The sequence below is a fragment of the Tenebrio molitor genome, chromosome 8 (assembly GCF_963966145.1).
Source record: "Tenebrio molitor chromosome 8, icTenMoli1.1, whole genome shotgun sequence".
NCBI lineage: Eukaryota > Metazoa > Arthropoda > Insecta > Coleoptera > Tenebrionidae > Tenebrio > Tenebrio molitor.
Genome location: NC_091053.1, coordinates 12538181 through 12669831, shown reverse-complemented (window position 1 = coordinate 12669831; position 131651 = coordinate 12538181). Strand labels below are relative to the sequence as shown.

The window sequence follows — 131651 nt, the reverse complement described above, 5'->3', positions numbered from 1 at the left end:
TGAATTAATTTTTTTTAAACTCAAATCGGACGTCCAGTTCCAATCGATAAAGTTGGAGCTTTTAATAGGCGGTTAATGGAGAAACTCACTGAGACTTGCTAAAAACTCAGAATTTTACAAAATCTTGCAAATTACGCAAAAATACCTAATTGGCGATTGATGTTAGTACTGTTCACTATGGCATAAATGTCATAATCTCAATCAGCTGTCAACAATGTGGAAATGTGGCAACAGCGCTTTCAGAGTGTGGACGCTTATAAACCTTTTCTTTGTTCAATCTTCTTGCCTTGGTCTCGGTGTGTGTCGTCGTTTTGTGTTTTGCAAAATTTCCATTGTGCCAAAACTGATCTTTTTTTTATTCATCTCTTCAAATACTTTTAACTGTTTGTGGTTTGATGATGTAATATCTGTTCACGTGGGTATGAACATCAGTGGTGCAAATGACCTGACCTGTTACTATGACAACTCATATGAAAGTTAATGCCAAATGTGTGCGATTTGCACCACTGATGTTCAATCCAACGTGAACAGAATATAGTCATTGTAGTCCCAAGCTGTCATTTGTGGTCGTGCAGTGTTGTCATATCTATTTCACGTCAACGTCAACTGTAGTCAAATCATCCGTAATTTTAGATGTTTAACAAGTTAAATATTTAAAAATCCAATCATGAGTCAAGGCTATTGTATAATTAAATTAAAACAACTAGATTATCTGCTCACGCATATGAAATATCATACAAATGTCAACTTTACCCCACCCACATAGTTTCCACATAAATTTCTTTGGAAGATCTTGACGGATTCTCTTGCCAAATACATGATCTTCATGATTTAAGAAGAGAAGAAAAGCAGTTGGTGTCACGTCAAACCTAACAGAGTTTCCTAATAACTCTAATTTGAATATCGATTTAAAATTTATAATTCGAAATCTCGGCAACGCAAAATTGCTGTCATCCATACCTTCATGGTGCTCAACTCTGATTGGTCAAATTTAGGATGTCTTTTCTCGATTATCGCTTGAGATCAGACTTTTTTTCTTTAAAATTCTGATTATCACATTTACTCAAATACATACTCCCTTTTTTCTCTGAGGAGGTAGTTCTGGGACAGCCTGTATATACGACAACTGGCAGAAGCAGAGATTGACGCTGCTGTAGAAGAAGTACCTACAATGGATTTGCAACACGATCACGATTTGTAAATGACTCGTTTGTAGAAGAAAGTGTTGGTTCTGGAATGGCCCAGCCTTTTACCTGACTTAAGTCTAATTGAAAACTAATGGAGCCAGGTTATAATTGGATTTATACTAAAGCTCGTTTGACACGATGCTAAATTTTGTAGAAAATTTGTTAGAAAATGACCCTCGATCAGGGCCAATGAACGATCAGGATCATAGTCTGTCTTTGTCAGATCCTGATCGTTCATTGGTCCTCTCTCATTTTCTAACAAATTTTCTACAAAATTTAGCATCGTGTCAAACGAGCTTAATAGATAAGAATACTAAACAATAGAAGAATAGTGTACAATATTTTTAAAGAAATAAGATCAATTCAACACATTTTACATTTTTACAATTTTGTTGCTCATATTTTCTAAAGGAATAAAATTAATTCGACTAGGTATCTTTAAATTTGTTCATTTTATTTCTTTCAAAATCATTTTCTCCAAATCTTCCCTTTCTCTTCATTTTTGACACGGAGGTTAACCAAATTTCGCATTCACATACTTACAATCTTATATTGGTAAATAATTATTGTTAATTTTAAAAAAATACAATTTTTTGCTGCATGTAATGTAACAATATTTAGAAATATGGAAAAGAAAATTATTATTTAGGTGTCGCAAAAGTATTGATACAGGAGTCGTACAAAAAGTAAGTAACATACTTTAGTTTGCGATTTGGGGAATTTCACTTCACCCATTAGTACATTGCACTTACAACCAAATGTTGCTTAATTTTCTACAGGAATTAAAAAAAAATACATACAAAATGAATTTCTAGTAAAATAATGTGAATGACAATGCTTCGTTCACTAATTTTATAGAAATACATAATTGTAAAAGAAGTGCAAATGTGTACACTTTTCAAGACAGTGACAGCTTTTCACAGTTATGCAATGACACTAGAAAATTAATACCACTTGATTGATATTTCGAAAATTCATTAATAATTATTTGTCGTAATGTAATTTTGTTTTACAGAGACAATGATGTTGCAAAAAATGACTTATGGAACTTGTCTATAAAACATTTTTTTGCGCGGCACTTGTGCGTGTAACCGTCCCACTTGTAAAAAATAATTATTTTTAGTTATACAGAGTGATCACAAAAAAACGCCCCAGCTTATATCTTTCTTATTTGAAATCCGATTCCAACAAGCGGTACATCAAATTAAAGGGTTCAAAAAGTACTATAAACTGGTTATAAAATGTTGGCCTTAGCAACCCTATCTTACAAGGGTCAAGGGTCAACTTAAATTTTTTAAATAGCAACATAATAATTGTTTTGGTACCGTTAGATTCATTATGTTTTTCTGAGTTAAAAAGTATAGCACATCCTGTATATTTAAATGTTATTTTAACATAAGAAATAAATAAAATTCAATTACAAATCATTAGGAATAAGTAGAACTTTATTCGTAACAGGCCATGAATTACTTAAGATATTCTTGTAGCCATGGAAACACAAAAAAAATAAACATTTATTCTGAAAATAAACTTTATTTGTCGTGATTTTTGTTTAATTTTTTTTCTCCAATTTCGTGTTGTGAAATAAAATGAACAATAATGAAATTGTGGATATGTTGCAAGCATATTTCGGAAATAATAGAAATTACTACTTGCAGAGAAACGCCACCTAAAAGCCTTCTGAATGCCACGCGAAGTATCTCGAACAAAATGGTGCTCAATTTGAACAGATCAGTTTAAAAAAAAATATTGTTATTTTTATTGTTTGTATTACTTAATAAATATTGTTTCCATGACTACAAAAATGTCTTCATAAGTAATTCATAGCCTGTTACGAATAAAGTTCTACTTTTTCCTATTAGAATGACATTTGAATATACAGAGTGTGCTATATTTTTGAACTCAGAAAAACATAATGAATCTAACTGTACCAAAAAAATTCTACGTTGCCATTAAAAAAAATAAAGTTGACCCTTGACCCTTGCAAGGGAGGGTTGATAAGGGCAACATTTTGTATTCAGTTTATAGTACTTTTTAAACCCTTTAATTTGGTGTATTACTCGTTGAAATCGGATGTCAAATAAGAAAGATATAAGCTGGGGCGTTTTTCTGTGATCACTCTGTATGTAATTAGTAATTACTAATTACCTATCATGTTGTCATTAGGTGTAAGCGTTTTTCGCAGAGTAAATATGTATTTGTATTTGTAATTCACACTCGTAACTCATAAACCAGATATATTTTACTCCAACTCCGAGTGTTCCTTCAAGTTTCACCATGCAAAGATCAACGAATTCGAGCATCGCTTCTACAAACGTGACTACGCTATTTATTCAATTCAAAATCGAATGTAACGTTTAACACAATTTGTTTTCAAATGCTAATTCCAAAGTTATCAAAAGATAATGTTCTTTCATTTTTCAATCATTATACCTCCCCTAAGTAATGATCTGTTAAGTAACGATATTCATTAATCACAGATGTAGGTACGCAACTCAGTAGTCAGTACTTCATTGATTATGACCAAATGCAAAATTGCATTTGCAAATCATCACGTCGTAAACTATAAAGTTGGTATGATACAGCGCAATATTTACCGACATGTCGTAATTATTTTGAAATGTCATAATTAATTCTTAAGTACCTAATAAACAAAAATTTGGTCTTGAAAAATGACTTAATTTGTATATTGTAGAAAATGTATCGTATTTTAGTGTTCATTTTTCTATTACTGTTTAGTAGTCTTGTTTTTTACCATAAATCCCATTAAAACCCGATCCCATTAGTTTTCAATTAGACTTAAGTCAGGCAAAAGACATCCAATTAAAACCCGGTCCCATTACTCTTCAATTAGACTTTAAAGCCAGGCGAAAACCTCAACACTTTCTTCTACAAACGAGTCATTTACAATTTACAGATCGTGCAGTCTACAGGATCGTGTTGCAAATCCGTTGCACTTCTTCCACAGTAGCGTCAGTCTATGATCTTACTTCTGTCAGTTGTGCAGTTTGTCCTACATTCAAGATTAACTCCCTCATATCGTATTAGACACATTAGTTAGGGACCAACTGAATGTCTTCTTTAATTTTATGTGAGGACATAATATACTAATATTTATTTAATAATACAGTAGCGGTGACTCATGATTGGACTTTCAGATATTTAACTTGATAAAAATTTTAAATTCTGGATGATTTGAATAACCAGTGACCGTTGACGATATCAAACCACAGAAAGTACAGTTCGAGACACGGAATTTCGGGCATCACTGTCAATTTACGGTCAAAAAATGTAAAATAGGCTTCACATTATTAACCTCAATTTTAGCGTTTGTGACGATTTTGATTGACATGCGATTGAGGTGATAGAAAATAAGTTTCAAAATTTTACTTTTGAATGTCACATTGGACATTGACAATAAAGAGTGATTTACATAACAATTTTTTGAAGTGGCAGCAAAATGATGCCCGAAATTCCGTGTCCCTAACTGTACCTACCTATTTGAAGAAGCGAATACAAAAATTGAATAGTTTTGTCACAATGAACGATTCGTAAAACAAAAAAATTTCTAGTGAAGTGGAAAAACAACTTAAAAAGACAAGAAAAGATTTTCACGCATCTATGTACATAGTTTCTAAACGCGACGGTGCCAAACTTCCACGTTGGTGATAGCTGATATTGTGTCACCAAAGGCTTTTCTTCTTGAATCATGAATCCGTCAAAACTACCAATTTTGCGTTGCCCGGTTTCGAATTTCGAATTTTGTTGCGATATTAGTAATAGTAATTATTTCTACTGTCTAGCAACCCGTAAAACGTTAAATTTGTTTGAAGAAATGGATCCGAAATTTGCCAGCCGAAAATAGTGAAGTCGAAAATCAACATACCTAAGTATATAATTCCAAAACGAAAAGAAAAGAAAATTTTCTTGAGCGTGTAGTCTGCGAACGCGACGTTGCCAAACTTCCACGCTGTCAACGATAGAATATGGCCGCAAGGACTCCGACCATTTCTAATAATTTCAAATCTATAATACATTTTTTAAGCGAGTCTCTCCATTTAAATTTGTAATTTTATTTATTTATTTTTCTGAAAGTAAACGTCAAAATTTGATTAAAATCTTTTTTAATGGATATTCTGAAACCTGAAACTAGAGTCAACTTTGGTTTATTTTTTTTAGTGGACTAGATATTGGTGTAACATAATAAAAATTCAGATTGTTGTCTAAATTTTAATAATCTTTTATGTTATTGTTTGACCAGTAGATAATTTTATACAACTGTAAAAATTGTCAAACTGATTCTGAAAACCATTTCTCTATAGAACACTCAAAAGCACTCTATTTCCCGATTTTCAATAGTTTTCAAATCATCTTCCGCATCTTCATTCTTCCCCTTCTATTCCTCTTTTTCTACATCAAAAAACCCCTATTCATGACAGAAATGTCACCCGAAACCTTCACAATCCCGTTGGTTTTTGTACCACCTCTCGCACACGCCAGATGTCGCTTTCTCGCCGCGCGCCCCAACACGCTAATGCCCCCGAACACAATAAAACCCCCGAACGTAATCGTCGTCCCTATACCCTCCGCCATAAAGGGCCGAATGGATTGTCCAAATACCCTCTGCTATCTTCAATGACTGGTAAACATAACCGGAATAACTTGCAGGCGGCTGATAACGGGGGCTTAACGCCGCTTTGAAAGATTGGCAAACAGGGACCGGCGCCGGTGCGGTGGGGTGAGGTCGCCGCTCGTTGGTCTCATCCCGGGAGCTGCCGCCAATAGCGCACCGCCATGACAGTAACATGGCCCCCAACCGTGACCAATCACGACGACACACCGCCAGCCGCGATGACAACATCGTGCACCCGTTCACGCCGGATCGGTGCGGCTGGGTCTTCACTCGTTCCTGCGGGAGCACAAAGGGGAAACGGAACAGCTGATGAGATCGATGAGGTGTGGCGGGGGAGGGGCGGAGGCAGCACAGGAAGTCGACGAGATGGAGATTCGGGGCTAATTTAAGAGGTTTGTGGGGCGCATCTACCGAGTGGATGACTTTTACCTAACTTCTGCTGTTTTACAGCTAACTTGAAACGATAAAGAAACTCTCGAGACTGACAAATCCTCAGGTCGTACCCTGCATTGTTACATAATATACGATCATTAAAAATGATCCTTATATCGCAGTTGACTATGATTTATGCTTACATACTTAGATATAGATTTGCCGCTTCCTCTATATTTTTAAAATCGACATTCGACAGCTCACACTTGTCATCTTACAATTTTCATTGTTTATTATTCTTAAAAGTGTTAATTAAGATGTACAATGGCCGGCAAAAAAAATTAGCCATCACTTTTGTGTCACGTCAAAATCCAAATGTGTAATTAATGCTTTTTTGACACTGACATTTAAATGATGGCTAACTTTTTTTGCCGGCCATTGTATCGAGTTAATTGAGGAAGCAAAAATTTTTTTGTTATTAATACTTACCTATTATGTATTATTATGAACTACGGTAGTTTTGTTACGACAAAATAAAATTTGTTATTTGTTTTTAATTTAGATATAAATCTGTGACGCCAGTTTAAGAAAGTATTTTTTGATGTTAAACAACAAGTAGGTACCTACTTGACTAAGAATCTACGTAAGTGCACAAGTATAGGTAGTGAAATTTTTTTAATAAGCAATTGTCAGTGTCAAAATTAAATAAAAAATCACACTGTACTACCCTAAATTTGTGCATATGGACCAGCTGTATAACAATTTTACACCAAATGATAATTGAGGTTATGTTTTTACAAAATAAATAAAAACTAGACAGTTGGCAAATATTTAAATTGTCATATTATTGTCGCTGCCAAAATGAATTAATTTCCAAAACGGAGTAGAGCATCAATAAGCAAGCAGACGAAGCAGCACATTTTAAAGGCTTTCAATAAAATTAAAGAAAATACTCATGAAGATAATGGAAAAGTACAAAACTGTAGAAGCAAATGAGGTGACCTATAACTTAACTTTTTAAAAGTCCAAAGTTTGAAGATGCCTAAGTGTTAAAGTAAGTTAAAACATGATGATTTCAGAATTTAGAACAAAGAAATAGGTACAGTCGATGGACAAATAAAACTGGGACAAAAATGACAATCACATAAGTCAAAATTTACAAATTTGCATCGTTTAATTACGGCTTTATGACAAATAGGTTAACTTTGGTATGACATATTATATAGACACTGACAGATATATTGACAATTCAATGGTCTGATTTACATAGATTAAATTTTAAGTGTCCCAGTTTTATTTGTCCACCGACCGTACCTACGTAAAAAGCATAATTTGTGTGTTATCAATTATTATTATCATTTAAATGAAATTTCTTTTTCTCTACTTTATTTAATCATAAACTGGAACAAATTTGTTATATCATAACATATTGGGTGATTCAAAATGATTGTGGCCAAGTATGGCAACTATAATGTATCTACGCAAATTTATGTGGCAACTGTGTGGGGAGGGTAGAGTTGCGATTTCTTTGACAGTTCATAGGCGTGCAATTTTGAAAGTTGTCAAATCAATGTGCAATGGAATTAAAAAAATCAAATGCACGCTTATGAAATGTCATACAAATACAGGGTCATTATAAATGATTGTCCCATCGCAGTTGGCGTTGAAAACCCACACAAATTTGGGATGTGCCGCTAGCTTCGCAACGTTAGACAAACTAGTAGACAAATTTACACTACTGCCAGCAGCGCTACCTATCGGCGATGCTAGTCTCACTCATGTTATAAAGCTTGCGGCACATTCAACTACGTCACCAATGCCTACTGCGATGAGACAATCATTTATAATGACCCCGTATTAACTGTAGGTACCCCATTCACACAGTTGCCACATAAATTTTCGTACATAGTTGTCATACTTGGCCACAATCATTTTGAATCACCCAATAGTTATTCTTATTTTGTTACATTACAACATGATTCGCGATATTTAAGTTCGTGAAATTGATGTGGCAACATTGCACGCCCTCGAGAGATACCTAAGCTGTTGACGTCAAATCGTAAAAAATTAAAACTGTACGATGGAGGATTTGCAAAACGAAATAGTCAAGTGAAACAAAAAGAGAAAATTAAAAAAAAGATTTTCATGCAGTTATCTGGTGTTCATTTAAATTTATCCTCAGAGTTGGCGTTGAAGTTGAAGAGTCGATTGTGAACGGTTCACTCGTCCGTCTGCATAGTAAGAACACAAACAACGCAAAAAGTGAGGTTGTAAAGAGCTTTTAGAAATAAGTGAGAACAGAGTCAATTGCTTTAGTGCGCCCTAACAGTTGGGTATCAATCCCTAACCATTTTACCAATAATAATTACATCCATAAAGCAATTGACTCTGTTCTCACCTAGGTATTTGTAGAAGTACTTACTAGGTATACTTATCCGTGATCTGTTCTGTAATCCGTGGTGCGTTCACAATCGACTCTTCAATGCCAACTTTGAGGATAAATGATGAATGAACTGTCTGAGTCTGAGTTTTACGGTGTCCAAGACTCATCTTTCCTCAATTTAATATCTAATATCACGTTGGATTTTCCTCTCAAAGTCAAATAATTACATTTTTTGGGTCTGTAATTATGTTTTGTAAATAGTGACATACACGTAAACACCGTACAGATTGGATTGAGCATTGCTAAATCGCATTATGTTGGTAAGCTGCATGTCACTATTTACAAAACATAATTACAGAGCCAAAAAATTAAATTATTTGACCTTGAGAGGAAAATCCAACGTGAATGGACTTTTTTTTTAAGTGATACATAACAGGCACTTACACATGAGATGGTAGGGCTATTATTACTATTATTTAAACTTAAAGATAAATTTAAATGAACACCTCGTAATTTCTGAATGCGTCGTTGCCACACTTCCACGTTGTCGGTAGCTGTGACTGTCATGGCGGGCAACGATTCCGACGGTTTATAATCATTTTAAATGGATATTCACACGAAAGTAAACCGATAACATTATTTATATTATAATTCAGAATAAGTGGCATCGCGGTAGGCGTTGGAAATTCAAATTTACGTTGGCAGCAAGACCCTTGCTAATAATACCCTAGTTTCGATGCTGTTGGTAACCTTCGCTTTTAATTTGGCCTTGATATTATCATTGGAATCGTTTTGTGTTTATTTTCTTGTTATAGTATTTGGAATTTCCTTGTTTCATTTATGAAAAGTGTATTATTTGTCTGGGGGTTATCTCTGCTGTGGGTGAAAACCATGTTAAAATTATGTAACGCATAACCTCAGAATAAAGCAATGACGGTTTCACATGTTTACTAAATTTTTTGACATAACATAAAGCTCGCTTTAGAGAATCAACGCCTACCGCGATGCCACTTATTCTGAATTATACTATATTTTCAATATTTAAACAATATAATTTTTATTTTTTTAATACATATTTTGTGTTATACAGTGAGTTTTTTTTAAGACTGGCCATAGGGTTTTACATGCTAATTTTTCAACCCCCTGTTAACTTTTGTTCCGATAAAAATATTCAAACCATTGTCGGCTCAACCAGCACTTGACGATCTCCAATTTTGGACGCTTTCGGCGCGCTAAAAAATATTTTTTTCATAACTTTTTCGACGGTTTGGGATATTAAATTGTAATCTATCCGATAGTTTAAAAAAATCTTCCAACTTTGTTCCAAAAATGGTTTGAATATTTTTATCGGAACAAAAGTTAACAGGGGGTTGAAAAATTAGCATGTAAAACCCTATGGCCAGTCTTAAAAAAAACTCACTGTATAGGTTTATTGTGTATAAATTTTGTGAAAATGTGAAATTAAACTTTACTGACTATTAAGAGTTTTATCCTTATTGATTTATATTACTAGGAAATCAGACCTGGATTAAAAAAATTTCCTTGAATTACCTATAACAAACAATAAAAATTCAGTTTTCCTCTACAACATCGAAATTTTATTTTAGTGTTATGTCAGTTTAAGATTACAGGGTTATTCACGAGAGACTTCCGATGAAAATTTCGTTATATGCAACCCAAAATACAAGAAACCCCTAGAATTTGATGTTTTGTTTCATTCGAAATAAGTTAGCAATCCAAGTAGCTTGGGGAATAAGATTAATCATGACACTTTCTCTAAGAGCAAAATATAATAAACTCGGTACAGGTTACAAAGACACACTTGTCATTTGCAACAGCACTTTTATGGCATTAGTCATTTGAAATTACTTTAAAACTGTACTTATATGGAAAATATTCAACCCAAATTATGATTTTCTAGTCCCTTTGTGCCTTCATTTGGTTCAGAAATATGAAAAAAATGCTGTTGCAAATGACAAGTGTGTCTTTGCAACCTGTACCGAGTTTACGATAAATGTGAAAACTGACATGACAGACAATAAGGGCCAGCAATCGTTGATTTAAGTATTACTTTTTATAAATTTAGGAAGCTAGAAACCATTGGAAATTGTAGTTTCGGTTGCATATAACGAAATTTTCATCGGAAGTCTCTCGTGACTAACCCTGTATAATTTATACTAAAATCAGTTTGTCAATCAAATTTCACAAAGATTTAATAAATAACGGCCGTTATAGTATTTACTTGGACACAAGTTTTAACTTGTTTTTGGTTTAAAGTTGATTCAAGTTGCAAAAAACCACTTTGCATTTGCAACAGCACTTTTATGTCATTAGTCATTTGAAATTACTTTAAAACTGTACTTATATGGAAAATATTCAATCCAAACTATGATTTTCTGGCCTTTTTGTGCCTTTATTTGGTTTAAAAATATATAAAAAATGCTGTTGCAAAAAACCATTTTGCATTTGCAACAGCGTTTTTATGGCATTAGTCATTTGAAGTTACTTTAAAACTGTACTAATATGGAAAGTATTCAACCCAAACTATGATTTTCTGGCCCCTTTGTGCCTTTATTTGGTTCAAAACTATGAGAAAAATGCTGTTGCAAAAAACCAGTTGTCATTTGCAACAGCATTTTTTCAATATTTTTGAACCAAATAAAGGCACAAAGGGACCAGAAAATCATAGTTTGGATTGGATATTTTCCATATAAGTACAGTTTTAAAGTAATTTCAAATGACCAATGCCCTAAAAGTACTGTTGCAAATGCAAAGTGGTTTTTTGCAACTTGAGTCAACTTTATGTAGACAACCACTCTTACAACCGTGCATTTCGACGTAACTCAATCAACTTCGATGAAACCTCTTTCGTCGAACTTAAACGTTAAACGTCACGCGTCAAATGTCAACTGTCATAAACTGATGATGTAACATCAGGACAAACTTTTTTTACAAAACTTCTCAACTTTGAGTGTAATTGTGCAAAGATTAGTGAACGTAATGACAGAAATTTCATTCGGTAGATTGTTATTAGGTTTCAGTCTGTGTTACACATTTTTATGACGTCAAAACATCGTAGAAGACTCCCAGGCACGTGTCAAGTAATTGTAAAATTTATTTTAACGTAATCCAAAATAATCGGACTCGTGAGATCAAAACAATTCCAAAATTGCCTGTTGTGTAACAATGATAAGCATCCGACTGACCTCATCTCCATAATCAATTGATTCAGCTAGTTTGCATTGAACAGCTCCATCTAAGCACCAAGATGTCATTTGTGTGTAACGTCGTAAGAAACAGTATCCCAAAGGGCTTAATCACAAAGAATTTAATTCAAAATCGCGCACGTTTGTTAACAAACGGAGTCCCATCCCTCAACAAGAAAGAGTGAGTAGTTAATTTTCGATTATTCATTGCAAGTCTCACGTTTTGTTGTGTAGAGTTGAGATTACGTTTATAAGGCATGATGGGAGTAGAGTCAAAGCCAAAGGAAAAGTAGGTGAATCCTTCTTGGACGTGGTTGTCAATAACAGCATCTCTTTGGAAGGTTATGGCGCCTGCGAAGGAACCCTGACCTGTTCGACTTGTCACCTCATATTCGCACAAGCTGATTTTGATCAGCTGCCTGACAAGCCGGAAGGAGAAGAAGGAGACATGTTGGAATTGGCGAGGGGGGTCACTGACACTTCCAGACTGGGATGTCAGGTGTTTCTCACTGAAAGTATGGATGGGATTGAGGTTAACGTGCCAGAGAGTACGAACGACGCCAGGCTACAGTAACAGTTTAGGTTAATTATTGAATCATCAAAATGTTGAACAATTGTAGGCAACTTTGAAAGAATAATGATGTCTTTTGTTTATATTTTTAAGTAGAATATCATTGATGAAGTTTAACGAGCGAGGAGAAATAGAGTTTGTATTTACAGAATGTAAATAAATTTATTTTTATCTATTCCGTTAAGGGATTGATACTAGTTACAATTGTGATTGATGATCACGCTGTATATTTTAAGGGTGTCAATTGTGGAAGAACGACATACCAAGTCGTTTATTATCTAATTTATATGTAATATTTCACTTATATAATTAAAATGATTGTAAAATAATAAATATATATTTTCACAAGTACAAGAGTATTCGAATATTTTATTTTATTTGATTAATTATTAAAGTCTGTTTTCTAATTTTTCCTGTCTCTTTCTCAATTCCTTTATCTCTAATCCCGTTTCTTTTTCTGTTGTTTCCAGTCATCGATGATTCTTAGCGGCACCACTGTAATTATTCACGAACCACCACTGCACTTATTCCAGAAAAAAATATATTTAGCTTTAATCCATAATATAAAAATTATTGTTGATTACAGTTTTATTTTATTTATACAGTTTAATGTTGTAATAACGCTAACAATACACATTCATTCCTTACAATATAAAAAATTCAACTAAAACATTTGTTAGTTTTTTTCACACTTCATCGGTGTTTTTCATTTAGTAAATGCAACAATTTCATCCTCATATTTAAATAAATTTAAACAAATTTGCTTAATTTAGGGTAATTTAAATAAAAGTAAATGTTTATTTATTTCATTAGTAAGAGATATGACATTGCTGACCTTGACACCAGTGATTGTTTTCCTAACCTCAGTTAAAAATTTTAAGTTTTAAAGATATTCTCGTAAATAATCTGTGATAATAAAATGTTTACGGCCAAAAGTAAACTACCACTAAGTATATTCAGCAAATCAGGTAGTGAGAGCAGTTTGTCAACCCCCAAAGACAAGTCCTCCAGTTGACATGTTTTAGATGTCTTCCGGAGGTACTGCCAGAAAGCGACAAAAGGCAAGTTTAGCCTGAACAAGAAACCTACGCTCAAAACCTACGGCCAACCCACACACGAGACGCATCCGCAACTGCTCAGCCAAGATGAAATAACCCCTTCGATAAAACGGACAGAATTTCAGGAGCGCCGACAGAGACTGATGGAACAGATCGCATCGTACGTTTCTGAGCGAAATTCCGGCGTAAAACAGCACTTGGTGAGTCGATTCACCAATATTTTACCTTTCTGAAGTTGACATTTTTATAGATAGTAATCCCTTCCGCCACGAAACAATACATGTCTGATAAAATCCCTTACTTCTTTCGACAAAATACAGACTTTCTCTATTTGACAGGATGCCAAGAGCCTGACAGTTGTTTAGTGTTGGCAGCGACGAACTCTCCGTCGCAACACTGCTCCACGTTGTTCGTGCGGCAGAAGGACGACCATTCGGAGTTGTGGGACGGACCGAGAACGGGGCCCGACGGGGCCTGCAAACTGTTCGGTGTAGATCAGAGCCTGCCCGTCACCGAACTAGAGAACTATTTGCAGTCGTACTGGAAGTCAAACAAAAATTTTAGTCTCTGGTAACGACCGCCGGAAACGATAGCGCGCCGCCTCAAACCGTTTGTTTAGGTACGACTACATGAACCCCGTCCAGGTCGACGTCCACAAGATCATGTGCGAATACATCAACTATTTGAACCAGAAGATGTGGGAATCCCCCAAGATTTTCGTGCACAGACAGAGACTCATCAAGAGCCCCGCGGAAATAACTCTGATGCAACGGTCTTGCGACGTCGCGTCAGATGCGATCATCAAAACGATTCAATCCTCATATCCTGGTACTGTTATCAATGATTAATCAAGCAGCGTCTAGATTGTTGTTTTAGGGATCAACGAGAGTCAGATTTTTGCAAAAGTGGATTACGAGTGTAGGATGCATGGAGCTGAGTACTTGGCGTACCCCCCAGTAGTAGCAGGTGGCAACAGGGCCAACATCATCCACTACATCAACAACAACCAGGTTGTCAAAGATGGTGACATGGTACTGATGGATGCCGGTAAATAATCTTGGAGTAACTACTCTTTGTTCATTATTTATTGCACATTTTCCAAAATCGAATCGAGTTTAAAAACGGATGTCAAAATGTGTCAAATGTCATAACGTCACGGGCTGCCAACTGTATGAAGCAAAAAGTACTAGAAGTAGATTTTACTTTTAATCTAGTTGGCGGATACAATTGATTTTAACTTTACACAGTGAGAAAGTAAATAGTATTTCGCTTTTAAGGGTGCGAATTTCACGGTTATTCGAGCGATGTGACAAGAACTTGGCCCGTAAATGGTAAATTTACGAATCAACAGAGAGAAGTGTATGAAGTTGTGCTAGAAGTCCAGTCAAAGTTGATAGAGTTGTGCGGAAACTTTCCAACTCTGGACAGTCTGTTCGACTCGATGTGTGTTCTGTTGGGAAAGGGGCTCCAGGAGATCGGAGTCATCCCGAAAATTTTGACAGGTCAGGCTTTGGTCAAGGTAAGTGTTGACAGTTTTGACAGAATGGAAACTGACAAGTTTGATACAGTATGGAAACTGATTTTTATTTCAAAACTTACAGGCGGCTTATCAGTTTTGTCCGCACCACGTGTCGCACTATTTGGGGATGGACGTCCACGACACGCCCCTCATCACGAGGAATATTAAAATTCGACCGGGGATGATCATAACCGTGGAGCCTGGTAATTTTTGTGTAGTTGTGTGGGGTTGACTGTAAGACGAGTGTCTCTCTAGGGGTGTACATCAGTCACAAGCATCCACAGCTGCCGCCGGAGTTCTTGGGGATGGGGGTTAGGATAGAGGACGACATTGTGATAACAGAGAACGGACCCGTGGTCCTGACGAGGAACTGTCCGAAACGCGTGGAAGATGTCGAGAACGTGGCAGGTCACAATCGATCATGATATCTGGTGTGTTCGAGGTGACGTTTTATCCTGTAAATAATGACAAATATCGATCGGAGTAAAAAAATATATTTGATTCGAGTCGTTTGGTACTCTGTACAAAATAGTCTAACCAAAGTGTCTATCTTCAATCCTACAACTACGCGGTACAAATTATAATCACATTTTGTGGACATTATATTTGAAAATGGTTATTTTGGAATGTTTGTATCACTTCAACAAATAAAGTTTGGCCACACGTGACAGGTGTGTGCGATAATATCTCAATGGTGAAGCGAGATTCGTCCGTTCTCTTCTCGACGCCCATTTCCGGTGGTGCGGCGAGAGTTACCAGTCTAGGTCTTTGTGGGGTTCCCCGCCGGGGTACTCTCCCGTTAGACAGGCGGTGCAGTGGCCCACTTTGTGGGCGTTTTTGCTCTTGATATCGGATCGCACGGCCTTGATCAGGCCCTCCACGCTCAAGTACTTGAGGCTGTTGGCACCTGAAAGTTGATTTTTTTCAAATTTTCATTTTCGAAAAACTGGAACATTTTCAACAACTAACAAATCCCGAGTTACTGTCATAAGGTGTGATATAATAATCTTAACAGTTTGACATGTAGATTTCAAGTGATTTAATTCAATTAGTGCTGTTAAATCTGTCAATCGCAGAAACGTGTATTGTGTGTTGCATACACAAGACATTCTTCTCGCAAGTATTTCCCCCAATTTCCAAAGTTGGACAATTAGTGGCAAATTACTTAATCATCGCAGGAAAAACCCGATCCTGAGGGAAATTCGACGAGAGTATGTCTAATTAATAATCAAACAATTATTCACCGTTGCGTGTATAATGTGTTGCCTATCTGGCGAGTTTTTCGGTGACATTTAATTTTAATATTTAGTATCAACGGCCTGTAATGTCCAATACATCACACATTCGATGAAAAAGCATCGATATCTTTTACAGGCCATACTGTATCATTTATAATACTTCTAAATCTATTCCCCGTGTACAATCGACGACATTTGAAGCTGAGTCGCGTGTACTGCACTTACCGACGGCCACAGCTAACTCGTCGGCGTCCAGCTTGTTCGCAATCAATTCTTCCCTGGTGGGAATATTAATTCCCATGTAGCATGGATAAAGCAGGGGTGGACTGGCCACCCTGATGTGAACCTCAGTCGCGCCCGCGTTCCTCAACAACTTAATAATGGGCCCGATGGTGTTTCCCCTGACGATAGAATCGTCGATCAAGAGCACCCTCTTCCCTTTGACACTCCCCGACAGGGCACCTGCAACAAAAGAGTGAGTGTTTCCGTTCGTCGATTGTGCTCCAATGACCAACCGAATTTCTTGGCGATGCTCAACTGCCGCAGCCTGTTGCTCGGCTGGATGAACGACCTGCCCACGTATCTGTTCTTGCACAAGACCTCGGAGAAGGAGATGCCGCTCTGGCGGGAGAAACCGTGGGCGGCGGCGGTGCCCGACTCGGGGACGGAGCTGACAATGTCCGCCTCGACGGGGTGCTCGATGGCGAGTTGGCGGCCGCACTGCATGCGCACCGCATACACCATCTGGCCCTCAAAGATGCTGTCGGCGCGCGCGAAGTACACGTACTCGAAGATGCAGAAGGCTTGGATTTTGTCTTCGGGGCGCTCGACGATGTCGATGGTGCGGATGCCGTGGCGGGTCATCTCGATTATCTCGCCGGGGAAGACCTCGCGGACGTATTGGGCCCCGATGGAGAGGAAGCCGCACGACTCGGAGGAGACGACCCAACCTTCGGCCTCTCTGCTGTCGTCGCAGTCGCCGTCGAGGGCTGCAAACAGTCGAAATTAATTTTTCTTTGGATTTCGGCACGCACTGACACCTGATTAACTATACTCTGTTCGTTGTAAAAGTGGAGATAAGTGCTGGTGTGACTGTGGTTAGAGTTGTAAATACAGGGTGATTTACGAGGAATAATGAGCCCGGCGGAATAGAAAATGCAACCCGCAATTCATCAGGAGAAAAACCCGGGCATTTACCGCTTCGATGTCCGGCTTTTTGTTGCAATGCATTTGCTATTCCGCCGGGCTCATTATTCCTCGTAAATCACCCTGTATAAATAATAATAATTTTCTTACGTTCGTTCTGGGCTAGAATCTTCCCCAAACAGAGGGGCCGATTCCCGTAGGGATCCCTCACGGCGTAGATCTTATTCTTCAGCATGATCACCAACGAGTAGCTAAGCGGAGCTAACTGCATCAAGTGTTTGATCCTGGCGGGCCAGTCTGGTCCGTTCGACTCGCCCTCCGGAGGATTGAGACACAAAGCTTGCGTAATCAACTCACTGTCAGAATGTGTCGACAATCCGACTCCACGTCCCAATACCATTTTCCTCAAGCTATCGCAGTTGACGAGTTCGCCGTTGTGGGCCACAGCTAGGGCCCCGTGTTGGGTGTGGACCACGAACGGTTGACAGTTGACTTCTTCGGATGCTGCACTCGTCGAGTACCTAGTGTGACCGATTCCGATGCTGCCTTTCAGTTTTCTGATTGCTTGGTCGTTGAAAATGTTGCTGATCAGGCCCATTCCTTTGACGATGTTGAAGTATTTCGAACATTTTCCTTCGCTGGTTACGATGCCGGCGGATTCTTGCCCTCTGAAATGGAAATAATAACTTATCGGAGAAGATAATTCCTCTAGTACCATGTGTATGTAGCCTCATTACTATGCATCTACTCCTTTGTATGATGTCAGTCGGGTTTGGGGGAAAATTTATTTGAGGTTAGGAAATCGTCAATGTGTTTTAAATATCAAAAACGTCAAGAGATAATGTGTAACATGAAATTAGAATATTTTTTTACATAAAACGTACTTCTACCTAATAAAAACGTGTAAATTCAATTCTCAAACCTACAAAAATTGCTGTAGATCCAAAGATACCAACTAAGTAAAGCAGAAAATACTAGAAGGTAAGTCGTCCAATCTTGTTTTTATCTCGAGATAGGATAGTAATACATATGTTAAAAAAATACAGCGTGATCAATAATGACTGAGTCTGTTGGCAACTCGGTTGGCAATGAAACAATTGAAAAGTATGTACTGATGTTTTTTGTCTCGTAATTGTCACTGACAGGATTTTTTAACTCGAGACGACATTAAAAACATTTTTGGTTATGTCACTTATGTTTATGCTATTACAAAAATGAACCTTTCATGGTAAATTTCAAATCTGGCAAATTTCATTGTTACCAATAGATTCAGTGTCAGTCATTCTTGACCACACCATCACACCGTATTACTTGTGGTATGACTCGTGATTGAATTTTTAAATATTCAAGTTTTACACGAGTGGTGCGTTCACAATCGATTCTTCAATGCCTACTACGAGGTGAAATTTAAAAAAACACCCGATACAACATAACTGAATCCAACAAGAGAAAAAAAAAATTCCGCGACTCGTCTCTGAATGCGACGTTGCCAAATTTTCATATTGTCCACACTCCACAGCTGATTGAGATTAGAACATGGCCGTATTCAACGATTTATAATTTTAAATCGATATTCGTGCTAAAGCGCTCTGTTAATTTTAGTTTAATTTGCACTTTTTGAAATTTTTATATCCGTTGATTGTGACCAAATTTTGTAAAAATGTACGGCTTCGGTAAGTCTCCATTAATCGCGTATTAAAAATTCTAAATTTATTGATTTAATGCTGGGTCTTATAAATTTTTAGAGATGATTCGAAAAAATAATTACATATTTGAATACATAACCTCAAATATGATCGATCCGTTTTATTTACCTACTTTACGAAATAATTACAAAACACTTCAGAAAATTTTTTTTTTTAGATTGCTATTTGAAGCACACCGTGAAGAGTTATTTAATAGTTTATTTGGAAAATGTTTTTGCGATCAATTTTTTGCCGACAGTGATCATTGCGTTGGAATGTGAGCGACGTGTAAACATAATTAGGTATTAGTTATGGCCTACGGAATGGTAATTTAATAATCAATCAAACGATACAACGCAAAATAAGCGAATTTTAATGTTTAAAGTTGACTCAAGTTGCAAAAAACCACTTCGCATTTGTAACAGCACTTTTATGGCATTGGCCATTTGAAATTACTTTTATTCTATTTTAGTCAATAATCGTCTTTATACGCCCCCAAATGAGGGCATAAATTGGCCTTTATGGCACTGATCTGTCAAAAATCTGCCAAGCAACAGTTGGTTTAATTATTCGAACAATGGTATCAATAGTAGTTTATTTGACGAGTTTGTGTGTAAATTGGGCCTTTTTTGGCACGAGTGGGCCAACTTCCTTTAAGGAATACTAAATATTTATTTGAATCTTTTAGAAATGATAAAATAGAATAAAACCTTGTAGGTATGTACCACGGGCATAATTGTCGATTATGGCCCTCGGGAATTTAAAAGCCCTCCTTCCTCGGGCTTTAAACGTTCCCTCGTGCCATAATCTCCTGATTATGCCCTTAATACATAAATAACTATAAAACTGTACTTATATTGAAAATATTTAATCCAAGCTATGATTTTCTAGTCCCTGTGTATTTGGTTCAAAAATATTGAAAAAATGCTGTTGCAAATGACAAGTGGTTTTTTGCAACTTGAGTCAACTATAAAAGTTTATGCCTGCACATAAAATATTCGCCGTTTTTATTAACTTTCACTTTAGACAAATATTTGGCAGAAAATTTGAAAAATATATTTCTAGTGTAGGTACACAATTTTGAAATGTTACTTATTTTGTGCTGGTGTGATATACAGGGAGTCAGAAATCTGAATGACGTCATCTCAATTGTGAAGAATTTTTTGACATTTCTAGTCTAACCTAAAATAACCCCAACGTCTAAAAATGTTCAAAAATACCCAAAAAACTTTCAACATAAGAAAAAAATATTCTGAGAACAATTCTTTCTAGTGTATCTATTCTTTTTCTCCATTTAATTTTGATTCTACTAACCTGTGCTGAAGAGCCACCAACCCCCAACAAATAATCTGCGAAATTTCCAACGTAGTGGGCCACTCTCCACATCCGATAGCTCCGAAGACTCCACACTCGTGAGTCAGTCCCGAAGTGACAGCTCCACGACCTCTTCTCTTTTCGATAGCGAAATTCTTCATTTCACAAGCCAAGGAATCCTCCTCGGAGCTGTGTTGACAGGTACTTTCACTCGCCATTTTACAAACTGAAAAAATAAATCTTGTAGGGGTAGGTATATAAGACACCACTAAAATCAGTGTCAATCTAGATAAAGTGATTAGATTCTTATCAAGAAGTGGGCAGAACAAAACCGAGGAAAATAAATAATATTTTACAAAAAATAAACAATCTCTGTTAACAGTTCAAATTCTCGTTAATGGTTGGATGGAGTTAAACAAAAGACGAGTTGTGTGTTTACCTAGAAGAGATCAGAAAATTTCTTCGGAATCGTATTTAAAAATTAGAAGTTAATGGCACTTCTGTTTAAACACGAGAAACCTAAATAAACATATTTACAAAATGACTGAACATTTTACGGCCATAAACAATTACAATTGATACTTTTTCTTATTACATTTTAAGTCGTTTCTTTAATTACCACTAAACATTAACAATTAAGAAGATGATGCTTTTGTAATGTCTGTGATTACTTCAACGTGTCCTTGTCCTTAGTTCAACTTAATTTAATTGAAGCTTTCATTTATCTCTCATAATTTTTATCTAAATTAAAAACGATTGATATACAGGCAGGGCCGAAAAAATACTTAGGCTAGGCTGTGATAGGTACGTGTTTTTAAGTTGGCATTACTGCATCACCCATTGTTAATCTATTTAGAATTAGAGCTAAGCATCGCAGCAGTCAAAAGGTAAAAAGGATTAGTAAGTTTTAATGGGTTTGTATTTCACTTCTAGAGGTACTGTGAGATTTAGTTGGATTATTTTATAGCCCCATCTTTAATTAATAATACCTAATAACTGTAATGATAAATAAAAAATCATTGTGATCAAGTGAAATATGAAAAGGTTGCGTTTTCTCAATTGAATTGAATTGAATTCAAAAGTATTTTTGATTGTAAATAAAATGCAAGTTGTTTTTATTTGCATGAGCATAAAGGTGGGCTTAATCGACACGTGCGAAGCGGGTGGGGGTTACGTTAGTTCGAAACGCATTTGTCATTCTCTATCCATTAGTAGGTATGTTTGATGTTTGGAAGTTGGCAATAAGCAAAACAGATTTTTCTAAAATAGCGAGCGGTGAGTGAGAAATATCTTGGTGAAAAAATGCCCAAACTGAGCGTTTTGCGGAATTGGCTGCAACCGCATCCAGAGATGATCATCGAAGGTGACAAGATTTTCTGCCGCGCGTGCTGTAAAAACGTCAGAGTAGTCCGGCCACCCCCAACGTTCTTGTAACAAAATTGTCCTGTGCAGGTGTCCAGCCAGAAAAAATTCTTCGTCGATCAACACGCCAGGACCGCGTCTCACATTGCAAAATGTGAGAAAAGAGGAGTCGCGTGCCGAACACAACAAACGCTGCACGGATATCTGAGTGTCAAATGTCAAGAAGGTGGGTCACCTCAGCGCTTTCTATCTGTCAATGTGCCGTCAACTTCGATAAAAAGTGAGAAAGTTGCGATTGGTGAGTAAAGCTGTTAGCGCGCTGAGAAAGAGTAATTTTGAGTGAGTGAGTATCAATGGCAAAAAATTGAGTATGATGGGTGAGTTGACTCAGAGAGCAAATAATTGACATTTAGAGAAATATGCGATCTGTCAAAACTATTTTTTATTATTATTATTATGTACCGGGTGAGTCGTCAGTGCGAAAACATCCACTTCTAATCAATTTAAAATTCTCAAAAAATTCAGGAATGATTGTGTATCACTCTAGAACAGTCTGTAAAAATTTCAAAATTTTTAAGAAAACAGGTAAAGATTTTGTTTTAATTCAATAACTGCTACATTAATTTACATAATTTTTCACTGAGAGACCTTTCAAATATTCAGGAAAAATTTGGTGTCATTGAAATCATGAAAACATCACCGGTTTTTGAAATAAATGGAATTTGATATTAAAGCGTAAAATTTAGCTATGATTTATTATTAAATTGGGCGGTCAGTTCCACAAAAGAAGTTGACGTAGGTTATTTATGATACCCTTTAGGGACTTAAGAATTACTAGAAAAGTGGTCAACAGATGTTCCCAACAATGAGATATTTATTTATGACACTGCAGTTGTAAATCTTGGTCATTTTTCGCTCTTAATGTTAAAATTGGAATAATTCAAAAACGAATAATTTTCTTTTGATGCGAATTTCGTAAGTGTTCTTTGAATTAATTGTGAATTATGAGCGTGTGCGGAAAAAAAATTTTTTGCTCAAAATCAATTTTTTAAATTTTATGGCTCTGAATTAAGTGATAAGTGAAAATTGACTACACACATTTGAAGTCTTATATCAAGGGAATGTAACCCTAAAGTTTCTTAATTTTTACTAATTTTTTAATAGGGTCAATCGTGCTGACGATAAAACTCACCCGGTACAATACACACCGTACAACAATTATCGCATGACTTTGTTTCTTAATCTTAAGTATATTGGGTGTGTCAAAAAGCCGGATAAACTTTTAAGCATAGCTGGGGGTATTTCAGAGATCACTAATTTGGAGGAAATTTTTTTGTGCAGCGTGTAGACAGTAATTCTTTAAAAAGTAATGACCAAAGCGGCAACATTGCGCTATGTTACCTCAATAGCGACAGTCGAAAATCAAGTACAAATGTTTCCTTGGAAACCAGAAATAGATACATATTTTTACAACAATTAAAAGGAAACCATAGAAATATTACAATGTTGTCATATGCTACTGCACATTTAAAGCACTTTTCCGTTGACCGCTTGTTAATTTCAATATTAATGAATTATTTTGTCTAAAATATAGTGTATTAATGGACCTCATTAATACACTATTTTTCATTAATCAACGATCTTGCGATTTTGACGTTTTGATGATATTTTGATATATAAACAACCTCGAACATGCATTGTTTGCACTTACCAACACTGCAGCAGGTAGTGCAGCAGGGTTTTCTACATTTTATAGCTCCATAACTGCACAATTACGAATTCACTTTTTCAAAAGCCGACCGTTTTGGTTATAATTCGCATATCATATTTTTCAAAGGTAACTAGCTTTTCTTAGCAACCGTGATTTTTACGTGAAATTGAATGCGAATGGAGTTGACTTCTTCTGACACTCTTGTGGAAAAGTGAATAGAAAGTGTTGAAAATTTTAAAAATGGCCTACCCCGAGGACAAAAAAAGAATGAAGGTATTTATAAGGTCTCATCTTTATGGAAAAAGATGCAACTGGTTTTGATTTGGCTTTAATTTCAAAATTTGTCACCAAAAAAAAAAGTTTGCGGTCAACGAAAAAATTTTGTAATCAACTCTTTTGTTAATGGGCGATTAATAATCTCAACTATTAAAGCCACTCACTCGCTACACTCGTTCGTGCTTTAAACAGTTTCGATTATTAATCGCCTTCATTAACAAACTACATAGTTTGTTAAATAACTATTTCTCCACTAACTTTAATTTGATTAAAACCAAACTATTCTTTTAGATAGAACACAAAAATTCAATAAAATACTTTTATGACAATGTAAACCATACAACTAATACCATACTTAAGTGATCTAACAAAGGAATTTTTAGTTTCAAGTCTTTTTTCTGTAACTGTTAAAGAGGCCATATACCATTAAAAAAAGATAGTATGTACCAATTTTTTTATTATTTTTTTCGGTATCTATGAATAGTACCTACTTAATATGTAATAAAAAGTTTATCCGACCTTTTTGACACACCCGATATAGCAAATGGTTTGCAAACATTTCGTATAAATAGACTAAATTTAATCTTGATAATTGATTTTTGCTCTGCTTGTGTAAATTTTTGTTGACTGTATGCAAGACATTGCAGAACCATCTCGTTTACCACAATACTTTAGAGCGAATTAATCAATGACTGCAACTCCTTATGTTGATAGGTGCAATATGAATTTTATACAATTTCATTCTCGGAAGGATAACACAGAAAAAAAAATTAAGTAAAAGTTCAAATTTTACACGTATAAACATACAGTGCATTTTTTTTAACTGTTGCCATAGGGAATTGCATGGTAAAACTTATACCCCCTGTTAACTTTTGTTCTGATAAAAATATTCAAACCATTTTTGGAACAAAGTTGGAAGATTTTTTAAACTATCGGATTGATTACAATTCAATATCCTAAACTGTCGAAAAAGTTGTGAAAAAATATTTCTAGCGCGAATAATAGTACGTCGAGCGGTCGCCAGAATAGCGTCCCTGTCGGCTCAACTAGCACCTGAGATCTGACCATCTCCACTTTTAACTTTTGTCACTTTCATTTAAAAAATAAATAGCGAGATCTCCTCGAGGCTATGATTAAAATAAATAATAAATTAAAATATAAAACCTAATTTTTGTTCCCATATCGCCTACTACGTTTTTGAAGAGTAAAATTAGTAAAATAAAGCTGCTTGTCGTTCGTTGTTCAAACAGTATGCATTACGTAGTCTTATTAATGATTACAAAAATAAAAATTTGCACCAAATCTGCAGTGGATCATCATAAGTTAACAGAGGGTATAATTTTTACCATGCGGCAACAGTTAAAAAAAAACGCATAAAAGATCAACCAGAAACTGTGGAAGAACTAAGGGCAAGAATAACATGCGAAGAAATTTTCAAGATCGCTTGGGACATTGTCTAGCAGTCGAACACTTTAAACATTTCTTTTAATAATTTCTGTTAATTTGTTGAGTTTACATGTTCTGCCTTCCAAAAGCTAATTTAATCATAGCCTCGAGGAGATCTCGCTATTTATTTTTTAAATGAAAGTGACAAAAGTCAAAAGTGGAGATGGTCAGGTACTGGTTGAGTTGAGCCGACAGGGACGCTATTCTGGCAGCCGCTCCACGTATTATTATTCCGGCGCGCTAGAAATTATTTTTTTCACAACTTTTTCGACAGTTTAGGATATTGAATTGTAATCTATCCAATAGTTTAAAAAATCTTCCAACTTTGTTCCAAAAATAGTTTGAATACATATTTTCATCAGAACAAAAGTTAACAGGGGGTATACGTTTTACCATGCAATTCCTTAAGGCAACAGTTAAACAAAATGCACTGTATACGGCGTCATTATAAATGTTTGTAACAACTAGTGGGCGTAGCGGCGCAGCTAAAGCATTGCGCACAGCCACCTACGATGGTACAATCATTTATAATGACCCTGTAATTATTATGCCATAATTGTTGTGGGGAGTGTACACAGTGTGGAAATTTAACTGGAATAAAATTCATAACTTGGACATGGGAGATTTTTGTAAAAAATCCCGAAACAGGTCGATTTTTGTTTTTCCTTGTCTACATTTTGGTGCATATGGTTTTTGCATATCTCCTCCCGGAAGTGAGCAAGCACCCCTAACTTTGTTTTTCAAATGTAAGGGTATGCCAAGTGACACTTCGTTTGAAAGCCCACTTCGCAAGGAATACAACGCACTATTTGTTTCCTGAATATGTATTTTCAAAGCCTACGTGCTAAAAAATAAAAACCAATTTTATAAGTTGAATTCTATTTAATGCAACAAATGTTCAAAATGGGCACTGTTTCTTTCTTGGCAAATTGCAAATCGATAGTAACATGCATCCCTTATGTTTTGTATTATTTCTGGTGAGATTTGCCTAATTTCAAGCCTAGTACCTACGTTGCTTAGGGTTTTCAATGCCTACGGCCGTCGTGATTTTATCGTGCCAATTTTTCGAGTCTAATTGCCGTCAAGCAATATTAGTTTGAGTTTTGGAAATATATATTTTTCCTGACTAAATGAAACCTCGAGTGAAATTCGGCGAGACAATTTAATGAATGAGCAATACAAATTTAATTTTTTTATTTGGTATTAAAGATTAAAGGTATTAGATGCATAGCAACTAAAGGTATATTCGTAAGTTACCTGATGGTTTTTGTCGGATAAAAGTTAGGGCAGAGGACCAGAGGTTAGGGCAAACTTTTATCCGCTGTCAAAATGACAACATCACAGCGCCATGAGATTTTTTTATATAGTCCCTTTTTTTATAATCAATTGTCAGTGTCAAAATACAGAAAAAGACCAAACTGTATATAAAAAAATCATTTACATTTGGTCCAGTTCTATTTTAATTTCACCCTAGATTTCCCCTAGATCATTATTGAGGTTATGTTGCATGTGTTTATGAGTATGAGACACGTGTTTAATTTAAATTGTCAAATGTGACAATCGGTGACAATTTCAAAAGTCAATGTTCCAAACGTGATCTAAAAATTTCGCTGTTACGAATTTTCTGCCAACCTGACAACACTTTGACAATTGATTATTAAAAAAACGGACTTTACATGAATTAAATTGTCGCTGTTAATGTTACATCAGATATCTGTCAAATAAACCAACAAAACATATCATCCGGTTGCTGTGTTGCAAATAGCCGAATATGAAAATGTTTATTAATTGTATCGCCAACTTAAACATTCTTTCTTGATCACCCGTAGTTTTTTCTGCTAAAATGCCATTTTTCTGCCAGCCTTACCAACTGTAGCTGCAAATTGTCAAAAAAAAAACTCTAAATATAAAGAAATGAATAAAATAAAAATTAGTAGAGGATTCCGACAGTTGTTATGCTTCTAGCAAAATGTCAAGTTAAAAAAATCTTCCGATCAAATTTCAGACTGAGCGAATTAGCAAATTTCATTAGTTTCAGCAGACATTGGGACGTATTCTGTAACTGCTCCGCTAAATTTTAAAGACAGTTAAATTAAGTTGTCACAGCAATGACCAATCAGGGCTTGAAATTTTAAAAGACGCTAAAATTTTAACGCTCCTTTAAAAATTACAGAATACCCCCCTTCATCTCTGGTTTCAGTAATGTTTTAATTATGCTTAAATTTGCATGAAAAGTGAAACCAAAAGGCAAGAAAGAATAGAAACAAATTGCTTCATAATGGGATTAACAAAGCGCTTGCACGTGTAGTGAGAAAATATCAAAGGAAACTAATGTAGAAAGTTTTGATAGAAAAATAAGAACGCCATTGTCGAAACAAAATGTTCTTGAAAATTCTTTGACTTTTCCGTAAATTCTTTAAAATTTCAAATTTTGTTGGGAAAAACGCAAATACAGAAAGTTCAAAAAATATTTACAAGTAAACGTGATTGATCAAAAGAACAAATTTTGAATTGAATACAACTGATTGGTCAAGTAGGGGTGGTTCAGGTAATTGGAGGTAAAGAAGTGAGGTAGGGACCTATCGCTGGTTACCATAGACTAAAGATATAGGTATATTATTGGTTAAACTTTGAAGTTGCTGTCATTACAGTTCGTACCAAAAGCAGTGTTTAGCGACCATGAGTTCTTCAAAGTAGAATTTATTTTTCAAAGGATTTTTTTTCAATGTTTAAAATTGTACAATGATTAGTAGTGCATTTCCTTCGTTGAAGTAACGTGAACTTGTTAAAAGAACGAAAGGTTAAGTAATTTTTTTCCATACTTACTGATTTTTGTGCTTTTTGCAAAAATATTCTTAAAGGGAAAAATGAGTGGCCCCAATCTTAAAACATTACAATACACAATAAAGATATGACTTAAGTCACAGTGTCGACCCTTCCGATAACCCCAGTTTGTCTCAATAATAATTACGAAATTATTTATCACGTTTCATCATTTACACGATAAAAAAAAATTGATCTACGTATGTGAAGCCCTAATTATTAAAGATTTACGCAACAGTGTTTTGCATTTTGTAACAGATACACGAGGAAGGCTATTTTTCCATTACAACGCACCTAAAAATTACCTATTGATTAATTTACTAATTTTACTAATTATTCTCCTAATTGTGTTCTAGTGTGTTTACATAATTTGGACAGCCCTGAATTGACATTTGAAATATTTGAATCAAGCGTGCCGGTACAATGACAGTTAATTGACAGCACGTTTTGAATAAAAAATTAAACACCGTACTCACTTCTGGTCGATATCCCAACAGCTAGTTCAACACCAAACTCTAACAAATTAAACAATAAAGAGTTAATAAGTTAGAGCGGTCATTTTATGCAACCACGTGGCCGTCCATCCCCCCTCCAGCCATCGAACTACCACGTGAATCGTTGCAAAATCCGAAAATAGTGCTCTCGCAAAAAATATCGATAAATAATAAAGTGTGACGAAAGAAATGTTTATTTTAGTGCGCTATCAACGCATTAAAAATATTGCGTTAATTAAATTTGACGGTGTGACGTCAGATTTCCCGAATGTCATTTGTCATTTGCAATTGAAAATTGAAGGGAAATTGTTGTTTTTGTTTACACGTGTCGTGTGGCAACACTGCGATTTACATGAACTTCGCTTCGAAAATCGACGTAAAGCGCATAGGTAAAGCGTGGGTAAAGCGTCTTTGTGTGCGCCGATGGATGTCTCTGTCGAAGATAACAGCTTCTGGAAAAATCGAATCAATAATTGGTTTGTTTTTGGATTGATTTCGTCGATTTACATTTGATAAGACTTGAGTCTGTTGACAGTACGCGTGCGCACTGATCTCCAACAATTTATAAAAGAAAACGTGGGTCAATTTCGTTCTCTTGCTTCCTCCTCCGAAGAAAACAAATTTGTGCGACCGCGATGGCTACTGTGAAACAAGGTGAGGACAATTGTTACCGTTTTTAATTACGTTTGGGGCTTATTGTGTGGTTAGAGCAACAGGTTATGTCAGGGGTGTCCAAATTTATAAACAATCTAAATCGAAGCTCGATTGTTATCGAATTTGTTGGTCAAATATCTGGTCGCTTGCGTTCAGTGGTGAATTGAATTGAAGGATTTTATTTGATTTTTTTTTTGTGCAGTTGGCGATTACAAATTGGGGCCTCTGATAATCGAAGGCAAGACTAAGCAGGTGTACGAGTTGCCAGGGTCCCCCGACTTGTGTATCCTGTTGAACAAGGACAGGATCACCGCAGGAGACGGAGTCAAGGCTCACGATCTCGCCGGCAAGGCGGCAATTTCGAACAAGACCAACGGGAAAGTTTTCGAGATACTGAACGCAGTAGGTAAGGTAGAGAGCGCCAAATTCGAGTAAAACACTGACGAAGTGTTCTACAGGGGTGAAGACGTCCTTCGTGAAATCCGCAACCGATGTTGCGTTCGTATCAAAACGATGCGAGATGATACCTATCGAGTGGGTCACCAGGAGGTTGGCGACTGGATCGTTCGTGCGGAGGCATCCTGGGGTCCCAGAGGGTTATCGCTTCTATCCACCGAAGCACGAGACTTTCTTCAAAGATGATGCAAATCACGACCCCCAATGGTCCACCGAGCAGATAATCTCGGCAAAGTTCAAGGTCAACGGTTTGGAGATTGGTGAGTTGAACCCGTTATCAGTTTGTTGAAGATTTAGTTACAAGAGTGCAAATGATGGGTCGACGGTGTTTTTCGTTCGTCGGTAAATTCCCTAGCGGAAAGATACCGTTCGGCGATAATGTCTTTCGAAATTTCGTAATGTAACATCTTTGGAGTTGTTTGTTCTTGGACGGAACATTCCAGTGGGTTAAGGATTGTCATAATTTAGTTGTTAACGCCCTAAAGCGGAAGGAGACAAGTAGCCGAACTGGAGATGTAATTTCATATTCATAATCTTGCCGGTGTTGCTTAAGATCGTTCGAACGGTGCTGAAATTTTCTAAAAATAAAATGTGTTTTTTGAATGGATGTTTTTGCATAAAACAATTGATAAGATACTAATTGATTTATTTTTAACAAATATTAATTAATGGACGTTAACAGAACATGACGATATTTAATTATCATCTAGATCTTTACAAGTTTACAAGTCCTTTGGGTCATTTGCGACGAATTATCTGATTCCGAATGAATGTCTCCTTTCGTTCTTTGTTTTTGCAATTATTTTTGTAAAAAAAAATTAAACCCAATCCTCTTCCATGTCAACCTTTCGGGTTGACAGGTTGGCACTGCAGAACACTTCTAATAGAAAACAAATTATTATGAAAGCTGTGATAACCTCAATTTAACATTTTTTACACAAATGACATTTTTGTCACTAGTTTAAGAGTACACTCTCAGCAAAAGTTCAATCATGCATTAAATATAATACACAAAATCTTGGCCGACCTTAAATTTGACAATAGGTCCACAATCGATGACCCGCACAACGTTGTGGAATTTGATTTCCAGGGAAAAATGACAACCAAAATTTTTAAATTCTTCCATTTACTGCTAACGTTGCGTCATACAAATTTCCGTCTGTGACATTAATACAGGGTAATTTTGAAAGTTGTGCAGATATTTTAATTACGAACTACTGGCTTCATGTAGAACTCGGAAAAAATATTTAAAAAATTCTGTCAAAAAATAAAATTACATTTATTTTTTGAGCTACAATTTTTTTTAATTGCTTTTAGTTTTCTACGTTGTCCTACAACCTCGTAGGTAACATTTCGGCACATTTTAAAAATACACCCTTGTATATGATGTTTTATAAAATGTACGCCAAAAAAATTTAAAATTTCAAATTTGAAGTTCAGTTTAATAAATTCGCTTTCTTTCATTACACGAAAAGGCTGAACAAGAAGAAGATACCTATGAAACGTAAAAGAATACTGTTAACGGTCAGAGAGATGCAGGGTATTGTTAATTATTGTTTGGAAAGAAGAGAATTAACATTACCAAACTTTTCTTGTTGACGTTTTTATAACAAAATTTTGTGTACAGGCAACTGAAAAGGTATGTCACCATAGGTACGGTCGATGGACAAATAAAACTGGGACACTTAAAATTTAATCTGTGTAAATCAGACTATTGAATTGTCAATATATTTGTCAGTGTCTATATAATATGTCATACCAAAGTTAACCTATTTGTGATAAAGCCGTAATTAAACGATGCAGATTTGTCAATTTTGACTATATGTTTTGTAGCAGTTTTATTTGTCCATCGACTGTACATTCAAAAAAAAAATCAAAAATTTGACACTGACAGTGCGGGAGTTTAATAAACGGATTACCACTTTTCACGTTATGCATCTCTGGAAACGAACGCGAAAACCACTTTGACAAAACTACGACAAAATGAACTGTGGTTCCAGTCATGCCAACTTGTATCATCATCAGTTACAGACATGACGGTGGGGATATTTATTGTTTAACCAACACGAGTCGACAGATGGCAGACCTGTGAAATCTGAACTAAAGTCCCTAGATATATATCTATATATCTAGGGACTTTAAATCTGAACAGACTGTAGCAGTGTCGACAACATTTTACGCTTTTTCGAAACAAACTAATTTTCAATTTGACGTTTCAGGACCCACGGAGGTCGACATCATGACCAGGACCTCGATCCTCGTCTTCGAGGTTTTAGAAAAAGTTTGGGCCACGAGAAACTGTGCCTTGATTGATATGAAGATCGAATTCGGCGTCGACACCACCGGTAAGTTCACAAAAGCGAAATTATACACCGTATCACGTCCATTCTTAAAAATATTCCGATAGTAACATTGTAACAAATACGAGTACATAATGCGAAAGTTCATCAAATTATCTTGTTATTGAAATGATTGTTTTCGTTAAAACTTGTTCCACAAATGTTTTGTTTACGAACGAACAATAGATAATGCTTGTGGAATCAGTACATCGCGTTTGAGCAATTGTATTTTTTTAAACATATTTGTGTCACAGTTTTGCAATTTGTTTTCTTCAGAGTTCAGATATCAAAAATCCACCAACACCGTAATTTACTTAGAAAATACGCGTGGCAACACTGCACAACTGCAATCTAGGCGTAGAATCTAGGAGAAAATGATAAGTTAGGTTATGCTTTATAATTTGTTCATGCGTCGTTGCAGTAGTGCCAACTTGTACATCTCCATTTACTGTCTAGGAATATTTATCATTTAGCCAACACGAATCAACAACAATGGACTTTTGACAGACGACAAGTTTTCACATTGCTATACGGGGCGATCGCAACAAGTTACTGAACAATCTTTTTTCTAGGCGAAATCCTGGTCGCGGACGTCATCGACTCTGACAGTTGGCGCCTGTGGCCGTCCGGCGACAAAAGATTGATGGTGGACAAGCAAGTGTACCGTAACTTGACAACTGTGACCGCCTCCGATCTTGACACAGTAAAGCGCAACTTCGAGTGGGTGGTGGACCAACTCGACCATCTCATCCCCCCCAACGACCACCTGATCGTGATCTTGATGGGAAGTCCGTCGGACAAGGAGCACTGCAAAAACATTGAAAAGCATTGCCAACAATTGGGATTGAACACTGAACTGAGGGTGACCTCGGCTCACAAAGGCACAGAAGAGACGATCAAAATTGTGAGGTACTACGAATCGCTTCCTGTCAAAGTGGTGTTTATCGCAGTGGCTGGACGCTCGAATGGTTTGGGGCCTGTCATTTCGGGGAATTCCCCCTTGCCTGTGATCAATTGCCCACCCTTGAAGGCAGACAACGTAGACAGGGACGTGTGGTCGAGTTTAAACGTGCCGTCGGGGTTGGGGTGCAGTACTGTGGTATATCCAGAGGCGGCGGCACTCAATGCCGCTAATATCGTGGGATTGTCCAATTACATTGTGTGGAGCAAGTTGAGGGTGAAGCAGTTGGACAATTACGTCAGTTTGGCCAAGGCCGACAAACAAATCAGAACTTAGTTTATAAATATTTTATCTTTATTTTTAAAAATATTAAAAACAGTTTTCTCTCGTTCTGTGTTTTAATAAATGTTATTATTGAATGAACAATAAACGTGTTCACATATCGAAGCTCTGGTGAATTAGTGTCGGATAAACAATAAATATGCCTACAGCTTGTCAAATCTTGGATAGCCGCTGAGATTTGGTGCGCAATAGCAACGGGGGGAGTGGACTAATCTAATAATACTGAGCGCAGTTCAGGTAGAAAAAATTTTTTGAGCGCAACGGCAATATGAAAAACGTTACAATCACTTAGACGTTTAGAGACTGATGTATTGGCTTACTTACTGGAATTTATTTATTGTGGAAGGTAAATGTTAAGTTATGTTATGATAACTTGCATCATCTGTCCTTCCTCACAGCCCCCATTAGTCAACCATTCCCGCCGACACCACACCATCGAGAGAACGCCAACCGACGCCTACAAAAGATCAACACCCAGCCAGCATTTACAAGAAACTGTGCTTTCGGAGGGACTCAGCTGCTGCTCTCTAACCTCTCTCCTAGATACACTGCTTACTTTTTGTGACTTGTATTTAGTTAGTTAGTTTGCTAGAAATAAACACCGATTATATTGAACCCCACATCCTTACTTTTAATTGAATTTCGCAGCCTGTTCTCGGTATGCGAAGTGCTCGTTTCGCGTACGGTTGCACACAAAATGTATTTTGATTTGATTTGACGATGGTGGTCAGTCAATTAAAGTAAAGTGTTGTGCAAGTGCGATTTCCGATTACTCGGGCTACACAACAAAAAATAGCGAGTAAGTGAGAAATATCTTGGTGAAAAATGGCCAAACTCAGCATTCAGCGGAATTGGCTGCAACCACATCCGAAGATGACAGGATTTTCTGCCGCGCGTGCTGTAAAAACGTCAGAGTAGTCCGGCCGCCCGCAACGTTCTTGTAACAGAATTGTCCTGTGCAGGTGTCCAGCCAGAAAAAATACTTCGTCGATCAACACGCCAAGACCGCGTCTCCTATTGCAAAACGGGAGAAAATGAAAGTCAACTGTCAAGAAGGCGGAATCTATGAAGGTGGACCACCTCAGTCAGACCTCAGTGATGTCTATCTCTCAACCCTAGCTCTCAACGTGCCGTCAACTTGGATAAAAAGTGAAAAAGATGCGGGTGATGGTATTGCCGTGAGTAGAGTTGCCAGCGTGCGGAGAAAGAGTAATTTTGAAATAGGGGGTAAGTATAGTTCTCCCAGAGCTGCAGCGGTTTTATGGCAGGGCAATAGTAATTATTACGCCTGTTGAGATGCCGATACGCGACATAAACAGACCCCTGTCAATCATCATTTTCGTTCTATACCTGTCAGTTTACAGGGTAGTACTTGGACGAATTTACGATTAGGGGTTGTACTTGCGGTTTAAACCTATTGTCGGTGTTGTTAACGTTTATACAATGGTACCCTGCCATAAAACCGCTGCAGCTCTGGGAGAACTTTATCAGTGGCAAAAAATTGTGTATGTTGAGTGAGTTGACTCAGACAGTAAATAATTAACATTTAAAGAAATATGCAATTTATCAAAACTATTTTTTGTATTATTGTTTTGTATATTTTAATATGTAAAATGCTTATTTTTATCTTCAAGCGGTTGAAAATCGCGCCGGACTTGAAACACTTCAAATTCAAGGAGTTAAAATGTCCACAGGCGGCTCGACTGAGTCAAATGTAAGGTCATTAGAAGCATTTGTCACCATTTATTTATCAATAATTACACGAAATATGTAAGAATGAAATTATCCCTATTAAAAAAAACTCTGAAAAAGCGAAATTACGAAATTATAACCCAGTACTTACTATTTAACCGGTTCCACTGTGGTGCAGACGAGTCCCCCATGTGCATGAATGAATGACAGCTGTCAAAATCAAAAATAGCAAGATGGCCGATCTTTTTCTTTAGTTTGTGGTCTGTATTTGTTCTGTGGTCTGTATCTTTATCTAGGGTCTGTGCATTTAACGGTTAAAAGTAAACATCTGTGAGTAAGTTGTAATCGTTTGCTATTCACGTTTTGATTATTTTTGTTATATTTAGCGAATAAGTGAAATATGTCCGATTCCATTAAAATCGAAATGGATTGTTCGTCTCCAGAACAAACGGAGGTCACAGCAAACTCTGTGGAGGACCTGATCCCACCGAAGTCTCGAAAAGTGTACGATTTTACCTATCGGCGATTTTTGAAATGGGCAGAACAACAGAAAGCTTCACATTATTCTGAAAACGTTTTGTTGACATACTTCAACCATTTGTCCAATAATGAACACCTGAAGAGTTCGACACTTTGGAGTCATTATTCAATGTTAAAGGCGGAATTAAATATTAACCACAATATTCGACTCGGAAAGTATACTAAACTACTTGCTTTTTTAAAAAGAAAAAATGCTGGATACAAACCAAAAAAAACGAAAATTCTATCAAAACAACAGGTAGACAACTTTCTCCATAATGCTCCTAATGAAAAGTACCTGGCTACAAAGGTAAAATGTCTGAGTTCCTCAGGGAAAGAATTATAAATTATTGTTGTAGGTCATATTGATACTAGGTGTGACTGGTGGTTGTCGATGTGATGAAATAACTAGTTTGACTATGGGAGATATTGAGGATTTGGGCTCAGCAATTCTAATAAAACTTCAAGATACAAGGAATTATAAATCACGTTCATTCATTATTGTGGAAAAGTTTTACCTGGAAATATGTAGAAAGTACATCTCCGTTCGAAAGGACATAAAAATAAGTAGATTTTTGCTCAAATACCATAATGGTAAATGCGCAAATATGGTTATGGGGAAACATAAAATTGGATCTGCTCCACGAGAAATAGCCTCTTTTCTAAAACTGCCTAACTACCATGAATATACAGGTCACTGTCTCAGGCGCACATCAGCCACTTTGTTAGTGGATAATGGTGATATTTCTGCCTTAGAGAGGCATAGGGCTTGGCGTTCTATGCCTGTCACAGAGAGCTGCAGAAAAGATTCCATAGAAAATAGAGAACAAACAGTGCTGAAAGTCTTAACACCATTAGATATCAACAAACCTAGTACATCAAATAATTTAAATAGCGTTGTAGACATTACAATTAAAATTGAAAGTGATAGTGATGATACTGACAAAAGAGAACTTGGAACAACTAGTCCCGTAAAAATAGAAAATTGTAAGTTTGAAAATTGTCATTTTACTGTAACTGCAGCAAAAGAAAATAATTGAGTTCATGTCCGAATTTTTGTTTTGTGATCCGGTTGAAGATAAAATAGTATATATCATTCAGAGTGGAAGATCTGTCACCGACCTGTTTGAATTTTTAGATACATATTTAATTTATTGGAAATTAAACATAAATGATTTGATTAGAGTTGACAATTTCGTCAAATAGATTGTTGTTACGTTGTATGACAGTGAGTAAACAGTTGTGAAAATGTCAAATTGTAAAAGTTGTAAGAAGTGTAAGAACTGTTTGATTTTTTTTTTTTGTGCAGTTGGCGAGTACAAATTGGGGCCTCTGATCGTCGAAGGCAAAACCAAGCAGGTGTACGAGTTGCCAGGGTCCCCCGACTTGTGTATCCTGTTGAACACGGACAGGATCACCGCAGGAGATGGAGTCAAAGCTCACGACCTCGCCGGCAAGGCGGCACTTTCGAACAAGACCAACAGGAAAGTTTTCGAAATACTGAACGCAGTCGGTAAGATAGAGAGCACCAAATTCGAGTAAAACACTGACGAAGTGTTCGGTAGGGGTGAAGACGTCGTTCGTTAAACCCGCAACCGATGTTGCGTTTGTGTCAAAACGATGCAAGATGATCCCCATCGAGTGGGTCACCAGGAGGTTGGCGACTGGATCGTTCGTGCGGAGGCATCCCGGGGTCCCAGAGGGTTATCGCTTCTACCCACCAAAGCACGAGACTTTCTTCAAAGATGGTGCAAATCAAAACTCCCAATGGTCCACCGAGCAGATAATCTCGGCAAAGTTCAAGGTCAATGGGTTGGAGATTGGTGAGTTGAACCCCTTATCAGTTTGTTGAAGATTTAGTTACAAGAGTGCAAATGATGGATCGACGGTGTTTTTCGTTCGTCGGTAAATTCCTTAGCGGAAAGATGCCGTTCTTTCGAAATTTTGTACTGTAACATCTTTGGAGTTGTTTGTTCTTGGACGGAACATTCCAGTAGGTTAAGGATTGTCATAATTTAGTTGTTAAGGCCTTAAAATGGAAGGAGACAAGTAGCCGAACTGGAGATGTAATTATTGATATAATCTTGCCGGTGTTGCATAAGATCGTACGAACATTGAAATTTTCTAAAAATATATTTTTTTTTTCTACAAAGTAATTAACAAGAAAACAAATCAACAGTGGTTCCCCATCTTATGTTTTATCGAAACGTCCGTCTTAGTTTCATCATACACTGATTTATACTTGCTATGCACAGTCGTTTTGTTGGTTGCCTACCTCTCAAAAATATATTATTAAAATCCATTCAAAAATTAAAAAACCACCATCTGTTGCTTTAGATTGGTACATTTAAAAAACCCTAGGAAGTTATTTTTTCATACTATGTTGGTAACTATAAATTATGACATTTATTTGATTCAAAATAAAATTCAATTGCTTCGAATTTCGTTCAAATTGTTTTATTATCGCTCACCCCCGATAAATTTCCCACCAAATTTTACACTAGACAGCGTTGCCGATAGCAATTATCGAGGAAAATGCGACGTTGGTGGTTTTTTGATTTTTGAATGGACTTTAATTGTCTTGTCAAGTCTTATACATTTTTGTAACACATGAATAATGGGTTTAAAAGAAGGTTTTTATTAATCATTATTATTGATTAATGAAACAACACACAGCTAAAGTCTGTCTCAATTATAAATTTCCACCAACACTGCATTCTACGTTAGAAATACAACCGGCAACACTGTTTGGTGAAAAATGCGTCATGTTGTATTTGTTAGGTTATCTTTCAATTTCCGTTTTTACAACTCAAAATTTTAGAATAAAGGGAAAGAACGAAAACCTTTTTTAAAATGCAGCAAGTAAGTAGGTAGACAATCAAATTCTAAAAGCAAAATAAACTCATGAACTAATTTTAATGTTATCGAATCATGTTTATAAAATAATTATAAATTGAGCCAAATATACATAAAATTCCTTTATAAGGTACAGTTGCGGCCGTCGAAAACTAAGACACTTTGACAACGCCAAAATTTTGGCATCATAAATCAGAGGTGTACAACATAAAATTTATTGCAAAAATAATTCTTGAAATAATTAAACAAAATAACGAAACGGTAGTAATTAATATTTTATTTGAGCGCCATCGGCATCTATCACCTTTCGAAGGCGTCTTGGCATCGACAGTAAAGTCCTCGTCAAGAAATAGTCAATTCTGTCTTAAATTGTAAATCATTTTACAATAGGACAGCAAAGCGTCTTATAACAACCATAAATAATTTCTAATTTTATTGCCCCTTTGTCGTGCAGTGCCGACTCAAGGAAGGGCAAGCATCAGGTATTTTTTTTTTTATATTTAGCAACCCCTACTTAGAGAAAGTCTACCTAAGGCATTTGTTCAAGAAATTTTGTATTCAGTTGTCGATTGATTTTCGTACACTGAAAATAGAAATATTTTGAATTCGCCACAATAAAAAGAGTGTATTTTTCAACTTATAACCTGTGTTTAAATATGTGGCGTCGTTTTGAAGAGAACTGCGAAGAGGAGAAGATGGTCGACGTTGAAACAATTTTTGATAATAACGAGGAAAATGAAGGTAAAAAAATATAGATAAGAGTGTATATTTTAATGCCAAATTATAACAGCGGTACCTGTAATTTTTACAGCAGGACTGAAAAAAAAACGTAGGAAGCATTACTCTAAAGATGCTAAACAAATTACCTATAAGAAATGTCTACGAAAATTTATTAGAATCGGGATGTAAAGCTGTCGGTAAAGAAACAGCCCGATTAACGGGAGTCAACGAAACCACCGTTTCAAAAATTTGGAACCGAAACCCGGAAAATTTGGAAAGGAAAAAAAAGGGAATCAAAAGATAGCAATTATTCTGCAGCTGAATTGGATGCAATTAGGAATATCATATATCAAGCAATTCTGAAATTATTATTTAAAAATAATAATAAGAAGTGAGTGCGAGAACACAGCAAAAAGCAATATTTACCTGATGTTTGTCCTTCCTTGAGTCGGGAGTCGGCACTGCACAACAAAGGGGCAATAAAATTAGAGGGTATAATGGAATAATTTATGGTAGTTATAAGAAGGTTGGCTGTCCTATTGTAAAATGATTTACAATTTAAGTCAAAATTGACTATTTCTTGAGGAGGACTTTACCACTTCCTCAATATACTCTCTCGGAGTTTGATGCCATGTGTTCGCAATACTTTGTACCAATTCTTCCCGGTTTTGTGCCAGAACTCAATTATTAATCTCCTTGGCCACGATTCCCCAAATGTTTTCAATTGGGTTCATGTCGGGGCTCCTGCTTGGCCAATCAATGTCGGCACATTGTTCACTTGCAAAAGATCTTATGAATTGGGCAATTGTGTTGGAAAGTGAAATCATTGCCAAAAACTTCAGTTACTGACGATAACATAGCGTTTTGCAGAATATCTCGGTATACGACTGCCGTTAGGTCTGTCGTCGATAACTATACACAACCCAAATCCTCGTAAACTTATTCAGCCCCAAACATTAACCGAGAATCTTCCACTGCGATTTATTTGACGAACGTATTGTTCTGCAAATCGTTCCCTAATTGGTCGATGTACACGAACACGTCCATTGCTGCAAGAATGGAATGTCTTTTCATCCGAAAATACACTGAACTCCAAAATTAACGCATCACTTTGATTTTTTTAATTAAAAAAGCAAATTTTCAAATATTTAAAAAAATATGTCAACAACAATAACAGCTGAACCATGGGAAATATTTTCAACACATTTTCTTACAAAAAAGAGCAATAAATGTAAAAAAAAATACAAAAATTCGAAAAGGTAACATCACGAGTAAAAATGAGAAATCAAAAAAACGATCGAAATTTAAAGATTATTTTCCTGAAATCTTGTATTGTCCCCTCTAGCGTTAATTGTAGCTTAATAACGTAGTGGCATGTTAAAAATGAGGTTTCTGTTATGATTTTACCCTATATTTTGCCAAATCTCCAGAAGTGCTCTTGTTAGCTGACTGAAATCATTTAGACGTCCTTACATTGCCTGTAACAGTTTTTCCATATTATCCCATAAGTGTTCGATTGAGTTGAGGTCAGGGTTACGTGCTGGCCACTTCATAACTGATATTTCAATAGTCCTAAATTAGTCGGAAATTACCACTGCAATATGTGGCTGTCTATTATCGTGCATATAAATGAAGTCTTGTCCTACGAATGGGGCATAAGGTACAACAACAGGTTCCAAGATGTTCGTGCTGTATCGATGTGCATTCAAATTGCGTCTAACTAAAACCACCAGCTCTGTAGCTACGTCTAAAGATATTCCTATCCATACCATTATTGAACCTCCCCCAAAACTCTCTTTAGTAACGAAATTACACTGCGCATATCACTCACCAGGTCGTCTATACACTATTACCTGTCCGTCAGACTTGTATAAACAGAACCTGGATTCATCGAAGGCCAAAACTTTGCGCCAATCTTGTTCGACCCAATTGACATGTTCTAATGCAAAGTTTAAACGGGCCCTCCGAAGAGCTGCAGTTAACTTGGATCCAGTGGCTGGTCTTCTCGGATGTATCTGATCCTCCTTTAGTCATTTTTTAACAGTATTTTCACCCAGGCGGAGTGCATATTGTCTAACATGCGATCTTGAAGTCGGAAAGCAGTGAGAAACCCTTCTCTAATGCTTATTAACCATAAGTATTGGTCCTGGTGAGGTGTTGTGATCCGTTTTCGGCCTTGTTTCCGCCTCCTTGTGTGCCGTCCAGTCTCCCGATGTCTTCATAGAACTTTAGATACGGTAGATTGGTTCATACCAAAGTGATATGCTATAGTCCTCCGACTCTCTTGATTCTGGGCTAACAAAACCACTTGCACGGACATTTTAAATGCGAAGTTGTTCCTAACATCACCCATGTTAAAAGTAAATGAAAATTGATGTCAATACTGATTAAATTTTTCAACTGTTACTAAAAAATTATTTTCGAGTAAATTTAAAAATTGAGCAAAAACGATATTTTTGCTCATTTTGGTACACAGTGGCTGGAAATTTTATTTACTCTTGTAGAATGATCTATGTTTTTCCTCTATTTTCAGTGTGTATAACAATTTTTTGCTTTAAAGTAAAACTTTTCAAAAAAAACCGTAACAAGTGATGCGTTAATTTTGGAGGTCAGTGTAGTATATTATGCACCGAGGGTAAAAATCATTCACTCCCGAGGTCCATATACAGGGTTATTCTAAATGATTGTAGTCGAAGTAGGCGTGAAAACTGAATGTAAAATTTATGGTTGCCGTTCCACATAAAAAAATCATCAAAATGATGTGTTAAATTGGGTGCAAAGCAACTCAATATTTTTAAAATTGATTGTAGAACAACTCAATATTTCTGGATTCAATCGTTAATTTAACAAAAATAAATAAAATCCTCATCACCGCACTTTTTACCTAAAAAATGACAGTGACAGCGACACAACTGACAGTTCACATGAAAGCGGCAAAAACGTAATAACATGGACATGGCCTACTTCGACTACAATCGTTTAGAATAACCCTGTACTATTTTTTGCATGACTCACCGATTTTAATAGAAAAAAGCCGAAAATTTGTAAATTATCACTAACTGTCAAGCTAAATTGAAGTGTCATGTTGACAGTTAATAGTATATTATACGCCAAGGTAGAGAAGACATTTTTTTAAGCCGAGGTAGTTTATTCCCCGAGAAGCGAAGCTTCGAGGGGAATAAAGAAGCGAGGCTTAAAATTGTCTTCTCTAGCGTGGTTTATATACTATTTTTTTCACTACTAGATCCGTTAAAACCCTTCCTAATAATAATTATTAATTAAATTTGTTTGTCTGATGCGACGATCCGAGTTCTCATTTTTCAACGGTTGCTATGAAAATCGTCTGTCTACGTTAACCAATAAAATCAAAGAAAATCTTTCGTTGCTAGGTGACGGCTGTTCATTATTGACCTTGGTTAATAATGAAAATTATTATTAACCTTCGGAGAGAAATTCTACTTCTGGGGTCGGTTCGAGAGTCAATAATGACGCCTTCTGAGACTAGTAGTGAAAAAAAAAATTTTTAACCTTTCGGCTTTTTTCAATTAAAATTTTTGAATCGTGCAAATAATAGTATCTGCACCTCGGGAATGCATGATTGTTACCGTCGTTGCTTTGTAGGACCCTCGGGCTTCGCCTTCGGGCTACAAACTGCACCTCGAGTGAAAAAAAAATTAATTCTAAATAAATATGTACCATAAAAGGTTGAATAGGCTATGGTTTTTTTCCCAAGGGGAAAAAAGATGACTAAAAGCTTGAGTTGGCTGCGGTTTTTTGCCCAAGAGGAAAAAAGAGCCACTTTACTCCATACAATCAGGGAGTAAAGTTGCTCATTATATACAGGTCGTGCAAAAAAATATATTTGCCCAAAAGCTATCGTCATTTAAGTATTGATGGGCAAAACGCAGTCTTTCCCTTTTGTCTGCCACAGTCAAAACAATTTTGTTAGCCACAGATCGATTTCGGAGTTCAATTTGTCTTATCCTTTTGCGCGCTGTTCTCGTTGAGCCTGGAAAATTTGTAGCAATTTTGGCTCGTATTGCAGTGGCAAAGGGATTTTCTCTGAGAAAGTTGACTAACAACGCATCATCATTACCCTGTGATACCTTCTTTCTTCCGATGCCTTGCTTTCTTCTAATGGTCCCAGTCTGTTCAAATTTACCTTTTGCCAATAACACAGTGTTTTTATCCACATTAATTTCTCTCGATATTGTCCTTATACTCACACCGTGCCTTAGTCTGGTGATGACGACACTTTTTTGCAAATCAGGTAATTGCGGCATTTCAGAAGTTACGCACGACTCAGATCTAATATGTCAAAAACTGACAGTGACTTTATAATCCTTTTAAAACTCTATTTACGCTAATAAAATTTTGGAATTTATACAGTGTTTAAATCTTTCCTGTCTGAGATTTCAACGGCCGCGACTGTACATGATCTTTGATTACAAAATTTTAAAAAGATCACAAATCTTTGTTTTGTTTTCTGTAAGAAAAATACAAAAGTTATTATTCGTTTAATTTTTGGTTGATTCAGAACTTGCTCGTATCTTTTCAAGCAGACACTAAAACATTTAAATTACTCCAAGGACAAAAAATAAATTTTCATAAAAACTGCTCGAAATGTTCTCCATTGTGGTCCAAACAGAGTCAAAATCGTCTCTTCATATTGTCAAAAACATTTATGAAGCATTCAGGTGAAATGGATTAAAAATTCACTTATGGTGTAAGTTCAAAATTTTCTGACAAGTGCCATAACTCAAATTAACTTGCCTTATGGAAGTTTGTTGTTGTTGAACATTTTGCACCATTTCTAAAATTTGAACTAGGGACCGACATGAGTTTTTCTTAATAATGGATTCTGATTCCCTAAAATTTTAATACATTGATGAACTTGTTGATAATGAATACCCGTTCGGATATCTGACTTGAAATTCTTCAATGCAAGGGGGTATAAAGTAAGACCAGTCTCCATTTCCTTGTTTCACCCGGTTTCGAAAATAATCGAATAAAAATGCCTTCTCTTCAATGCTAAAACTCATTTTAAAGTTCGGTTAGCGGCTGAAGGGACATTTGGTGGGGGAAACTTTGCGCGGTCCAAAGTCCAACCAATAGCAACCACTCTTACGAACGAACGAAAATAAGGAAATAGCGTTGCTGCACATCCCCACCTAATGTCCCTTCACGAAGCGACGGGACCCTACAACTTATTCTGGGATAATTATTACTTACAATCTACAATAAACGTCTGTACACTTTGCCGAAATTGAAGACTTATTTTCTAGGTTAACTTGTCAACAACAAGAAACCGTTGATTTGAAATGTAACATTTCAACAAAAAATCTCCATACCAGTGGCGGCGCGTTTGGAAATAAATCTGGTAATTTACCTATTCTTACAAATGTAAAATGTTGCTTTTGTTTATCTTATAAAATGAAATGTATTGATAACATGATTACATAACATTTTTGATTTACAATGCAAAAATTTCCGATAATAATGCGAAATCTGGAAAAGTGCCCCGAATGCTTGCAGCGTTTCCACGTCGAATGGCAAGGGAAATCCTCTCAAAAAGGATTTTTTTTGATTTTGAATCGCCTGATTCCGCGATAAGTCGGTTTCCGATGACATTAATGAAATCGATGGTTTCTTTGCACCAAGGGCTTAAGGTTTCAAAGGCTAAATCTTTAAATATGTAGTTTGACGAAATAATTGAACTATATTTGCTATGTTTGCGTTTGCAAGCCATTTCAGCGGCAAAACCTGAGACTTCAGATGTTTTCAATACGTAACTGTCTGCAAGTGTATCTACAACAGTAACATCCCAAACCAAAGGTTGACCTTTAATCCACGGTACTAAAGTCATCCCAGCAGGGCGTTTTCCGTCATCCTGAGACAGTCCGTTTGGTTCTAAAGTTGAATTAACATGAATAGAAGTCAAAGACTGCTTTTGGAATAACTTAGACCATGAATGCCAATTTCGTCAACTTTCGCATTGCATTTGCAAATATGAGGTGTACAAAGATTACAACCCAATCTTAAACCAATACAAACTTGGAAGGAAGTGTTATCTAAAAGAGTACCAATATTAGGAGAAGGTATTGCATGTAATCAAGATCCTGATTCTCTGCATTGCAAAGCCTTAAAGCGAGCTAAGTCCCTAGGTGAATTAAAGATTAAGTCATTGGCAATTATTCGTTTGATATTGATATCCCAATTCTTCTGAAATTGTGGAATTGTTGGTCTTTCGTTCTCATTTTCTACATCCCAGATTGCTAAAGCTTCGTCATAATTGTGAATAATAAGCTCATTATCCTTTGAATTTAGTAATAGAGAAACAAGCTTTTTAACACCATGAACTGAAGATAGGAAAGCAGGGAGGCAAATATCGGAAATGCGGCCAATTCCCAGTCGACAGTGTTTTTGAAGCTTTGGTCAAAGATTGGAGAGCCTAAAAGAGATAAACTTCCTCGGTCACAAATTTTAATACCTGGTGCTAAATTTTGAAATTCCTTTATGACTTTTAAATCTGTGTCTCGAAAACAGCAAAAGATCTCGGATTTGTTTAAAGTTTAATTCAAGACCAATTCTTCTGGATAAATTGATAACCTTCTTAAAGTTGGACAAAACTACTTCTGGGTAATTAGCTAAGGTTCCATCATCTAAATACCAAATATTCAGTTGAGAATCCAAAGATAAAATAATTGGTTAAATGGCAAGAGTAAAAATCATAGGACCACAAGGATCTCCTTGTTGGGCTCCAACAGAAGAAGAAATTAAATGATCACATAAAAATAAAGTTGAAGGATTCCTATAGCGTTGATAAAGATAAGGGTAAAGAAGTGGGGTATGATATTGGACTTCTTTTAGAATGCAATCTCGTTCGACTGAGTTAAATGCGTTTTTGAAATCTAATTTAATAAGAACTTTGCCACGGTTTTGGTCGTTATTCACAAAGGTTCGTGTAATATGAATTGCTGCTTCGCATCCTAGCTTAGTTACCACTCCAAGCTGGTGTGGAGATAAATACGAATTTACAATATTACGAGTTTGAAAACAGGTTAGCTTTGAAGTCAATCTTCGTAAACAGTTTCCTATAGCGATCGGTCTAATTCCTCCATCTTTCTTATGAAGGGCGCATAAAGACGCACCATATAATAAATGACAAATTTGGAAGTTGGCCAGACAATAAAAACGTGCACAGTTTTGTTAAAGCTCTTAGTGCCCGCTCACCTGCTTCGCCCGCTGATAAAGATATATTTTTCAAGTATTGTGGTCTCATGCCATCTAAACCTGGTGAAGAACCGGCAGGAAAGGAATTGATAGTTTCTCGAACGTTTTGCTCATTGACTATTAAATAAAATTATAAAATTGTCTCCATTATCTTATAGTAATAATAAAATACACAATTACAGGGTTATTCACGTAAGATGACCAGCCTGATCAGGTAAAAATGCAACCCAAAAGGCAATTCACAAAGCAATCTCGATCTCTATTACATTATCCAGCATTATCATAAGTAGAGACTGGATTTTATGCAAAATGCATGTTTTCATTTTTAGGTATTAGGGCATTCATTTTAAATGTTGGGTAAAGTTGTAAACTCAAAACACCATAAATTACGAAAGTGGCAAATTTTCATTGTATCGGTACCGTAAAGTGGGAATCCCTCTGTTCATATAAAACTGGTACCACGTCGTACTTTCACCATCTTATCGACGAGCAAAAGAAAGAGACGTTAAAATATCCACAAGTAAAAAAAATTAAAACACATTTTGTGATCAGTGATCAAAAAAATGTAAAGAGATTGTTGATTTTAAATAACGTATTTGGCAAATAAGATTACTAAATAAAGAAATAAGAGTAATTAGTAAAGTATCCATTACATGTATCTTTTAAAATAAGTAAGAAATAAATAATAAAATATGTAAACAAATAAAAAAATAATCGTCATCTGAATCAAATTCACTAGATGATTCACCAGTATTGGCAACAAATATTAATGGTTCCACTTGGTCTTCTAAAAGTTGATCTTGATCCTACCATTCTTTAATTTTGGACCCGAATATATTGAACACAGTTTTAGATTCACTGAGTTTCGGACAAGTGTAAAAGCAGGCAAGTTTTATTACAAAACCCAACATTTAAAATGAATGCTCTATATATCTCTCTCATATTTTATACAGGCTGTCCCAGAGTTGCGAAAAAGCTCCATAACTTGTTTGTTCTTAAAGATATCAACTTTTACTTTTTTCTAAATGATAGCTACACTTCTACTGCACATTCGGAAAATATTGCGGTTATTGCGGTATATATACAGTGTGTCTCAATATTATAAAAACACTAATGTTATGTTTATTTAAACGGAACCTACCCAGTTTGATTTTATTTTTAAATTCTATGCTAAATTATGAATCAAATTTATACAGGTCGTTTTTACTTGTCTGCCATTGTTCTTGAGCAGTGGCGCTTTTTAACCAGAATTTCGAATTGCAGGGGTCCCTTCGAAAATTCGTACCTTCCAAATCGTTGCACATAGATTAAAATGATTGACGCTGTTTGATTTCTGAACGTTTGCCGCATCTGCTGAGTCGACAATTTGTCATTTCAGGACCCACCGAGGTCGACATCATGACCAGGACCTCGATCCTCGTCTTCGAGGTTTTAGAAAAAGTTTGGGCCACGAGAAACTGTGCCTTGATCGATATGAAGATCGAATTCGGCGTCGACACCACCGGTAAGTTTACAAAAGCGAAATTATTACACCGTATCACATCCACTCTCAAAAATGCTCCGATAGTAACATTGTAACAAATAATGCGAAAGTTCATCAGATTATCTTGTTATTGAAATGATTATTTTCGTTAAAACTTGTTCCACAAATGTTTTGTTAACGAGCGAACAATAGATAACGCTTGTGGAATCAGAACATCGCGTTTGAGCAATTGTATTTTTTAATAGTAGCTGCTTTCCAGTTAGGGATTAAAATGAACTATACAGGGTGTTTTCGAAGTTGAGGGGTTCCTTATAACACGAGATACTATACATTATTCTTAAGAATTTTAGCCTAAATCTTCTTAGTAAAATGTTTGTATTAAGGGATTGTTTTCTAAAATTTTGAGTCCGGTCCTGTCTATTTCTCCGCTGTCCTAGATTAATAACTGACGTGGCCCAGGATGGTGTCTTTCTGAAAATCGCTCTGCGTACTTTGTGGACGCCGCAGCTGCATTCTGATAACGTGATAACATTGCTCATGCATTAGCAACATATCTGTGAGTTCATTATTTTCGTAATGATAAAGCCATTCCGACTAATTAGATGACAACTCTGACAGTATTTTTGATTAACGTCCATGCTCATTTGATTTTTTTTTGTCTATTCTAATTTTTAACAAATCAGCGCAAATTTGAGCAGGACCGGTTTCAAAAATTTCAAAAAAATTAACTTATTGTATCTTCATTGCCGTACACATTTTACTAAGGTGACTTTGGCTAAAACTCTTTAGAACAGCCCATACTATCACAGGTTAAAAGGAACACCTCAACTTCGAAAACACCCTGTATAGGTCTAAATGATTGAGATCAGAGTGAACCTACTCTTGCATTGGGCGGTGGGGGTGTAAACGAAATAATTTTTAAGGTTATGATTTTGACGGTGGGCATGAATAAATACTTAAAATATACAGAGTGATCAACAAGAACCAAATCAGAGCAAGCGTTGCAAATTATCGGTCACGTCGTAGCAAAATCATACGCAAATAAGCGTTCAAAGCATGGCCGTAGACAATTTGTGGTCTCAAACGCTACTTTATAATAAATCATACCTCATGAATTTTAGACGTTGGAATTATAATTGTGCATTTTATTATTATTATAAGATAAGGGAAACAATTTATAAGATAAATAAGAGCAACATTTTACATTTGTAAGAGTAAGTAAATTATCAGCTTTATTGCCAAACGCGACGCCACTGGTACGGAGATGTTTCGTTGAAATGTCACATTTCAAAATTCAAGGTTGTTTTTGTTGACAATTTAAGTGATTTAACCTAGAAAACAAATCTTCGATTTCGGCAATATTTACAGACGTTTATTGAAATTGTAAGCAATAATTATCCCAGAATAAATTGTAAAATGGGTTTTACCATTAAAGAGACGGCATTTTTATTACGTTATTTTCGAAAGAGGGTGAAACAAGAAAGTGAAGACTGGTCTTACTTTGTACCCCCTTACACTGAAGAATTTCAAGCCAGATGTCCGAACCTGATGGTATTGGTTATCAACAAGTTTATCAATGTCTTAAAATTATAATGCCTAATTTTAGTGAATCATAATCCATCATTAAGAAGAAGTCAGGTCAGTCCTTAGTTCAAATTTTAGAAATGGTGCAAAATGTTCGACAAATTATCAAGAAACATCCCTCAACTTCCATAAGGCGTTTAAAACAGCAAATTAAATTGAGTTACGGCACTTATTGCAAAAATTTTGAAGGAGGATATTAATTTGTTTCCCTTGTGTGTTGCAAGAAATAAAACCCACACATTATCTTAAACAAATTTTCATCATAAATGAATTTTGGCAATCCATTTCACCTGACAGCTTCATAAGTGTTTTTGGAAAATATGAGAGGGGAGTTTGACTCTTTCTGGACCACAATGGAGAACATTTCGAGCAGTTTTTGTGAAAACTTATTTTTTGACCTTGGAGTAATTTAAATGTTTTAAACTGCTAGAAAAGTTTTGTGTTTTTTCCTTAATCAGTAATAAATAATAATTAATAATAACTTTCTTTTAAATCCATTATTCATGAATTACAAAAAATTTATAAAGGCAATTAATAATAGATTTTTGAGAGGTAGGCAACCAACAAAACGAGTGTGCACAGCAAGTATATAAAAGTGTCTGATTAGTGATTAGTATACGACGTACGTTTCGATAAAATAAAAGATGAGGTAGCACTCTTGATTTGGTTTCTTGTTGATCACTCTGTATTTGTGTCACAGTTTTGCAATTTGTTTTCTTCAGATATCAAAGATCCACCAACACCGTAATGTACAATCGCGGCCATCCAAAAGTGAACGATAGCTTGCGAAAATTTCCGTATTTTTCATTAGATTAAATCAGGCTGTATTCATTGGCGTTCGTGGAGCAGGCGTTACTATTTTAATAATAAAAAGTTGTAGTAAATAATTTTTACTAAAAATGAGACTGAGAAGTAATTAATACATTATTAAAGTGAAAGTAAACTTTAGTAAAGAAACCTTTCCAACACCTAATGGCATTTGCCTCTCAAGCCTGTTTTCCTGCCAACCCCTCTTTATATTGAAGATGCAAGCCTGACTGCAATGTAATTCTCTCGCCACAGCACCCAACTACCAATTTTCTTTTAGCTTTGCAATAGCACTAGCTGTCTGCATCGGAGTGAGATGTGGCATTTAAAAAAAAATTGTTTGAATATTTTTTTTATCGCTAGTGTCAAACTTTGACATTTTAGGACGCCTATGATTTAAAGTAAAAATCAAACTATAAAAAAAAACGTTCACTTTTGGATGGCCGCGATAGTACGGTCGATGGACAAATAAAACTGGAACACTTAAAATTTAATCTACAGTGAGGATTTTATTTCGCTGAACGTAGGTTTCTATGTTCAGTTTTTGAATATCCGGGTCAATATGCATTGTGACGGCACAAACATTGTCGCTAGGTAGGCAACCAAACTTGCAACTTTTATTTTATTATTTTGAAGGATCTGAAATTTTAGTTTTATTACATCCAAATAACAAGTTTAAACAGAAACTTTTAATGAAATAATTTTAACAAACGTTCAAAGTGGCCATCCTCTTATTCCAAGCAATATGCCAAACGATTGTAAAATCTTTTAAGACTTTAATGACATTAATGACAATTGTTTTATTAGAGGTTGTAATTGCTTGTATGCATTGACATGTTTTTTTTTTAAATTGAACATAGGGTTAATAGTGTTGATGTTCAGCGAAATAAAATCCTCACTGTATGTAAATCAGACTATTGAATTGTCAATATATTTGGCAGTGTCTACATAATATGTCATACCAAAGTTAACCTATTTGTGATAAAGCCGTGATTAAACGATGGAGATTTGTAAATTTTGAATTTATAGGCTCTGCCATTTCTATCGAAACACCACCTGTTGGATTTTTCCTAAAATTTAGCAATGTGTAACAGGTTCGGTTAGTTGTAAAACGGCTTTTAGTTAGAAATTTGAAATTTTGACATTTTATAGTTCCTAAAACGTCAAAGCAAATCACTGTCAAAATAAGTATGATAAATTGATAAATCAATGATCTAACTACACATTTAGCAATTATTTATCTCGTCGACGCATCGTGCATTCGTAATAATTTAATATAAATGTCAATAGAAATCTAAAAATTTTACGCCTGCGAGTCCACCACTACAAACGTGAGTGAGTGGTTTTTAGCGTGGTTATCTGTCGTGGTTAGTGTTCCTGCTGGAAGGTGGAAGGTAAAACCTAAGGGAAGCTCAAAGAATTTTAATCAATGAACAAGGAAATTACAAAATCAAAGGATTGGCGCCAGTTTTGGAATCTTGAAGGATTAAGCCTCTCAGGTGTGATTGGATAATTCTGTAGACAATAATATCAGATACCTATCTGGAAAAAGAAATTGGTATTATGGGGGTATATAGGCAAAATGGGATAAGATTGTAAGGATTAAAAAAAAATCAGGAGTTTGAGGAACTCAAAACTCATAATTGAATGAATTGGGGAAAAGTTTAAGTAAAAAAATAATCATTTTGGTTTATTTCAATGTACTTATATGTATTAAGTATTTTAATAAACTACACTTGCTGAAATGCTTTTTTCTTATGCTGAAACCACAGATGGTGAACGAAACTAACACGTAACCTCACTTTTCTGCTGTTAAAGTTAAATGAGTTATAATAATTAATAACAAATAAAACTGCACTTAAAGATTAGCTGAAGAGATGAAAATCAAAGTTACAATTAATTCCAATTTAGAACAATAATTTAAGGTGTCCCCTCAAGGCGCATGTGCCAAGTGGCGTGTGATAAAAAGTGCGGGATTTAATTTTGATGTTATACTAAATGTTAGCACTGTTAGCAAATGTAAATACGTTCTAAGCTGAAGACGCTGACGCTTTTTAGAATGATAGAAAAACACCTTTTTTAACTTACGGAAAAGATTTCTGAAATTTCAACACAAATTTTTCTGACTGACCACATTGGCTGACTTAAATGCAGTTTATTATATAATTCTTATTATATTATATAGTTCTCTTCATGTGAGCACCCATAAGGACTCGTTTTTTTTCTATTTTGCTCTATTTTCGCGAAAAAAACAATAAATTCTTGATAATTATTGGGTTATAATTGAATGAAAGACGCGTTGAGTCAAATATGACATGACATTCAACAAAAATCAAGATTGGCAATAATAGGCAAAAAATTACTAAACATATTTGCAGCGTTGCCAAACTGTCAATCAACAGGTGGTGTTTCAATAGAAATGGCAAAGCCTATATGTGATTGTCATTTTTGTGCCAGTTTTATTTGTCCATCGACTGTACATAGAAAGTACACGTGGCAACACTGCACAAGTGCAGTCTAGGAGAAAATGATAAGTTAGGGTATGCTTTATAAGTTGTTCATCCATCGTTGCAGTTGTGCCAACTTGTATCATCTCCGTTTACTGTCTAGGGATGTTTATCGTTTAACCCAAAACGAATCAACAACGGTGGACTATTGACAAACGACAAGTTTTCACGTTGCTGGACGGGTGATCGCACAACACTACAGGACAATTTTTTTACAGGCGAAATCCTGGTCGCCGACGTCATCGACTCTGACAGTTGGCGCCTGTGGCCTTCCGGCGACAAAAGGTTGATGGTGGACAAGCAAATGTATCGCAACTTGACAACTGTGACCGCCTCCGATCTGGACACGGTAAAGCGCAACTTCGAGTGGGTGGTGGATCAACTCGACCATGTCATCCCTCCCAACGACCACCTGATCGTGATCTTGATGGGAAGTCCGTCGGACAAGGAGCAGTGCAAAAACATTGAAAAGTATTGCCAACAGTTGGGATTGAACACCGAACTGAGGGTGACCTCGGCTCAGAAAGGCACAGAAGAGACGATCAAAATTGTGAGGTATTACGAATCGCTTTCGGTCAAAGTGGTGTTTATCGCAGTGGCTGGACGCTCCTCGAACGGTTTGGGGCCTGTCATTTCGGGGAATTCCCCCTTGCCTGTGATCAATTGTCCACCTTTGAAGGCAGACAACGTGGACAAGGACGACGTGTGGTCGTGTTTAAACGTGCCGTCGGGGTTGGGGTGCAGTACTGTGGTGTATCCAGAGGCGGCGGCACTCAATGCCGCTAATATCGTGGGATTGTCCAATTACATTGTGTGGAGCAAGTTAAGGGTGAAGCAGTTGGACAGTTACGTCGGTTTGGCCAAGGCCGACAAAGGGATCAGAACTTAGTTTATAAATATTTTATCTTTATTTTTTAAAATATTAAAAACAGTTTTCTCTCGTTTTGTGTTTTAATAAACCGTGTTCACATATCGAAGATCTATACTTGGGCCAACCAACAGATATAGTAATAAAAAAACGGGGATGTGGCCTAGTTGCGTAGAACGATATACGCCGAAGCCTGTTTCACAATGAAGCAGGTTCTTTGCCATTTGTCATTCTTATAAGTCTTGAAAAAAACTATTGTGTAATACACGACCTGCTAGGTAGTCAGAGTGTCTATAGCGGCCTGGGCGTAGACCGAAAAATCCTATGTTCTCATGATTCTGACGTTTAGGGTTGATTTCGGGGGTTGCTGTTAGCAACTAACTGTCATGCTATCACATCGTCATGTGCATCGTGACAATTTTGACATGCAGTCCACACACATGTATCTGCATGATGCATGCAGTCATGCGTAGTTGTCCGGTGATAAATGATACATTACTTTAATTGTAATTAGTAATTACAGTTTGGATATTCTAAATGGCAAAAGTAAAATGTTGCGCACTGGTTCGGTTGTGCGGGAGGGACAAAGTTTCGGCGCCGCGTTTTTTGAAAATATCTCGGTCAGTGGCGAGTGCAAATTCATAGAATAATAATTTGCCCAAAATGATATTCTATTCAAAACTGTACAAAACGTAAAATATCCTTTCCACTGATTTCCACCAAGAATGGCACGGATTAATTAAGCAAATATGTATAGGTAATTGTTTTGTTGTGAGCCCATCTTTATCTGAAATGACCCGCTTAGGAAATAATGTAGGTACAGTTGCGGCCCCTACAAACTCAGACAGTGTGACAAATAAAAAATTTTGGCTGTGTAACATGGTCCTAAAATTGAAGTTTATAAAATGTCACCCAACTGAAAGAAAGTCAGTGGCGTATAAAATAAAGAATTTGAAAAATTGAACAATTCAAATACAATAAAGTTAATATTTTATTGTATCACCGTTACCATCTATGACCATTTGGAGTCTCCTCGGCATTGACAGAACTGTGCGTTGTACACAATCCACAGATATTTGCTCCCATGTATCCGAGATACTTTGAATTAATTCTTGACGATTTTGGGGCAAGATCTTAGTATTAATTTCTTTGGCCATGATACCCCAAATATTTTCGATGGGATTGAGGTCTGGGCTTCTCGCTGGCCAGTCTAATGTGGTTACTTCATTAGTTTGCAAAAAATCTCTTATTAGATGCGCTGTATGAATAGGGCAATTATCCTGTTGGAATACAAAATTATTTCCAAAAATGGGTAGAACTGAAGGTAACAGTGCTTGCTCCAGAATATCTCTATAAACTAAAGCTGTCAATCGTTCTTCCACTATAACACATATTCCCGTTCCACGGGAACTCACCCACCCCCAAACATTCACAGAAAAACGTCCACTACGCTTAATTTTATGAACATATTGTTCAGAAAATCGTTCACCAACTGGTCTATAAACACGAACCCGTCCATTACTGCATGATTGAAAAGTTTTTTCATCTGAAAAGACTACGTTTTCCCAAAAGTTGACATTGTTTATATGTTGAAAGGCGAAACGCAGTCTTTCTTCTTTATTTGCTACTGACAAAAATATCTTATTGGCCGCGCTTCGATTTCGTAGTTCACTCTCTTTTATTCTTTTTCGACTGGTTCTTATGGAACCAGGAAAATTGGTTTCCACTTTTGCTCTTATTGCGGTACTAAAAGGGTGCTCCCTTAGAAAATTAACTAAACGCATATCTTCACCAGGGTTTGATATTCTCTGCCGCTCTGAAAGAGTTTACGACATTTTAAGATCATCTCGTAAGATTAGCAAAATACCTACGTTGTCGTTTTCTTCTAATAATTCCAGTTTCCTCAATTTTTCGTTTTGCCAAAAGTACCGTGTTTTTATCAACGTTTATTTCATTTGCGATGTGCCTAATGCTCATACCGTCCTCTTGTCTAGTTCTAATTATCGACTTTTGCAGTTCGTTTAATTGAGGCATTGTAAAAATTGTGCACGCTTCTGACTTACAAAAAACTGACACTGACATTGCCATACCGGATAAAAGTCAAATGTACACATTACAATTTTTTTGAATTTGGCAGAATGTGTCAAAAGCCGGTGTCTGAGTTTGTAGGGGCCGCAATTGTACTGCAAATCCAAGAATGAGAGTATAATTTTAATATTAATCTAGAAATAGGAATTTGTTGTTGCTGCATTTACCGCAATATCGGTTCTAATATGATAAAAAAGCCAGTTCATAAACACTAACAGCAAAATGCTAAAAACCAGAAACACCACACAGAACTAGCATCAACAAAATTAATAAAATTGTTGTTATTAATGCTACTTTTAAACTGCGACACTCTTTGAGTCTTTGACACTGCATTTTGACAACTTCACTGAATTCATAACTTTTGTTTATGAGGTTATGATTATTTAGTGACAGTCCCCCCTAAAGTGGCGCCGTGGAGATCACAGGCAGATGTATAGTGAAATATGTCAATCATCAAGACGGCGGTGGTGTAATACAAATCGAAAAATGCCAAGGAAAACAAACAAACATAAACACGTGGTCAAACTCCCGAAGCGAGGTTAAAACGAATGAGATGCCGGATGCCGTCAAGCAATTTTTGTGGATGTACATCAGGCTTTCGAAAATCTGCGCACGTTTTGAATGAACCAATTGGAAGCTGCTATTTAAAATACGCGGGCACTAGGGGGCGGTTTTATTACTATATCTGTTGGTTGGCCCAAGTATAGTGAATTAATGCCGGTTAAACAATAAATATGCCTATGATTCTATGCATAGTAGGTTTTTTGAGCTGGTATCTAGTAGCTTTGGTAACTTATTTTGTTTTAACTTAAACTTTTTTTTGCAGTAAAAATCGTTGCAAAGTTGACGTTTAGTGAACTGACGGAATCGTGCCGTAAAGCTTTTAGTACACGCTTTTATGGCACAGAACTCTCAGAATACAACAATACAATTTGTTGGAAACATTGTTTAGAAGTAGGTTGCTAAACGACGTGGTTCTCAAACGACTTTCATTCATAAAATGTTGGAATCAATAATTATTTTTCATTATACCTGAATCATAATCCCTGTTTTTGACACTAAAGTGCGTGATAAAAAAGGCCTTTGGCCTTTAAAACACTAAAACTTTAAGGGTTGCTTTGGTAACAACAAATTCACCTACATTTTGAACAATGATAAATAGACATTTATACACAATTTATGATAGCAACGAAACAACAACAATTGACCATTTCTATATCAACGATTAATGACACAGATTACTTCGGAAAAGGTATTTCAATTTACTTTTTTTGTGATAATTTTCAGATTGTAGTGCATGTATAATAAAACATAGCGTATGATAAACGTTTATAAGGGCCTTTAAAGCACTTGCGACGTTAAAAGCACTCCGCTACGCGTGCTTTAAACTCGTCGCGCGTGATTAAAGGCATCCTTAGTTCCTTATAAACTTGTATCATAATATGTATACTATTATACAAATTTATGTTGAAACTGGTGCGACATACGTGTAAAAAGTTCCTTTGTTGCACTCACATCCTTTAAAATACTCCCTCGTATATCCATCACTAGAGACTGCATTTTATGCAAAATGCATGTTTTCATTTTTAGGTATATCTCTGTCATATTTTATATATATCCGTTTCATATACTTATTAAGAAGCTGTTTTTTAAGGTTTTTTTAAATGCATATAATGCATATTTTGGCTTTTTGTTATAAAAGCATATGCTTGTGCATATTTGCTGTTTATTTTTCATATTTAAACATTCTCTAAGTTTTCCCATGTTTTCTTATTAACCAAAAATTCCACAGAAACAAATTACTTGCCCCTGGGTAAAAATATTATGGAAAGCAATAAAGGCGGCCAGTGGTAAAGTGACCCTACTAATCGGTCTGGTTCCAACTATCTATATTTCTAGGAAAACCCCGGTAAAGCTTCATTGTTTTTCGTAGAAATCTTAATATTTAGGCAGGTAAATGTAAAAATGAAAATAAAATAGTGTTCACTTATTGTTCGGCACAAATTATTCTAAAGGACTTTTTATTAGTGTACGTAGGTTAGATAAAACAAATCATCTTCCATGGTTCCATGGTTTAATTGTGCAATATGTCTGGTTAATTACTACGACGGTATGAGAAGTGTTGTTACACAATTTGACTCTGAAAGTTGTATCGCTATTAAAAAATGTCCAGAAAATTTTGCCGACGGCATTTTCAAAGCAAATTTTGAGATAATTAGACATAGCATAAAACAATTGGAAGATCCGAAATTGTCACTAAATAAAAGTATTAATATTGTCAACAATATTCAGGAACAAATAGGAGCCATTAAGAAGTTAGTTGGGAAAAAAATTAAAGATAAATTGGAGGATATTTTAACTAAAAACAAAGAATTCACTAATAGTTATTTTTATATTAAGTGCGTGAAGAGAGTGTTTTTTGTGCATGAAAAGGTCTTTTACGCCGAGACGAAGGTCGAGGTAGTATAAGCCTTTGAATGCACAAAAACATCTTCAGCAACGGGAATAGTACCGCAATCTCTTTTTAAAAATTTAAAAATTCTGGATTTAGATAACACATTGGTAGTTGAAATTCAAAAAGGTATATTATTATACTCATGTCACATCGTGAGGAAGTTCCTTAACATTGACACAGAACATAATACACAACAAAGTCATAATGCGGAGGCGAGACGCCGGTAATTATGTTGATAAGCACTGCACTATTACTTGATAGTAATATCCGTAATAGTGTATGTACTCCGGCAAAATTGCCGTGCCGCCGGGTGGAGGTGGGATAGTGTTTTAAATGGTAATTTTAATGAAGATGTTTCCATGTGTGCTTCTGTAATAAGTAGCTTTAAGTTTGCACCAATTACATGGTGCCATGTGGAAAGGTCATTTTCATCATATAGCTTAACGTTATTCGATCGAAGACAAAACCTAACAATGGAAAATATTGAAAAATATATGGTTACATACAGGGTGTCCCAGCGTTGCGAAAAAGCTCCATAACTTGTTTGTTATTAAAGATATCAACTTTTTCTTTTTTCTAGATGATAGCTACGCTTATACTGCGTAATCGGAAAATATAGCGGTATATATACAGAGTGTCCCAATATTATAAAAACACTAAAGTTATGTTTTTTTAAATGGAAACTACCCAGTTTGATTTTATTTTTGAACTCTATGCTAAATTATGAATCAAATTTATACAGGTCGTTTTTACTTATCTGCCATCGTTTTTAATCAGTGGCGCTTTTTTTACCAGAATTTCGAATTGCAGGGGTCCCTTCGAAAATTCGTACCTTCCAAATCGTTACACATAAATTAAAATGATTGACGCTGTTTGATTTCTGAATGTTTGCTGTATCTGCTGAATGTTTACTCAACAACCTGCTTAGTCGCATATGCCTACTGCGATTTTTTAAACATAACGAATAAAAAATGTTAAAAACTCATTTTTTTCAAATGGCGCCCCGTATTTATTATTGCACTGGTCGAAAGCTTTTTTGACAAGCTTTTGAACAATATAAGGTTTGTATAGTCGAATCTGAAAATCTAGGGTGCTATCCTAAAATCGCTAAATTTGGTGCAATTTTTCCGTTAAAAAGACAATACAAAAATCTAGTAGGCCTAACAAAAGATAATCACACAATATGGTCACTCCATAAAGATGAATCAACCAACAAAACAGTGTTTAACAATTAAACATTTCATTATTTTAGTGATTTTTAGTGTTTAAAAAAACATAACTTTAGTATTTTTATAATATTAAGACACTCTGTATACTGGGTGCCCCAAAATTCGCGGAACAACTCAATGAGGCAATGTCAATTCATGTTAGAAAATAACGAGAAAAATAATTAAAAAATTCTATACCTCTTAGATTTGAAGATATGGGGGCCCAAAAGGTGCAGCTTTGATCTCATTTATTTTAAATAATAATTTTTTTTTTAACTATTTGTCTTTTACTAGCCAGTGGCTTAATAATTTTGAACGATTGTGATCAGGTTTGCAATTATTTTCTTCATTATTTCCAGCATTTCCAAGTAGTAATTTTATGTTCGTTTTACCTCAAATAGCGTACGGCAACACGGCTTTGATTTTTCCCTCTCATTTCCAAGGATACAACAAAAATGAAATATTTGCAGACTATTGGGATGCATAGAATGTTTTTAAATGTTGCCACATTTAGTGTAACGAATAGGTCCATAACTTCTACAAAAAAGAAGATTGATTTTGTTAAACATTTTTACCTGATCTCTTAATGACTACTTAACAACGTACTACTACGTTGTTCCGCGAATTTTGGGGCACCCAGTATATACCGCAATATTTTCCGAATATACAGTAGAAGCGTAGCTATCATCTAGAATAAAGAAAAAGTTGATATCTTTAATAACAAACAAGTTATGGAGCTTCTTCGCAACTCTGGGACACCTGTATAGTAACAATAAATAGTCTATTAATATGTTTTATTTCCTAAAAAATAACTACATATTGTTAATCTATTTTGCATATTTAGGCAACTTTTTAGTGCATATTGCATGCATATATTGGACATTTTTAGTGCATATTTTCCAGTCTCTATCCATCACTAAGGTTCAGATTTTATGCAAAATGTATATTTTGCATTTATTGCATTTTTTTTAAATTTTACACCTTACTTTGCCAATTTTGCCATCAATTTTGCTGCTTTTAGTAAGATTCACCTTTCTTTTAAAAGTAACTAAGTAGCTAGTTAATCCTTTACGCACCTGCCCTATTTTGCCTGGGTTTTTCCTTGAATTTACTTATCAGGTTATTACTTCATGGAATTTCATACCCTCCAGGGTGCTATGTATTTATCTATCAATTTCAAAAAAAATAGAGGAAGTGCCTAACAAAATATTTTTTGATGTGGGTCCAACCGAAAATAATAAATTCATACCGACTTTCACCGGCGCGGCGCGGTGTCACCGAGTTGGACCACCATCCCTAATTTGTGTTAATATGATGGTCGAGTTCGGCCACCGGCCGCTACCAAGGGGATTAAGTTCTTCCAGGTAGTGACCGACGATTAAACCTTCATATTTAGCTGTTTTAGACACTTTTATTTTTTTTTTGTCAGGTCGATAATATTTACTTACCTTGATGGCACATTCCAATATTGCAGCAATTTTTTTTACCAAATATTTACATTGGATGGCTAAAAAAATGGTCATTATTATATGTACTAAAAATCCCTTTGATTTTTTTATCTGTTGCCAAACAAATCTACAGAAACGTATATTTTCCGTTGACCGCTTGTTAATTTCAATATTAATGAATTATTTTGTCTAAAATGGACCTCATTAAAACACTATTTTTTATTAATCAACGATTTGTGCGATTTTGATGATATTTTGATGTATGAACAACCTCGAACATGTATTGTTTGCATTTACCAACACTGCAGCAGGTAACTCAGCAGAGTTTTCTATATTTTATAACTCCATAACTGCACAATTACGAATTCACTCTTTCAAAAGCCGACCTTTTTGGTTATAATTCGCATGTCAAATTTTTCAAAGGTAACTATGTTTTCTTAGTAACCGTGATTTTTACGTGAAATTGAATGCGAATGGAGTTGACGTGTTCTGACCCTCTTTGTGGAAAAGTGAATAGAAAGTGTTGAAAAATTTAAAAATGGCCTACCCTGAGGACAAAAAAAGGATGAAGGTATTTTATAAGGTCTCATCTTTATCGAAAAAGATGAAATTGGTTTTGATATGGCTTTAATGTGAAATTTTGTTACAAAAAAAAAGTTTGCGGTCAACGAAAAAATTTTGTAATCAACTCGTTTGTTAATGGGCGATTAATAATCAACTATTAAAGGCACTCACTCGCTACACTCGTTCGTGTTTAAACAGTTTCGATTATTAATCGCCTTCATTAACAAACTAGTTTATTAAATAACTATTAGGTACTTCAATTAACTGTTGAAAAGTGTAACGAGTTCGAGTTTTAAACCTAAAAAAGTGGTCATAGATTTTAAAGTTGCGATGCATAAAGCAGTTGGTAATGTTTGGCCAAATGTTACTGCTATAGGTTGCAAATTTCTCCTAGCGCAATGCTGGTTTAGAAAAATTGAAACTTTAGGATTAATAAGTGAATAACCGAAATAGAGAATCAGAAATTGGTAAATTTTTCAGATTATTTTTTGGTCAGACTATTTGAAACTTTCGCATGTTAGCCATCTATTTGCCTTTGAATTATTTAATATGATTTAATAAAGCAAAACGTGAGGTTGGCTTTAAACAGCTGATCTCTGATCCGTGGTGCGTTCACAATCAACTCTTTTTGTGCCATCGTACAAATTTTTCAAAATTGAGGGGAGGCGTTATAATATTCCATTAGCCACCCTCAGACACCCCCCTTCTCAGGTACCTAGGTATAATTCTAGTATAAATTTAAGACGACACCACAATGGTGTTCAGTTAGTCAAAGTAAAGTGTAGAGCAAGTAGGTACAATTTCCGAATACTCGGGCTACACAACAAAAAATAGCGAGTGAGTGAGAAATATCTTGGTGAGAAAATGCCCAAACTCAACATTCAGCGGAATTGGCTGCAACCGCATCCAGAGCTGATCATCAAAGATGACAGGATTTTCTGCCGCGCGTGCTGTAAAAACGTCAGAGTAGTCCGGCCGCCTCTAACATTCTTGTAACAGAATTATCCTGTGCAGGTGTCCAGCCAGAAAAAATACTTCGTCGATCAACACGCCAGGACCGCGTCTCACATTGCAAAACGGGAGAAAATGAGAGTCAACTGTCAAGAAGGCGTTTTAGCTCGGTGGAGTCTATCTGTCAATGTGCCGTCCACTTCGATAAAAAGTGAGAAAGATGCGGTTGACGCAATTGACGTGACTAGAGCTGTCAGCGTGCTGAGGAAGAGTAATTTTGACATAGGGGGTGAGTATCAGTGGCAAAAAATTAGGTACTTATGTAGTGTGAGTTCAGCAAATAATTTGAAGAAATATGCAATTTGTCAAAACTATTTTTTTAATTAGTACTACATATTTATTATTATTATTGTTATGTATTATACAGGGTGTCTTAAAATTATCGTATTCGGAGTTCGGGGCTTAGTAGGGGACACCTGTTGACCAAGTAAAAATGTAAAAAAAAAAAAATTGTTGTCACTTTGAAAAAAATATCAAAGTTGCCAATATTTGTTCAAAAGTACCTGATTAATATTCTAGCTATGTTGTAATTCCCTTTTGAACAAAAATTGGAAAAATAAAACTTTTTCGAGATAAAGCTGTTTTTTCAAGAAATGTCTTTAATATTTTACATAATCATCCTCATCACATTTCAAAATGAATGTCACCATTTATATTTTTTATTTGAAGAAAACATGATGAAAAGTTTGAACCTTCAGACTCATATATCTTTGTAAAGACCCCCCCCCCCCTATATTTTTTATTTTATTTTTTCGAGATTCCTGAGATTTTTCCCTACAAGACCCCCGACTTGGAATACGTTAATTTTGCGACACCTTGTATGTAAAATACTTATTTTTCTATTTTGCACCTATAACACACGCAGTACAGTTGCGGACAATAAAAAACCGTACACTTCTTTTACATCGTACAATTTGGGTTTTTTTGACATTGTGATTTATGCCAAACGTCTAGAAATAGGTAGGTGGTAAAAGTTAGTTGATAGACGAATGACACTAATGATTAATGGTGACATTAGCTGACAAATTAGAGCCTCATTTAAGCAGCTAAATATTTGGCGAATTTTGAGCAAGAGTTGTACTATTTTTTATTGTTCGCAACTGTACAATAGGTACTCAAACGGGTTTCGAAAAGGAGCTCTTTTCGATACGCGTTTCAGGAACATTTACTTAAATTTTTAATGTTGGCAGTGACTCATAGAGAGTTGTTGCTACGTGATCACTGCATTTCACTTTAAATTCAAAATTTACAATTGTTCGTCTATTTACTAGCGTTACCAACCCTTATATTTGCCAAATATCATTTTCCTAGCATTATGTTTTTAACTTTTTTTAGATTTAAGGGGCAAAATAGGAAAAATATTGTATTATACTCGTTTTATAAGCCATTTTGTCGCACTTGTTTGCTTTATTGCACTCGTCGCTGCGCTCCTCGTGCTCTAAAAAACGCCTGCGACAAAATGGTGTCTTATAAAACTCGTATAATAAATAACGATAATAAAAAAACTATCGAAAATCGCGCCTTTGTGTAGAAACGGTGAAAGTGGCTGTTTTTTTCTAACCGGACTTGAAACACTTCAAATTCAAGGAGTTAAAATGTTCACGGGCGGCTCGACCGAGTGAAATGCAAGGTCATTTGAAGCATTTCTTACGATTTATTTATAAATAATTACACGAAATATTTAATAATTAAATTATCCCCATTAAAAAAAACCTCTAAAAAAGCGAAATTACGAAATTATTACCCAATATTTAACCCGTGCTACTGTGGCGCAACACGAGTCGCCCATGTGCATGAATGACAGATGTCAAAATCTCAAAATCAAAAATAGCAAGATGGCTGTTCTTTAGTCCGTGTTTGTGGTGTTTGTGCGTTTAACCTTAAAGAGTGGTTAAAGAGTAAACAGTTGTAAGTTGTAATCGTTTGCTATTCACGTTTTGATAATTTTCGTTATATTTAGCGAATCCGTGAAGTATGTCCGATACCAATGATACCATTAAAACTGAAATGGATTGTTCGTCTCCAGAACTCACGGAGATAACGGCGAACTCAGTGGAGGATCTGAATGATCTGATACCACCGAAGTCCCGAAGACTTTACGATTTTACCTATCGGCGATTTTTGAAGTGGGCTGAACAACATAATGCTTCACATTACTCTGAAAACGTTTTATTGACATACTTCAACCATTTATCCAACAATGAAAACCTGAAGAGTTCGACACTTTGGAGTAATTATTCAATGTTAAAGGCGGAATTAAGTATTAACCACAATATTCGACTCGGAAAGTATACTAAACTACGTGCTTTTTTAAAAAGAAAAAATGTTGGATACAAACCAAAAAAAACGAAAATTCTATCAAAACAACAGGTAGACAACTTTCTCCATAATGCTCCTAATGAAAAGTATCTGGCTACAAAGGTAAAATTTCTGAGTACCCTAGAGGAAGAATTATAAATTATTATTGTAGGTCGTATTGATACTAGGTGTGACTGGTGGGTGTCGATGTGATGAAATCACCAGTTTGACTATGGCAGATATTGAAGATTTGGGCACTCTGATTTTAATAAAACTTCAAGATACAAAACATTATAAATCACGTTCATTCATTATTATGGAAAAGTTTTACCTGGAAATATGTAGAAAGTACATATCCATTCGAAAGGACATAAATATAAGTAGATTTTTGCTCAACTACCATGATGGTAAATGCGCAAATATGGTTATGGGGAAACATAAAATTGCATCTGCTCCACGAGAAATAGCCTCTTTTCTAAAACTACCCAACTCCAATGAATATACAGGTCACTGTCTCAGGCGCACATCAGCCACTTTGTTTTTGGACAATGGTGGTGATATTTCTGCCTTACAGAGGCATGGGAGTTGGCATTCTACGCCTGTCGCAGAAAGCTACATAGAAGATTCCACAGAAAATAGAGAACAGACTGCGGTGCAAATCCTAGCACCATTAGATATCAACAAACCTAGTACATCAGATAATTTAGATAGGGTTGTAGATGATACCATTAAAATTGAAGGTGATAGTGATGATACTGAAAAAAGAGAACTCAGAATAACTGGTGGCATAAAAATCGAAAATTGTAAGTTTGAAAATTGTGATTTTACTGTAACTAGAGGTATTTTCATATTTGGTGGCGGAAACAAAAGACTGAGAAATGTCACAAAATTGTATTGTCAGTGTCAAATTTCTCATAAACGCCGTAAAAAGGAATGTCTAGGTAAATTTAAATTTTCGCTAAATAGATTGAAAAAATAAATTCTAAGGAAACCAATTTTTGTCAGTGCTTCAAAAGGAAAAGTTATTCTCATATAATCAAACGTATTACAAATTATGTCTCTAGTTCGACGATTAATAAATTTTTTATTGCCAATTTGCTGCATTTCTGTCGAAATCACGAACATCTTTGAGAAATTTGACACAGACAATACAAATTTGTGACATTTCTCAGTCTTTTGTTTCCGCCATCAAATATGAAAATATCTCTAGCAAAGGAAAATAATTGAGTTCATGTCTGAATTTTTTTTGTGATCTGCTTGAAGATGAAATAGTAGGTATTTATATCGGGTGTTTTTTTTTTTTTTAATTTCACCTCAAAGTAGGCGTTGAAGAGTCAATTGTGAGCGCACCACTCGTCAGCCTGCAGAGTAAAAACACAAACAACCCAAAAAGTGAGGTTAGCTTTAAACAGCTGATCCGTGATCTGTAATCCATGCTGCGTTCACAATTGACTCTTCAACGGCTACTTTGGCCTATTTTGAAGTGAAATTTAAAAACCACGATATCATTTAGAGTAAGAATTAGTGTATTATAAGAACTTTATTTGATTTTTTTTTTTGCTTTTTTGTGCAGTTGGCGAGTACAAATTGGGGCCTCTGATCATCGAAGGCAAGACCAAGCAGGTGTACGAGTTGCCAGGGTCCCCCGACTTGTGTATCCTGTTGAACACGGACAGGATCACCGCAGGAGATGGAGTCCAAGCTCACGACCTCGCCGGCAAAGCGGCACTTTCGAACAAGACCAACAGGAAAGTTTTCGAAATACTGAACGCAGTCGGTAAGGTAGAGAACGCCAAATTCGAGTAAAACACTGACGAAGTGTTTTACAGGGGTGAAGACGTCTTTCGTGAAATCCGCAACCGATGTTGCGTTCGTGTCAAAACGATGCGAGATGATCCCCATCGAGTGGGTCACCAGGAGGTTGGCGAGTGGATCGTTCGTGCAGAGGCATCCCCGGGTCCCAGAGGGTTATCGCTTCTACCCACCCAAGCACGAGACTTTCTTCAAAGATGATGCAAATGACAACCCCCAATGGTCCACCGAGGAGATAATCGCGGCAAAGTTCAAGGTCAACGGGTTGGAGATTGGTGAGTTGAACACGTTATCAGTTTGTTGAAGATTTAGTTACCAGAGTGCAAATGATGGGTCGACGGTGTTTTTCGTTCGTCGATAAATTCCCTAGCGGAAAGATACTGTGTAATATTAATGTAACATCTTTGGAGTTGTTTGTTCTTGGACGGAACATTCCGGTAGGTTAAGGGTTGTCATAAATTGGTCCTTAACGCCTTAAAGCGGAAAGAGAAAAGTAGCCGAAATGGAGATGTACAATCGCGGCCATCCAAAAGTGAACGATAGCTTGCGAAAATTTCCGTATTTTTTAGATTAAATCAAGCTGTATTCATTGGCGTTCGTGCAGCAGACGTTACTATTTTAATAATAAAAAGTTGTAATAATAAAAAGACTGAGAAGTAATTAATACATTATTAAAGTGAAAGTAAACTTTAGTAAAGAAACCTTTCTAACACCTATTCGCATTGGCCTCTCAAGCCTGTTTTCTTGCCAACCCCTCTTTATATTGAAGATGCAAGTCTTACTGCAATGTAATTCTCTCGCCACAGCAGCCAACGACCAATTTTCTTCTAGCTTTGCAATAGCCCTAGCTGTCTGCATCGGAGAGGGATGTGGCATTTAAAAAAAATAGTTTCAATAAATTTTTTATCGCTAGTGTCAAACTTTGACATTTTAGGACGCCTATGATTTAAAGTAAATAGAGATATTTTCATATTTGGTGGCGGAAACAAAAGACTGAGAAATGTCACAAATTTGTATTGTCAGTGTCAAATTTCTCAAAGACGTTCGTGATTTCAACGGAAATGCAGCAAATTGGCAATAAGAAAGTTATTAATCGTCGAACTAGAGAAATAATTTGTAATACGTTTGATTATATGATAATAACTTTTCCTTTTGAAGCACTGACAAAAATTGGTTTCCTTAGAATTTGTTTTTTCAATCTATTTAGCGAAAATTTAAATTTACCTAGACATTCCTTTTTACGGCGTTTATGAGAAATTTGACACTGACAATACATTTTTGTGACATTTCTCAGTCTTTTGTTTCCGCCACCAAATATGAAAATACCTCTATCAAACTATAAAAAAAAAAACGTTTACTTTTGGATGGCCGCGATAGTACATAATTATTAATAATCTTGCCGGCGTTTAATATTCTTAAGTGGATAAAATGCGACTAAAACACGAATGCAATATAACGTTTTATTCTCAATCACAAACCCAAATTATTATTTAGAAGATCACAAAGAATTCATTAATTCATTCATTTTGCACACATTTTGCGTTAAAAAAAGTGCCGTAGCCTGTAATTTTTTAACGCAATTACAAAATTTTTCATTCATAATTAGTAAATTAGTAGATTTTTTAAGAAGTTCGTATGTAAATTGGGATTTTTTTGGCATGAGTGGACCAATTTAAAACGCGAGTAAAACGAGCGTTTTAAAGGTCCACGGGTTCACACAGGAGAAAATTTTCAAATTTTGAGTGTCGAAAAAATTGTTATCTAAACTTACGGGCGCCAAAAAATTTTTGTATGCAACTCGTTAGTAAAGTATCTTTTTTTACTCGGCGGATTTGCGCACTCGCTGGGCTCGTGAAGCAAATTTTCCTTCTCGTAAAAAAAAAGTATTAATCTACTCACTTGTTGCATAATAGTAATTTATTATACGAGTTTTATAAGACCATTTTGTCGCACGCGTTTTTTAGAGCACGAGGAGCGCAGCGACGAGTGCTATAAGGCAAACAAGTGCGACAAAATGGCTTATAAAACGAGTGTAATACAATATTTTTTCTATTTTGCCCCTATTTTAAATTTTAAATTAAAAAAAAGTTCAAAACACAATGCTAGGGAAATTATATTTGGTAAATATAAAGGGTTGGTAACCTCACAAATTTTGCCACTGTACCTCTAAAAGCAGACATCCAAAATTTGCTCATTGTATATCAGACTTTTGAATTGTCACCCAAAATAAAAATTGTCAGTATTTAAAATTAACTCTTTGAACGTAAGAGATGCTAGATCAATTGTGTTATTATATAAAATCATTGCCAATGAAGAGAACGTTAAAGAACTGAACTTTAACTTGGTGTTTCTGACAATATGTCATAATTTTTATAACCTTGTTTGTAAAAAGCCAAATTTACCCAATGTATATTTCTGATTTTTGACTTTATACAATTGTGACGTTTGTCCCAGGTTTTTATGTCCACCGATAGTACTTATTTGCAGTTTCTATTGAAAAATATAGATTTTTGATGTTTATTTAAAAACAGCATTGGATTTAAATAATATTAATTATTTATGCCTTGCTCCTTATTCCTCCAAATCATCCATAATGATATATTTTTTTTAGAATCTGCGTCTCTAATAGGTCTATTATTGTATTCAATTTGGAGTCGTTTATGACTATCTCTTAAAGCACTTTTTTTTTTTTTTTTTAAATGCCATTCCCGTTTTTTGCCATACGGTTTTTACGGTACCTTTTCGGTCGGCGGTTTTTCCTTTCCAATTCCTTTTTGCCTATCCTCTCCTTCCTTCAGGTGGTGCGACGGGGCTCCGGGGCACTTTCCCCGGCCACCCACGCCCATTCCACCTCACATTCACAGACATACCAACACTTATACACCCATGGGCGCCTTTTCCCGACGGGACTCGAACCCGTGCTGACCTCGCGGTGGTGGTCGAAAGAGTGTCGCTCTTCCTTCCACCACCCTACCGTCAGCTCCTAATAGACATACACACTCTTAAAGCACTCGTAGTTTAATAGATCTCTAAGAAATTTTTTATCAATATTTCAATGTATTATTGTCATTACACTTTCTATCGCGCGTTCAAATGAAATCCTGGGCTGGGAAGGCGTTGGAAACCCTCAACTGTTGTGCTTTTTTAAAGCGTAGATTAATTGGAGTATGTTGACAGCTAACCAAAAATTTAAAGCCAAAAAAATCTTTCTTTTTTTCTCTCTTTGCAATGTTTTACATTAAAAATTGAATAACTTAACGATTCCTATTCTCGAACCAAATATCTTTGGGCCTTTTTTGGCACGCGTGGGCCATTTTAAAACGCGAGTGAAACGAGCGTTTTAAAGGCCCACGAGTGCCAAAAAAGGCCCAATTTACACACGAACGAGTTGAATACAACGTTTTTTTGTTCGACTAGCCCCTTAAAGGCTCTAAATCGCTTAAAACCTTTAAAATTAGCTTGACGTTTCGTTTTGACAAGTTGTGACATTTATCAAAATCCGTTCACATAGGAGAAAATTCTCCAATTCTAACAGTGTCGAACAAAAAAAATACATATTTTAATACAAAATAAAATTCCAAGCAGTCATTTGTTTTCGAGTTATGACGTCATCAATAGTTTTTTTAAATGGAAACCCCCTATTTTTGTTCTTGATTCTGATAACCCTTTTAATTGTCTAAACGCCAGTATAAAAATTTTGTTACCTTACATAAGGAAATTTTTGAGAAAAAAAAATAATAAATTTGGAAAAAATAAATTTTATAACGAACAAAAACAAGTCAAAAACTGTGTTAGTAAGCACTTAAAATTATGGAATTAAATGTTCGAATTGCCATCCCCCAGCTTGTTGACAATAAGCAAGTTTATGAAGAAATTTCCCCTTTCGCCTTCGGCTCTCCAGTCATATCCTTCTGTCGCCAATAAAAACCCTTTTTACCATGCTAGTAATGTTAAATACTATTCCGAAGCACATGCGTTACTTTACAAAATGAACTGTGGTTACAGTCGTGCCAACTTGTATCATCTTCAGTTACAGATGTGACTGTAGGGATATTTATTGTTTAACCAACACGTGAAATCTGAACAAACCGTAGCAGTGTCGGCAACATTTTACGCTTTTCCGAAACAAACTAATTTTCAATTTGTCGTTTCAGGACCCACCGAGGTCGACATCATGACCAGGACCTCGATCCTCGTCTTCGAGGTTTTAGAAAAAGTTTGGGCTACGAGAAACTGTGCCTTGGTCGATATGAAGATTGAATTCGGCGTCGACACCACCGGTAAGTTTACAAAATGGAAATTATCACACCGTATCACGCCCACTCTCAAAAATACCCGGATAGTAACATTCTAACAAATAATGCGAAAGTTAATCAGATTATCTTGTTATTGAAATGATTGTTTTTGTTAAATCTTGTTCCACAAATGTTTTGTTTACGAACGAACAATAAATAATGCTTGTGGAATCAGAACATCGTGTTTGAGCATTTGTATTTTTTTAATAGATATTTATGTCACAGTTTTGCAATTTTTTCTTCAAATATCAAAGATCCGCCAACACCGTAATTTACATAGAAAATACGCGTGGCAACGCTGCACAATTGGAATCTAAAAAAAAAATATAGGCGAAAACGATAAGTTAGGTTATGCTTTATAAGTTGTTCATGCGTCGTTGCAGTTGTGCCAACTAGTCTTGTATCATCTCCATTTACTCTGTCTAGGGATATTTATCGCTTAACCAACACGAATCAATAACGGTGGATTTTTAACAGGTGACAAGATTTCACGTTGCTATACGGGGTGATCGCAACCAGTTAACACCACCGTTACTGGACAATCTTTTTTCCAGGCGAAATCCTGATCGCTGACGTCATCGACTCTGACAGTTGGTGCTTGTGGCCTTCCGGCGACAAAAGGTTGGCGGTGGACAAGCAAGTGTACCGCAACTTGACAACTGTGACCGCCTCCGATCTGGACACGGTAAAACGCAACTTCGAGTGGGTGGTGGATCAACTCGACCATATCATCCCCCCCAACGACCACCTGATCGTGATCTTGATGGAAAGTCCGTCGGACAAGGAGTACTGCAAAAACATTGAAAAGTATTGCCAACAGTTGGGATTGAACACCGAACTGAGGGTGACCTCGGCTCACAAAGGCACAGAAGAGACGATCAAAATTGTGAGGTACTACGAATCGCTTCCGGTCAAAGTGGTGTTTATCGCAGTGGCTGGACGCTCGAACGGTTTGGGACCTGTCATTTCGGGGAATTCCCCCATGCCTGTGATCAATTGTCCGCCCTTGAAGGCAGACAACGTGGACAGGGACGTGTGGTCGAGTTTGAACGTCCCCTCGGGGTCGGAGTGCAGTACTGTGGTGTATCCAGAGGTGGCGGCAATGAATGCGGGTAATATCGTGGCGCTGTTCGATTACATTGTGTGGAGCAAGTTGAGGGTGAAGCAGTTGGACAATTACGTAGGTTTGGCCAAGGCCGACAAAGAGATCAGAGCTTAGTTTATAAATTTTGTATCTTTATGCTTAAACATATTAAAAACAGTTTTTTTTCTCGTTTTGTGTTTTAATAAATACGGGGTGATCAAGAAGGACTGTTTAAGTTGGTAACACTGGATCGTATTTTAAATCGTATAACAGGAGTAACTTCCGGTTGTTGGTGGCTTGTCGTTAATGCTGTACCTATATCAGATATTTGTCAAATAAACCAACAAAACATATCCAGTTGCAGTGTTATAAATAACCGAATTAAAAATTTTTCTCAATTGTACTGCCAACTTAAACAGTCCTTCTTGATCACCCGGTATTATCATTGAATGAACAATAGACCCTGTTCACTTATTAGTACGAGAGCTAGCAATGTCGCCAAAACAATAATTCCAGATAGGCTAGTTTTTTCATATCCCATTTCTCTCACCAAGGGTGAGAATCAAAAGAAAGAAATAGTGTTTCCAGTAAAAAAAAAATCGATGACGTCTTCACTCGAAAACAAATGACTGCTTGGAATTTTATTTAGTATTAATATGTATTTCATAAACCAAAATTGACCCATTCAAACATTTTTTTGAAAAAAAAATTGTTTAATTTTTAATGAATATTCCATATTTTTGACGCTCACTGTACAAATGATTGAAAATTTGGTCAAAATAGCTAGTACGCTGCTGAGTTAAAGGTGATAAATTGATTATCCTTGTGGTTTAGCAATAATCACAAACGTGACAAATAGAAGAGATAACAAGAGAAGAATTAGAGCAACAACTGAGAAAACTGAAAAGGAAAAAGGCACCGGGGAGGGACGGTATACAGAACGAATCGTGGATATATGGAACTGAAAGGGAAGTTGATAGGTTGTTAGAGATAATGAATGGAGTGTGGAAGGGAGAGGGCTTCCCCCAGGAGTGGAAGGAGGGGATAATATGCCCCATATATAAGAAAGGAGAAAAGGATACAGCCAGCAATTACAGGGGGATCACGCTCCTTAATACGGCATATAAGGTATACGCGATGATTGTGGAAGAGAGACTGATGAAGGAAATGAATGAGCGGGGTGTGTTACCAGACGGGCAGGCGGGATTTAGGAAAGGTAGAGGGACTATGGACAATGTATATATCTTGAATCATATAATAGGAAATGAGATAAAAAAAGAGGGGTAGCAAGATATATGCATTTTTTGTAGACCTGAAGGCGGCTTTTGATAATGTGGAAAGAGACTTACTGTGGGAATACCTGAGAAAGAAACGGATAAATGAGCATCTGGTAACAAAAATAGAAGAGATATATGAAGAGACGATAAGTAGAGTGAGAGTGGATGGAAGAGTGAGTGAATGTTTCAAGACGTATAAGGGAGTAAGACAAGGTTGCCCACTAAGCCCCAGCCTGTTTGCAGCGTTTATTGGAGATATAGAGGAGATGTTCAGGAAGGGGCAGGCAGGGAGGGTTGTGGTGGGCAAAGAAAAAGTGTGGTCTTTGGCATACGCGGATGATTTGGTGGTGCTAGCGAGAGAGGAGAAAGGTATGAAAGAAATGTTGGGAAGCATGGAGAAATATATGAGGAGGAAAAAGTTGACGGTGAATGTAGAGAAATCCAAGATGATGGTGTTTAGAAAGGGGGGTGGTAGGAGAAAAATAAATGAGTGGAGATGGGAAAAGGACAAAATTGAAGAAGTGAAAGAATTTAAGTATTTAGGTTATGTGATGAATGAAAGAAACACAGCAGCAGCACATGTGAGAGAGTTAGTGAAAAAAGCAAATAAGATAATAGGAGCGGTATGGGGGATAAGAGAGAGAAAATTTGGACATGACTTTAGAAGGAGAATAATGATGTTTGATAATCTGGTGAAAAGCGTGATGATGTATGGAGCGGAAATATGGGGATGGAGAGAGCAAGAAGGTTTGGAAGGGGTGCAAGGAAAATATTTGAAATGGGTGCTAGGAGTAGATAGAGAGACACCGGGCTATATAGTGATGGAGGAAACAAATAACAAAAAGGGATGAAATAAGAATAGAAGCAGGAAAGAGAGCAATAAGATTTGAGGAGAGGTTGATAGAGAGAGGAGAGTGTAGAATTTTGCAAGAGTGTCTGAAAGAAAAAAAGAAAGAAATAGGAAAAGGGGTATGGAAAGAGAGGGAGGCATATTTCGAAAGAAATGGGTATGCAGGAGCGGAGATAGAAAGAATGCGAGAGGGAGGCAGAGCAATGACAGATGAATTGGTGCAGAGAGACAGAGATGTGCAAGTGCAGGAAAGAAGAACGAGAATTAGGGAATCTAGGTACAATGGGAAGTATGAAAAAATAATAACGGAAGAACTACCAAAGTACCTAGGAAGAGAGAGTAGAAAGGAGAGAGTGATAATAGCAAGATTTAGGTGTGGAAATGAGGATTGAGAGAATAAATATTGGAACGAGGATAGGATTAGAGTGTGCAGGATGTGTGGAGAAAAAAAGGAGACGATAGAGCATTTGTTGAATGAATGTGTAGAATTGAGAGAGAGAGATGAGAGTAGAGAAGAAATGTTGAATGAGGATGGAAGAGGGATCGAATGGATGAAGAATGTTGAGTGGAGAAGAAGGACAATATGTGGGGAGGGACCATTGCTAATTTGTTAATTGGTTATTGATTTTGAATCACTGTTTTATTTATTTAGTTAGATTAGTTTTTAGTTATTATACAGGGCAAGTCACATAAGGTTTATTTCTGAATTTATTTTGTACGCAACCAAAAATACTGATGACGCTGACTCCTTGATACCGTTTATAATGTGATTTAATTTAGTAATCAACGTAGGTATGTAATTTGACTAAAAATGTCAAAATGACGTTTTCCTGTTCTGAATAATGAAATCAAAAATTAAATTCATGAACTGTCATTTTGACATTTTTAGCCAAATTACATATATACCATTCACGATGTTTTGGCATAAGGGGAGGCCATGGAAAAAGTGCATTTAAGTTGGCAGTAAAGCTGTCTGTTGAATTAGGTTATGTTTTTCTAAGTTTGAGGTTATAAACTGCGTCATTGTCTAGTGCATTGTTGTCAGTTTTACTAGTTTACAATAGAACAATACTCACACATTTTTAATCCATTTTAACAAAACAGGAAACTGACTTGAACAAACTACAGAATAGTAAGGGCCGGGACCGAAAGACAAAGTGACTCCTGTCAATTTATGCACCACTTAGATAACCCATTTATACAGTATCTTAACCAACGAATTAGTAACTTCTCAATGAATTTTTCATGTTAACCAAAACGTTCCTAGAACTAGATTGTATAAAACCTTGTACCTACTTATTAAGCCTTACATTATTCGAATCTTTCTGCAAAATATTTACACACCCATCGTCCATGACAAAAAAGAACAAAACTATTCAACTTCCATAATTTCATTAGAAAATTCTGAATCATCATTACCTGCATGAAAATCCCAATCAAATTCCGAGTCAGATTCTCCTAATGAAATTATTATTAAAAGAAGAACGTTTTCAAATGAAAGATTTCCCATTAATTTTGCCCAATCTTCCAAAATAAGTTCTTTACAATATCTACAAAAATGTTGGCAAATTTCAGGAGTACATTTTAAAATAGACTCAAGCCATAAATTCACAACTCTATCGCGAAGTTATAATAGGGCTTACAAAACCCCTGTGCCATTTCAATTGGGTCGTTGTTTCTTCCTTCACTATCCGTGCTACATATTTATCTTGTACTCACCTACGATTGAATTTATACATAAAAAGAAGTTGACTTCACTGTAACTTACTGAAAATATGTTCTGCAGTCTAATTTAATGTCGCTTAATTATGATTACGGTAAATTCGGCAACATGTTACGTTCATTTTGATAGGTCCGCATGTCAGGCACTTTAGTGACAGCAGAGATGACAGAAATCAAACATGTATCCAACGTTAAAAAATGAAATCATAGCCTCCCCTTATGCCAAAACATCGTGAATGGCATATACCTACGTTGATTACTAAATTAAAACACATTATAAACGGCATCAAGTGGTCAGCGTAATTAGTATTTTTGGTTGCGTACAAAAGAAATTCAGAAATAAACCTTACGTGACTTGCCCTGTATATTATATTAAGTTAGTGGAAATGTATAAAAATCGGATTACTTTGAAAACGTGTATAGGTACCAAATATAACGTGCCTTCAAATAAATTTATATTTAGAGCAACCTATGGAAGTTCAATTGTTTGTAACATTTTTACAGCGTAGAAAATGACACAAGAATCGTCTGGTCTGACATTTAACGAAATAAAATTAGGTTAGAAAATATTTTTAATTTTTGTAGTGCATTCATTCCAGATTATTGAAATTCACATTAATAAATAATCCAAACATTATTCCAATCACAAATTTTTTGCTAACTAATGGCTTTTCGCCAATATACGGATATGTTTCAGCTTTCGAAATCTTTGTGGGGCATTGCTGCAAATTTTAGTTAATCTTCGGGAGAAAAATACCCCAAATTCGAATGGAAAGTCGAATAAGATCGCAAAATTTCAAAAGCACCAAAGTTAAGTAACTGTTAACATAAAGAGAACAAGTAAATGGGATGTTACACGGTTAGTTCATATTCTCCATTCGTATTTATATTGAATGAAAACTGAAACTGAACATGGAACTAAACAGACAGTCTGAAAGTACCCACCTTAAGGAAATTGACAAATAGTTAGTCGTATCAATTCATTTATTTCTTTAAACCATAAAAGAGATCATAACATTATCATTGCTGTGAACACTAATAAGAATTGTAAATTAAGTATTGCACATAGACATAACCTCACACAATAGGAGATAACAATTTTATACATAATTTAGAGTAAGTGTTGAAAATGTGCACCCTGTTCTTGTAAACACAACCTAGTCCTTCATCTAATTGCATTAGTTACATTTTCTAAAACAATAGGATTTCATTAATTTTCTGTGTTATCCTATTTCGTAGTTCTGCCAAATCATTTATGGGTGTTGTATGGCCACAAGAAGAAATCACAAGGAGTGAGATCACATGATATAGGGGGCCAGTTGTTTGGTGTATTACGGCTTATAATTCTATTGTCGTAAAATTCGACCAAAAAATCTATTGTAGCACCATCCTGCTGAAAGTAGCCATAAACTAACTAATCATCATGTAGCTGATTTAAAAATGGAGTCAAAATTTCATTTCTGTATCTTGCAGCATTGATATTTCCTAAAAAACATTGATTATTATTTAATTACTAAAACATTATTACAACTGTTACCTTAAAAAAAGATTGGACCAATAATTCTGCGTTGGCTAATAGCAGCCCAAACACCTACTTTCTGGAGGTACTGGGGTGTTTCAATGAAAAAATGTGGATTTTCTGAACTCCACATTCTTGTATTTTGAGAGTTGACATATCCACTAAGATGGAAGTAGGCTTCATCAGTGTAAAAGGTTTTATCAAGGTGAACATCTAAAGTATTCAGAAACCATTGACAATATTCTAATCTTTGGGGGAGATCAGCTGGATGTAATTCTTGAACAGATGTGAGACGGTATGGAAATAGGTGAAGACTTTATGTTGTGCCATTGTTCACAAAAATGTCGGAAAACAGTAAAACACTGACGCAGATTTCGTTTTAGTTCCGACAAGAACTGATTTTTTGTACGCAAGACGAGGAATAAAACGAGTAAAATCACAAACACAGCTCAATCTTAAAACGGGAAAGAGAACGAATGTCAAATGTCAAAATTTTAATATGAAATTGGGACAAAACTTACTATGTAACCTGTGTAACTCCGGAGAATAATTGGTTGCCTACGAAATTATCTACACTGTTAACAAAATTAAAACGTCGTCAACGCCTACTCTAAATATAGTTATTTTTGAAGGCACGATACATACATACATAATCACAAACGTGACATTACTTCTTTCGATCATTTTCATACAAACAAGCAGTGTAGTTGCACCTAGCACTTTATTGTGGAGTTGATGTAACAATGGTTGCTAATGAAATGAGCAAATTCGGACAAATTTTCCTATCATAAACGTCGAAAATACAGATGTCGCAAAAAAAAAGGCGAGTCCATAACTCGCTTATTTATCGGAGGATTTTAATTATGTATTTACACACCAAATTAAATAGTTGTGAATAGGCTACAAAAGGGCCTAATAAATCACGTATACCCCCAAGGGCTTCAAGGTTAAACCATTGTCTAACTGTCAATATATTTTTTTTTCAAATGTGAATACATTTTTTTTTTTAGTAATTCTGTTATAGTATTTAACATTACCAGCATGGTAAATAGTATATTTCAAACCAAGGTAGGAAAGTGCTTTCTTGCAGACCGCAGGCAAAGATTATAAACCGAGCCGTAGGCGAGGTTTGTAAGTGCCTAAGCTCTGCAAGGGCACTTTCTTAACAAGGTTTGAATATTATTTTTTCCCTACCGGCACAACTTCGTTGAAAAAAGTCAAAAAAAGATGGTTATATTCCTGATTAAAACGAAAAATTTGAGAATTGAATAGTAGGCTGGGTTATTTGTTTAATTAACTTGTCATCGCATTTTAGTACGAGATCCCACTGCATGATTTCTACGTTCATCTGTTTTTTAATCAAAATACAATTTTTATAGATAATTATGAGTAGAGAAATACGTTTCTGCCGGGTTGCCTATCAAAATATGGCCGCAAGTATTTTTTAATTAAAATTAAATACATTATTTTTTTCCAAACAGTTTCGTTCACTTGTTTTTAAGATAAATTATAATTCATTTCAAAGAGAGATGTGTAAAGAACTTGAAAAGTTTTGGTTGCCATTTCTCAGTTCTCAACTTCACATCATTTTTGCTCAATTAGATAGCGTCATTTTTATTTTAACCACCCACAATGCATCCTTATCTGATGTACGGTGTGGTGCGCTAACTCTCTCTCGCTCTTATCTATCTTTAACAGTTACCCCTATTTGCGGCTACTTTTCCATAAGCAACCGTATTCCATCGTGTAGAGAAAAAAATTAGCTTTAATTTGATATATAATTTATGAGGATACGTTATGAAGTTATAAATTAAACAGAGAGGTACATGTTTACACCCGGTTGCCAAGGGGTTGCGGCCAACTGAGAAATGGCAACCCAAACTTTTCAAGTTCTTTACACATCTCTCTTTGAAATGAATTATAATTTATGTAAAAAACAAGTGAACGAAACTGTTTGGAAAAAATTAATTAATTTAATTTTAATTAAAAAATACTTGCGGCCATATTTTGATAGGCAACCCTGCAGAAACATATTACTCTATTCATAATTATCTATAATAATGGTATTTTGATTAAAAAACAGATGAACGTAGAAATCATACGGTGGGACTATTTGAAGATTTGACGTTTATTCGAAAATTTGATATAAACAGGGTAAAGTTATCTACCTACCTAGCTTATCTGTTTATTTTCCAGATTATATGATTGATCTACCAACTTGCTTTATTGAATTGGCTTTCATTTATCAATTACTTATTTCACTTTTGACATTTTTGACATTTGTATTTTGGTACAGTTTTACCATAAACATTTCATGATTAACTTTCTTACCTTAGCGAGAAAGTTGAATTTTCTCACCTCAAATGAGGTATCCGCAGCCTACATTTCTAACCGGTAGGGAAAAAAAAGGGTTTTTACTGGAGACAGAAGGATATGACTGGAGAGCCGAAGGCGAGCCAGTCACATTCTGAAGCCAGTAAAATTCGTTACCATGCGTGTATTGTTGAATATTTTATTTGTTCCTCACTTGTAAATAGTTACACAAACTATTAAAAATTCCGGTATTTGAAAAAAAAATCGTATGCGCTTTACACGTATTGTTTTGGAAACGCACATCACTCATATGAACTGGCTGGCCAGTAAAATTTTACATGGTTGCTAGTATAGGGTTATTCTAAATGATTGTAGTCGAAGTAGGCGTGAAAACTGAATGTAAAATTTATGGTTGCCGCTCCACATAAAAAAACATCCAAATGATGTGAATAGTGAGTACACACCGTTCACACACGGGAGTCAAATTGAGTGCAAAACAACTCAATATATCTGGATTCAATCGTTAATTGAAAGCGGCAAAAATGTAATAACATGGGCATGGCCTACTTCGACTACAATCATTTAGAATAACCCTGTATAATTTTACATGCTAGCCAGTTAAGAGACATTTTCAAGGTGAATACAGTAACTTGATAAACTGATGTTTACAAGTAGGGAACAAATAATAGTAGTTTATTTGACGAGTCTGTGTGTAAATTGGGCCTTTTTTGGCACGCGTGGGCCATTTTAAAACGCGAGTGAAACGAACGAGTTGAATACAACGTTTTTTTGTTCGACGAGCCCCTTAAAGGCTCCAAATTGCTTAAAACCTTTAAAATTAGCTTGACGTTTCATTTTGACAAGTTGTGACATTTATCAAAATCCGTTCACATAGGAGAAAATTCTCAAATTCTGACAGTGTCGAACAAAAAAAGATTTTTATTCTGAAAACAACAATGTATCACAAGTATACACTTACAGTCGTGAGCAATAAATTTTGGTCGTCAATGTCACTCTTTGACGCAATGGAAAATGCTCCATTGTAAAACGGTCATCAACATCATAACCTATTATCATGTTGAATGGCAGTAATTGTCATTTTTTCCTCATTTTTTTTGACACTTTGTTGACATGGGCATAATCAGGCAGGGACATTTTTTTAATTTGTGACAATATGTATAACCAAATTTTGAAATGACATTGACGACCAAAATTTATCGCTCGCGACAGTACCTACCAAAAATTAAAAAAAGTAAAAAAACGATACTTACTATCGTCTATGCTTTGTGCAATCCCGTATGTTATTATTTGTCATTTGTTTTTCCAGCTAACTTAATTTGGTTATCGCACTGTAACGCAATGCATTTTGATAGCTTCTCGCTTGGTGCTTGTCATTTGTTTCAGAAGGTAGTGGGTTTTTTTTATTTTTTTTTCTTATTTGAGGTTATGCCAGCGATACATTGTTGTTTTCAGAATAAAAAAATCTATCAGGATTACTAAAAAAAAAAAAAAATTGTGTTCGCATTTAAAAAAAAATCTTTTGGCAGTTTAACTTTGAAGCCCTTGGGGCTCTACGTGAATTTAGTTGGTAGGTAGGTCATTTTGTAGCCTATTCACAACCATTTAATTTGGTGTATAGATAATTAAAATCCTCCGATAAATAAGGGAGCTGTGAACTCGTCTTTTTTTTAGGACACCTGTATAAGGGTATGGGGTAATTTCCATCTTTTTGATTTCACTCCCAAAAGTCATTTACGCACAATCAGGTATTTCGTGTCAAGGATACTCCACATTTTTTTCCAAACTAGTTTCAGAATCATCCTGTATATACGGATACAGGGTGTATCTAAAATGCGTGTGTTAATTTTAACACGTACAGTTGGTTGCAAAAAAAACGGGAAACGAATATTTTTCTAATGTAAATTTGGTTTTCTCCATTTGTCAATTAATTGTCTACTTGACAATACCTGTCAAATAATTATTTAAAATCTCATTGAATTTTGACCATAATTCTAACCTATCTCTCGTAATTCTAACCTATCTCTCGTAAGAAGGTTTCACACTATGGAAAAATTGTAAACATGTGTCAATTTTATACTGACAGTGCCCGTTTTTTTTTTTTTGCAACCAACTGTAACAGAGCTTGTTAAATGAAACGTTTTTTCTTTTTGAATTTTTTTACGAAAAAACGTCATAAATTGATTCAGAATTTTAAATAAATTAATCAAAATGTACAGTCGAATGCAAAAAAAGTAATAATACGGACAACTTCTCACTATTTTTGCATTCGGCTAGGCAATCAAGAATACAGTCGTAGTCAGCTACCAACCAAAATGGAAAAACTGGAAGACTGGACCAAGCAGCCGAAAACTTCTTGTCTACTTTTTTTTGCATTCGACTGTATTCCCTCCTATGGGTAAGGGCGACAGTTTTCGGTTGTTACAAAAACGGAGCCTTGTCAAAATAGTTGCATTGTTATAGAAAAAATTAAATAATTAAAATTAAAATTCTCATAGTTACAAAAAAATAGAGCTGGTCAAATTTAGCGAATTTCTCTATCTAATCTAATCTACCGATTTATGGGACCAAATCGAGAAAAACAGTCAGGCTGTTCGAATATTTTTTCGAAAGCTGCTACCTATAATACATGAAGTACAACCAAATTAGGCCACTTTCTAAAACAGAAATGTTAAGATATCACATTTCTCAGATGTCGAAGAGACATTGAAATTATTTTTTCAAAACAATGCGAGCGTGGCACATCAAATTTAAAATAAACTGAAGAAGTGGAAACGTAGGGTATTTAAAGGAATAACGGTGGAATCCACAGAAGAATAAAAAAATGTAATGCGATAGGTACCTTAAAAAACGGTTTACAAAAGCTTTCCTAGACAGTTAACTGCTTGCAGCTGCAGGTTAAAGGCTATTTCCAGGCGACGGATGAGGAAGTTGCGTTACTGTCGAAAGAAGACACCATTCAAGTTTTCACAGAAAATGGCAGTATCAACCAGCACAGCCGAGTTTGCAGCTGTAAAATGTTATAGATTCTTCTGAAACAACAGAAGCTAAACGCATTTTGGCTAGCGTGGAGGAACGGCATCAGCAGGTTCTGCAAATCGAACGAGTGCTAACGGAAGTGTGCGATTTGTTTGTGCAATTGTCCATAATAATAATTGACTGTCAATTACGATCCAACATGAATTTTTGATTTGCTAATAATTTGGGTTAAAATTTTAGCAAGAGTTGGTAGATAAGATTGAATACCAAGCGCAATCCGTGGCTAATTATTATATCGGCGCTGTTGATTTGGGAGCCATTAGGAGGTCCAAGAGAAAATACCTGAAAGTAATAGATAAATTCAAAAACTAATGCAACACTTTTAATCATTTTATTTACAGACGACATTTATTATAATAATAATGATAAGAGTGCCGTGACAACTGTCTAAATGTCAATAAAATCGCTCTCTAATAAAAACGCGCCAAATGTTGTTGCAAGTGCTTCACTGCAATCCAATGGTGCTACAGAAGTTAGAAAACGCAAAAAATGGACTATGGAAATGAATATTTTCATTATACGGGAATATTTTCGGATCACGAAACTACAGGATGTTGTGAGTACTTACAGGCTTGATTGATTTAAAGCGTTCCAAAGTAAGTACCCCCAGTTTCCTGTTACTATTCAAAATTTAGCTGACCAGAGGAGAGCCATTATGAAGAAAAACTATATCCCTTCGGCAATTTTAGAAAAGATCAAAAATGATGTAAAGTTAGAATTGTTAATTAATTATTCTGACAATAATGAAGTTTCTAATAATTTACTCCAAAATTCTGTTGAACCGCAAAGTTTACAAAGTTTATCTAATCATAATGACTCTTTCTGTCCAATTCTCGATTCACCAAACACCATACAAACAGACATACATAATTTAGACTTGAGTTATAATGATATACATGTTATTAATCAAAATGTTTACTACCATCAAAATTTTAAAGAACAAATTGAAGATGAATTTAATAGAACTCTGAACGAATTTGAACATATAGAACCATTTAATAGACCACTATTACCTAAACAACAAAGCTCCAAAAAATTCTTTGCAATTTTACCTAAATTTGTAAATAACACCACAAGTTTTAAAAAATTACACAGTATTATATATAGTGGAGCTTTAACAATTATCAGATTAAATGGATCAAAAGAAATTGGCCAGACAAATAATATAAAAACGAAAGAATTACCAAAATGGGAACAAAGACTAAATAAACGAGATTTAGGTAGAATAACTCAATATTTAAAGGGTATACATTCTAATCATCTAAATAATTGTATTCAATCCATTTTAAATAACAACCGAATAAATTGTTTAAAATATAATGAATATAATAAAACATTAATAGAAATCAAAGACACTTTATTACAGAAGTTAAATATTTATTCTAAACGACTCAAAAGATATAAAAATAATAAACAACGGAAATTTGAAAACAAACTATTTAGAAATAATGAGAAGTTGTTTTACAAAAATTTAACAGATAATAAAACTAAAACTAATAATGGTACACCAAATATAAATGAAATTAAAGAATTCTGGTCAAACATATGGTCAAATGAAGTTCAATTTAATAATCAGGCAGAATGGATTCCTCATTTAGAAAATGATATACCAGATAGTAATAATCGACATTATATTCAAATTAGCCTTGAAATTTTAGTTAAAAATATTAATAGTTCACATAATTGGAAATCCCCTGGAGGTGACCAAATTCATAACTTTTGGTTAAAAAAATTTACTTGTATTCATAAATGCTTACTTGATCACTTTAACGGATTTATTAGGGAACCTAACACATTTCCAGAGTTTTTGGCCCATGGTATAACATATCTGAAACCAAAAGATTCCGATACTAAGAATCCATCAAAATATAGGCCAATCACATGTCTACCTACAATTTATAAAATTATGACATCTTGCATTAAAGTAATAATTTACGACCATTGTCAAAAATTAAATATACTTAATGAAGAACAAAAAGGTTGTGTTAAAGAGTGTTTTGGTTGTAAAGAACAACTCATAATAGATACGGTAATAATGGAACAAGCTAGAAAAAATAATAGAATAGTAGTTTATTTGACGAGTGGACCTCGTTTCACTCGCGTTTTAAAATGGTCCACTCGTGCCAAAAAAGACCCAATTTACACACGAACGAGTTGAATATAACGTTTTTTTGTTCGACGAGCCCCTTAAAGGCTCCAAATCGCTTAAAACCTTTAAAATTAGCTTGACGTTTCGTTTTGACAAGTTGTGACATTTATCAAAATCCGTTCACATAGGAGAAAATTCTCAAATTCTGACAGTGTCGAACAAAAAATATTTATACCGCATTCATAGACTACAAAAAAGCCTATGATTCAGTACCACATTCATGGTTAATTAAAATTCTTAAAATTTATAAAATTAATTTGGATTTGATTAACTTTTTATCTCATGTTATAACATTTTGGAGAACTACTTTAAATTTATCAATAAACAATAATAAATTAAAATCCGAGCCTATTCAAATTAAACGGGGAATTTATCAAGGAGATTCTTTAAGTCCTTTATGGTTTTGTTTAGCCATTAATCCTTTGACAAATCTATTAAATAGCACTGGATATGGTTTCAATATTAGACTTAATAATACCACACTATCCAAATTAAATCACCTTCTTTATATGGATGACATAAAACTTTATGCATCAAAAAAGAATCACATTTTATCTTTACTAACAATAACTGAAAATTTCTCAAATGATATTGGGATGAGTTTTGGTATTGATAAGTGTAAAATGCAATCAATATGTCGCGGTTATTACGAACATTTAGAATATATAACTCAAGAAGGAGAAATCATTAAAAATTTAAATAAAGGAGAATTTTATAAATATTTAGGTATTAATCAATCAAATCATATTCAACACTCAATTATAAAAGAAAATTTAGAAAAGCAATTTTATTTAAGAATTAAATCTATTTTAAAATCAAAATTAAACGGTAATAATTTAATTAAAGCAGTTAATACATATGCTGTTCCATTACTGACCTATTCTTTCGGTGTTATAAAATGGTCCAAAACTAATTTACAGAACATAAACATTAAAACTAGAGTTCTTTTTACCAAATTTAGTAAACACCATCCTAAATCTGCTATTGAAAGATTTAATTTACCACGCGAAAACGGTGGTAGGGGTTTTTCAGATCTAGAAATACTGCTAAAACATCAAATTGCTTCACTAAAAAATTATTTCCTCAATAGAGCTCGTGATAACACCTTTTTCAATGCTTTGGTTTCAGCCGATAAAAGCTACACACCTTTAAATTTAAGTGATAATATAATTTCAGACATTGTTAAGCCAAATATACCTGACACAATAGCAAATATAAAACAGAAGTCTTTACATGGGAGATACTTTAAAGAACTGGAACAACCAGAAGTTAATATTCAGGCCTCTCATGCATGGCTTAAGAAATCAAATATTCACCCTGAGACGGAGGGTTTTATATTTGCAATACAAGATCGTGTTATAAATACCAGAAATTATAAAAAACACATATGCGGTTTACAATCGATAATTGATAAATGTAGGATTTGCGGAACTGAAGGGGAAACAATTGAACACATCATTTCTTCTTGCACCGTTTTGGCTCAAAGCGAATATAAAAAACGTCACGATATATTCGCTAAAATTATACACATGAATTTAGCTGTTAAATTCAATTTATTAAAGAATACACAACCACATTATAGTTATACACCAGAAAGTTGTTTGGAAAATGACAAATATTATTATACTCATGTCACATCGTGAGGAAGTTCCTTAACATTGACACAGAACATAATACACAACAAAGTCATAATGCGGAGGCGAGACGCCGGTAATTATGTTGATAAGCACTGCACTATTACTTGATAGTAATATCCGTAATAGTGTATGTACTCCGGCAAAATTGCCGTGCCGCCGGGTGGAGGTGGGATAGTTGATTATAAGAATTCTGTTGATTATAATTTTGCTAATTACATACGTTATTAAGATAATACATTTTATTATCGAAATTATGACATCAATCTTTCATACGTCCATTCCGCTGATTTGGCACGTTTGAATAATATTCTGTCGGCGATTTGACCACCAGTTGAAAAATAGAAATCAATTTCATTTGGAACAATTTTATACGTCACTCTAAAAATGCGATTAAATATATATAAAATATGTAAAGTACTTTAATGTTCTATATACTCAGTATCAGGCATTTCAAGTACTTTTTTATTTTCGATAACTTCCTTCAGTAACTGATCGTGTTTTATTTTTAATTCGTTCCAATCAACTGTTGTACAGTCTTCACATATCCAGGAACGGATTTTTGCTGAAAGACTGTCTTTTTCAAAATAAACTTTGCCCTGTTCTGCGGAAAGTCTTTCTGCAATTCCCGTTAATCTTATCTGTTTTAAATTAAATAAAACTGGGTAGGTATCTATTTATTAACATCTTCACTTACTTGTCTTCCAATTTTTTCCTCACTTTTTTTATAAATCAGCAAGATGGTAGCCGCTACCTGTGGGTTTTCATTCTACAATTTCTTTATTTTAAAAAATGAATCTAAAAATTAACGGGAGTCTTACGATGTGTTTGATTTTATTACTACGCTCTTGTGCCATGAAAGTTAATGATCCATCTGCCATAATTTCTCTTATGACTACAGTTCTATTGCTAACCTTTCCACTTCTTCATTACATAAAGATTGTTTTATTATTGTCTGCTTTGTATCACTTATTTAACTTACTTTGTTGCCGTGGCTAAATTCATAAAGGATGAATGTGCGCCGCACTGTTTACCCTCTGCTATCCATTCCTTCAGTAAAGTAACAGGGTTCTTTGTATCTTTTACTTCTATAAACGACAAATCTGAACGGGGCTCCATATTTGAACAAGCTCGAATAACACGATCAAACACAAAAACCTAAAAGTTTGAAATATGTACATATTTACTTAACACTACGAAAAATACGAGTGATCTATGATCAATGTAGAACTATTTGAGTTGGCAATACAATTACAAACTTTTTTTTTTGTTCGATACTGTCAAAATTTGAGAATTTTCTCCTATGTGAACAGATTTTAATAAATGTCACAACTTGTCAAAACGAAACGTCAAGCTAATTTTAAAGATTTTAAGCGATTTGGAGCCTTTAAGGGGCTCGTCCAACAAAAAAACGTTGTATTCAACGCGTTCGTGTGTAAAATGGGCTCTTTATGGCACTCGCGGGCCTTTAAAACGTTTAAAACGTTATTCGGCTGTTTGCAACACTGCAACCGGATACTTTTATTTTGTTGATTTATTTGACAGTTATAATTGATTTCATATAAATGTTCATCAAGTGAGCTGTGCATTTGTAAAAGCACCTTTAATTTAGTTACATTACAAAAATCACATTTATGAAGGTCATTTCCAATAAATCTTTACTTGGTAAAAATACAAAGACAAAAACAAATAAGAATTACTTTAATTTAATCACTAAAAAGACGTAACATTGCTTTTGAAATCAGCAATGTTAAAATGGACAAAAACTGAAAAATTAGTCAAATCGGGTTCGCGCAGAGCAAGCAACTTTAAAGTCAAAGTCACTAGCTTTAGCTTTACTACCAACAGAAAATCAGATTTTCATGGCTTGCTTAGATGCACATTTATATGAAATTGAGTATAGGTATCTGACGTAACATTAATAGCGAAGCGACAAAATGGTATTTTCGGTTATGAAAGTAGAGATTGACTGTAAAAAGAAATTCAGAACAATTATTTAAAATTAGGTAACTAAAGTGCCCGAAGTGCCCCCCATTTTGCTCTAAACATAAATTAACTCTTCTTTTTAGGCTCTCGAACAGATTCAGCAGCATGTTTAATTTAATTTGAAATGTCAAACGTTACCTACTTGCAATGGTGCGGCTGTCAGTTTCAGGCCGTCAACAATCGGAAGTTATTCCAGTTGTGGCATTTAAAATTTAAGTTCAGTATTACCAACTCAAACAGTCTTATTTGATCACTCATTAGAAAATAAATTATTAAATAGATAACAAATTGCTAAAAAAACAGATTTAATTGTATCTTGGTTAGTATAGGTATCGCAAAAAATCTGTATACACAGATTTTACAGATTAGATTACCCATACAAACCCAAACCCCAAACCCATAAAAAATATTCCACAATTGTTTAGCAGTAAACTAAGAACTAGATATTGACTTAATGCCAAATCATTCTTAAATACATGTACCTACCTATACCTATGTATAGTAAAAACATTGGAATTTTTAAAATCAAATATCCACAACCATTAATCACCTGCCTAGATTAGAAAATTTTGACATAGGACACACCCACTCACTTTGAATTAAAATATCCTTACCTACTACAAGATTTGCTGATGTATTCTAGTTAGTTATTACTAAAATATTTGGTAAATAGTTCTTCTGGATTCTGCTGTAAACGTATGACGTGTCCTTGCAAACTACTAACTGCACTGCTTGCCAACAACACCGAACACTTTATCGGTAGATCACCTCGGCACTTTTTGGTAGATTGTGATAAAATTCGGTAGATTGGATTAGATTAGATGACGAGACTGATCAGGTAAAAATGCAACCTAAAATACATTTTACAAAGGACAAGAATTCATGAACTAAAGGGCCAATTGTTTTTGTGCCAATCATTTTCCTCAAAAATTAATTAAACAACAAACATGGATTATGAGAAGCACTTCGGATCTCAAGATAGTCATTCTAGTGGATCTCAAAGATTACCTTGTACTTTATGTCCAGGAAAATCTTTTAAGGATATGATAATATCAGATTGAAAATTCACGTCGATAAGTATCATATCAATAATAACCTATCAACTTCTTTTACTTTTTCTTCAACCGATTCAATCAGAAATTTGTTTATTAATTTCAAACATCAGTTACCAACTATTAGCAGATTACCAAAAGCTTGTAGACATTTAGCTGCAGATAAATTAAGCTCCATTATTAATACCTAATTGTCTTTCGAGCAAATCCATCTCTTCCTTTGAGAATCTTTTGCTTTTCTCCTAGAGAGCTTTCAGTGTAGCAGAGAAATCTGATAAGTCATTGAATAAGCATATAAAAGAAAATCTTTCTAATTTTGAAGTACTTCAAATACGAACTGCTTCTAAGAAACGTACACATTTATCATTAGCTAAGAAAGTGGAAGCAAAAGTAGCCGATTTTGATATCAGAGGAGCTATTAAATTATTGTCCTCGGATTAGCTTCATTCAATGAAGGCGTTGCTGAAGACCTCAAAAAAAACATCCTTCACCACCTCGCAGACGCTTTCAAACCAGGAGACTTTTCTTTAATACCTAGTCAATGAGCAAAACGTTCGAGAAACTATCAATTCCTGTCCTGCCGGTTCTTCACCAGATTTAGATGGCATGAGACCACAATACTTGAAAGATATTATATCTTTGTCAGCGGATGAGACAGGTCAGCAGGCACTACGAGGTTTGACAAAACTGTGAATAACGACCAAAACCGTGGCAAAATTCTTCTTAAATTAGATTTCAACTCAGTTGAACGGGATTGTATTCTAAAAGAAGTGCAATGTTATACCCCACTTCGTTACCCTTATCTTTATCAATGCTATAGAAATCCTTCAACTTTGTTATTCGATAATCATTTAATTTCTTCTTCTGTTGGAGCCCCTTGCGGTCTCATGATTTTTAACTTACCCGACCAAAGGTGGGTAAGTTATTGTGATCGGTCCAAAATTTCGAATTGCTAATTTCATCAGATCTTTACGTTTTGAGGTCCCCTGAACACGTTTATGAAGTTTTTAGAATGATGTCTGTCTGTCCCCCTTTTCGTTCTCCCACGATTACCTACTCAAAAACGCTTTGACGCCAAAAATAATAATAATCCGAATTGAGAGGGGCGAAATAATAAAAGACAGGAGAGAGCGCGGGGAAGGGCTTTTTTTGGTCTTTGGTCTTGGGTCAGAGAGGTCAGATCGGTGTGGAACTGTGAAAGGGGCTGAAACGGCGAGTGGTTGAACGGCGAGAAAAGGGTGTGGAGACGTCGAGGGTCCGAAGAGGGTGAGGCTGGACGAAGAGTCCAGGAAGTCCAAACCCAGACGCCGAGGAGCGGATTTACGAATCCCCGACGGAAGGTTCGTGAAGAACCAAACGCCGGAGTGCGGAGTCAAATTCCACGCCTGGATTTCGTCGTCTACTGTGGACCCGAAGAAGTCCCCGAGAAAGTCCAGGTCTCCAGAGACGTCGACCCGTGACGATCAAGACCAGGGTAAAAGAAAAAATTTTTAGTTTTAGCGAAGCCAGCGCGTCGTTTCAGGCAGAACGTTTTCTTTTGTTCGGGTTGAGTTATCGGTCTGCTGGTGACCTCGCCTGCAAACGGCCGGTCAGGCCGATAACAGTTTTTTTTTGTAAGAGTTCTTGTTTATTTTATTTATTTATCTTTTGTGTCCTCGTCCGCCGCGCGACTTCCTTTTCTATTTTGAATTTAGCTTCCTTTTTTTTGGGAAACGAGGTGAGGCCCGAGGGAACGGTCCCGCCGATCGTGGGCGTTATCAATTTATTCAGGAAAATTGGTCTTGACTTTAACAAATGCGAGATCGTTTGCTGTTCCGGGACATAGACTTAAAAGTCATAAAGGAATTTCAAAATTTAGCATCAGGTATTAAAATTAGTGACCGAGGAAGTTTATCTTTTGTATCATAACAGTTGAAAATCTTTTACACAAAGCTGAACTTCTTAGCAGACACGTGGTTTATAACTGTCTTCTCATATCAAAATTTAATTTTGGAAAATTTCTAATTATGTTAATTCAATTAATTCTTCTTTAAAGTCTTCTTTAGGAAGAATACTTAATTAACCACTTTTGGTTAAAATTTTAGCTTAGAGAATAGCGCAATGGGTTAAGAATTTTTAACGGTTGTTTTAACGTTTAACTTTTAACCAAATGTCTTACAGAATAGGCCCGTATAAAATTTGGAAATTAACTTATATTCTTCAATTCTTTCTGATATTTTTAATCTCTTATCTAATATTTCTATTACCCTCGCACCAAGAGATAAACAAACTAGTGGAGGTGGGTCTATGACGTTTCGCCGCAGCCGTTTCGCCGCGGCCGATTCGCCGCCGCCGTTTCACCGCTGGGCCAATTCGCCGCGGCTGTTCCGCTGCTGATCTTTTGTTAGCCACCTGTTATAGTTATTTTTCTATAAACCTTACTAAAAGGAGGATTTTTAGCGTTTCTTGTCAGTGTCATTTATTTATTAATGGATTAATTGCGTCCTATCTCTCTGATACCTGAACGTTAACGTCATATTTTTATATTCTGAAAATTTGTTATTGTGTCCCTATAGTAAAATAATCAATTTAATCCTTATCCAATTTTGTCTTTACCAAATCCTACCGGTAACCTCGCCCTTAAGATTTTTTTAAATGAAATTTTAACGAGGGGGGTATTAAAAATAGATTATCAATGACTCTCATTACGTTGATTCTTTGGAAACGACATTACGATTTAAAATTTGTTATGTATAAAGCTTGTTTGACACGATGCTAAATTTTGTAGAAAATTTGTTAGAAAATGAGAGAGACCCTCGATCAGGACCAATGAACGATCAGGATCATAGTCTGTCTTTGTCAGATCCTGATCGTTCATTGGTCCTCTCTCATTTTCTAACAAATTTTCTACAAAATTTAGCATCGTGTCAAACAAGCTTAATATGAGGCTGAGCCGTAGAGCGATATGGAGGGAGCACTGTTCAAAAAAATGGTTGCGACCGCGCTTTTCTGTAGACCTTAATAAAAGGTCTCGAGATAAGCCGAGCCAAACCGAAGTTAACGCAGATATTTCATCTTTTCAGTGGCGTCCCTTTAACTTTTTTTCTGGGGACAATTTTTGTAGGAATTGTAAGAAGACGACCGTAAATATTTAGTTCAAAATAAAAACAGATTTGAGTTATACAGGGTTATTCTAAATGATTGTAGTCGAAGTAGGCGTGAAAACTGAATGTAAAATTTGTGGTTGCCGCTCCACATAAAAAAATCGTCAAAATGATGTGTTAAATTGGGTGCAAAACAACTCAATATTTTTAAAATTGATTGTAGAACAACTCAATATTTCTGGATTCAATCGTTAATTTAACAAAAATAAATAAAATCCTCATCACCGCACTTTTCACCTAAAAAATGACAGTGACACCGACACAACTGACAGTTCACATGAAAGCGGCAAAAACATAATAACATGGGCATGGCCTACTTCGACTACAATCATTTAGAATAACCCTGTACAACTGAAAAAATACAAAGACAATTCACCAACCGGTTCACGTGTAAAAAACCAAATCCCAGTAAAATGACGGAACACCGACGCCTATGAAGCATCGACGACCCTCGTCACGAAATTTCACGAAGTACTGGCGGTCATTTTAAAAGGCGTCATAAAAGGTCTCCGCACAGGTCTCGCGACGTGCCGCTTCCTTTACATTGCCAGCATAGGCAGTGCTCCCTCCATATCCCTCTACGGGTTGAGCACCATATTTTTCTCACCTGGTCGATTAAAAGACGTGTTGGTTGAGATGAATTTATTGGTCTGCGTGTTACTGCATTGGTCTCTATTAGCTATGTAAACTCGGTACAGGTTGCAAAGACACACTTGTCATTTGCAACAGCACTTTTATGGCATTAGTATTAGTCATTTGAAATTACTTTAAAACTGTAATTATATGGAAAATATTCAACCCAAACTATGATTTTCTGGTCCCTTTGTGCTTTTATTTGGTTCAAAAATATGAAAAAAAAATAATCAGAGTTCAGAGCACAGACAATTAAACTATAGTAAGACGTCGCATTGCTACCCAATTTTTGGAAACACGATTCCAGCGCGGCGCTAGCAGTTGGCCGAACTAATTTTATAAAGCATGCTTGATGGAGTTGTTTAAATTAATAATTTTGTCCTCATTTAATATTAATTTCAAATGTAAAATGTCTTTAAAATGCACAACGTTTTATTAATTATAAGAAAAATTAACAATAAATGAATTAAATTAAAAACTAGAACCAAAACTAAAATTAAATATTCAGAAAATCCCCATTTTCTTCGTAAGTAACATGTCTTTGACAATTTTTTTTTAATTCTCTTCTTACGTCCTGCAGTTTTTTTTTTATAAATGACCAAATTGATTGATGCATCCAACGATTTTGTTTTAATTTCCAGAAAATGGCTTTTACATATAAACCCTGAAAATTAATTTTTCGTTCTAAGGCGATACGTAATTTCTTTCCAATACTTCTTTTATTCAAAAATACACTTAGATCGTAAATTTTGGCAACACAACACACAACTCTTCTGTTATACATAGTGGGTCGATAAAAACGGTACCAATTTTGTACGCTCATATTTTCCTGAGTTATTATCTGTTTTTATTGAGTAATATACCAGTGAAAACCTCAATATTTATAGAAAAGATTGTTGTTGTCCAGAACTCAAAAATTGTGCGTTACAACATGAAGACAAGAAGACATGCAAAAATTCTCTCAATTATAAGTTTTACAGATGTGGTTCAATATGCTCCCCATTTTTATTAGCTACCATTTGCAATCGTCTTCACTAGTGATAGATGGAGCAACATCAACATCGCACCGAGCGGCACAAACAATCATATACCTTGAGCTGAAGGCTCCTGAACGATTAACGGAATGCTGGAATCAGCTACCTCAGAGACAAATATGTAGCTTCTGCAATTGGGGACGGACAAAGACGATTACAAATGATAGCTAATAAAAATGGAGGGCATATTGAACCATATCTGGAAACTCATAATTGAAATAGGTAATCTTCAAAACCAGAATTTTTGCATGTCTTCATGTTATGACGCACAACTTTTGAGTTAGGACTATCTCTGCACAGCAAGAAGCCTCCATCTTTTCTATAAATATTGGGTTTTTCACTGGTATATTAATCATTTAAAAAACTTAATAACTCAGGAAGATATGAACGAACAAAATTTGTACCGTTTTTTTCGGCCCACTGTGTATTTTAGTTTCAATTTTAACTTGTCATGCTCCTTAAAAGAATAGGTACCGGGGGTACACACTATTGTTTGGTTTCTTTTTGTCTTGAATTGAAACTGAAAGTATAACTTTATTAAGAAGTTTCATCACTTAAGTGTTTACTTTTATAAATTACGTAGCAGATTCACAAATTGCCCAAAAAGTAGAAAATGTTATTTTTTTCCTTTCTTTATTGTTTTCTTATTGACAATTTCTCAATACTGAAAACGTTGGCTATTGTAATTACTTTCATTTAATAAATGGCACTAATTCCTACCTTTTTATTCACAGAAAGTCTTATATCTTTAATAAGTACATTTTTATTTTTTTCAGAAAAGTGTCACATTTGACAAATATTTTTTGACTGTTTTAAATACAACGGTAATAATCGAAATTTTACGAATAAATACGACGGAGTGTTTTGGCCAAATGCGTGCGGAGCAGCACCGTCGAAGCTATTCCAACATTATTATATGGGATTGAAGTGTCTTTCTGTGGTTCAGAGTAAGGTACTATATCTTTAATTTTTTTCAAAGTTCTAAGTTACTATATCTTTAGAAGGTAGCGCCATTCCGCTCCACAATTTTTCGCCTCGAAATTAAAAGAGATGGCATTATCGATAAATCCTGTGAGTGTGACAAAGATAGAATCTGTTTGACTCGATACAAACATCCCGTAAAATTGTGTATACTTCTATCTTTGTCACACTCACGGGATTTATCGATAATGCCATCTCTTTTAATTTCGAGGCGAAAAATTGTGGAGCGGAATGGCGCTACCTTCTAAAGGTTCAGAGTATAAGCAACGCCAAGGTTGAGCAACGCCTTGTTAAAAAAGTGTCAATCAGGAAATTGAGGTTATGGTAAATAAGAATTTATATTTCTTGAAACACAAACAATAAGTAAGAACTCAGTCTATAATACAGCGTGATCAAAAAGGACTGTTTAAGTTGGCAGTATTGATTTTTACTTTCAAATGGTATAACTGGAGTAACTTCCGGTTGTTGACGACTTCACACTGACATTGACAATTCAAATTGTTTCTTTGTACCGTTGATTTTTATACATACATAACCTACAATTTTGTCGCTGTTGATTTCACGTAAAATATCTGTCAAAAAACGTATCCGGTTGCAGTATTGCAAACAGCCGAACAACAAAATGCTCTTAATTGTATTGCCAACTTAAACAGTCCTTTTTGATCACCCGGTATAATAATTAATGGAGGAAAATTTTGAAGTAAGACTTTTTACATACAGGTTATTCACGAGAGGGGTAGGTACTTCTGAATTTTTATTTTGCCGCAACCAACAATACAATGGCAGTCACTACTAAATCAAATGTGTTATTTCTTTTAAATTAGAAATCAAAGTAAGTTGAATAGATTTGTCAGAAATGTCAGATTGGCAGATAACCTGTATTTAATCAAAATTCAACAAATAAATTAACAAATTAAGTTAATGTAAAAGATGTTCGAAGTGTCTACCATCGGCTTGGAAACATCCGCAGCGGCGACAGAATTCCTTCCACGCTCTCCAAAATGAGGATCATATCAGTCTTTTCGTCGTTATTGTAAAAACAATTTTTTCGAATTGACAAAGATTTTTTGCTTTAACGTCAAAGAGACAGAACTACGAGCCGTCGTAGATTCAGTTATAATTATTTTCAAAATTTGAAATCAAGATATTGTTGCAATGTGTATAATGGGTTGCGGCAAAAAGAAATTCAGAAATACCCCTCTCGTGAATAACCCTGTAGAATTTTGCAGGCTTTTCAAGATTCATATTTTTTTTAAATTTTTTAGAGATGGTGGATAATTTGAATTTGTCAACTTCCCGCGTCCAGGTAAATTGCCAAATTAGGAAATTCAAAATTACTAAACTGAAACAGCAAACGATACCAACATACTGTCATATTAACAGCACGGATGTCAGTGAAAACCACCGTATGTATCTTATTTTTTTGTGATGGATTGAAATTTAATCAGCATCAAGAAAAATATATCTATATTATTTCTGAATCATAATCATAAATTCGTACTTACTTAGTTTATTTGCCAAACATTTTATTTGTCAACATTAGAAAGTACCCTGTGCTCACCGAATGTTACGCCTATGGTGTCGTAGTATAATATGTGTCGTTAGAGGCGCTACATACTATACATATGGCCCCTACAACTACGTTATGGTACCGACATCTGGCTGGCCCAGAATATGGTTGGTAACGCTGAAGTCACTATATGTCATCAATAAAGCCGGCTATGATTTACATTTCATTACTTGTGCTGTCACTTCATACTGTCATTGCGTTGTAAAATAATTATTGTAAAATGTAAAACCACTCATTGTAAATAAAAATGCCCAGTTGTTTCATTACTAGTTGTAAAAATACAAATGAGAAGGGATTTACCTTATACAGAATCCCGAAAATTTCTGAGCGTCGTGGCAAGTGGTTAGAAATGTTAGAACTATTGGGTGATTCAAAATGATTGTGTCCAAGTATGGCAACTATGTACGAAAATTTATGTGGCAACTGTGTGGGTAGGGTAGAGTTGACGGGCGCACTCGAACTGCGGTCCAAGTACGGTCAGGTAAAAAGGGTCATAATCGGTCTTACTAATCTCCTCCCGACCTCGAGAGGTGAAATTTTTTTATCAGTCAACAGAACAGAATCTCACATAATATTTTTTTTGGTGAAAGTAACATGCAATTTATGTGTACCTAATCAACAAATGTTCTTTGTTGATGAAACATTTGACTACCGCCAAAACAGAATTTTATTAACTCTAGATTGAACAACTTAATACTAAAACATTAGTATAATTATGTTAAATGCGTGTCTCACAAGTTTTGTAAATAAATGTTTGTTTCCAAAGTTTTGAAATTAAATATAATAAATGGTGGCCAACAGGTACATCCTTTTTAGTTATCACCCAAATACTGCCGACAAAAACACTAGATAATCATAGCTAACTCGGTCCCAAAAAGTTGGTGATTGCCTAATAAGTTAAATTTTCTTGACCGCAGTTCGAGATAAGATTAGAGACGACCAGGTAAGTTAAAATTCTTTGACCGCAGTTCAGGTGTCGGATTATTGGGCTTCTGACCGTTGACCGCAGTTCGGGTGCACCGGAGTTGACATTTCCTTGACAGTTCATAGTCGCGCAATTTTGTAAGTTGTCAAATCAATGTGTAATGGAATTGAAAAAATCAAATGCACGCTTATGAAATGTCATACAAATGTCAACTCTACCCCATTCACACAGTTGCCACATAAATTTTCGTACATAGTTGCCATACCTGGCCACAATCATTTTGAATCACCCAATAATAAGACCACATAAGAAACTTACAGAAACAAATAACAACTATTAAGGCAAGTACTTGTTATGGTAGTGTCTCTATGAACAAAAAGAATTGCTTTATTTACATACACCACAGTTGTAGGGGCCATAATAAAATGGTGAAAATTTATATTAATAACATAATTAAATAATAATATGTTATACGCGAAGGTAGAGAAGACATTTTTTTAAGCCGAGGTAGTTTATTCCCCGAGAAGCGAAGCTTCGAGGGGAATAAAGAAGCGAGGCTTAAAATTGTCTTCTCTAGCGTGGTGTATATATTATTTTTTTCACTACTAGATTCGTTAAAACCCTTTCTAATAATAATTATTAATTAAATTTGTTTGTCCGATGCGACGATCCGAGTTCTCATTTTTCAACGGTTGCTATGAAAATTGAAAATCGTCTGTCTACGTTAACCAATAAAATCAAAGAAAATCTTTCGTTGCTAGGTGACGGCTGTTCATTATTGACCTTGGTTAATAATGAACAATAACTGAAAATTTCTCAAATGATATTGGCATGAGTTTTGGTATTGATAAGTGTAAAACGCAATCAATATGTCGCGGTCATTACGAAAATTTAGAATATATAACTAAAGAAGGAGAAATCATTAAAAATTTAAATAACGGAGAATTTTATAAATATTTAGGTATTAATCAATCAAATCATATTCAACATTCAATTATAAAAGAAAATTTAGAAAAACAATTTTATTTAAGAATTAAATCTATTTTAAAATCAAAATTAAACGGTAATAATTTAATTAAAGCAGTTAATACATATGCTGTTCCATTGTTGACCTATTCTTTTGGTGTTATAAAATGGTCCAAAACTAATTTACAGAATATAAATATTCAAACTAGAGTTCTCTTTACAAAATTTTGTAAACATCACCCCAAATCTGCTATTGAAAGATTTAATTTATCACGCGAAAATGGTGGTAGGGGTTTTTCAAATCTAGAAATACTGCTAAAAAATCAAATTGCTTCACTAAAAAATTATTTTCTCAATAGAGCTCGTGATAACACTTTTTTTAATGCTTTGGTTTCAGCGGATAAAGGTTACACACCTTTAAATTTAAGTGATAATGTAATTTCAAATATTGTTGAGCCAAATATACCTGACACTATAGCAAATATAAAACAAAAGTCTTTACATGGGAGATATTTTAAAGAGCTAGAACAGCCAGAAATTAATATTCAAGCTTCTCATGCATGGCTTAAAAAATCAAATATTCATCCTGAGACTGAGGGTTTTATATTTGCAATACAAGATCGTGTTATAAATACAAGAAATTATAAAAAACACATATGCGGTTTACAATCGATCATCGATAAATGTAGGATTTGCGGAACTGAAGGGGAAACCATTGAACACATCATTTCTTCTTGCACCGTTTTGGCTCAAAGCGAATATAAAAAACGTCATGATATATTCGCAAAAATTATACACATGAATTTAGCAGTTAAATTCAATTTATTAAAGGATACACAACCACATTACATTTATAAACCAGAAAGTTGTTTAGAAAATGACAATTACAAATTATATTTTGATCGCACAGTTTTAACTGACATTCACATTCAGCATAACAGACCAGACATTATTATTTTAAATAAACAACAAAAGCAAGCATATCTTTTAGATATAGCTGTTCCAAATTCACACAATATAACACAAACATATAATACAAAAATTAATAAATATTTAGAACTATCCGTTGCTATGAGAAATCTTTGGTGTTTAGAAAAAATTTCGATTTTACCATTTATAATTTCAGCAACAGGAATAGTACCGCAATCTCTTTTTAAAAATTTAAAAATTTTGGACTTAGAGAACACATTGGTGGTTGAAATTCAAAAAGATATATTATTATACTCATGTCACATCGTGAGGAAATTCCTTAACATTGACACAGAACATAAAACACAAAAAAGTCAAAATGTGGAGGCGAGACGCCGGTAATTATGTTGATAAGCACTGCACTATTACTTGATAGTATTATCCGTAATAGTGTATGTACTCCGGCAAAATTGCCGTGCCGCCGGGTGGAGGTGGGATACGAACCTTGGGTGAGAAATTCTACTTCTGGGGTCGGTTCGAGAGTCAATAATGACGCCTTCTGAGACTAGTAGTGAAAAAAATTATTTTTTTTTTTTAAATGCACATATATGCAACCAACTATACACTGCTGGTTACTTTTAAATGTCATGTTTGGGCCACGATGTCGGTACCATACTACACAGACAGCAGAGCGCGTTCATAAAATATGGGCGAAGGTAGAGTGTGGGGAATATCACGTGACTGCAGTGTCACTCCGGCATTATGAACGGAATCAGGTAAACGCGTGTTTTTTGTTTTTGTAAATGTCAACATTGTCAACTCACATTTAATTGTCGTCTATTTAACCACCTGCTTAAATGAAGATCAACAAATTAAAAATGCAATTTGACGAAAGAAAAAGAAAATTAATTGTTTCTGGGCCAAAAAACGGTTTTTCCCTGTAAATTTGTTATCCCCGGATTCAATACAGGAAGGGGAAGAAGAGAATATAAGTGTGGTTGCACAAGGAATACCTTTAAGAATTGGATGTGTTGAACGGATTGCACCGGGGTTAACCAACATTATTGAAAACAATTTAAAAATGTATAAAAACACCTTAGAACATATTTTTGTCACACAGCCGCCGCTTCACTGCCGCCAGATATTTGACAGACGTCAAATCTGACGTATGGGTAATTTCTCCCGCACCGCTAGACATCGGTAACATGGGCACACTCCTTGTGTCACTCTAAACCAAGGAGGTTAAAGTAAGAGGAGGGAAAGCCAGTTTGAAAAAGTGATGCCACCCGCCAAATCGTACAGAGCCATAAAAGGTTGCTAAACAAGGGTGGCTGGTGGAGATGGTACCAGTGGCATATAAAAGACGGGGCGCACAGATGCATTTATTGTAATTTGTAACATAAAGTACATGAAAAAAATTAACAAAAATAAAAGAAGTAAATTTATAATTCAGAAAAAATTATAAGTACATGACGGCGCGCACCGGAGCATTTGTTGTAACATAAAAACGCTTAACACCTTGTTGCGGGGGTTAAAGGAACGCCACTGGCGCCAAAGCGATGCGATACCCGGTGGGCCGTTCAAGGACGTTCGCGGTCATAAAAGGTTGCTGGAGAAGGAACGATTGGCATCACTTTCAATGCATTACCAGCATAGGGCGCTTTCCCTCCTCTTACTTTAACCTCCTTGCTTTATACCTACCCAGAGTATTTATAAACGCGCTCCAGCTGTTAAATGTCAATTCCTTGACTGGGTCAATTCAATCTTCAATCGCAACGTTTTATTCTTTTTGTGGATGTGTTGGTAAGTTATCTAATATTAATATTTATCATTTACAACTTAAAATTTATTTGTTTCGGACGGTAGGCACTTATGGCGGAAGCGAATGTAGCGAATGTAAACCAAATGCCGTGTGCGGTTTATAATGAAGAAACAATAGCAAGAGCTCATCAATTATTCGTAAAAAATTGTTTGCCTGATTTTTTTGTCGCTCACGTTGAAGCAGTTACATGTCCTGGCAAAACGCCGTGTCGGTGGATGGTGGCCTATAAGTTTCAAGATGTCCATCGTCAGTATGAAGGAGGAGATTTTGCCAAAAGATTGATCAGAAGGTTTGTTGCTGCGAAACCGCAGGGTACTAATATAATGAAACCGGCAATAAATCTTTTCATGAACCTTAATGATGGTCTGCGGTATATTATAAATTACGGCGTTCTTTGCGATTGTGAATACAATGAAACTTATTTTGGTGAAGGTGACGACAGCCCCTTCCACGTTAGTGAGATTACTGTGTGGGCATAGAGAAATCGGTAAAATGTGTAGAGACCATTTCATCTAAGCTAAGAAGTACATAATGCGCACGAACGCGTTTTCATCGGACGAGTCCATGTTCAAATTTTTAGGGGAGGTTTAAGTCCAGCGGCGTGCAGACCTATCAACCACGTGGAATCCATGCGCTCGTTGTTATTTCTAATTTAACCCCGTTAGCGTTCAGAAGTGTTTTGTTTTTGTCATTTCTTTCGCTGTGTACCGTTCTATGGTATTCATTGTTCTATTATTGATTTGTTATAATTTCAATCATATAAATTAATTGAACTATAGTGACTCCTCAGCTAATCGAATGTGTCTACGGCACTGATCATCAGCTGACTAGCGTCGTACGGTCAGATTTCGATGAGTCATCATGTACTTTTTAGGTGAAATGGTCTCTAAATTGTGTTTTTCTAATGTATGTAATTATTTCAAATAAAGTTTATATTCATCTATTTTTGACATAGTTCTATAATTATGCTAATCCTATTCATTAACAAATAGTTTTCACATCAATTTTACAGACAGGGTGTTTTACCCCGTCGGAAAAATCTATCAATATTTGAAATTGATTAAAAACATGTTCAATGGGTTGATTTCTAGAATCATTAAATTTCAACTGTTGTAAGGTAACTAGATCAACACACTACGTAGTGTGTTGATCTAGTACCTTAAACTGTTGTGCTGAACAGACCCATCTATATTTATATTCCCGGACTAGGCAATTTTCAATTTTAATGTAATTTTTCATTATATTGTTTCTTAATCATATATGCCTCGGTAACGTGTTTGACAATTTACAAATAATTTGCAGCAGTATTATACTAAGGACAACGTAACATTTTATCTGCCCCGCCCATTTCATTTTCTTAGTTACCAATCAAATAGGTTGTTAAGACGATCTAATTTACACAGTAAAAATTTCTGACATTCGAATTGTCTTAATGACATTTTATTTTTTAGAACCTAAAACAATAATTGTGGACTTGACAGCAAAATTCTAACCTTAACTTTTTTACGTGGCAAATGTGATGAAAAGTTGTACAGATTGAATCTGGCTTTGATTCTGATTGGTCAATTTTAGTGGGCGGAGCAGATAAAAAGTTATAACGGCAATACTATAATTCTAATATCTGTCCGTTTGTGTTGTCACGTATCAAAATGAACAAACTTGAATTTCGAGGAGTTATAAAATTCTTAATAAAACAACGAAAAGCTTCAAAAATTATTGGTGAAGAAATGTTGGCCCTATACGGGGATGATTATTCTTCCAAATCGACTGTTTGCGAATGGTCAAAATTGTTTAAGCATGGTCTAAAATCACTGGATGATGTTCTCCGTCCAGGTCGGCCTGTTGACGCGATCACTCCGAATGTTATCGAAAAAACCAAGTAGGTATTTGGTACTGGAAGATCTAAGATTAAAGAAGTGACAATTAGCACCTTAATTAGGAGTTTCAGAAACCATGGTTTTCAAAATTCTAGACAAGTACCTTGGAATGAAAAAAGCTAGTGCGAGATGGGTTCCACGAATGTTTTCGCCATTCCAAATGCGTGTCCGGGCGGAAATCTGTGAACACATTTTGACGCTTTGTGGAGATGAATCAGATTTAATTATCAATCGACTTGTCACCGGAGATGAAACCTGGGTCTATCCTTTTGATCCTGAGTCGAAACAAAAATCGATGTAGTGGCATATTAAGGGCTCTAGCCCTCCCAAGAAGTTTAAAGTCACCCTTTCTGAAGGAAAAATACTGGCAACTGTTTTTTGTGATTGCCAAAAAATCTTAATAAGTGATTCTCTGCATAAGGGTAGTTCTGTAACAGGAGAGTATTATGCAAACTTAATGCATCGCTTCAGAGATTCTATTAAAGTGAAAAGGTGCGAAAAACTGGGGCAAGGTGTCCTGTTGCTGCGCGACAATGCACCAGTCCACAAGTCAAGATTTTCAAAAGCTGCCGTTGCTGAATGTGACTTCGTAGAAATTGACCATCCGCCTTATAGGCCAGATCTAGCCCCCTGTTACTATTTTTTGTTTCCAAATTTCAAAAAAACATTAAAGGGAACAAAACTGGGGGACGAAGACGAACTTAGGGCAGCTGTTGAAAAGCATTTTGCGGACAAACCAAATGAATATTTTTATAATGGATTAAAGATGTTATTGAAACGATGTAATACTGGTATTCAAAATTAAGAGGCCTATATTGACAAACACATTTTTGTTGCTGTTCTAATCTTTTTCTTTCATGCCTGGTCCGAGAATATAAAAACGACCCCTCGTAGTTTGTATAACATGCTTTCTACCTTATAAAAACAGGGCAAAATCATCAAAAAAACAAAGTGTTCTGAGGGAGACCTTATAAATTTTGCACTTTTTGAGTTACCTTGAAAATCAGGTTGTTGGCCTTAAAAAGATAGATTTTCCAGACACCCTAAAACAGGGCGTCAAGAAAATTGATGTCAAAACAGTATTTATTAACGAACCGGGTTTGTATTCATTAATTATGAGATCTAAATCACCACAAGCCATCGAGTTTCAAAAATGGGTTTACGCTGGCTTTAAAAACGGGGGTGTTTTCACGATTTTTTCTGCTTTTCAGTTTACCCTTGAAAATCGGGGGTGTTTTCACGATTTTTTCTGCTTTTCTGTTAACCCTTGAAAATCGGGGGTGTTTTCCTTAAAAAGTGGCTGTGTCATATAGGGGCCTTCTTACTACTGCCATCACCAGTAACATCTTCTGTTTTAGAAATTTTTATCTCTGAAAAATATTAGGTAATCCTATCCAATTTAACTACTATCTGTAACTACGTCCATATTTGTATTCGACGTGAACTTACCTTACTATTTCGCTTCCAAAGAGTTTTTCAACTTCCAAGGAGTTTTCACGAAATGTGTTATAGTTCTAAGATCATTTTCAATACGACAATCGAAACAGTTGTTATTTCTTCTCGGTATAAACGTTGATTCTGAAAATTATTGCTTAAGTATAGTAGGTACTGTTACGTTATAAATTACGCTCCCGAAACTGGGCAACCCTGTTACCGGTTACAATCCGGAATGTTCAGGGGTATAACGAACAAGTCGTGGCTTCGACTCGGTTTACAATGCGAACCACGAGAAACGCCGACTGAAGCTGAAAAATTGGTGAGAACAGCCCGGAGTACCGGAAATGATACACAATCTTCCAACTAATCGTTTATTCAGATGTCGACAATGAAAATAATGATATAAATGGAAAAGTAAAACAACGAAGCCTGACTAGCCTAATGGCGTGTACAAATTTAAATAACCCTAACTCTTCGGAGGGTCCTCCGGGTCCCAGACGTTCAACAAAGGAGTACCGGCGAAACAATAAAAAAATTCCTTTCTTTAGCGAAAGAGGAAGGCCGACTGATCCTACGTAACGTCGCTATTCGGCTACGCCGCCCGCATAAGCGGAGAGGTCCTCTAAGTCTTTCTTCGCTCAAAAAAAAAATTTGAAGTCAAGATGTTTTTTTTTTCGTGAAGAACCACGCGCAAAAAATGTTCGGTGAGCGCAATACACAATTCCTGGCGAGGTCGCTCACGGATTGATAATCGTTCGTGAATATAAAAACCCGACGGACTTGATAAGGAAATTTTTTCTTAAGTTAGTACAATTATTGAAATCACGCGCCTTATGACAAAACTGGAACTTTAACAGTCGAACAAATCCTAAACGCGATATACAAATTAAATGAAACTGATGGAAACTATTCACCCGTCGAAATAATGAATTGACAATGGAAATTATAATGTTGACTCAAGTTGCAAAAAACCAATTTGGATTTGCAACAGCAATTTTATGGCATTAGTCGTTTGAAATTACTTTAAAACTGTACTTATATGGAAAATATTCAATCCAAACTATGATTTTCTGGCCTTTTTGTGCCTTTATTTGGTTTAAAAATATTGAAAAAATGCTGTTGCAAATGACAAGTGGTTTTTTGCAACTTGAGTCGACTTTACAACCAAAACTTTGGGAACCCACGGCCTGTGGAAAATGGGGTGTCACCACTGCTCCTGACTTGCTGGAGGGTAGATCCGGCACCTTCCGGTGAGTCCGGGGACGACCTGGACTGACAGGACCCGACGAGATCCTGATCCGCAAAAGCGTTCGGTCTGGAACCTTCCGTAGTGAAGTCCGTGATCCGCTTGGCGATGTGGGCGGTGGTACTTAGACGAATCGTCTCCAACGGCCCTCGTGAACTCCACTACGTCGTCTCGTCGGCCCTGCAAATTCACTCGATCACTGTCCCCTTGACTCTCCCCAGGCACTGACAACACTACCGGCAAAAGGTCGTGAAAAATCTCCGTTCCGTCTCTGGTTCCCCCGATTTATAGCTTCCACCCCCTCTATACGCAGATTTTTCGGCGGAAGTCCGAGTACGTTTCCGTCGCGATGGATTCTAGAGCATTCTAGAAAAATCGCGAAGATTTACAAACGCGCGGCGATTTAAATCGTAACAGTACCTACTAGCTTTTACCCGCGGCTTCGCTCGCAAATTTCAGAATGTTTTAAAATTATGTTTCTACTTTCATGTATTGTGATAAACGCAGTAATTTCAATATGAAGTTTGTCTTTTTACGAAGAATAATTAAAACTTTAGATACTGTAGACTACTTTTTTCTTCGACTATATAAACAAAAAGATCAATACGATAAGAAACTAACACTATTAGCACTTACCAATTCATTAAAATACGCCAACATAACACTTTTATTTTCAGTTGTAACCTTATTTAGATCCTCCTATTGTTTGATTGTCTCGTTTCATTTCAGATACCTGCTTTTTGATTTTTCCGGTATTAAGCTATTTGAAGCTTGTTCTGCTTCATTTAAGACATCTTACGGTAAAACACAATCATTCAAACACATTTTGCGAAATTGCTACTTTTATAAACAACCAAATGTAAATATGACACCTGAACATATCATGCAAACGCAATTTCCAACTCGAAAAAACTTTTTTTGTGCTTAACGAGCTTAAAAATGATAATAGGGGTTGCTTTTTGTGGGTGTCAAGCGGCGAAGGTGACGATATACTCAGAGGATGAAATAGGGGTGAAGCGACGAAGACGAGGGTATTTCCAACTCGAAAAAACTGTTTTTTTTTTAACAGGGTTGAAAATGGTAGTAGGGGTTGGTATTTGGAAAATTAAAGTAGACAGTAATTTTCTTCTTGTTTTGAAGATCAAGTGTACAAAATTTCATCAAGGTCGGAGTAAAACTGTAGATTTGCATACAAAATATACAAACAAACAGACATTCAGTTTTATATACATATATAGATTAGTGGTAATAAATTTCAATTAATTAAATTGGAAGTATTATTTCGTACTACGTTGTTACACTTTACATGATTTAGTTTTGTGGATTGTGAATATGTAGATTTAGACCTTTTTGTTGTTTGCTTTATAGCACTCGTCGCTGCGCTCCTCGTGCTCTAAAAAACGCGGTCGACAAAACGGTGTCTTATAAAACTCGTATAATAATAGTGGGCCATTTTAAAACGCTCGTTTCACTCGCATTTTAAAGGCCCACGAGTGCCAAAAAAGGCCCAATTTACACACGAACGAGTTGAATACAACGTTTTTTGGTTCGACTTGCCCCTTAAAAGCTCCAAATCGTTTAAAATCTTTAAAATTAGCTTGACGTTTCGTTTTGACAAGTTGTAACATTTATCAAAATCCGTTCACATACCTAGGAGAAAATTCTCAAATTCTGACAGTGTCGAACCAAAAATTACTATTTTGGAACAAATTCTTAAATAGATCACATCAATTTTTTATTAAAAAATAAACACTCTGAAACGACGCGATGCGCCAATTTGTACTGTTCGACGTCGCAAACCAAGTCTGTGGCGTAAGTGGAAAGTTGTTTCAGATTTTTCAGGACATCGACGACACCATCTTTTTCAGCCGTCCTCAAGCACATGTCGCACAGTAGGATGAAACCGGTCATTTTGACGCTACCACTGAAAAAAATCAAAATCAATGTTTGTCCTGTGGATGCACAGTCCACCTAACCCGCTACAGATAAAAATGGGCGAATGCGTCCTCAACGGATAGGTACTTCGACATTTTCCTGAGCGTCGGTACGAATTCGAGTGCGTCTTCGCCTCGATACCGCAGCACGATGTGATCCACCTGGAAGAAACAACTCTAGAAATGATATTTCACCGATTGCGCTTCATACTTGTCGAAATAAATTGTTAGGTGTATCAAAGCAAAAGCTATTTGGTATGTGTTTGTTAAGATACGGGGAGATCAAGAAGGACTGTTTAAGTTGGTAACACTGGATCGTATTTTAAATCGTATAACAGGAGTAACTTCCGGTTGTTGCTGGCTTGTCGTTGTTAATTCTATACCTATATCAGATATTTGTCAAATAAACCAACAAAACATATCCAGTTGCAGTGTTATAAATAACCGAATTAAAAAAATTTCTTAATTGTATTGCCAACTTAAACAGTCCTTCTTAATCACCCGGTATGTTGTATTTCTTATTTTTGTGTTTTTAATTTTTTTTAAAAGACATTCAAAATCTAAACTAACAGAATATGGATGCCATTGCTCTGCTCCATTTGATATACAGGGTTCTTCACGAGAGGGGTACTTCTGAATTTTTATTTTGCCGCAACCAACAATACCAATGTCAGTAACTACTAAATCAAATGTGTTATTTCTTTTACCGGTTTCAGTATAGTTAAGCGTTGGTTTACATTCACAAAAGTTGGATGGTAGGTGAGTCATAACTGTACTAGTACAGTTATGCTGTAGTGACATGTCAACAACAATCAACAAATGAAGACAATACTAACTTTATTCATTATTAATTCAAACAATCTGAACTAAAACCAACAATAATTACTTAAATAGACGGAACTCTGCCATAGTAAAAATGAACTGCACTTCATAGCATAGGGCATCGGGTAGTGCCTACGTCCATAATGATGAGGGGCAGAGGGGCTATATTTCTTCGACTCTATAAACAAAAAGATAAATACGCTACGAAACTAACACTATGAGCACTTACCAGTTCATGAAAATACGCCAACATCACTGTCATTTACACTTGTAACCTTATTTAGATCCTGCCCTTGTTTGAGTGTCTCTATGATTTCAGATAAGTACCTCCTGCCTTTTGGCCGATATTAAGCTATTTAAAGCTTGTTGTTCTTCATTTACTACGTTTTTCGGTAAAACACTATCATTCAAACTCATTTTGCGAAATGTCTGTTTGTATAAACAACCAAATGTAACTATGACACTCGAACATATCATGCAAACGCGATCAACTCAATCTATTTGTGTGTTTGGATTTAATTGTTTTAAATTCTCTTCGGCTTATTCTGAAACCGGTAAACTATTGAACAAACCGCGGATGTTATGAATCATAACAACCTTAGATGTCTTAAAATCCTCGCTCTACGAGCTCGGATTTCAAACCGACATCTGCGGTAGTTATGATAGTCATAACATCGCTAGGTATGTTAATAGCTATAAATTATGCTATAATAAAATCATCTGAAACATAGTATATTACACTATAATGAAAGTGCCTGATTTTTCAACGAGCAATACATGATATACTCACGAGCGCCAGCGAGTGAGGATAGTAGTGCGAGTTGAAAAATCGCACTTTGATCATGAATTGTGTATAGTATTTTTTCCAACGTCGCTTATGAAAATGAGTCTGTTTCTTTATGATTATTTTACTCCCCCATTTTTTGAATCTTCCGCATCTGGAGTTTCAATTAATGCAAATAACAGTGTTTTAAATTTTTATATTAATAAGTAGGTAGTAGATTGTTAATGTAGTAGATTGTTAAATAAATTTTCCTCACTAGTGATGCAAATGTCTATTTTCCTCACTAAATTGAGTGATGAAAGTATCATTTTCATAAGCGACGTTGGAAAAATTTATTATTCACGAATGTTAAAGTTTACAATACGTTACATTGTTATTTTTTTTAATTTAATACTTGCTTGACGGTCAGCGCGTTTTCTTTTATCATAATTAATTTTTTGTTGCTGCAGCTCTACGTTTAAAAAATTTATTTTGATAAAAATACGTTGTCTAACAAATGTCTTTATGATAACGTCATCAACTGTACATTTTTTAGAAAGTTTCTGCAATGATTTCACCCTTATTTGTCGAATTCCTGTAAAATGATTCCGAGTATGTTTGCAATAGTATATTTCAAACCAAGGTAAGAAAGTGGTTTCTTGCAGACCGCAGGCAAAGATTATAAACCGAGTCGTAGACGAGGTTTGTAAGTGCCTAAGGTCTGCAAGGACACTTTCTTAACAAGGTTTGAATACAATGTTTTTCCCTACCGGCACAACTTTGTTGAAAAAAGTCAAAAAAGATGGTTATATTCGTGATTAAAACGAAAATTTTGAGAATTGAATAGTAGGCTGTGTTATTTGTTTAATTAACTTGTCATCGCATTTGAAGATTTGAGGTTTGTTCGAAAATTTGATATAAACAGGGTAAAGTAATCTACCTACCTAGCTTATCTGTTTATTTTCCAGATTATATGATTGACCTACCAACTTACTTCATTGAATTGGTTTTCATTTATCAATAACTTATTTCACTTTTGACACTTTTGACATTTGTATTTTGGTACAGTTTTACCATAAACATTTCATGATTAACTTTCTTACCTTAGCGAGAAAGTTGAATTTTCTCACCTCAAATGAGGTATCCACAGCCTACATTTCTAACCGGTAGGGAGAAAAATATTTTTTCCATCAACTGAACATACCGAGTTATAAAGTTTTTAATTTCACCAATCCCAGAAGCTCGTCCTCAGGTATTACTAAAAAATCCGATCAGTTGCTAAACAACAACAAAAAATCTCTGATATCGCACAAATCAATAAAATGTTTGGGCAACTGGAATTTTGACGTTTTTCGATATAAAAATTCGTTGACGTTTATCTGTCATCAACATCAAGACTTGACAAGTGTCAAAGATCATAACTTCGAAATAAAACAATAAAAATGGCGATTCTAAAAAGAACCATTTATTTAAATTCATTTGTATGCACAATTGTGCTCTACGTAACAAACTTCTTGTATTTAGTAGCGTTAGGTATCATTTCTTCAGTAACTGAAACAAAAGCCTCCTGAATTCGAACTCTCAGATCAGCCTCTGAATTTATGCGCCGCCGATAAATGATAGATTTCAAATGATTCAGATTCAGATCTGGAGACCTGGCAGGGCAATGATGCGGTCCTCCTCGACCGATCCAGCGCTGTGGATTGGTTATCCAAAATTTCCTGAACGTTTCTCCTAAAGTGTGGTGGAGCACCATCATGTTGGAACCAGTCATTTATGCGATAAGCAAGAGGTACAATTTCAAGTAGATCAGGTAGCTCCGTGCCAATGAACTGAGCATTTCTTGCCCCTGTTAATCTTGCGGGGAATTCAAACGGTCCAATCTAGAGTGGGAGATTCGGAATTTTAACAAATGAAAGGATCCACCACACTTATACGTGCCAAACAGTCGCCCAATAACCCAGTCCACAAATTAACAGAAAACCTATGTTGAAAACCTCTGGGAAATAATTCTCTTGGATTTTCCTCTGCCCAGATATGAAGGTTGTGATAATTGGAACAACCTTACCGGCAAAATAGCGACTCATCAGAAAACAGTATTCGTGACAAGAAGTGTGGAGCATCGTTTTGGTTTATTAACCATAGACAAAATTCTCGCCTAATTGGATAATCCTCTGGCAGAAGATGTTGTACTCGTGTATAGTGGTACGGATGCCTATTATCAGCTAGAACTTTCTGCACCGAACTCTTGAATAAACCCATTTCACGAGAAACTGTTCGAATACTCCGGGTGTCGTCTTCCTCAAAGACATTCAATACGGCTTCCTCGTGTTCGACAGTCCTTACATTTTTTGGAGCACCCCCAACTTCTCTTCGAACTGGCTGCATCTGACCCGTTTCTCGACTCCGAGCGATTAATTTCAGGATTGTTTTATGATCCCAATGACTTTGTCTTTGCGGAAATTGTTCACGGTACAACCTTACTGCTTCACGTGCATTGTGTTCCCACATCGTGCAAAAGTAAGAATCATATCTACGTACTCAGAGGAAGAATACATGTTAAATGATACACTTGAATTAAATATCGCAGCGAAATTGCATAACAAATGTCAAACTGACGTAAACAATCATTCTAATAAATGTAGTGGACCAAATCTAATGGACAGAATTATAAAGGTTTACGGATAAAAAGGAAACCTAGGAAACGCAAAATTGCGATTATTCCACCTTAATGGTGTTCAACTCTGATTGGTCAACTTCAGAATGTCTTTTCTCGGTTATCATTTGAGATAGGACTTTTTTTCTTCAAAATACACGTTAATATATTCGCCCAAAGGCTCCCTTTTTTCTCTGGGGAGCCAGTTCTGGGACACCTGTATAAGGCTTCAAACGTGTGCAATCAATTTTCCTGTATCACTTCATTCAAAAAAAATTGTTTTCCGTGCACGCTCATAATTCACAATTAATTCAAAGAACATACATATTTATGAAATTCGCATCAATAGAAAAGGATTCGTTTTCGAATTATTTCAATTTTAACATTATCAGCGAAAAATGATCAAGATTTACAACTGCAGTGTCATAAATAAGTATTCCATTGTTGGTAAACATCTGTTGAGAACTTTTCTAGTAATGCTTTAGTCCCTAAAGGTTACCATAAACAACCCATGTCAACCTCTTTTGTGGAAGTGACCACCCAATAAATAATAAATCATAGCTAAATTTTGCATTTTAATATCAAATTCCATTTATTTCAAAAACCGGTGATGCTTTCATGATTTCAATGACATCAAATTTTTCCTACATGTTTGAAAGGACCGTCGCAGAAGACTAGAAGAGGATTGAGGTGTCAGTGGTGGACGGGCAGTTCCAGTGTGAAGGTGTGAAGACGTGATGGGGTCCCAGAAGTAGGTCGGTGTCCTGTGTGGACCGACGCCTAGCACCGAGGGCGGATTGGGGGGCCCCTTAATGAAAAAAGCGACATAGTGGTTGTCGCCGTCGCCTAGTGCGGATAGATTCTTCCCCTGATCGCTGGGACGCCGTCCCCACTCACCGAGGAAGCGCCTCCACAACCCCGCACCGAAGGGAGGATCTTCGTCTCCGACTTTCCAGTGGGATAAGGAGGAACATTCATTTTTTTGAACATCTGTTGTTCGCCCCGATGATACCGTGACCTCGTCAGGAATCGAGTCGTTATCGGGACGGACAACTTTTTGTGTCCTCCTTATATTGCTTCACCTCTGCTGTTTTTCGTTTTTGTAACAGGACGGCGGCGGCGAGGGTCGGAGCCGGAAGAAGTTCTCCCGGAGTACTCCGGTTGGGCGGTGTGGCCGGATTGCGGCCGTGGTCATACTTTACCTGTACATGGAGGGCCGTATTGCGGCGGAATTGAAATTGTACCTGTAAAGGTAGGGGCCGGATTGCGGCCGGTCGGCGAAATTACTATGCATCTTTTTATTTAATCCTAAAACGTCTATTACTTAGCATAAAAGCCCTGTTGTAAATATCCAGATTTTCAAAACTATGGTTAGTTTTATATCTGGTGTTTTTTTAAATTTCATCTCACAGTAGGCCTTGAAGAGTCGATTGTGGACGCACCACTCGTGTAAAACGTAAGATTTAAACAACTAATCCGTGATCCGTAACCTGTAGAGTGCGTTCACAATCGACTCTTCAACGTCTACTATGAGGTGGAAAAGAAAAACGATATTAGTTAACCACACAAGTGGGGAAGTGAAGATGGAAGTGATATTTAGTAAACTTGGTGAAGAATTCATTCTTTTACAGTCTTTTAAATACATACTCTGAAAAAAGTACTACCAAACAAGGTGTGAACTGGTGTTGCACATTGAAGAGCTGCAATGTCAAAATCTATGTAAATGCATGTCGAAAAGTTTTATCACTTTTTCAGGTGCATTTTCAACGGAAGATTTATAAATCCATCGCCGCAATCCGGCCCTGCCCCTTTTTACCCGAATCTTATCACTGCCGCAATCCGGCCATCACCTTTTCAGGTACATTTTAAACGGGAGATTTAAAAGTTGACCATCGCCGCAATCCGGCCCTGCCCCGGTTGGGTCCTCCGCAGATCGCGGTCGCGGTCAAAGTCAGAGCCGGCGGGCAGATTGCGGGATCCAGTCCGGCAGGTGGTGCGGTGGTGGTCCCCCTTTCCGGGACTTACTTTGAAGACGAGAACAAGGGGTGACTAGTGGAGAGACGCGTGTAGTGAAAAAGACCACCGTGAGGTGAAGTGTAGTTTTAAGGGTAGAGTAAGGTTTAGGTTAAGGCTAGTTTGTAAGTTAGGGTAAGTTTTAGGTTTAAGTTTAGTATATAGTCCTAAGTCTTTGTAAATAGCTCTCGACGAGAGAAATGTAACCCGGAGGTTAATAAAGAAATTTATTAACGTAACAGTACCTTAAAAATTGGCTATTTTTTGGAGTGTATACCTACCATTTGGGTACACACCAAATTTTCCAATTCACATAATTCTTTTAAATAAATTCTATCTTCTTCATCTATTTTTGATATAGTTTTATATGCTAATCCTATTCATTAATAAATACAGTTGTTACATCAATTTCACAGACAGAACGTTTTACCCAGTCGGAAAAATCTATCGATATTCTTTTAAAATCGTTATCTCCATTACTTTGTATAGCATGCCTTCTACCTTAAAAAACAGAACAGAATCCTTGAAATATCTGCTTTTTAAATATACGTTTAAAATTAGGGTAAAATCTTTAAAAATGTTAATTTTTAAAATGTACTTTAAAAACAGCAAATAATGATTAAAAAAGCAAAGTGTTCTGAAGGGGCCTACTAGTACAAAATTCAAAACAGGGTAAAATCTGTGAAAAATGTTAATTTTAAAATATACCTACCTTAAAAACAAGAGAAAATGCTTAAAGAAACAAAGTGTTCTGAAGGAGCCTTCTTAGTAGTCTTAACCCTCCACCACCCGGCGGCACGGCAATTTTGCCGGAGTACATACACTATTACGGATAATATAAACTCCATCCATTTTCAATATACACAACTAAATCTAGTGATTTTAGTAACTTTTGTGGTGTAATAGGATACAACTTTTTTCTACTCTAAATGCAATGTCAGATAATAATTCAGGTTATGTGTATTTTGACGAGGTTATAATGTACTATCGCGGCCATCCAAAAGTGAACGATTTTTTTTAATAGTTTGATTTTTACTTTAAATCATAGGCGTCCTAAAATGTCAAAGTTTGACACTAGCGTTAAAAAAATTATTGAAACTATTTTTTTAAAATGCCACATCTCACTCCGATTCATATAGCTAGGGCTATTGCAAAGCTAGAAGAAAATTGGTCGTTGGCGGCTGTGGCGAGAGAATTACATTGCAGTAAGACTTGCATCTTCAATATAAAGAGGCGTTGGCAAGAAAACAGGCTTGAGAGGCCAATACGAATAGGTGTTGGAAAGGTTTCTTTACTAACGTTTACTTTCATTTTAATAATGTACTAATTACTTCTCAGCCTCATTTTTATTAAAAACTATTTATTACAACTTTTTATTATTAAAATAGTAACGCCTGCTGCACGAACGCCAATGAATACAGCCTGATTTAATCTAACGAAAAATACGGAAATTTTCGCAAGCTATCGTTCACTTTTGGATGGCCGCGATTGTACGGTTGGTGGACAAAAAAAACTGGGACACGCAAAATTTCTTACGTTTGTATCAAGCTCTTAATTGTCAAAATAAAGTCAAAATAAAACTGACAGTTATCTTGTCAGATATAATGCCAAATCTAACAGAATTACAAAAACACGTATTGACGATTTGCAGTCAACGTATGGGGATGCATCAGCATTAGGGGCCCAGGAGTTTGTGCAATTGTCGAGGAGAGGCTAAGAGCACCGGTCTATGCTAGAATTCTGAGGCAGATAATGCTTCCCTCACTCACACATGTTTTTGGTGAACGAAACTTTATATTTCAAGATGATAACTGTCGTGTCAATAGAGCCAGGGTTGTTAGAGAGTTCTTGGATGAGCAAGGGGTGCGTACTTTACCGTGGTCTTCCAAGTCCCCGGACTTAAATCCGATAGAAAATATTTGGGGTCGTATGACCTCAATCTATATACAGGGTGGTCCCGATATAACCTGCCAGAAGAAATCCAGTAATAGGTGACGATGAGTAGAACTCATACACAAAAAAAGTTTCTAGTAAAAGTCTTTTCGTTTGCGAGATAAAAATCATTGAAAATTCGGTCAAAATTTGCTGTACGCTAATGAGTTAATCGGTTTTAAAAAGGTAATTCTGGTTACTTGGCTGCGATTTCTTTAGCAACGGTACCTGCAACACCTATGACATTTGTCAAGTTTAATTTTAAATTTGCGAATCCTTCAAAAAGTTATGAAATTCACGAAACAAGAATACGCCGATTTGCATTTACTCTATGGCGAAACACGTGGTAATTCAAGACCGGCAAGGCGACCATACGGCGAGCGTTTTCCTGAAGGAGTCCTTCCGTCTCGTTGTACTTTTGTGGAGCTACATCTGCATTTATGTGAGGTTGGTTCTGACTGATTCCAATACGATGGCGTCCCCGATCCTCCATTTAACCCCTCTGGATTTTAATTTTTGGGGCCACACGAAAGATTTGGTATACGAAGTTGAAATAAATACAAAAAGCCAACTCCAGAAACGCGTAACAGACGCCGCGAACCGGATTCGTAAAAACCCAGAAATGCTGAATTCTGTTTATGAAAATTGGTACCAGCGTACTCAAATGTGCTTAAATGCCAACGGAAGGCACACAAAACTTTTATTATAAAATAATGTTTCTAGTCTAGTTTACCTTTCATTAGTTAGTAGATATTCTCAGTTAGAGTTGAAAGTACGAATATGTAAAGTGTAAATAAATTTATTCAATACATTATTTTGGCTATTTAACCACAATTAAGACGATACTCTTATTACACAGATCTTCCACAATTTTGCACACACTACCTCTACATTTATTTACACATTGAGGAACACCACTTTATTTATTACTCATTCATCTCAGTCTACAAAATCAGCTTTTGTACCTAAATAAGCTGGTGAATTAACGCACGCAGTGTACCTACAGCGTTTTCAATAAATGTCATTAATTTGATTTAGTTTGTCAGATTTGAGATTTGTCATAAACGATACAGGTACCTATGTTGCTTAGATACTGTCATCCTTACAAACACCAACAATTAATTCCTGAGTAGGTACGTATTTTTGTGGTCAGCAGCGTCGAATGGGTGTGGATAGGGGTTAATTTATCCCCATTATTTTGGACCTAACGAAGGGGGGTTTTTTGGACTTGTTAGATCCTTCTAATCACCCAGAATTTTAATTTTATATCGGGACCACCCTGTATATAAAAATGAATCCCTATTTCCCTTGGTCACGGCATAACTTGAGAACGACTTAACCGATTTCATTCATCTTTTTTTTTAATGTTTTCTAATACTTTGTAGAAGGTTCTTACGGAACGAAAAATTAAGAAAATTGCGCAGAAAATTGGAAAATTTGAGAATGAAATGATGTTCTTGGTTAAGCGCATCACTTGAGAACGCCTGGACCGATTTGGCTATTTCTTTTTTTAAAATGTTTGTAATAGTCCGAATCAGGTTTAAAAAAAAACAAATTGGAAAAGTTGACCGGAAAATTGGAAAATTCGGGAAAAGTTTAAAGTGCTTTTTTCTATCAGAACGGCTGGAACGATTTGGATATAGTATATAACGGTATTAGGCCGATATGGGTTATATAACAGACATGGTTGAGGTATTGTAAAATCGAGGCGGAGCCGAGATTTTATAATCAACCGAGTCTGTTATATCCATATCGGCCGTATGTTGTTTTATAGTTTTCTTTATACCAATAATACTTAACATTTAACGATGATTTATTTGTAAGACTGACATTTCTCCTTACTTCAAAAATTAAATTTAGTTGTCATCTGTGCCGTAACCGTAGCAACGGTAGCAAAAATAACGGCCTCGGTCTGATAATTTTGAATAACGGCCTAGTCTGTTATAGGTATCATATCAATCAAGCATTGAGTACTGATAAATCCTAATAACAGTATGGTATAAAGAATTTTTTTTTTAATGTTCGTAATAATCCGAATGAGATTTTTATTTAAAGAAAAACTGGGAAAGTTGCCTGGAAAATTAGAAAATTCGGGAAAACTGAAACAATTATAATTTTTGTATGCACTCTCGATCATAACTGACAATGGGAACGATTGTTTTTTTTTTTTTGTTCGATATGCTCCCGAGATGGAAATAAAAAAAAAGTTAGGGTTTTCGAAAAGAAAAATTTGGGACAATTACAAAGGAAAGTCGGAAAATTCGGACAAATTCATTTGCCTTCATGTGCAAATGTCATTTGACAGCTGGTTGTCAAATTGTGAATCAAACCAATCGGGTTGTGTACTTGAACATCGATCTTGCAATCGAAATGTAAATATTACTGCTTGAGATTCATTGTGATTTCTAATTTAATGGGAGAAAATAAATAATTTGTTTGACATGAAATTCTGATTGGAACATTACACATTTCCAGCATTTCATCAGTGTAGAATACTAAGGCTAGGGCCACACTACAGAGTAAATAATCGGCCGATAATTTAGTCCTATTGGGTAACTTCCGCGCCCACCAGGTAAACTAAACTGTTTTCGATCAATCTGTCGGCCGACTACAATCGCTTTAGTGTGCGCACTCACATAAGTCCTCATATCTATTTATTAAGCAACCAACTAAACTGTCGGCCGATGAAAAGTCTGTAGTGTGGCCCTAGCCTAATACTTTACCGATAAAATTCATCTCCCATGTAAAATTCCTCATTTTTACTTTGTTTATACATTTCCAATAGCTTTTCACAAATTCACAAAACGATCGCAAAAAAATTTAGGACCGGTATTGAGATTTGGACAAGACAACGTCTGTCGGGTCAGCTAGTTATGTATAAAAATGAGTTTCGTCCAAATACTGTCGAACAACTGCAACAAAATATTGTTGATACTTGGCACGAGATATCACCCGAATACCAGGGAGTTAGTATCATCAATGCCACGCCCATTACAGATGGTCATTGATAATAATGGTGCAATGACGAAGTATTAGGTTTAGGTTTTTTGTTCGTTAACAACTTGTTTTAAACAAATATGCAATATAAACCATTCACGATTATTTCAAATTCGGACTATCTATGAAAATCTGACATTTTAGTTGGCAGTATTGTGATTTGTCTTAATAAATCTTTTTTAGGTTATAATTCAACCGAACACTGCTCCCAAGTTGTTACATTTTTTAAATAATTGAGCGCATTAGGAACAATAATCTAAAAATTATAATTGAAATGAAACACACATATTTGTAGGGCAGTTCTGGGTAAATTCTTATTATAGTTATTTATTTAACGAGTTCGTGTGTAAATTGGGCTTTTTTTGGTATGAGTGGGTCAGATTAAAACGCGAGTGAAACGAGCGTCTTAAAGGCCCACGAGTGCCAAAAAAGTCCAATTTACTCAAGAACGAGTTGAATACAATGTTTTTTTGTTCGACAACCCCCTTAAAGGCTCCAAAGCGCTTAAAATCTTTAAAATTAACTTGACGTTTCGTTTTGACAAGTTGTCACATTTATCAAAATCCGTTCACACATGAGAAAAATCTCAAATTTTGACAGTGTCGAACAAAAAACTAAATTAATGACGGAATTGACAACAATGCGAATATTTAAAAACGAAACGTCATATGACAGGACCTGACGCCAATCTAACAAAAAAATATCGCGGCCTCCTGCGTGTTTAAAATAATCGTGAACGGCATATATATATATGTATGTGGAAAGGGACTTTCGGGGAGCTTTTTTATTCGTTGTCGTACGAAGGTGAGGATTTCACTAAAATTCATCTAATTTTTACCTGAAGCCATTTTTATAAAGAAAAGTAAAGAAAAGACAATTTTTGCAAAAAAAGTATGCAAAGATACTTATGGGGTGTTTTTTTTGGTTTGTAGCAAAGCTAGACGTTTGAAGGAATTTTGGGGAACCTTCAGGACTTTCGAGGACTTTCGCAGTAAAATTGGTTGCCTAAAATTTCAGAACTTTTTATTCTCTATTGGGACTTTCGAAGAACTTAAGTTAAAGCGAAAATAGTTGCTTAGCATATGCAGTCTTAACATCAAGAAAAAAATCAGCAGTATTAATTAGCCTCTCAATTAATTAAAAATACGTGAGGCAATTCTCTGCCTATACCGCATTACATTTCGGCCAACTTTATAAAAAAAAATATTCCTCTTTGTGAATTCACTTTAAAAAAAAGATAGTTTTATCAATTAATATCAATTTTAAGGTTATATTCTATTGGAAATGATGTTACAGACTATTTGGCCTTTCTCAGCCTTTTTAAAAAGATCTAATTATTTTGGAGACAAAGCTGACATTAACTTGCTATCCACAGGAATCCCGCTGCAACCCCATTCGTAAAAATGTAAAATATGAACCGGTTATAACCGATTTTACTTGATTGGTGATTAAAAAATATTCAAAATTCCTTGAAATTATCCCTATCACAAACGAATAAAAAAGCCGGATTCCGAATCATTCTTCAATTCCCGCAAAGATACTTTTGGGGAATTCGTGTTCATCAAAAGTACCTTTACGTGATATGCGTTTTAGGAGTATGTTCAATTGGAAATGATGTTACAGACTATCCTGGCCTTGCTGAGCCTTTTTAAAAAGACCTAATTATATTGAAGACAAAGTTGTTATTAAATTATTATCAATAGGAATCCCACTGCAACACCATTCGTAAAAATGTAAAATATGAAACGGAATAGGGTGACCCCTCTAGTATTTGGTGAAATATTTTTATAACCGATTTTACTTGATTGGTGATTAAAAAATACTCAAAATTTCTTAAAATTATCCAAATCACAAACGAATAAAAAAGCCGGATTCCAAATCATTCTTCAATTCCCGCAAAGATACTTTTGGGGAATTCGTGTTCCTCAAAAGTACCTTTACGTGATATCTGTTCTATTGGAAATTGTGTTACAGACTATGCTGGCCTTTCTGAACCTTTTTAAAAAGTCCTAATTATTTTGAAGACAAAGTTGTCATTAAATTATTATCAATAGGAATCCCGCTGAACCCTATTCGTAAAAATGTAAAATATGAAACGGAATAGGGTGACCCCTCTAGTATTTGGTGAAATATTTTTATAACCGATTTTACTTGATTGGTGATTGATTAAAAAATACTCAAAATTCCTTGAAATTATCCAAATCACAAACGAATAAAAAAGCCGGATTCCGAATCATTCTTCAATTCCCGCAAAGGTACATTTGGGGAATTCGTGTTCCTCAAAAGTACCTTTACGTGATATCAATTTTAAGGTTATGTTCTATTGGAAATTGTGTTACAGACTATGCTGGGCTTTCTGAAACTTTTTAAAAATTGCTAATTATTTTGAAGACAAAGTTGTCATTAAATTATTATCAATAGGAATCCCGCTGCAACCCCATTCGTAAAAATGTAAAATATGAAACGGAATCTGGTGACCCCTCTAGTATTTGGCGAAATATTTTTATAACCGATTTTACTTGATGGGCGGTTAAAAAATATTCAAAATTCCTTGAAATTATCCCAATCACAAACGAATAAACAAGCTGGCTTCCGAATAATTCTTCAATTCCCGCAAAGCTACTTTTGGGGAATTCGTGTTCCTCAAAAGTACCTTTACGTGATATCAATCTTAAGGTTATGTTCTATTGGAAATTGTGTTACAGACTATGCTGGCCTTTCTGAATCTTTTTAAAAAGTCCTAATTATTTTGAAGACAAAGTTGTCATTAAATTATTATCAATAGGAATCCCGCTGCAACCCCATTCGTAAAAACGTAAAATATGAAACGGAATCGGGTGACCCCTCTAGTATTTGGCGAAATATTTTTATAACCGATTTTACTTGATTGGTGATTAAAAAATACTCAAGATTCCTTGAAATTATCCCAATCATAAACGTATAAACAAGCCGGATTCCGTATAATTCTTCAATTCCCGCAAAGGTAGTTTTGGGGAATTCGTGTTCCTCAAAAGTACCTTTACGTGATATCAATTTTAAGGTTATGTTCATTTGGAAATTGTGTTACAGACTATGCTGGCCTTTCTGAACCTTTTTAAAAAGTCCTAATTATTTTGAAGACAAAGTTGTCATTAAATTATTATCAATAGGAATCCCGCTGCAACCCTATTCGTAAAAATGTAAAATATGAAACGGGATAGGGTGACCCCTCTAGTATTTGGTGAAATATTTTTATAACCGATTTTACTTGATTGGTGATTAAAAAATACTCAAAATTCCTTGAAATTATCCAAATCACAAACGAATAAAAAAGCCGGATTCCGAATCATTCTTCAATTCCCGCAAAGGTACTTTTGGGGAATTCGTGTTCCTCAAAAGTACCTTTACGTGATATCAATTTTAAGGTTATGTTCTATTGGAAATTGTGTTACAGACTATGCTGGGCTTTCTGAAACTTTTTAAAAATTGCTAATTATTTTGAAGACAAAGTTGTCATTACATTATTATCAATAGGAATCCCGCTGCAACCCCATTCGTAAAAATGTAAAATATGAAACGGAATCTGGTGACCCCTCTAGTATTTGGCGAAATATTTTTATAACCGATTTTACTTGATGGGCGGTTAAAAAATATTCAAAATTCCTTGAAATTATCCCAATCACAAACGAATAAACAAGCTGGCTTCCGAATAATTCTTCAATTCCCGCAAAGGTACTTTTGGGGAATTCGTGTTCCTCAAAAGTACCTTTACGTGATATCAATTTTAAGGTTATATTCTATTGGAAATTGTGTTACAGACTATGCTGGGCTTTCTGAACCTTTTTAAAAAGTCCTAATTATTTTGAAGACAAAGTTGTCATTAAATTATTATCAATAGGAATCCCGCTGCAACCCCATTCGTAAAAATGTAAAATATGAAACGGAATCGGGTGACCCCTCTAGTATTTGGCGAAATATTTTTATAACCGATTTTACTTGATTGGTGATTAAAAAATACTCAAAATTCCTTGAAATTATCCCAATCACAAACGAATAAACAAGCTGGATTCCGAATAATTCTTCAATTCCCGCAAAGGTACTTTTGGGGAATTCGTGTTCCTCAAAAGTACCTTTACGTGATATCAATCTTAAGGTTATGTTCTATTGGAAATTGTGTTACAGACTATGCTGGCCTTTCTGAACCTTTTTAAAAAGTCCTAATTATTTTGAAGACAAAGTTGTCATTAAATTATTATCAATAGGAATCCCGCTGCAACCCCATTCGTAAAAATGTAAAATATGAAACGGAATAGGGTAACCCCTCTAGTATTTGGTAAAATATTTTTATAACCGATTTTACTTGATTGGTGATTAAAAAATACTCAAAATTCCTTGAAATTATCCAAATCACAAACGAATAAAAAAGCCGGATTCCGAATCATTCTTCAATTCCCGCAAAGATACTTTTGGGGAATTCGTGTTCCTCAAAAGTACCTTTACGTGATATCAATCTTAAGGTTATGTTCTATTGGAAATTGTGTTACAGACTATGCTGGCCTTTCTGAACCTTTTTAAAAAGTCCTAATTATTTTGAAGACAAAGTTGTCATTAAATTATTATCAATAGGAATCCCGCTGCAACCCCATTCGTAAAAATGTAAAATATGAAACGGAATAGGGTAACCCCTCTAGTATTTGGTAAAATATTTTTATAACCGATTTTACTTGATTGGTGATTAAAAAATACTAAAAATTCCTTGAAATTATCCAAATCACAAACGAATAAAAAAGCCGGATTCCGAATCATTCTTCAATTCCCGCAAAGATACTTTTGGGGAATTCGTGTTCCTCAAAAGTACCTTTACGTGATATCTGTTCTATTGGAAATTGTGTTACAGACTATGCTGGCCTTTCTGAACTTTAAAAAGTCCTAATTATTTTGAAGACAAAGTTGTCATTAAATTATTATCAATAGGAATCCCGCTGCAACCCCATTCGTAAAATTGTAGAATATGGAACGGAATCGGGTGACTCCTCTGGTATTTGGCGAAATATTTTTATAACCGATTTTACTTAATTGGTGATTAAAAAATACTCAAAACTCCTTGAAATTATCCCAACCATAAACGTATAAACAAGCCGGATTCCGAATAATTCTTCAATTCCCACAAAGGTCCTTTTGGGGAATTCGTGCTCCTCAAAAGTACCTTTACGTGATATCAATTTTAAGGTTATGTTCTATTGGAAATTGCGTTACAGACTATGCTGGGCTTTCTGAACCTTTTTAAAAATTCCTAATTATTTTGAAGACAAAGTTGTCATTAAATTATTATCAATAGGAATCCCGCTGCAACTCCATTCGTAAAAATGTAAAATATGAAACGGAATCGGGTGACCCCCCTAGTATTTGGTGAAATATTTTTATAACCGATTTTACTGGATTGGTAATTATAAAATACTCAAAATTCCTTCCAATTATCCAAATCACAAACGAATAAAAAAGCCGAATTCCGAATCATTCTTCAATTCCCGCAAAGGTACTTTTGGGGAATTCGTGTTCCTCAAAAGTACCTTTACGTGATATCAATTTTAAGGTTATGTTCTAGTGGAAATTGTGTTACAGACTATGCTGGCCTTTCTGAACCTTTTTAAAAAGTCCTAATTATTTTGATGACAAAGTTGTCATTAAATTATTATCAATAGGAATCCCGCTGCAACCCCATTCGTAAAAATGTAAATTATGAAACGGAATCTGGTGACCCCTCTAGTATTTGGCGAAATATTTTTATAACCGATTTTACTTGACTGGTGATTAAAAAATATTCAAAATTCCTTGAAATTATCCCAATCACAAAAGAATAAACAAGCTGGATTCCGAATAATTCTTCAATTCCCGCAAAGGTACTTTTGGGGAATTCGTGTTCCTCAAAAGTACCTTTACGTGATATCAATTTTAAGGTTATGTTCTATTGGAAATTGTGTTACAGACTGTGCTGGGCTTTCTGAACCTTTTTAAAAAGTCCTAATTATTTTGAAGACAAAGTTGTCATTAAATTATTATCAATAGGAATCCCGCTGTAACCCCATTCGTAAAAATGTAAAATATGAAACGGAATAGGGTCACCCCTCTAGGATTTGGTGAAATATTTTTATAACCGATTTTACTTGATTGGTGATTAAAAAATACTCAAAACTCCCTGAAATTATCCCAATCATAAACGTATAAACAAGCCGGATTCCGAATAATTTTTCAATTCCCGCAAAGGTCCTTTTGGGGAATTCGTGTTCCTCAAAAGTACCTTTACGTGATATCTGTTCTATTGAAAATTGTGTTACAGACTATGCTGGCATTTCTGAACTTTAAAAAGTCCTAATTATTTTGAAGACAAAGTTGTCATTAAATTATTATCAATAGGAATCCCGCTGCAACCCCATTCGTAAAAATGTAAAATATGAAACGGAATCGGGTGACCCCTCTAGTATTTGGTGAAATATTTTTATAACCGATTTTACTTGATTGGTGATTTAAAAATACTCAAAATTCCTTGAAATGATCCCAATCACAAACGAATAATCAAGCCGGATTCCGAATCATTCTTCAATTCCCGCAAAGGTACTTTTGGGGAATTCGTGTTCCTCAAAAGTACCTTTTCGTGATATGCGTTTTAGGAGTATGTTCAATTGGAAATGATGTTACAGACTATTCTGGCCTTTCTGAGCGTTTTTAAAAAGACCTAATTATTTTGAAGACAAAGTTGTCATTAGGTAAATTATTATCAATAGAAATCCCGCTGCAACCCCATTCGTAAAATTGTAAAATATGAAACGGAATCGGGTGACCCCTCTAGTATTTGGCGAAATATTTTTATAACCGATTTTACTTGATTGGTGATTAAAAAATACTCAAAATTCCTTGAAATTATCCCAATCATAAACGTATAAACAATCCGGATTCCGAATAATTCTTCAATTCCCGCAAAGGTAGTTTTGGGGAATTCGTGTTCCTCAAAAGTACCTTTACGTGATATCAATTTTAAGGTTATGTTCTATTGGAAATTGTGTTACAAACTATGCTGGGCTTTCTGAACCTTTTTAAAAATTCCTAATTATTTTGAAGAAAAAGTTGTCATTAAATTATTATCAATAGGAATCCCGCTGCAACCCCATTCGTAAAAACGTAAAATATGAAACGGAATCGGGTGACCCCTCTAGTATTTGGCGAAATATTTTTATAACCGATTTTACTTGATTGGTGATTAAAAAATACTCAAAATTCCTTGAAATTATCCCAATCACAAACGAATAAACAAGCCGGATTCCGAATCATTCTTCAATTCCCGCAAAGGTACTTTTGGGGAATTTGTGTTCCTCAAAAGTACCTTTACGTGATATCAATTTTAAGGTTATGTTCATTTGGAAATTGTGTTACAGACTATGCTGGGCTTTCTGAACCTTTTCAAAAAGTCCTAATTATTTTGAAGATAAAGTTGTCATTAAATTATTATCAATAGGAATCCCGCTCCAACCCCATTCGTAAAAATCTAAAATATGAAACGGAATCTGGTAACCCCTCTAGTATTTGGCAAAATATTTTTATAACCGATTTTACTTGATTGGTGATTAAAAAATACTCAACATTCTTTGAAATTATCACAATAAGCTGGATTCCGGATCATTCTTCAATTCCCGCAAAGGTACTTTTGGGGAATTCGTGTTCCTCAAAAGTACCTTTACGTGATATCACTTGTAAGGTTATGTTCTATTGGAAATTGTGTTACAGACTATGCTGGCATTTCTGAGCCTTTTTAAAAAAAGCCTATAATATTGTAATTAGCATGTAGAACATCTCTTCGGTGCAGGCGATTTTTTTTTTATTTTTATTTTTTTTCATTATCGTGTGGATGACAGACACTTTTTTTTTCTTTATCCTCGAACGCTACACTTCCGGATTGGCAATTTTTCAAGTTCGTACATTGTCAAAGAGAAATCCTTTAATTCGGTAATTAAATACATAGGATGCTGCAGTTCCGGATATTTTAATCATTTTACGGTAATATTCAATAAAATTCTGGGAGTGCCACGTTCACGAAGACAAAGTTAACATTAAATTATTATCAACAGGAATTCCGCTGAAACCCCATTCTTAAAATTATTAAATATGAAAGAAAATCGGGTGACCCCTAATTTAAAATATCCTTTCAAAGGTATAAGAGAATGCATGTTTTTTGTAACAGGTATTGGCTCCCATTTGCTATATAAATTCTTTAAAATGAAAGTTGCCAATTGCTTCCTAATGACATTTTATCAACTTTCTCATTAAAATATGTCTTCTAGAAAATAGAATTTGATCTGTCCGAAGTTTGTTTTTTCAAAAATTGTTTGTTTGCATTTTTTCGGATTTAATCCACCTTTTATGGGCGCACCATACATCCAACGATACTTTCAAGGAGTTCTTGTTTCTCAACAGTACCAATCTGTATCTAGGGGTCGCCTAACAAATTTCGAAAATATAATTTTATGTAAAATTTAATATTTTATAAATGGACGGGGAATGGGGTGTGGAACGTGTGCGGTGGAAGTCCTAAAATACTTTTCATTTTGTTCGTGTCATCTCCAATTAGACAGTTAATAAGCGTGGTACAAAAATAAATCTACAATACCACATCAACGGGAGTGGTGAGAATAGCGTAAACAGCGGGAAAGGCTCCATTTCAAGCGTTCCCTCCAGCGAAACAAAAAAATCGCGCGGGAAAGTTTTACAACTTCGGCGAAAACTGATCGTTTGATTTAATGACTCTGGCTATACAATATGTACTTATCAGGCCTGGAATGAAGATTACGTTTTTAAGATAAACGGAAAACACGATCTTAATATTACTTGAAGAGCCGATTCTATGCACTAACATTTTTGTCGAATTACTTTAATAAAAATAAATAAATTAGTCCAAACACATTAAAACACCATCTTGTCCGGGTTAATTATACAACTAGTAATACTTCTTATAATAATGAATTAATAATTAATTGAGAACGAAAAACCAACAATCCCACAATTTCAGAAGAATTGGGATAATATCAATACCAAACGAATAATTGCCAATGACTTAATCTTTAAATCACCTAGGACAGGTTGCACCAACGCCAGTTAAAGTTAACTGTAGGTTAAAATGTTTCATTACTTTAGTTACCTATTGCTATAACAATGTTTTCGTATATTTTAATCTATAGTTAAATTTAACTCTTAGAGACGTGGCTCGTTATAAGGCTTTGCAATGCAGAAAATCTAAGTTACATGCAATACCTTCTCCTAATATTGGTACTCTTTTAGATAACACTTCCTTCCAAGTTTGTATTCGTTTAAGATTGGGTTGTAATCTTTGTACACCTCATATTTGCAAATGCAATACGAAAGTTGACGAAATTGGCATCCACGGTCTAAGTTGTTCAAAAAGCAGTGGTAGATTTTCCAGACACACTGAAATTAATTCTATTGTCAACCGGGCTTTGACTTCTATTCATGTTAATTCAACTTTAGAACCAAACGGACTGTCTCGGGATGATGGAAAACGCCCAGATGGGATGACTTTACTACCATGGATTAATAAAGGTCAACCTTTAGTTTGGGACATTACTATTGTAGATAGTTACGTTTTGAAAACTTCTGAGGTTTCAGGTTTTACCACTGAAATGGCTTGCAAACGCAAACATAGCAAATATAGTTCAATTATTTAATCAAATTACGTATTTAAAGGTTTAGCCTTTGAAACCTTAGACCCTTGGTCCAAAGAAGCCATCGATTTCATTAATGTCATCGGAATCCGCAAAGGTACTTTTGGGGAATTCGTATTCTTCAAAAGTACCTTTACGAGATATCAATTTTAAGGTTATGTTCTATTGGAAATGATGTTACAGAGTATGTTGGCCTCTCTGAACCTTTTTATAAAGACCTAATTATCTTGAAGACAAAGTTGACATTAAATTATTATCAACAGGAATCCCGCTTCAACACCTCTAGTATTTGGCGAATTATTGCTTATAACCGATCCTACTTGATTAGTGATTAAAAAATACTAAAAATTCCTTGAAATTATTCCAATCACAAACAAATAATTCATTCTTCAGTTCTCGCAAAGGTACTTTTGGGGAATTCGTGTTCTTCAAAAGTACCTTTACGTGATATCAAATTTGATGTTCTATTGGAAATGATATTACAGAGTATGTTGCCCTTTGTGAGCCTTTTTAAAAAGACCTAATTATCTTGAAGACAAAGTTGACATTAAATTATTATCAAAATTAATCCCGCTACAGCCCCATTCTTAAAAATGAATGAATGAAAGGGAATCTCATTGGAATAGCATAAACATAACCGGCATAACCAAAAATGTATTTAATGTCATCTCAAGTTAAAAAATCCGGTCAGTGCCAATTACGAGACAAAAAAACACCAGTACTTTTCAACTGTTTCATTGCCAACAGACTCAGTCATTGTTCATCACGTGAAAATAGAAATTGATCTTTCCGAAGATTTGTTTCACAAATTGTTTGTTTGCATTTTATCGAATTTAATCCACGGTTTATGGGTGCACTTTACATCGAAAGGAGTCCAGGGGTTGTTTTTTCTCGACAGTACCAGTCTGAATGCGCATTTCAACACCTTACTGTACATTATATAAAATAACACACCGATACGTTTTAATAAAAAAAATAAATAAAAATAACACCCTGTATAAAATAACACACCGATACGTTTTAATTGTTATTATTTAAATAAAACAAAATGCAAATTTTATTTTCAGTAAACAATCAACTGCTTGTAAGAAATACTGCTCAAAACCTACAAAATTAACATTTATTTCATCAGAGTACAAGATCGTTCCTAAGAATCTTGCCCGACTTACTCCTCCTTACAACACCTAATTAGGCCCCACATTTTAAACAAAGGCTACATTACATTTCGATTCTAAATCTATAAATAGTTCATTCTCTCGAAACCAGGGTCAAGCACCGATCAGGTGTTCAACATCGCCGTCCTTGCAATGGCTCGCAAGGTACTTTTGGGGAACTCGTGTTCCTCAAAAGTACCTTTACGTGATATGCGTTTTAGGAATATGTTCAATTGGAAATGATGTTATAGACTGTGCTGGCCTTTTTGATCCTTTTTAAAAATACCTAATTATTTTGAAGACCAAGTTGACATTAAATTATTATCAACAGGAATGCCGCTGCAAAACCCCATTCTTAAAAATATTAAATATGACAGGGAATCGGGTGACCCCTCTAGTATTTGGGAAATGTTTTTTACAACGGATGTTAATTGATTAGTGAAAAGAAAAATACTTGAAATTATCCGAATCACAAACGAATTAAAAAGCCGGATTCCGAATCATTCTTCAATTCTCGCAAAGGTACTTTTGGGGAATTTATGTTCTTCAAAAGTACTTTTACATCATATCAATTTTGAGGTTATATAGGTATGTTCTAGTGGAAATGATGTTACAGAGTATGTCGGCCTCTCTGAGTCTTTTTAAAAAGACCTAATTATCTTGAGGGCAAAGTTGACATTAAATTATTATCAACAGGAATCCCGCAGTAACCCCATTTTAAAAAATATTAAATATGAAATGGAATCGAGTGACTCTTCTAGTATTTGGCGAAATATTTTTTACAACCGATTTTACTTCATTAGTGATTATTAAACAGTACTAAAAATACTTGCAATTGTCCAAATCACAAACGAATTAAAAAGCACTGATTCCGAATATACCGATTCAATTCTCGCAAAGGTACTTTTGGGGAATTCGTGCTCTTCAAAAGTATCTTTACGTGATATCAATTTTTTAAGGTTATGTTCTATTGGAAATGATGTTACATAAACATGAATTTATATTATTAAAAAAACAAATCTTGAAGACAAAATTGACCCTAAAATGATATTAGGAACTAAAAATTATAAATAGAAAATGGAGTCGACTAACCTTTCGTTTAAAAAGTCTTTTCAAAGTTTTTGATTCAAATCATTTTTGTAAGTATAGACCACCCGGAGTCTCCTTGACATGCAAAAGTGGATAAAGTGTCCTTCAATAATTGAAATTTATTTTAATTCTTTACTTGCATTTTTTATTTTCTTAAGTTTTCACAAAAATAATTTTTACTTTTACAAAATTTACAAAAGGAGTAGTTTTTCAAATGGTTGAACGCAAAACGGCAAAAAAATATCATTTCCCGTAAGGGAACAGAAACTCCTTGAAAGGATCATTAGATACATAGTCAATGAAGATTATGTACCTAATGAAACTTTCAGGGAGTTTCTGTTTCTCAAAAGTGCCAATTCGTATGTAGGGGGTTACGGCACAGATTAGTAAGCCAGTTATGAGGAAAACAAAATTTTTGATTAGCCATTAATGTTGTGACAGTTTTTAAGATGATCGCATCATTTTAAAAAACTTCTACGAGATTTTGGATTTTGAAAGGAAAAGTGGAGGGTGAAAATTGAAAAAAAGTTACTGTTTGTTCGTCATCTGAAATTAGACAGTTAAGGTTTGTAGTATTTTGCTTTTTTGTACATAAAAAAAGTTTGCGGGTTGAAAGAGGGTGGGGGGGTATTTTCTTGTCACACTCTTAACATTAAAACTAATAATTCTTAGCGTGAACAATCAATGCTAAAAAACAAAAAAATTATGGGAGCAAATTTAAAAAAGGGGGTAGTTTTTCAAAGGTTTGAGGGTAAAAGAACAAAAAAATATCATTGCCCTTGATAATAGAGTTTATGTATCTAATGATACTTTCAAGGAGTTACGGTTTCTCAA

The 131651-nt window shown here is 35.4% G+C and overlaps 7 protein-coding genes and 3 long non-coding RNA genes across 16 annotated transcripts; 5 read left to right on the top strand and 5 right to left on the bottom strand.

The window, feature by feature from the left end:
• Positions 1-11468: 11468 nt before the first annotated feature.
• Fdx2 (Ferredoxin 2) lies at positions 11469-12711 on the top strand. The gene is made up of 2 exons (XM_069056929.1): positions 11469-11962; positions 12016-12711. The coding sequence occupies exons 1-2, from the start codon at positions 11844-11846 to the stop codon at positions 12353-12355; spliced, it is 459 nt and encodes a 152-aa protein (XP_068913030.1). The 5' UTR covers positions 11469-11843; the 3' UTR covers positions 12356-12711.
• Positions 12712-13159: 448 nt separating this feature from the next.
• LOC138137502 (xaa-Pro aminopeptidase 3-like) lies at positions 13160-15430 on the top strand. Its single transcript, XM_069056927.1, has 8 exons — positions 13160-13320; positions 13378-13610; positions 13661-13980; positions 14030-14238; positions 14287-14457; positions 14688-14929; positions 15012-15132; positions 15185-15430. The coding sequence occupies exons 1-8, from the start codon at positions 13272-13274 to the stop codon at positions 15352-15354; spliced, it is 1515 nt and encodes a 504-aa protein (XP_068913028.1). The 5' UTR covers positions 13160-13271; the 3' UTR covers positions 15355-15430.
• LOC138137501 (amidophosphoribosyltransferase-like) lies at positions 15408-28554 on the bottom strand. Of its 2 annotated transcripts, none has more exons than XM_069056925.1 (6): positions 28407-28554; positions 20313-20538; positions 17464-17981; positions 16683-17156; positions 16393-16629; positions 15408-15836 (listed from the first exon to the last, which is right to left on the bottom strand). In XM_069056925.1, exons 2-6 carry the CDS (start codon positions 20528-20530, stop codon positions 15682-15684), a joined length of 1602 nt encoding a protein of 533 aa, XP_068913026.1. In that variant the 5' UTR covers positions 20531-20538; positions 28407-28554; the 3' UTR covers positions 15408-15681. The 2 variants fall into 2 exon arrangements, with proteins under 2 accessions (XP_068913026.1, XP_068913027.1); XM_069056926.1 differs by lacking the exon at positions 28407-28554 and adding an exon at positions 27934-27952.
• Positions 28555-28766: 212 nt separating this feature from the next.
• Positions 28767-33162, top strand: Paics (PAICS bifunctional enzyme). Its single transcript, XM_069056928.1, has 6 exons — positions 28767-28900; positions 28960-29078; positions 29281-29484; positions 29537-29794; positions 31754-31879; positions 32446-33162. Exons 2-6 carry the CDS (start codon positions 29060-29062, stop codon positions 33108-33110), a joined length of 1272 nt encoding a protein of 423 aa, XP_068913029.1. The 5' UTR covers positions 28767-28900; positions 28960-29059; the 3' UTR covers positions 33111-33162.
• A 973-nt stretch (positions 33163-34135) lies between these two features.
• LOC138137500 (bifunctional phosphoribosylaminoimidazole carboxylase/phosphoribosylaminoimidazole succinocarboxamide synthetase-like) lies at positions 34136-53458 on the top strand. 3 transcript variants are annotated; one of them, XM_069056922.1, is made up of 7 exons: positions 34991-35138; positions 35195-35637; positions 35687-36314; positions 36637-36840; positions 36893-37150; positions 47515-47640; positions 52736-53458. In XM_069056922.1, exons 2-7 carry the CDS (start codon positions 35209-35211, stop codon positions 53404-53406), a joined length of 2316 nt encoding a protein of 771 aa, XP_068913023.1. In that variant the 5' UTR covers positions 34991-35138; positions 35195-35208; the 3' UTR covers positions 53407-53458. The 3 variants fall into 3 exon arrangements, with proteins under 3 accessions (XP_068913025.1, XP_068913023.1, XP_068913024.1); XM_069056923.1 differs by having other exon boundaries at positions 35037-35142; XM_069056924.1 differs by lacking the exons at positions 34991-35138; positions 35195-35637; positions 35687-36314 and adding an exon at positions 34136-34343.
• Positions 53459-63932: 10474 nt separating this feature from the next.
• Positions 63933-71837, top strand: LOC138136498 (bifunctional phosphoribosylaminoimidazole carboxylase/phosphoribosylaminoimidazole succinocarboxamide synthetase-like). 2 transcript variants are annotated; one of them, XM_069055698.1, is made up of 7 exons: positions 63933-64067; positions 64120-64580; positions 64630-65260; positions 66031-66234; positions 66287-66544; positions 70424-70549; positions 71119-71837. In XM_069055698.1, exons 2-7 carry the CDS (start codon positions 64134-64136, stop codon positions 71781-71783), a joined length of 2331 nt encoding a protein of 776 aa, XP_068911799.1. In that variant the 5' UTR covers positions 63933-64067; positions 64120-64133; the 3' UTR covers positions 71784-71837. The 2 variants fall into 2 exon arrangements, with proteins under 2 accessions (XP_068911799.1, XP_068911800.1); XM_069055699.1 differs by having other exon boundaries at positions 63935-64064.
• LOC138136499 (uncharacterized) lies at positions 67230-75567 on the bottom strand. The gene is made up of 3 exons (XR_011161314.1): positions 75544-75567; positions 74674-75494; positions 67230-67493 (listed from the first exon to the last, which is right to left on the bottom strand). It is a non-coding gene; the product is annotated as an uncharacterized lncRNA (long non-coding RNA).
• Positions 75568-76467: 900 nt separating this feature from the next.
• Positions 76468-77707, bottom strand: LOC138136704 (uncharacterized). Its single transcript, XR_011161398.1, has 2 exons — positions 77035-77707; positions 76468-76982 (listed from the first exon to the last, which is right to left on the bottom strand). It is a non-coding gene; the product is annotated as an uncharacterized lncRNA (long non-coding RNA).
• A 4996-nt stretch (positions 77708-82703) lies between these two features.
• LOC138136703 (pyridoxine/pyridoxamine 5'-phosphate oxidase-like) lies at positions 82704-88929 on the bottom strand. Of its 3 annotated transcripts, none has more exons than XR_011161397.1 (7): positions 88770-88928; positions 87152-87327; positions 86991-87093; positions 86867-86938; positions 86608-86810; positions 86360-86550; positions 82704-82757 (listed from the first exon to the last, which is right to left on the bottom strand). XR_011161397.1 is itself a non-coding variant. In XM_069055982.1 (7 exons), exons 3-7 carry the CDS (start codon positions 87286-87288, stop codon positions 86424-86426), a joined length of 642 nt encoding a protein of 213 aa, XP_068912083.1. In that variant the 5' UTR covers positions 87289-87327; positions 88642-88709; positions 88770-88929; the 3' UTR covers positions 86070-86423. The 3 variants fall into 3 exon arrangements, 2 of the variants coding, with proteins under 2 accessions (XP_068912083.1, XP_068912082.1); XM_069055982.1 differs by lacking the exon at positions 82704-82757 and adding an exon at positions 88642-88709 and having other exon boundaries at positions 86070-86550; positions 88770-88929; XM_069055981.1 differs by lacking the exon at positions 82704-82757 and having other exon boundaries at positions 86070-86550.
• Positions 88930-93397: 4468 nt separating this feature from the next.
• Positions 93398-94533, bottom strand: LOC138136943 (uncharacterized). The gene is made up of 2 exons (XR_011161513.1): positions 93698-94533; positions 93398-93647 (listed from the first exon to the last, which is right to left on the bottom strand). It is a non-coding gene; the product is annotated as an uncharacterized lncRNA (long non-coding RNA).
• Positions 94534-131651: the final 37118 nt, after the last annotated feature.

What these genes read in the sequence shown, in the direction of transcription:
- LOC138137501 (XM_069056925.1), bottom strand. Translation starts at nt 20,530, where the DNA reads ATGGCGAGTGAAAGTACCTGTCAACACAGCTCCGAGGAGGATTCCTTG. An exon ending in GATTCTAGCCCAGAACGAAC is followed by an intron (nt 17,157 to 17,463) that starts GTAAGAAAATTA and finishes GACTGTTTGCAG; the next exon opens with CCCTCGACGGCGACTGCGAC. An exon ending in GAGCATCGCCAAGAAATTCG is followed by an intron (nt 16,630 to 16,682) that starts GTTGGTCATTGG and finishes CTTTTGTTGCAG; the next exon opens with GTGCCCTGTCGGGGAGTGTC.
- Fdx2 (XM_069056929.1), top strand. Translation starts at nt 11,844, where the DNA reads ATGTCATTTGTGTGTAACGTCGTAAGAAACAGTATCCCAAAGGGCTTA. An exon ending in CCATCCCTCAACAAGAAAGA is followed by an intron (nt 11,963 to 12,015) that starts GTGAGTAGTTAA and finishes TTTGTTGTGTAG; the next exon opens with AGTTGAGATTACGTTTATAA.
- LOC138137502 (XM_069056927.1), top strand. Translation starts at nt 13,272, where the DNA reads ATGTTTACGGCCAAAAGTAAACTACCACTAAGTATATTCAGCAAATCA. An exon ending in AACAAAAATTTTAGTCTCTG is followed by an intron (nt 13,981 to 14,029) that starts GTAACGACCGCC and finishes CCGTTTGTTTAG; the next exon opens with GTACGACTACATGAACCCCG. An exon ending in CATGGTACTGATGGATGCCG is followed by an intron (nt 14,458 to 14,687) that starts GTAAATAATCTT and finishes TTCGCTTTTAAG; the next exon opens with GGTGCGAATTTCACGGTTAT.
- LOC138136498 (XM_069055698.1), top strand. Translation starts at nt 64,134, where the DNA reads ATGTCCGATACCAATGATACCATTAAAACTGAAATGGATTGTTCGTCT. An exon ending in TGGCATAAAAATCGAAAATT is followed by an intron (nt 65,261 to 66,030) that starts GTAAGTTTGAAA and finishes TTTTTTGTGCAG; the next exon opens with TTGGCGAGTACAAATTGGGG. An exon ending in GGTCAACGGGTTGGAGATTG is followed by an intron (nt 66,545 to 70,423) that starts GTGAGTTGAACA and finishes TTGTCGTTTCAG; the next exon opens with GACCCACCGAGGTCGACATC.
- LOC138136703 (XM_069055982.1), bottom strand. Translation starts at nt 87,288, where the DNA reads ATGGAGCCCCGTTCAGATTTGTCGTTTATAGAAGTAAAAGATACAAAG. An exon ending in AATTTAGCCACGGCAACAAA is followed by an intron (nt 87,094 to 87,151) that starts GTAAGTTAAATA and finishes TATGTAATGAAG; the next exon opens with AAGTGGAAAGGTTAGCAATA. An exon ending in AGGAAAAAATTGGAAGACAA is followed by an intron (nt 86,811 to 86,866) that starts GTAAGTGAAGAT and finishes AATTTAAAACAG; the next exon opens with ATAAGATTAACGGGAATTGC.
- Paics (XM_069056928.1), top strand. An exon ending in GGTCAACGGTTTGGAGATTG is followed by an intron (nt 29,795 to 31,753) that starts GTGAGTTGAACC and finishes TTGACGTTTCAG; the next exon opens with GACCCACGGAGGTCGACATC. An exon ending in ATTCGGCGTCGACACCACCG is followed by an intron (nt 31,880 to 32,445) that starts GTAAGTTCACAA and finishes TCTTTTTTCTAG; the next exon opens with GCGAAATCCTGGTCGCGGAC.
- LOC138137500 (XM_069056922.1), top strand. Translation starts at nt 35,209, where the DNA reads ATGTCCGATTCCATTAAAATCGAAATGGATTGTTCGTCTCCAGAACAA. An exon ending in GGTCAATGGGTTGGAGATTG is followed by an intron (nt 37,151 to 47,514) that starts GTGAGTTGAACC and finishes TTGTCATTTCAG; the next exon opens with GACCCACCGAGGTCGACATC. An exon ending in ATTCGGCGTCGACACCACCG is followed by an intron (nt 47,641 to 52,735) that starts GTAAGTTTACAA and finishes ATTTTTTTACAG; the next exon opens with GCGAAATCCTGGTCGCCGAC.